The sequence below is a fragment of the Phoca vitulina genome, unplaced genomic scaffold (genome assembly GCF_004348235.1).
Source record: "Phoca vitulina isolate PV1807 unplaced genomic scaffold, GSC_HSeal_1.0 scaffold59, whole genome shotgun sequence".
Classification (NCBI taxonomy): Eukaryota; Metazoa; Chordata; class Mammalia; order Carnivora; family Phocidae; genus Phoca; species Phoca vitulina.
The window spans coordinates 9,103,443-9,220,513 of NW_022589762.1; the positions used below are offsets into that span (position 1 = coordinate 9,103,443).

At 39.4% G+C, this 117,071-nt stretch overlaps 2 protein-coding genes across 9 annotated transcripts in view; one reads left to right on the top strand and one right to left on the bottom strand.

Moving 5' to 3' along the window:
• KLRG1 (killer cell lectin like receptor G1) overlaps positions 1 to 8,207 on the top strand; it is a 49,527-nt gene extending 41,320 nt beyond the window's left edge. For all 7 annotated transcript variants that reach the window (XM_032390997.1, XM_032390992.1, XM_032390994.1 and 4 more), the window contains exons 5-6: positions 6,696 to 6,796; positions 7,135 to 8,207. In XM_032390997.1, the coding sequence (XP_032246888.1) occupies positions 6,696 to 6,796; positions 7,135 to 7,246 (213 nt within the window). In that variant the 3' untranslated portion in view covers positions 7,247 to 8,207. The remainder of the gene's footprint in view (positions 1 to 6,695; positions 6,797 to 7,134) is intronic.
• Positions 8,208 to 42,574: 34,367 nt separating this feature from the next.
• LOC116623661 (alpha-2-macroglobulin-like) lies at positions 42,575 to 91,556 on the bottom strand. Of its 2 annotated transcripts, XM_032391019.1 has the most exons (37): positions 91,371 to 91,556; positions 88,998 to 89,181; positions 88,008 to 88,167; positions 87,801 to 87,853; positions 85,728 to 85,748; positions 85,286 to 85,454; positions 84,576 to 84,660; positions 83,135 to 83,255; positions 82,271 to 82,385; positions 82,009 to 82,118; positions 79,843 to 80,004; positions 78,172 to 78,399; positions 77,859 to 77,922; positions 76,558 to 76,700; positions 75,796 to 75,945; positions 73,414 to 73,581; positions 72,636 to 72,744; positions 71,153 to 71,273; positions 69,794 to 70,022; positions 68,929 to 69,049; positions 68,400 to 68,521; positions 67,961 to 68,012; positions 63,793 to 63,876; positions 63,338 to 63,514; positions 62,935 to 63,022; positions 61,606 to 61,762; positions 61,007 to 61,081; positions 60,395 to 60,575; positions 58,329 to 58,552; positions 56,354 to 56,572; positions 56,070 to 56,197; positions 55,062 to 55,152; positions 53,532 to 53,600; positions 52,443 to 52,545; positions 51,723 to 51,764; positions 45,349 to 45,381; positions 42,575 to 42,825 (listed from the first exon to the last, which is right to left on the bottom strand). In XM_032391019.1, exons 1-36 carry the CDS (start codon positions 91,454 to 91,456, stop codon positions 45,350 to 45,352), a joined length of 4,443 nt encoding a protein of 1,480 aa, XP_032246910.1. In that variant the 5' UTR covers positions 91,457 to 91,556; the 3' UTR covers positions 42,575 to 42,825; position 45,349. The 2 variants fall into 2 exon arrangements, with proteins under 2 accessions (XP_032246910.1, XP_032246909.1); XM_032391018.1 differs by lacking the exons at positions 42,575 to 42,825; positions 45,349 to 45,381 and adding an exon at positions 51,247 to 51,382 and having other exon boundaries at positions 91,371 to 91,544.
• Positions 91,557 to 117,071: the final 25,515 nt, after the last annotated feature.

Consider the following 117,071-nt stretch of genomic DNA (forward strand, 5'->3'; position numbering starts at 1 on the left):
GAGAGCAGGAACACAAGCAGGGGGAGTGGGAGAGGGAGAAGCAGGCTTCCCGGTGAGCAGGGAGCCGATGTGGAACTCGATCCCAGGACCCTGGGATCATGACCTGAGCCGAAGGCAGCCGCTTAATGACTGAGCCACCCAGGCGCCCAGTATTAGCTCTTTAAATGTCTGGTAGAATTCCCCTGGGAAGCCATTTGGTCCTGGACTTTTGTCTGTTGGGAGATTTTTTATTACTGATTCAATTTCTTTGCTGGTTATGGTTCTGTTCAAATTTGCTATTTCTTCCTGTTTCAGTTTTGGTAGTTTATATGTTTCTAGGAATTTATCCATTTCTTCCAGATTGCCCAGTTTGTTGGCATACAGCTTTTCATAATATCCTCTTATAATTGTTTGTATTTCTGTGGTGTTGGTTGTGATCTCTCCTCTTTCACTCATGATTTTATTTATTTGGGTCCTTTCTCTTTTCTTTCCTTTTATGACCGTCTTTGCTGCATCCCAGAGGTTTTGGACTGTTGTGTTTTCATTTTCGTTTGCTTCCATGTATATTTTTTTTTAATTTCTTCTTTAATTTCCTGGTAACCCATTCATTCTTTAGTAGGATGTTCTTTAACCTCCATATATTTGTGGTCTTTCCAAATTTTTTCTTGTGGTTGACTTCAGGTTTTATAGTGTTGTGGTCTGAAAATATGCATGGTACAATCTCAGTCTTTTTGTAGTTGTTGAGGGCTGATTTGTGACCCAGTATGTGATCTCTTCTGGAGAATGTTCCATATGCATTAAAAAAAAAATTGTATTCCGCTCCTTTAGGATAAAATGTTGTAAATGTCTGTTAAGTCCATCCAGTCCATTGTGTCATTCAAAGCCATTGTTTCCTTGTTTTTTTTTTTAATTAATTAATTAATTTTTTTTTTTTAAAGATTTTATTTATTTATTTGAGAGAGAGAATGAGACAGAGAGAGAGAGCATGAGAGATGGGAGGATCAGAGGGAGAAGCAGACTCCCTGCTGAGCAGGGAGTCCGATGCGGGACTCGATCCCGGGACTCCAGGATCATGACCTGAGCCAAAGACAGTCGCTTAACCAACTGAGCCACCCAGGCGCCCCATTGTTTCCTTGTTGATCTTCTGCTTAGATGATCTGTCCATTGCTGTAAGTGGGTTGTTAAAGTCCCCTTCTATAATTGTATTATTATCAACGAGTTTCTTTAAAAAAATTTTTTTTTATTTATTTGAGAAAGAGAGAGAGCGCGAGTGAGCGCACAAGCAGGGGGAAGGGCAGAAGGAGAGGGAGAGGGAGAGTCAGAGTCCTTGCTGAGCAGGGAGCCCAACGCAGGGCTTTCCCAGGACCCTGGGATCATGACCCGAGCTGAAGGCAGACACTTAACTGATTGAGCACCTAGATGCCCCATCAGTGAGTTTCTTTATGTTTGTTATTAATTGATTTATATATTTGGGTTCTCCCAAGTTGGGGGCATAAATATTTATAATTGTTAGATCTTCTTGTTGGATAGAGCCCTTAATTATGATATAATTCTCTTGTTACATTCTTTGGTTTAAAATCTAGTTTGTTTGATATAAGTATGGCTACTCTGGCTTTCTTTTGATTTCCATTAGCATGATAGATGGTTTTCCATGCCTGTACTTTCAATCTGGAGGTGTCTTTAAGTCCTAAAATGAGTCTTTTGTAAGCAACATATAGATGGGTCTTATTTTTTTAATCCATTCTGATACCCTGTATCTTTTCATTGGAGCGTTTAGTCCATTTGCATTCAGAGTAATTATGATAGATAAGAATTTAGTGCCATTGTATTACCTGTAAAGTTGCTGTTTCTGGAAATTTTCTCTGTTCCTTTCTAGTCTTTGTTGCTTTTAGTCTTTCTTTCCCACTTAAAGTGTCCCCTTTAATATTTCTTACAGGGCTGGTGTAGTGGTCATGAACTCTTTTAGCTTTTGTTTGTCTGGGAAACTCTTTATCTCTCCTTTTATTCAGAATGACAGCCTCACTGGATAAAGTATTCTTGGCTGCATATTTTTCCCATTCAACACGTTGAATGCCACTCTCTTGTGGCCGGCCAGGTTTCTGTGGAGAGAGCTACTGCTAACCTAATTTATCTTCCCTTGTAGGTTAGGGATTTCTTTTCTCTTGCTGCTTTCAGGATTCTTTCCTTATCTCTATATTTTGCGAATTTAACTATGATATGTCTTGGTGTTGGCCAGCTTTTGTTGAATTTGATGGGAGTTCTCTGTTCTTCCTGGATTTGGATGACTGTTTCCTTCCCCAGATTAGGGAAGTTCTCAGTTATAATTTGCTCAAATAAACTTTCTGCCCCCTTTTCCCTCTCTCCTTCTTCTGGGATTCCTATGATATGAATTTTATTATGCTTTATGGAGTCATTGAGTTCCCTAAGTCTACATTCATGATCCAATACTTTTCTTTTCCTCTTCTCTTCAGCTTCATTATTTTCCATAATTATATCTTCTATATCACTGATTCGTTCTTCTGGTTTGTCCATCCTTATTGTCATTTCATCCAGTTGGTTCTACATCTCAGTTATAGCATTTTTAATTTTTTAATTTTTAATTTTTAAAAATACTTTATTTATTTATTTGAAAGAGAGAGAGAGAGACAGAGAGAGAGCACACACAAGTATGGGGAGTGGCAGACAGAGGGAGAGGGAGAAGCAGGCTCCCTGCTCAGCATGTGGGGCTTGATCCCAGGACCCTGGGGTCATGAACTGAGCTGAAGGCAGATGCTTAACCAACTGGGCCATCCAGGCACCCCTCAGTTATAGCATTTTTTATTTCAGCCTGACAAGTTTTTAGTTCTTTTACCTCTGCGGGAAAGAATCTCTAGTGTCTTCTATGCTTTTCTCAAGCCCAGCTAGTATCCTTATGATTGTTGTTTTAAGTTCTAGTTCAGGCATATTACTCATCTGTTTTGATTAGTTCTCTGGTCGTCACTTCTTCCTGTTCTTTCTTTTAGGGTGAATTCCCCTATTGTCATTTTGGGTAGGTCAATGTTTTTGTGTGTGTGTGTTAGGAAAGCCTGTTATGTTTCCCGCTCCTGAGAGTAATAGCTATATTAAGAAGAGGTCCTATACTATCCAGTGCCTGGTGCTTTAGGACGTGTTTCAGAGTGTGCACTGTGCTGTTGTGTTTTGGCTGCTCTATCCCTCAGGTCAGTCCTCTGCAGAGTTTCTCTTTGCCTGCAGTGGGGAGTGTTTGGATTTTGTCCACAGTGTGGCAAGTTTTAACTAGGTGTGTTTTGGTCTGCTTGTTAAGAGGCTAGATCCTATTTCCCCTACTGTTGAAGCTTTGCAGCACTCTATGGTCAGTGGACTTGGTGTGTGTGAAGGATTTGTGCTGGTCTTCTGGGGGAGGAGCCTGCTCTGCTGGTTGTCAAGCTGACTTGCCCTAGTAAAAGGTGCACCTATAGGGTACGGGGGGCGGGCCCTGCCACTGTTTAGGAAGCCCTCACAGAAGAGCAGTCTCCCCTCTTGTGTTCCTGGCTTCCATCAGACCCTGTCCTCATGCTGTCTGTGGCTGAGCCATCTGCCCACCTCATGGCACAGTACTCCTGTGTTTTCAAACTCTCAGGCTCCTGGCTGGGTTTCAAAACTCCAAATTTTAGAGACCCAGAGCAGTGCAGAGTGGTGACGATCCTCTGGGGGAGGTCTTGCCATGCTGCAGTTGGTGCCCATTAGTCCCAGAAAAGCAGTGACGTGATTGCACAGCGGCTTGGAGTGTATGGTAAAGTGCAACAAAAACTGGCACGAGGGTTTGCTGCTCTCAGCAGGTGTCTCTGTTCCTGTGCTAATGACCGGGGCAGCACACTGGTGCCCACCAGCTCTTTTATCCCGAGGGGCCATGCCACCTCTCCCAAATGTACTCCAGGAAGGGGAACTCTCTCTTCCAGTGCAACCCAGGGGATCCTCAAACTATGCTGTCCGGTCCCAGGTCTCTGCCTTCCTTCCCCATGGAAGCACTGCTATGGCTGCCAGCCTCCACCAGGCGGTGGCTAATGGACTTCTGAAGCTTCAGACTTCGGGCTCCCCTGCTTGTAAAAACTTGTGATAATCAGCTGCTCTAGTTTTCCTAGTCAGTGGTTTTGGGGAAGTGTTTCTCTTGTGGTCTCTCTCTCTCTCCCTCTCTCTTTCTCCTCTTTCCAAGATCAAAACTGCCTCCCCTCCGTAGCGCCTGTGTTTCTTTCCTCCCCAGAATCATGTCTGGGCACTTCCTATCTTCCCTGATGTGGCTTCTTTTCACCCTCTAGTTCTGCAGTTTGTACTCTGCCATGTGAGGTCTTCCTCACCCAGACCAGGTTTTAGGATATCTGACCTTGGGTATAATGAGAAACACATGTGATGTATTTGCTTTAGTAGACATCCTTATTCATACATCAGCCTGTTCTGTGGCAAAACTGGGACCCCAAGAAAGTAAATAATACTGGAATCTAATGTTATAATATAAGCTTAAGCTGTCTTCTTGGCATGTTTCATCAAAGAGAATGTGGTTTCTTAGCTAAATGTGCATGTTTCTTGACACATCCTAGGAGTCTCATGATTTTTTTCAGGGCTAGATAAAGCATAATTTATTTTACTTTATTGTTTAAGTAATATGTACACCCAACATGGGACTCAAACTTACAACCCCAAGATCAAGGGTCTCATGCTCTACCAACTGAGCCAGCCAGGTGCCCTGAGAAAGCATAGTTTAAAGAGAGTTGGGTTGCAGAGAGATGGACTATCTCAGTAGAGGACATGCCAAGGCCTTGGGTACTAGGGCAAGACCTTGGGTTCTAGTCCAAGTCCTACCACTAAATTGCTGTGGAATAACATACGTCACTGCTCTTTTTTGAGTTTCTATTCCTCCAAATGGAAGAAGTCTACAGAGTGAGGAGAGAGATCAAAGCAAGTTCACTGAATTTGAGAATATGATGCTCTCGTGATGACCACTGCCAGATGAAATGGCTGGTTATCTCAAAGCATTAATGTAGGAAGGAGGCTTGAGACAAATGGTCAGGAAGTACGTGATCACAGGGACAAGTTATGGCCTTTTTCTTTAACATCTATCAGTTTAAACTCTAACTCAGAGAAAACCAAACCAACCAAGCAACCAAACAAAATCATTAACACACAAGATTCCTGGGAACAAAATAAAAGGAGTGGAGATATAATTTGGATGCTTTCTTATTAGTTTTCCATTTTTTTTCCACAAGGGATTTGCAGTGACTTTGAGGATTAAGAATAAGAAGTAGAGTATCGAGAAGATGCCAAGCAATGATCTCATTAATTATACAGACAGTATTTGCGGGACACACAGAGACATCAGTTATCAAATGTTCACAAATGCCAGTGCACATGTGTATACTTGCTCACCACTTGTAACCCAGGGACTTTGCTGTTAAGACACATATGAATACCTCCAAATATTCATTCGCACTCTAAAATATACACAAACTGAGCCTCTTATTTTATATGCAACTGTTTCCCATCAATATGTTGGTCTTCAGACTTATAATTTTATCCTTCTTGCTCATGAAAAAACACATTACTTGTTAACATTAACGTCACATTAAAAATGCAGCATCACAAGAAAAGTCTCTGTAACAAAAGCAATTTTCAAAGCTGAGGTGATATTTATTGTAAAGTCTATTCATTACACTAACACCAAATCCTACAACAGAATTAATCTTCTGGGATTTAGCCTTTATTTTATTCCACTTATAGAGGCAATTACCTTAGAGTATAAACTTCTTCATTTGAATGTCAGACTCTGCAGAGTGAAGAATCTGTTATCTCTGTTCTAGTGGTAGCGTGGGACCTATGCGTGCAGCCAACTTAACTTTGTCTTACGTTTGTTTCCTTAAGAACTGTTTTTATTTTGTCATATGCAAGATTGATGAGAACTTGAAAAATGGGTGTATAGTGGGGAAAAAACAAGTATATTGCTACAGGCTTAATAATAACTTATATATTAAATGATAATGAGAAAGACGACTGCTTCCATAGTGGTATTTAGCTTTTCTTCTGTAAAGTTATTTGAATAACTTCAGTCTAATCAAGGAGGAAGTTATAGTGGAAGGCAGAGTGTAGTATTTATCTTATCTTTCATGCTATAGAATGCAATCATACACATAAAGTTCAATTCTAGGAAATGTTCCACTCTGCAGTGCATCTCTAGAATTAGAGTTTAAAAGAGAGATTAGTTATTTGGACTAGGTGGTGGTTTTAATCAGCTTGAACTGCTAACCGAAGTATCACTGGGTGGCTTAAACCACAGACATTTGTGTGTCACAGTTCTGGAGGCTGGGAAGTCCAAGATTGAGGTGTTGACAGGTTCGGTTTCTGGTGAGAACCTTCTTTGTGGCTTGCAGACAGCTGCCCTCTGATTGTGTCCTCTCCTGATAGAGGGAGATTGAACTGGGGTCTCTTCTTCTTACAAGGACACTAATCCCATCATTAGTGAGGGCCTCATGACCTTGTCTAGACCTAATTACCTTCGAAAGGCTGTACCCCCAGGTATCATCACGTTAGAGGTTAGAGCTTCAATATATGAATTTTGGGGAGACATAAACATTCGGTCCATAATAATGGTAATGAGAGGGGATGTAAGGAATTTGATCAGGACACTGAATCTCTTCTTCAGTTTCCTGCATTTTCTTACCTTTTTCCATCATCTTCAATCTCTCCCTTAGAGACTGCTTCAAAATTTCCTCAAAAAGGACTTTTACTGGATTGGTCTGAGGAACAATTTTGGCTGGAGGTGGGAAGATGGATCAGCCCTAAACATCTCAAGGTAAGGGGGTTCAAAGCAATGGGAAAAAAAGTGAAAAGGGGAAGAGAAATTATGTGACTGGGGAAATAGATCAAGGATAACAGATGGAGAGGAGAGGAAAGGGTAAGGAAAGGAACTAGGGAACAGGAGAGGAAATGAATGGTGGATAAGAGCAAAAAAAAAAAAAAAAGACATTTTAAAGAGAGGCTAGTGAACAATTTTTATTCTGCTGTTTTGGGAGCTGAGAGAAGTGGGGCCTGAATTGGGAGAAAGAACGGCCCAGTTTTTATCCCTTCATGCCTTGCAGCTCCTTTGCTCTCATGTTACCCTAAGTGACTGACTTTTCTGATTTCTTACAGGATTCTTTCAAACAGCTCGATACAGAAGTGTGGTACCATCAGCAAAGATGGTCTCCAAGCCTCTAGCTGTGAAGTTCTTTTACAGTGGGTCTGTAAGAAGGTCAGACTTTGAGGGGTCAGATCTGTCATATGGCTTCCTAGTAAGAAGGAGCAGGCCTCTGGGGCTGGGATGGACATGAGTGTGAATACTGGACCTTCTAGGACATGGCATTCGATGCAAGACTCTGGACTCTCTGAGAACATTTAGATATTATCTTAACAATTTAAAGATCCAGATCTAGGAACATTTGGGAAATAAAAATTTTTTGTAGTACTTCTCACTGATGCTGCCTCCTTCATCCCCATTCCCACCATCTCTGTCAAAAAATGTACCTTTCCTCTATGTTATGATCCGAACTGATCTGACAAAATCCGTGCAGGTGTATACTATTGCTCATGTGTTATAGGGGTTTGATGTGTGCTAGTGGGTTGGCATGTTACTTATTCCTCATAATACATTGTTATCCTAACGGTGGCCCTTCACAGATAAAGCTGTATTCTAAAGGATAATGCTAATAGTGAGAATGTAAGTTGTAGTAAGTGGATGAGAACAGGGTAGTGCTTTCTGCTTCTCAGCTCTTCACTTAGAGACCTGGCCTTGGCTGAATTTAATTTTTCTGGGTGTGCATAGACGTGGTTGAATAAACTGATATATGATCATAGCTTTTCCATGTTGTGAATGTGTGATTTGCAGGTTAATTTCACAGTAGTGGTCCATCTGAAGAAAGTTTACAGAAGCCGTTTACGTGCTTGATTCCCAAATTATTTTAGGCACGAATGCCTCAAAAATGAGAAAAACTCGATTATTTCTCTTAAGTAGGGTTTGGAGATAGAGCAGGAGAGAAGGTGCTGTTTAAAAGATATAGGAGGGAGTACTGAAGGGGACCACCATTCTGTACTGTTATGACGCTGGATTATAATCTCTTATCTTTCTCTCATAGATTTTTATTTTTTTAGGAACATGAACTGTATCTTATCCACCACTGTATCCCTCACACCTAAAATAGTGCTTGTATCAGTTGGTGTTTTGATAGGGATTGCATTAAATTTATATATTGCTTTGGGTAATGTAGACATTTTAACAATACTGTTTTTTAAAAGATTCTTTATTTTATTATTTTTTAAAGATTTTATTTATTTATTTGACAGAGACACAGGGAGAGAGGGAACACAAGCAGGGGGAGTGGGAGAGGGAGAAGCAGGCTTCCCGCTGAGCAGGGAGCCCGATGCGGGGGCTCGATCACAGGACCCTGGGACCATGACCTGAGCCGAAGGCAGACACTTAACGGCTGAGCTACCCAGGCGCCCCAAAGATTTTTTAGTTTTAAGTAATCTCTACACCCAAGTGGGGCTTTAACTTACAACCCCTGAGATCAAGAGTCACATGCTCTATTGACTGAGCCAGCCAGACGCCCCCAATATTTATTCTTCCAGTCCATGAGTGTGGAGTATCTTTCCATTTGTGTCATCTTCAATTTCTTTCATCTGTGTTTTATTGTTTAGAGTATGTGATTAGTTAATCAAACTCCTTGGGCGCATGGGTGGCTCAGTTGTTAAGCATCTGCCTTCGGCTCAGGTCATGATCCCAGGGTGCTGGGATCGAGTCCCACATCGGGCTCCCTCCTCGGGGGGAAGCCTGCTTCTCCCTCTCCCACTCCCGCTGCTTGTGTTCCTGCTCTCGCTATCTCTGTCTCTGTCAAATAAATAAATAAAATCTTAAAAAAAAAATCAAACTCCTCAGTTAATAGGTCACCATCTTCATCAGTCATATATGCCTCTCTCACATTCCATTTACCTTTCCCCTTGGCCCTAAATCCCCACTTTCATTTATCTTTCCTTCACAGGAACATACTTTGATATTTGATATATTCCTTAAGCTTGTTTGTATCCTTATAAAATGTGTAGTGTTCTTTATTTGTTTCATATTTAATGATTCTATATATTTCATTGTTTTACTTTTTCCACGAGCATGTTTGTGAGTTCTGTTGCACTGTGTACATATAATTCATTCTTTTAGCTTCATAATCTTCATTTTATGTATCCATTCTCTTAATGATGGACACTTAGTTTGCCTTTGTTTCCCCACTATCACAAACAGTGATGCGATGGATATTCTCTTGTATATCCCTACTCCAAAGTCTTCCCCATCTTAGGAAATGGCCCTACCTCGACTTAGTTGTTCAGATTACAAACTGAAGAGCTTCCTCGTTTCTTTTTTTCTATGTCAACCAATTTTATCATCACCACCAGCAAACTATATTCTAAATCTCCTCTCTTCTTTCCATTTCCACTTACAAAAAAAAAAGATTTGCTTATTTATTAGAGAACAAGAGAGAACATGTGCACTAGTGCGAGTAGGGGAAGGGCAGAGGGAGAGAATCTCAAGCAGACTCCCCACTGAGCATGGAGCCCAACCTGGGCTCCATCTCATGACCCATGAGATCATGACCTGAGCCAAAATCATGAGTGGGACACTTAACCGACTGAGCTGCCAAGGTGCCCCTCCATTTCCACTTTGAATTCCAGTCCAAGCCTCTGTTGCTGTTCACCTAGATTACTGTGACAGCTTCTTTTGTTATTACCTCCTTTAAAAACAGTGTTAGTGAGGGGTGCTTGGGTGGCTCAGGCGGTTGAGTGTCCAACTCTTGGTTTTGGCTCAGGTCGTGATCTCAGGGTCATGGGATGGAGTGCTGAGGCAGCTCTGTGCTGAGCAGGGATTCTGCTTAGGATTCTCTGTCTCCCTCTCCCTCTGCTGCTTCCCCCACTCATGTGCACGCACTCTCTAAATAAATGAATAAAATCTTTTAAAAAATAGTTTCATTGAGGTATAGTTGACACAATAAACTGAATATATTTAAAGAATAAAATTTGATAAGTTTTGACATATATATCTCCATGAAAATGTCACCATAATCAAGATGGTGAAACAACAACTATCCTGAAAAGCTTCCTCATGCCTTTTGTAATTCCTCCTTCTCTCTTGTCCCTGTCACCCAACACTCTCCCATCCTCAGGAAACCCTGATCTACTTTATGTCACTATAGATTAGATTACGTATTCTAGAGCCTTACAGTTCATAGAGTTTTACAAAGTCATTAAGTATGTACTCTTTTTTTTCAGTCTTCTTTCACTCAGAATAATTATTTTGAGGTTCATTCATGGTGTTGTGTGTATCAATGGTTTACCCTTTTTTATTGCTAATATTCCATTATATGGATGTGTCATAATTTGTTTCTTCATTCACTCGATTGACATTTTGGTTGTTTCAGTTTTGGGCTATTAAAAATAAAGCTGTTATGAACATTTGGGTACAAATCTTAGTATGGACATAGGCTTTCTTTTCTCTTGAATAAAATACTTAGAAGGTGGGAATGGCTGGATCATATGGTAGGTATACGTTTAACTTTTTAAGAAACTGTCAACCTCTTTTCCAATGTGTTTGTACCATTTTATATTCTAGCCAACAGTGTATGAGATTTCTATTTCCTTTACATCCTCAGTGATATTGGGTATAGTCAGTCTTTTTATCTTTAGCTAGTCTAGTAGGTACTCAGTGGTATCTTGTTGTGGTTTTAATTACCATTTCCTTAAAGATCAGTGACGTTGAGCATCTTTTCATGTGCTTATTTGCTATCCATATATCTTTCTTTGGTGAAGTATCCGTTCAAATATTTTGTGTCTTTGTTTTCTTGTTGCTGAGTTTTCAGAGTTCTTTATATTCTGGATATAAGTTCTTACCAGATATACACTTTGCAGATATTCTCTCCCAGTCTGTGGTGTGTCTTTTCATTCTCTTAGTAGTGTGTTTCAAAGAACAGAAGTTTTTAATTTTTATGAAGTCTATTTTATCAATCTTTGTATTATAGTTTGTGTTGTTTGTATGTTGTCTAAGAAATCTTTGCCTAGTCCACGTTCACAAAGATTGCCTTTGTTTCCTTCCAGAAATTTTATAGTTTTAGCTTTTGCATTGAGGTCTGTGATCTGTTTTGATCCAACTTTTATATATGGTGTGAGGTATGGGTTGAGGTCTCTTTTTTCTTCTTCTTAAAGACGCCGAATTGTTCCAGCACCTTTTATTGAAATAATTACCCTTTTGTCATTAAGCTCCTTTGATACCTTTGTTGAAAATCAGTGATCATATTGGCCCATTTTTTTTTTTTTTAAGATTTTATTTATTTATTTGACAGAGAGAGACACAGCAAGAGAGGGAACACAAGCAGGGGGAGTGGGAGAGGGAGAAGCAGGCTCCCCATTGAGCAGGGAGCCCAATGAGGGGCTCGATCCCAGGACCCTGGGATCATAACCTGAGCTGAAGGCAGATGCTTAACGACTGAGCCACCCAGGCGCCCCCATATTGGCCCATTTCTGTATTTTGTCTTTTGTGCCATTTATTTATATGTCTGTCATTTCATTTCTACACCACTGTAATTTTATCATAAATCTTGAAATTAAGTGGTGTAATCCTTCAACTTTGTTTTTCTTTTTCAAAATTGTTTTAGTTGTTCTAGGTCCTATGATATTTTACTGTAGACCTTAGGTAAATATTCTATTCCTATGTTATTTTGTAAATGTATGAATATATCAGGGTGAATTGCTGGGTCAATGGATACTTTGTTCAAATGAGCCTAATTTAAACTCTCCAGCAATGTATGAGGTTAAGTGCCTATTGCTCTCTACCCTACTCAGGCAAGGGTGAAGTGAACCACAGGCTCCTTTTGATCATGAGTTTTCACTCCTGGCTCTATCGTCCTATGAGTTTTTACTTAGAAGGTCTTTCAGTTTCTTCACATTGGAAGACCTCTATACAACAAAGCTAGTAATGATCTTTGCTAGTAATCATCTCTCAAAGCAAAACCTTGATGATAATAAAGTCTTTGTTTCCATATTAGTAATGAGATGAGGAAGGAATTAAAGGGGAGGGGAGAAAACTCTTGGCACACAAGAGAAAGTATGAAAGGAATGTGATAAAAGCTAAGGAAGGAGTGATTTTCAAGGTGGAGGGAGCATTCATCAATATAAAATGCTAAAAAGCTGTAAAGTAGCATAATGACAGAAGAGTATTCAATGAAATTGACAATATGGAGGTCATTGCTCATCATACTTTATTAGTGTGCTAGTGAAGGTGTGAAATTTCAGTGACCTGACGGGGTAAGGAAATGGAAACAGTGAGTTTAGATATTTCTTTTAAGCAGTTTTTAAGAAGTTTTGTTACGGCAGGAAGGAAAAAGATAATATCTAAATAAAGGGCTATATGTTCCACTGGTATATTTTTACATACAGATAAGAAAGAGTAGCTCATGTTTATAAATTTCAACTTAGTTGAAAGAGAGAGATTAAAGATTTAAGCAAGACCACGATCTTTGAGGCAGTGGATGACTGTGTGACCCAATGCATAAATGGAAGAAATCATTTTGAGTGGAAAGAGTGTCCCCCTTCCCATGGAACGGGGGAGGGATGGGGCAAGATTCCGATATGTTTGCCCAAGTGATAGGAAAGAAAATGTCCACTGTTGGGGCGCCTGGGTGGCTCAGTTGGTTAAGCGGCTGCCTTCTTCTCAGGTCATGATCCCGGGGTCCTGCGATTGAGTCCCACTTTGGGCTCCCTGCTCATTGGGGAGTCTGCTTCTCCCTCTCCCTCTGAACCCCCTTCCTCACTCGTGCTCTCACTGTCTCTCTCAAGTAAATAAATAAAATCTTAAAAAAAAAAAAGAAAATGGACACCGTTCTTGCCTGGTGAACTCTATTTTCTCAGTGAAATAAAGGACAAGGTTATATGCTGAGAATGAAGGAGGAAGTGATAGGTTTGAGATCTGTGGAAGGCAGAATTTTGGAATTTCTACACAGGGAAAAGAGACATCTACCTAGAGACACAACATTGCCGGTCAGCACTGAGAGCTCAGGTGAGGCAGGAAGCCATACATTTTTAGTGATTTCAGCCTGCACTATTGCCTGATTGTCGGCAGCAGCCCATGTCAGACCAGTTGTAGTAACAGAGAAGTCAAATGGTAGGAATGATGAAGGGTGGGGATTTTATAGGGAGGTTTCAGGAAATAGAAGTAGCCAGAAGTAGATAAGAAACCCAAAGAGTAGGGGACCCTGGAGTGAGGAACATGCTGGATGGGAAAAGATTTGGCAGTAACAGTGATGTAGTTTAGGAATGTAGGTGAGGTCCAGAGGCAACGACCAAGAAAGAATTCTTGAGACATCTTTGGTGCAAATAGGTGATTTTATTAAAGCCCCGGGGACAGGACTCGTGGACAGAAAGAACTGCTCCCTGGGGGCTGTGAGGGGGGACTGATTATGTACTTGGGAGTTGGGGATATAAGGCAAAGGGAGGTTTTCAAAAGAACTTTTATTTGCTAAGGAGGACCTACAAGCTATTGGAGGCCTTGCCGTTGTCAAATTAAGATAACTTTTCCCTCTAGTAAAGCATTAACATTACGACAGTTTTCTTCTGGAAGTTAGGTTATTGATAAGATTTTTTTTTTTCTTGTAACTCACTAAGACATTTGTAAGCTGAGGGATACTCCTCTCTTGCTGGACTGTGATCTCTATTGTTAACCATTTTTTTTTTCCCCTTCCCTTAGGTTTAGTGCTTGTGTTTCCTCTCTCGCTGTGTCTCTCTCTGTCAAACAAATAAATAAATCTTTAAAAAAAAAAACAAACAAAAAGAACGTTATTACACTTCTACAATGGGAAAAATTAGAAACGATTCAAATACCATCAGTATTGAAACGATTAAATACATCACCTCACCTTTTGCTTTCTTTCTGCAGAACAGGCCTTTTAAAATGAGAATGTTTTCATCTTTTGCCTGAACAACAATAATAATAGACAAAAAGAAACCGGTCTTTATCCTCCAACAAAATCGTCAAGCTAGAATGTCAGTGAGGAGTGAGGAGTTATTTGGGCTCGACGGTGCTGTTGTTCACTTGGACTCTGGCCTTCTGCAGAGCTCGTCCCAGCCGGGGGATTAGTTTGGTTTGGCTCCTGTGGGAATGCAAATTTGGACGGTAGTCCTATTGCTTCATGCTGCTTTGGATTGCTTAAGTAATGTACCTTCTCCTTTCTCCACCCTCCTCCATTCCCCCCTTTAAAAATCTACTCTCAAAAGTTGCATTTTCTTCTTTTGCCCCTAAGAACAGGTCCTCCCTGATTTCCAAAAGGCTTCATCTTTGGTCACATGGCTGTAGAGTTAGTGACCTCACTCCAGGTTTGTGACAGATGCCAAGACTGAGGTGGTGGCCTCTCTTGGCTTAAAGGGCTGTTGTGGCTGGTGCTGGTCTTACCAGTGTGGCCCCAAACCAGCTCTGATGAGCATGTTCTCTCTCCACAGGCTGGGGTGGAATGTGCTCTGTAGGGTCCTGGTAAGAACTAGGAGAAGGTTTTTTTGTTTGTTTTTGGTTTTGTTTTTGTTTTCCCCTTAGTTGTTCCTGTTTTTTGCTTAAGTATTCCTTACTGCAAGGCCCTGCATGACTGGTAACATCTAATTGTTGCTCACTGTGATGGGTATACGATGCTCAAACCCTTTCCTGAAACCTATTAGTTACACTGGCTCTTTGTATGGCTGTATGTTATATATGTATTTTTAGACGAATACCTTGTCCTTACTTGAGAGCTGTGGGAACATACTGGGAAGAACACCAATGCTGGAGTTAAAAGACAAACCTGCATTCAAATCTTTTTTTTAATAGTTACTGTGTGACTTCAGGCAAAATGCTTAACTTCTCTGAGCCTAGGTTTACCCATCCTATAAGATCATTTCATCTAAAATAGCCAACCTCGGGGTGCCTGGGTGGCTCAGTCGTTAGGCGTCTGCCTTCCGCTCAGGTCACGATCCCGGCTTCCTGGGATCGAGCCCCGCACCGGGCTCCCTGCTCAGCGGGAAGCCTGCTTCTCCCTCTCCCACTCCCCCTGCTTGTGTTCCCTCTCTTGCTGTGTCTCTGTCAAATAAATAAATAAAAAATCCTAAAAAAAAAAAAAGAGCCAATCTCTTGCCCTCTATGACATCCACTTGTTTAGTTCCTTCAAAACTCTTGTCAAGTCTGTGATTCTCTTTATGTGTTACTTCTTTGAAATTATTACTTCCTGTGTTTTGCAGATGTGTATGTTCACAGTTTAAAATGCAAAAGCGACAAAGGGATGTATCTGTGAAAACGGTCTGTTCTCACCTCTGATTGCTGACTCACTCAGTTTGATTCCTTTTTGTGTTCCTTTCCAGATAGAATCTTTTCATACACAGCATTTATTTATATGAGCATGTGCATGCGCACAGGCGCATGCCCCTCGAGTTGTAGCATAGTATACGTGCTGTTCTGAACTTTACTCCCCCCCATTAACAATATATCTTGCGTCTTTTTATGTTTCTACTTATAAGAACTGCTTCTTTCTTTTTAATGGTTGCATAGAATTCTATTTTATGGATATAACAATTTATTTAGCTAGTCTTCTATTTTTTTTTTTAAAGATTTTATTTCTTGGGGCGCCTGGGTGGCTCAGTGGTTAAGCGTCTGCCTTTGGCTCGGGTCATGATCTCAGGGTCCTGGGATCAAGCCCCGCATCGAGCTCCCCGCTCAGCGGGAAGCCTGCTTCTCCCTCTCCCACTCCCTCTGCATGTGTTCCCTCTCTCGTCAAATAAATAAATAAAATCTTAAAAAAAAAAAGCTTAAAAAAAAATAAAGATTTTTATTTCTTTAGGAGAGAGAGCGAGAGAGCACAAGCTTGGGGAGCGGTGGGCTGAGGGAGAAGCAGGCTCCCCGCTAAGCAGGGAGCCCAATCCGGACTCAATCCCAGGACCTTGGATCATGACCTGCGCCGAAGGCAGACACTTAACCGACTGAGCCCCCAGGCGCCCCTTAGCTAGTCTTCTATTAATGGAAGTTTAGATCATTTCCTCTTTCTTGCCTTTACAAACAATGCTGCAATGACTGTATTTCATGCAGGCATAATTTTGTGCTTTTGGAGTGTTTGTAGACGTGCCAGATTGCCCTGTGTAAATCTGCAGCTTTGTCTTCCCACCCGTAATGTGTGAGAGTTTCGTCACCAAAGCAGTTTCACATCAAACGTTTTGATCTTTGCTAATTAGAGAGGTAAACAGTATTTTCCCATTGTGGTTTCAATTTGTATTTCTCTTATTAAGAACTATAGAGAGCATCTTTTCACGTGCTTAAGGGCCATTTGTATTTCCTTTTCTGTGGACTGACAGTTCATAGGCTTTATCCTTTAAAAAAAAATTAGATGAGGGGCGCCTGGGTGGCTCAGTCAGTTAAGTGTCTGCCTTTGGCTCAGGTCATGATCCCAGGGTCCTGGCATTGGTAGGCATGGGGCTTCCTGCTCAGTGGGGAGTCTGCTTCTCCCTCTCCCTCTCCTCTTTCATCCCCTCATGTGCTCTCAAATAAATAAATAAATAAAGTCCTTAAAAAAACTTTGGATGAGTGATCTTTTCCTCAATAATTGGTAAGAAAAGTTCTTTATATACTAAGTAAATTAGTCTTTTGAGTGTGATAAAAGTTGAAAATATTTTGTCTTAGTTTGTCATTGTGCTCTTGTATATGACGGGATTTTTTTCCTAGCTAGAAATTTGGGATTTTATATATCAAATTTATAATTTTTTAATAAGTTCTGGGCTTCATATCATTTGAAATCTTGCATTCTCCATTCTAAGATCAAATTAGTTAAGGAAGAGCTACAAACAATTGACTTCTAGTGAAATGCAGAATTACGGAAGCATCAGGAACTAACTGGAATCGGCACTGTTGTGACAAGAAGCGTGGAAAATTGGTGCATCTGCCCGTGAAACATGGAAGAGTGCAATGATTACACGTTTGAAGGCTCGTCCAGGAGGCATTAAGAACCAACGTACGGCGGGACAGATATTCACTGACTCATGAACTCATCAGATATCCCTAGACTCAGAAATAGCCACAAGTGGAAAACATTGTTGAGAGTCTAGAACAGCCTGGGATGCTCTCTAAAGATAAAAAATTCTGGATAGATGTCTAGCTATGAGTAACAGCTTTTCTTGAGAGTGCAAACGCTTACTCATAGGATATTAGAGAAAGACCTCATTCTGTGGTCTTGAAATTCTGGCTGAAAGCTAACGCTGAGAATAGTAGGTGACAAAAACTCCTATATTGTAAAGGGAGTCCTTAGACACACCCCATAGGATTTTCCAAACTGGTTTAGGGATAATTACCAACAGCTCATTCGCAGAAATTAAAGACTGATTACAGGCAAGTTCTTTGCAGGAATTTGTAGATGAAGACATGGCTGGGGTATTTTGCCTCCCACCCCCAAGCCAAGTGAGAGGAAAAGCTAGAGGGTGCCTGGGACAGAGTGGGCGCTGCTTCCTGGAGGTGGGAACAGAGTCTAACTCCCCGGTTCTGTGTTGCTCAGCCATGGAAACTTGTAGGTCTGGGGCTAACTGGAGAATAAGAGAGTGCTTGGAAGGGGCGCCTGGGTGGCTCAGTCGTTAAGTGTCTGCCTTCGGCTCAGGTCATGGTCCCGGGGTCCTGGGATTGAGCCCCGCATCGGGCTCCCTGCTCCACAGAAAGGCTGTTTCTCCCTCTCCCACTCCCCCTGCTTGTGTTCCCTCTCTCCCTATCTCTCTCTCTGTCAAATAAAGAAATCAAATCTTAAAAAAAAAAAAAAAAAGAGAGAGTGCTTGGAAGAACTTGACTCAAGTTCCCTAGCGTAGAAACTTTTATCTGAATGCTACTTAGAGAGGGTCTGATGGTTGTAGAAAAACTTACAGAAATTGCCCCTAAAGTTGAGATAAGGAGGGAGAGCTGCAGGGGATGCAAGCTGCCGTTTTGCTGTTTGTTGAGTGTATATATGAGCTCCCCTGAGCCCAGAGGAAGCGGAAGAAGGTAATGGGATTTGAGTTACCTACAAAGGACTTTATCCACGAGGACATCCTGCCAGGCAAAGGGACCCCAGAAGGAAGAAGTCCTGTGGAACGTTTCACCGTAAGTTGAGAGTTAAGGTAAAGCCGTAAGAGGTTGTAAGAGGCCTTCTAGAGAGCGTATCACCTGTGTCAGGGAATGGTGCAGGGCAGAAATTCCTCAAGGGTGTCTCTCTCTGCATGCAGGATCTGCTAAAACCCACAGAAGTGCCCCATGAAAGATAACTAGTATCTCGGTATTGTATCCAGTTCAACAAGAGAAACAGAACCAGTAGGAGATATACATTAAGAGATCTATTGCAAGGAATAGGTTTGTGCAATCGTGGAGCTGACTTGACAAGTCCAAAATCCATGGGGCCGGCTGTCGGGAAAGGGAGGCTAGAACTCCCCAGCAGGGCTGAAGCTGCTGTCCACAGGGGCAGTTTCTTCATCAGAGAAGTGTCAACTCTGCTCAAGGCATTTGAACTGATTGAATCAAGCCCACCCAGATTAACTATGATAATCTCTCTTACTTAAAGTCAATTGGTTATAGACTTTAATTACCTCTCTAAAATCATAGCAACATCTAGATTAGTGTTTTGATTAAATAACTGGGGACTGTTGTCTAGCCAGGCTGACACATCGAATAACCATTACAGGCATCTTCTATGTGGAATGATGGCCTGATAACATCAGTACCAACGAGAGGGACTTTGCCCTTTTCTTCCAGTCCCCTGTGTCCCGAGGCTGGAGGGCTGCCTCACCTCTATGCACCTGGTCTGTGGAAACAAGGATCAGATCTGAGAGAAACGCAGGTGAAATCTTTGAGTTGGATCTAAGATTGACATTTTGATTTAGATCGGACTAAACTTTTCAGGTATCAGTTTGTGTACACAGAAATAGAGGATTGACAAAGGGGTCTTATTTGATCTCTGCACATGTATAATACTATGTTTTTATTTTTAAACATTAAAGCAAGTTTTTCCTATCCCACAGTTGGTTAAGCGGCTGCCTTTGGCTCAGGTCATGATTCTGGAGTCCCGGGATCGAGTCCCACATCGGGCTCTCTGCTCGGCGGGGAGTCTGCTTCTCCCTCTGACCCTCCCCCCTCTCGTGCTCTCTCTCATTCTCTCTCTCAAATAAATAAATACTTTAAAAATAAAAGTGATGTGCAATCATCTCATTACACTGTGGGCAATTAAACCCTCTTGCAGTCAAAGCCAATGATGGCAGTGATATGATTGTTGCTAAAGCACTTGGCCCGATGTCATTTTAGAGAATACTGAATTAAAGATACCCCTTAAGGGCTTGTTTGTTTTTGGTGGCCAATCAAGCGTAGAATATTTTCAATCACTAGTTTCTCAGTGATTTTTTCTTTTTCTTATTACCTTGATTTTCTTATTTTTCTTGTTTTCTTATTTTTTTTTTAAATTACCTTGAGCCAAGGTAGTATTTTCTTATTACCTTGATTCTAGAAATATTCATGCATTATTTTTACCTTACTCAGATATGAATAGTTTATTTGTGGCCAGGCATTCCCTTTGTCGCCGTACATTTTCAAGATCGAGATCTAGGATCATTTGATTAGCGAGGCTGCCTGTACATTGTATTCAGGTTACTGCTAGTTCTGAACACTAGCCCGAAAATGATAGTGAGTGAGTAAGAAAGAAGAATGACAGCATTCAGTAGCAAGGAAACTGGGAAATTTCAGGAGTAGAAGGGTTCATAATGAAAAAAGAACAAAGGAGGGTAAAACAGAGACACATCATATTCTTTTTTTAAATTTTATTTTATTTTATTTTTTTAAAGGTTTTATTTATTTATTTGAGAAAGAGAATGAGAGACAGCACGAGAGGGAAGACAAGACGGTCAGAGGGAGAAGCAGACTCCCTGCTGAGCAGGGAGCCCGATGTGGGACTCAATCCCGGGACTCCAGGATCATGACCTGAGCTGAAGGCAGTCGCTTAACCAACTGAGCCACCCAGGCGCCCGACACATCATATTCTTAATAACAGGTGACATTGGATTATAGGAAATTAAACTTTCAGTAAGGCAGGAGAAAAAGGAGAAGTGTGGTAGAATAAAGTGCTAAATCTTGTTATCTTTTAGAATGGTTCGTAATCCCATATACATAATTTCAATATATGGTACAAAATCCTCAGAGTCACAGACACAATGCTAACTCCCCAGGCCTTTTCTGTCCTTGCAGTACTTAGAGGGAATTTTGTAGCACTGAATGAGTGTGTTAGAAAAAAAGAAACATCTAAAATCAATAATGTGTGCTTCCACCTTAGGAAACTTGAAAAAGAAAAGCAAATTAAATCCAAAGTAAGTAGAAGAAAGGAAACGATAAAAATTAGAGCAGAAATAAATGAAATTAAAAGCAAGAAATCAATAGAAACAAATAAAAAGATCAATAAAATTGATAAACTTCCAACCAGGTTAATCAAGAAAAAAAAAGTAGCCACAGATTACTAATATCAGAAATGAAAGAGGCAACATTACAACCTATTCTATGGGAACTAGAAGGATACTTAAAGGAATACTATGAACAACTTCATGCCCATAAATTTAATAACTTACATGAAATGGACCAATTCTTTGAAAGATACAATCTACCAAAACTCTCATATGAAGAGATTGATCATCTGAATAGGTCTATATCTATTAAAGAATTTGAACCAGAAATTAATAACCTTCCAAAACAGAAAGCACGAGGACCAAATGGTTTCACTGGTGAATCTTACCCAGCATTTGTAAAATTCTCTACACTCTTTCAAGAAACAGAAACAGAAGGAACACTTCCTAACCCATTCTATGAGGCCAGCATTACCCTAACACCAAAAACAGAGAAAGACATTACAAATCTTTGTCAAAGAGTCAGATCCCTTCGAAGGACAAGGAGGCCGCCGAGTAGAGGATCTAGGACAGTCAATCATGTAGGCTGTAGACAGGTGACCACAGTCCAGGAGGATGCAATACCTTCATCCTGCATTAGTTCCCCAGGATATCTGAGCTAAATTTCTTGTCGTCCAATGGGACTAAGGCTTAAAGTCACATTTCACTTACAGAAAACAAAGAAATGTAATCCTTCTTGTAGGATACACTGATTCTAAGAACTGCCCCCCTCCCCATCAGCCAGCTCTGTCGTGCATTGTGAATGTAATTCTGCCTGTAGATAAGGACCACTTGTTCTAGATACCTTAGTTTGGTATCTTCTTAAGTTTCCATACTCTTTTTCTTTCTTCCTTATGCCTAACTTTTTTATTTTTTTATTTTTTTTTGGTTTTCTTTTTTTTTTAATTTTTTTATTGTTATGTTAATCCCCATACATTACATCATTAGTTTTAGATATAGTGTTCCATGATTCATTGTTTGTGCACAACACCCAGTGCTCCATGCAGAACGTGCCCTCCTCAATACCCATCACCAGGCTAACCCATCTTCCCACCCCCCTCCCCTCTAGAACCCTCAGTTTGTCTTTCAGAGTCCATCATCTCTCATGGTTCTTCTCCCCCTCCGATTTCCCCCCCTTCATTCTTCCCCTCCTGCTACATTCTTCTTCTTCTTTTTTTCTTTCTTAACATATATTGCATTATTTGTTTCAGAGGTACAGATCTGAGATTCAACAGTCCTGCACAATTCACAGCGCTTACCAGAACACATACCCTCCCCAGTGTCCATCACCCAGTCACCCCATCCCTCCCACCCCACCCCCCACTCCAGCAACCCTCAGTTTGTTTCCTGAGATTAAGAATTCCTCATATCAGTGAGGTCATATGATACATGTCTTTCTCTGTTTGACTTATTTCGCTCAGCATAATACCCTCCAGTTCCATCCACGTCGTTGCAAATGGCAAGATCTTATTCCTTTTGATGGCTGCATAATATTCCATTGTATATATATACCACATCTTCTTTATCCATTCATCTGTTGATGGACATCTTGGCTCTTTCCACAGTTTGGCTATTGTGGACATTGCTGCTATAAACATCGGGGTGCACGTACCCTTTCGGGTCCCTACTTTTGTATCTTTGGGGTAAATACCCAGGAGTGCAATTGCTGGATCATATGGTAGCTCTAACTTTTTTATTTTTTACATGGTTTTTTTGGTAATTAATAAAGAAGCAGTACTCACTTTTTAAACTTTGCTGCCACCCTGTGGCTAATTGTCATTATTGTAAATGAAAAGTGGGCATCACAGCGCTGCTGCTCAGCCATCAGAAGAGGAGCACATTAAAGAAAAAAAAAAATTGCGGAACATCCAAGATGGTCTTTTACCAGAATGCTGAGGGTCTTCGGCATGAAACTCATAGATGCTATCTGTGTCTCTTATAGTATTTGTCCTTTAAAATCTTGTTGGTTTGAGTCTAAGCTTGTTTTAGTAGTCCCCCATTCCTCATCCTCTAACCCAGGTGCATAATTACTCTGGGAACACATTAATTGTTGATCTTGATTTGCCACGTAGTAACAGTTATGGCTTTTAATAAGTCCAGGAAAAAAACTGCCTAGGAAGCTGAACCTATCTACAGTTGGCCCCGTGTCTTAAATTTTTTTTTGTAGACTTTTATTTTGGTCTAGAACTTGTCATATTGGTGCACAGCATTCTGGCTTTCCCTAAACTGTAAAAATTAAGGAATACAGTTTTAAGAAGTAGAATATACTCACAGCCTATTTTCCAGGCACATTCTTCACGAGAAGTAAGTACTATTGTAATAATCTCCTTGCCACCTAGCCCCTTTCTATCACTTGTTACCATCCTAAACCAAAACCTCTCATGCCACTAACCTGTTTTTAAGAGATCCCATTGGCTCCCTATTGTAGGATAAAATGCAGACTTCTATGAAGATGCTTGATAAATCAGTCTCACCTGATCTCTGTAGCTTCAGGTTTTTTTTTTTTTTTTTTTTAGATTCTATTTATTTGAGAGAGAGAACGAGAGCACAAGCGGGGGTGGGGGAAGGGCAGAGGGAGAGGGAGAAGCAGGCCCCCCGCTGAGCAGGAAGCCCCATGCAGGGCAGGATCACAGGACCCCAGGATCATGACCCGAGCCAAAGGCAGACACTTAACCCACTGAACCACCCAGGCTACCCTGTGGCTTCAGCTTTTATCACTCCCGTAAACACTGTCACACCTTCTCAACATTCAACCTGGTCTGACTCTCCTAACACAGACTAAAACTGAAAGCGGCTTCCACTTTCTGTCCTTGGTCTTATATTTCTTTCATTGCAATTAGACAAAAATATCAGAGTGTCAAGGGTCCGAGGCTCGTCAGCAGGATTTCCCTGGTTCTTTCTCACCAAGTACAATGCTAATAGTATTTGGTTATTGACTTGCAATGCTTCTAACTCATTGCATGAAGTTGAGATTCTCCATTGTGACCATTTGTGGGAGGAGCTCCACAAACCTGGGCTCTAAGCTCCTGTAGCTCTTTTGTGATTGGGGCATCTAACAGAGTGAGAGCACGTGCCTTGTATGAGTGTCTGGGCACATGGCCAGATCCAGTCTGAGGGTAGAGGTTCTCTGACCCTTTCATTGTGATCATTTATTTTTTATTTTTTTATTTTTTTAAGATTTTATTTATTTATTTGACAGAGAAAGACACAGCGAGAGAGAGGGCACAAGCAGGGGGAGTGGGAGAGGGAGAAACAGGCTTCCCGCCGAGCAGGGAGCCCGATGCAGGGCTCGATCCCAGGACCCAGGGATCATGACCTGAGCCAAAGGCAGATGCTTAACGACTGAGTAACCCAGGCGCCCCTCATTGTGATCATTTAGAGAAGGAATCTTAGATCCCATGATATCATCAAATTATAAGTTTATTAGCTCTTTTGGAATACTGAAGGGCTCTTTTCTTTCTGTACTTTAGACAGGAAATAAGCCAACATAATCTTCAAATAAAAAGGCTTTAAACAAGAGATTTTGTAGATGTTACCTTTCCTCCTTCCCCAGTGTAGTTTGACTTTTTGGGGAAGGCCTATTCTCGTGTCAGCAGCACTGGCCAGAGTCTGTCAATCCCATAGCTTCCCTCAAGAAAGGGACAGTTGCTACCTGGTGATGCCCACAGGTCTCAGAGGTGAACTTGCCTGAGGGTCTCCCCGGAACCCCTAATTTCTGCCTTTCCTGCTTTCCCTGACCCATTTTTCTCACCTGTTCTCTGCTCTCACATACATTGTTCTTCCTTTAAACACATCTCTCTTTCTGCATCCAGCCTCTCACCATCATCTAAAATCTCAAAAGAAGACACGACCTTCCTTTCCCACAGCTCAGTAACAGAGGGAAGTGGTTAAGGTATGGACTCTGATGCTAGAATGCCCGGCTTCAGATTTTGCCTCCTTGTCAGTTGGACCTTGGGAAGCTTCTGAACTTCTCTATACCTCTGTCTCCTCATTTAAAAAATTAAAAAAAATTAACCATACTAGGTACATCAAAGAGTGACTGTGAGGATGGAATTACATAACAAACAAAATGCTGAGAACAGTACCTAGCAGATAGTAGACACTCAGCACTGGCTTTTAAAAAAATTAAGTTAACCCTATATCTATTTTTTTTCTTCTTCTGCACTTTCTTATCTCCTCAGAACCTTGCTACTGTAGTAACTTATTACTTCTTTTTTTTTTTTTTTAAAGATTTTATTTATTTATTTGACAGAGAGAGACATAGCGAGAGAGGGAACACAAGCAGGGGGAGTGGGAGAGGGAGAAGCAGGCTTCCCGCAGAGCAGGGAGCCCGACGTGGGACTCGATCCCAGGACCCTGGGATCATGACCTGAGCCGAAGGCAGTCGCTTAACCAACTGAGCCACCCAGGCGCCCAACTTATTACTTCTTAAATAACATCAGATTCTCTCTGATGCATGAAATTGATATCCAGAGGTTAGTTTATCCAAAGTCATGCAGATGGTTATTTTAAACTAGAAGTCAAGCAAACTAATTTCTAATTCAGTGAAATTGCCATAAGACTTTTCTGTCTGCCACCTTAACATAATGTATTTATTAATTAACTTTTAGCATTCTGCAATATGGAATTCCCATCTAGTCGGATCAGTCATGCTACCTGGCATTAGGTACACTCTATGCCTTTTTAAAAAGTGCTTCCCCCCAGATATACTTTATACTCTTCTTGTCACTAATCTATCCGTCAAAAAATTGGGGGGGGAGGGTAAAGTTTCTCAAACAGCCATTAGATTACTTTGAATATTCTGAGGTTCTGCAGAATAAAGTGATCTTGGGGTAAATTCGCATTGAATGAAGAAGGAATCAGTGATAGATACTCTACAAATATATATTTGTTCACCAAGCTTGTTTAGCTGTATATTTTAGAGACAAAACAATTCTCGTAGAGTCCTGGTTCTGGGGGCTTCAGCAAAGCCCTGTTTATGGATATGGGCCTCAAGTATTTCGTTGCGCTGTGTCTTTGGAGAGAAGAGGGAAGAAAATAGGATGGTTTAGTACTTGCTAAAGAGTTAATATAATTCTTCTTCTTTTTTTTTAATCAAAGTATAATATCCTATTGAAGCAGGAGACTCCTGTCTCATGGAGTTGAAGAATGAATCTCGAGGACAAGGGAGAGTGAGTAAAGCGATGGAGTTCTATTAAGTGAGGATCGAGAAAAAGCTCTCAGGAGTGAGAGGGGTCCCGACAGGGCTGTCACTGGGGACTTTTAGGGTTGGTCTTTTATTGAAAGCTAACCAGGGAACTTAATCCTTTTAACATCTCTATTGATATCACCATTGAGCAAGGATTAGTGATAATACCTTCAATGGCTTACTTCCTTTTTAGGGGCCAGTAATTCTTTGTTAGCCACAAGTTCTAATAAGACCCCAGCTCTGACACCTAGGACAGGATGGTCTGGTTTGTTCCCTTATCTCTGGTTTCCTTACACCTCAGCATTTTTGGAATTTTTGTGAGCCTGATCCCGTGACCCCCTGCCTATGTCTCCCTATCTAGCCTTGCTTGTCCTTTATCACTATTAGTTTGAGGTGTACATCATAGTGATTTGATATTTTTTTATATTTATTAAATTGTCTCCACAATAAGTCCATTTACCATCTGTAACCACACAAAGTTGTTATAATATTATTAACTATATTTCCCATGCTGTACATTATATTCTCATGACTTAATTATTTTGTAACTGCAAATTTATCCCTCTTTTTTTTTTTTTAAAGATTTTATTTATTTATTTGACAGAGAGACACAGCGAGAGAGGGAACACAAGCAGGGGGAGCGGGAGAGGGAGAGGCAGGCTTCCCGCGGAGCAGGGAGCCCGATGTGGGACTAAGTCCCAGGACCCTGGGATCATGACCCAAGCCGAAGGCAGAAGCTTAACGACTGAGCCACCCAGGCGCCCCCAAATTTATCCCTCTTAATCCCCTTCGTCTACTTCACCTGCTTCATCACCCCCCAATATCTCCTCACTCTGGTAACCAGCAGTTTGTTTCCTGTATGTATCTCTGCGTCGTTTTTGGTTTGTTTTGATTATTCACTTATTTTATTTTTTTAGATTCCACATGTAAGTGAAATCATACAGTATTTGTCTTTCTCTGGCTGACTTATTTTACTTAACATAATACCTTCTAGGTCCATCCATGTTGTCACTCTATGTACATAGTTCTCCACATCCTTACCAACACTTGTTATTTTATTTTATTTTTTGTTACTAGCCAATGTGACATGTGTGAGGTGATATCTCATGGTGGTTTTCATTTGTATTTCCCTGATGATGAGTGATGTTTAGCATCTTTACATGTGTCCATGTGTCTATTGACCATCTGTCTGTCTTCTTTGGAGAAATATCTGTTCAAATTCTCTGCCCATTTTTTTAATTGGGTTGTTTTATTTTGTTTTGTTTTTAATATTAAATTGTTTAAGTTTTTTAAATGTATTTTGAATATTAACCCCTTATCAGATGGATGATTTGCAAATATCATAGTATAGGAAATATAGGAAAAGTCCTATTCAGTAGGTTGCCTTTTCATTTTGTTAATGGTTTCCTTCGCTGTGCCAAAGCCTTTTTAGTTTGATTATTTTATTTGTTTATTTTAGCTTTTGTTGCCTTGGCCTGAGGAGACTGGTTCAAAAATATATTAGGAAGACTGATGTCAAGGGCATACTGCCTATGTTTTCTTCTAGGAGTTTTATGGTTTCATGGATTATATTCAAGTCTTTAATCCATTTCATTTTTTTAAAAAAAATTTATTTATTTATTTGAGAAAGAGAGAGAGAGAACACAAGCAGGTGGAGGGGCAGAGGGAGAGGGAGAAGCAGACTCCCTGCTGAGCAGGGAGCCCAAAGCAGGGCTCAATCCCAGGACCCTGAGATCATCATGATCTAAGCTGAAGGCAGACGCTTAAGCAATTAATCCATTTCAATTTATTCTTGTGTATGGTGTCAGATAGTAATCCAGTTTCCTTCTTTTGCATGTCACTATCTTGTTTTCCCAACACCATTTATTGAAGACACTGTCTTTTCCCCGTTGTATGTTCTTGCCTCCTTTGTCATAGATTAATTGACATGCATTTATGCATGGGTTTAGTTCTGGGCTCTCTCTTTTATTCCATTGATCCTCTGTTTTCATGCCAGTACCACACTGTTTTGATCACTCTAGCTTGTAGTATAATTGAAATCAGATAGTGTGATATCTCCAGCTATGTTCTTTTTCCACTTTGCTTTCGCTATTCAGGGTCTTTCATGCTTCAATACAAATTTGAGGAGTCTTTGTTTTGGTTCTGTGAAAACTGACATTGGTATTTTGATGGGGGATTGCACTGAATTCTGTAGATTGCTTTGGATAGTATAGACATTTTAACAATATTAATTCTTCCAATCCACAAGCACAATATATCTTTCTATTTATTTGTGTCCTCTTCAGTGTCTTTCATCAGTGTTTTCAGTGTACAGTTCTTTCTTCTCCTCGGTTAAATTTATTCCTAGGTATTTTATTCTTTTTGATGCAGTTGTAAGTGAGATTGTCTTCTTAATTTCTCTTTCTGATAGCTTTGTTATTAGTGTATAAAAATGCAACCAATTTCTATTTGTTAACTTCGTATCTTTCTTTTTTTTTTTTTAAAGATTTTATTTATTTAATTGAGAGAGAGAGAGAGAGCACAAGTAGTGGAGGCAGTAGGCAGAGGGACAGGGAGAAGCAGACTCCCTGCTACTTTTTGCCTGGTTCCTCGGAAATTCTCAGTTACATCTATCTTCACTGTACAACGTCTCCTCACTCCCAGCTGAGATTCCATTTCTTTTTCCTCAGTGGTATGTTAGCATATTCTCCCATCCGATTGCCCTTCCATACTTCCCAGTCCTTTCCCTTAGGAATTCCTATGTGCTACCTTTTTTTTTTTTTTTAAGATTTTATTTATTTATTTGTCAGAGCAAGAGAGAGAGAGAAAGAGAGAGAGCGAGTGAGAGCACAAGCAGGGGGAGAGGCAGAGGGAGAGGGAGAAGCAGACTCCCCGCCGAGCAGGGAGTCTGATGCGAGGCTGGATCCCAGGACCTTGGGATCATGACCTGAGCCGAAGGCAGACGCCTAACCGACTGAGCCACCCAGGCGCCCTCTTGTGTGCTACCTTCTTATGTGCCTTCCCTCTTGAACAGATTTCCATGGATTGGTGAGATCACAGGGTTCAGAACTAGGCTACAAAAAGCAGCACTGTAATGGCATTGTTGAGCGTAACTCGGAACTCCTGAAACAACCATTGTTCTTCTGCTTCTCAGACAGCCAGGTAAGGGCTTGGGTAATGCATGTTTCATTGATGAAGCTGAAGGCTCGAGCCTGGGCGAGAGTCATGAGCTCAAAGGCTATGAGCCTGTTGGAAGAAGAAGAGTGGGGTGATGAGGCCATTTGTTTTCAGGCAGCACTGTCACATGCACAGGCTTCATGGGGACCCTGTCACCACTCATGAGAGTCATATGAGGGGTTCGGGGTGCTCAGAGCTAGGGAATCTCTCTTTGTTACCTCATGACACTGTTCAGTTTCTTTGGGCTCTATCTGTTCTTAACCTACTACCAAGTGGTTTCAAGTGGTCCTTACTTCCTTGCTCACTTTCTCATTGCTTCAAGGATTCAGGCTCCAACTTCCTTAATCAGGTGGTTGATTAAGACATTTGTGCTCTCAGACCAGGTTTTCTCCCTTTCACTGATTTTCTGTCGGAGAAGAGAAAACCCTTCTTCTCTGTGGCTCCTGCTAACCTCTTGGCAAGGTTTTCTGCCTTAAAAAGTTAAGTACTTTTGGGGCGCCTGGGTGGCTCAGTCGGTGAAGCATCTGCCTTTGGCTCAGGTCATGATCTCAGGGTCCTGGGATTGAGCCCCTCTTTGGGCTCCCTGCTCAGAGCCCTGCTCAGCGGGGAGTCTGCTTCTCCCTCTCCCTCTACTCACTCTCCCCCTACCACTCATGCTCTCTCTCTCAAATAAATAAATAAAATCTTAAAAAAAAAGTTAGGTACTTTCTTCCCACACCATCCCCTCTCCTTCCACCAATCTCCTTTTTCTTTATTACTTCTTATTTGCCTGTGTGTTTTGCCTCAGAGGAACAGTGTTATTTAATATAAGGTAGTGTGAAGTATGGCTGCAGCTTTTCTAGTTCCAGTTTCTATCATCTCTGGATGCTGGAAAATAAAGTGGCCATATTTTTTCTTATGATGGGTCTTAGACATGGAGAAAGAACAGGTTACAGGGGCGCCTGGGTGGCTCAGTTGTAAAGCGTCTGCCTTTGGCTCAGGTCATGATCCCAGGGTCCTGGGATCAAGCCCCGCATCGGGCTCCCTGCTCGGCGGGAAGCCTGCTTCTCCCTCTCCCACTCCCCCTGCTTGTGTTCCCTCTCTCGCTGTCTCTCTCTCTCTGTCAAATAAATAAATAAAATCTTAAAGAAAGAAAGAAAGAAAGAACAGGTTACTGTGTTGAATCAAAAATGCATTTGGGAGTCAAGGTAGACAAACCTTGAGATAAGTCTCAGCCTTGCCACTTATTCTTTGTGCAATCTAGAGACATTTATTTAACAACACTAGGTATAAGCTTCTAACTCTCCAAAGTGAGGTTCACAATATTTAATTGTAGGGTTTCCATGAGGAATAAGAGTGGCAATGCTTGAACAAAGTCTGGCCCATAGGACCCCCTTCTTATCAAGTGATGCCTTGCTTCTTACCATGTCTTACCTTACCACCCAAAGGTGCTATAGGAACCATCTCTGTGTTTGCAGTTCAGCTGCCTCTGATAACCTGGAATGCAAGGTTTCAGATGGCCCATGAAGTAGCGGTGACATATCCAAGAATGAGAGGATTCACAAATGTGCAAGCTGAGGCCAGGGAAGCCAGAGAAGCCAGAGACCAAGGACATGCCCAAGCCTCTCAGGCACACAGGACCTACCAATAGCCATGTTCTTCTTGTCCAGTGAATGTTAAGCCTAATTGTGGAAAGAATATTTATGATGATGAAGTGAAGTTTCTGTCCCTTACTCACCAGCATTGAGATAGCCAATGGCCTTGGACTTGATCCCCTGAGTCAGCTGTTGGGTTTCATCCAGATATTTCAATACATAGATATTAGGAGCAAACAGGATTGTGTTCTGTTCTCCACAGCCATAGGGCATCTGGAGAAGATTTTCTGTGTTTTTTTTATGGTGGAACCTAGAATGTCACCTGGAAATGAAAGATGAAAAGTCAGGACAACTATCACTGGCCAATATCATCAAAAACAAGTGAAATTCATCTTTATTTTATTTTTTTAAAAGAAATTTATTTATTTATTTATTTATTTGAGAGAGAGAGAGCACAAGTGGGGGGAGGAGCAGAGGGAGAGAACAGCAGACTCCTCACTGAGTGTGGAGCCCAATGCAGGGCGTGATCTCACTACTGAGATCATGACCTGAGCCAAAATCAAGAGTCTGACGCTTAACTGACTGAGCCAAGGTGCCCCAAAAACAAAAAAAAGAAATAGGTACAGAATATATCTAGCTCTGGGGAGCCTGGGTGGCTCGGTTGGTTAAGCGACGGACTCTTGATTTCAGTTCAGGTCCTGATCTTAGGGTCCTGGGATGGAGACTGGCCTTGACTCTGCTCAGTGCAGAGTCTGCTTAGGATTCTCTCTCTCCCTCTCCTTTTGTCCCTCCCCCTGCTTGCACTCTCTCTCTCTCAAATAAATAAATAAAATCTTAAAAAAAATACAAAACAAACAAACAAAAATCCCCAAAATATATCTAGCTCAATTTTTAGCTAATGGGAAAGTAGTTAAAAGGCGATTGGAAAAACAAAACACAGAGTCTCTTTTAATGCAGAGACTTGTCATATGCTGTGAAATATACTTAGTTCATGTATTATTCTTATTAATTCTTTTTTACCCAAAGGTTATAGATAGTCAATTTTGCTACCATTTTCTGGACTCGGTGTGGCTATCAAAGAAGTCAGGCTTACTCACTTCAACTAGTAGAAGTTTGACAACTGAATCTTTCCTCCCAGTTTTAAGAACCGTAAGCACCTCAGCACCCCAGAGCTCTGAGGACTATAGTGTTTCTGCGCTCACGAAGAAATTCACATTCCCTGAAACAAAGGGCCTATAGATCTGACCTTGGATGTCCCAGGGACTGGATACTCTCTAAATAAATCCTCAAGATCTGCAAGGTGTCCTATGTTCTGTGAGCAGTTCAAAGATTTGCTCCTTATTTAAGGAGTTGGCAAGTACAGGGACAGAAACAGCATCAACCGGAGTCTTCTGCTTGTGGGACTCAAAGAGGAGAACCTAATTTAAAGAACCTTTATTTTTTTTAAAAAGATTTTATTTATTTATTTGATAGAGAGAGACACAGCGAGAGAGGGAACACAAGCAGTGGGAGTGGGAGAGGGAGAAGCAGGCTTCCTGCCGAGTAGGGAGCCCGATGCGGGGCTTGAACCCAGGACCCTGGGATCATGACCCAAGCCGAAGGCAGACGCTTAACGACTGAGCCACCCAGGCGCCCCTTAAGGAACCTTTATATATCATCAGCTTTGAGTAGAGAGGGTCCTTCAGAGAATTTTCACTCATCCAGTGATTTGGGAGTTATCAACCAGAACACAATTTGCCTCCCATTTGCACAGAATCTTGGTCTTCCTCTACTGGGGTAGCCATGAAGTCAGGAGAGTCTTCCAGCTGCGCACTCACCTATAACCTTACATGAGCCACACAGACACAAGAGATGAGTTTACAAGGGCAGCAAGTTGATGTATGGCAAGGGGCAAGTGAAAGAGCCCAGAGTGAATTTGGGTGTTAAAAAGGGACTAGGAGAGGGGCATCTGGGTGGCTCAGTCAGTTGTTAAGCATCTGCCTCAGTCAGTTAAGCATCTGCCTTCGGCTCAGGTCATGAGCACAGAGTCCTGGGATTGAGCCCCACATGGAGCTCCGAATAAAGCCCTGCATCAGGGTCCCTGCTCAGTGGGGAGCCTGCTTCTCCCCGCTGTGCTCTCTCTCCTCTTGTGCTCTCTCTCTCTCTCACTCACTCTTTTTCTCAGATAAATAAAATCTTTATTTTTAAAAATTTTTAATTTTATTTTAAAAGATTACTTGTTTATTTATTTGACAGAGAGAGAGAGACAGCGAGAGAGGGAACACAAGCGGGGGAGTGGGAGAGGGAGAAGCAGGCTTCTTGCTGAGCAGGGAACCCGACGCGGGGCTCGATCTCAGGACCCCGGGATCATGACCTGAGCCAAAGGCAGACGCTCAACGACTGAGCCACCTAGGCGCCCCTAAATAAAATCTTTAAAAAAAAAAAGGGACTAGGAGAAGCACTTTTGGAAAGCATGGGGTTAAAAATGACATAAGCTGAGATTATTTATATAGAAAGTTGTATAAAATTCAAGCAGAACATATATATATTAATATATAAGTATATATAAAAATATATAATATGTATATACTTATATATTTATAAGTATATATATACACACAGAAATTTTATATACGTATATTTATTTATTTAGTTTTTGTACCAGTAGTGGAGGATAGGAAAGTCAACAACAGCATGTTGTCCTGAGGAAATTTATCTACTGGCTTAGATTCATGAGAATTCTCCTAGCTTACTCTGTGGCTATAGTCCAGTGGAGTTCCTTCCTTCATTTTTTTATCCACATACTCAGCCATTCATTCATTTAAAAATATACATGAAAAGTTTTATGCATATAAGGCACTTCTAGGATATAAGAGCCACTTATATAATCCTCAAGAAGTTTTTGTGGCAGGCCATGTACAATGCCCAAAAAGAAGAATTATGTTACATATCCTTAAATGTGATGCGTTAGAAGAAAGGCACAAAGAAAGTGTCATGGGAATTTAGAGGAAGACTTAGAAAATCCAAATAATGAGATTGAACAGTACTGACTTTCATGCCATCTTAAGGCACTCAGTCTAGGTTATGATAAAATATTTTTATAAACTTCAGAAATGAAAGAACATTGGGATCTGGGGTTTGTAAGGTATAGTTTCACAGTCAGTGTCTTACATATTTTTGAGAAAAAAATTGCTAGTTTTGTCCCTTATTACTTAGAACTTGATAATTATCAACATGGTACTATAGGTCATTGGAATTAGGGGATAGTTCATCGATCTGGAAGAAGTGTTATGGGCCAAATTAATCTTTTGTTCATGCTTAATTTGGAAAGCTCCTTACCTGGGTGCATTTGGGAAGGTAGTGTAACACAGTGTAAAGGATCACAGAGTAGGGCATTGTGACCTCCAGAAAGAGGGGCTGAAAGGCCTGGAGAGAGGCAGTGGGAGAGAGACCAAGTCCACTGTCACTGGACAGGCAGAAGGCCCCTGCCTTCCACCCAGTGGTGGTATCAGGGACTGTTACTCCCACTTCAGCCACCCTTGATGAGCTGGTGAGGATAGAGATGTGAAGAAAACAGAAAGTGAGCAAGTGCTTTGGTTATTTTTAGGATGGTAACTGATCAGCATGACTCAATGCCATACTTCTGAGTCCTCTTGAAAGAATTATAGAAATTAGCAGTGTAATCAGGGCCCACAATGGAAAAATAAAAGGCATTTCAATGGTTCTATTTCACTAACAATGGCCATGCCTCCCACACCACCCCAAAGTCTGTACTACCATTACAAATCTGACTAAGGGTTTGGAAATGTCATTGAACTTCCCTCTCTAAAACACCATCTGAAAATTTTATAAACTGTAATTCTAAAAATGGTTTATTCCATGTAGGATTGCTTCAAGTTTCTGTTCAATACTGTGTCCTTGAATGGTGTTAAACATTAGAAAGCTAGATTATAAATAGTTATCATGTTCATTTTCTAGGAAGTGCCAGGAGTGCAAATATGTCATTAATTGATGAGTTGATGTAATTAGACCAGAGTTTTATAAATTAGCCTACTCTTGTCTTGAAATGACAGAAATTAATTAGAGAAATAGCTGGAAATAATGAAATCATGTTTTCACATCTCAAGCAAATGGTAAAAATGCAAGTTACTCACTTTACCACTACCAGTCCCAGATCCAAGTTTCAGGGAAATAGTTTCTTATAGTCTCAGCAAATGGCTCTATGTGGAGATTTTCAATCATCTCATTATAATCCACATGAGGAAGTGCCACTATGAATATTACAATGGAAGAAAATGAGTAATGTGGCTAAATACTTAGTTTTCCTGTTAAAATTAAAATGTTAAAAACAATTGCACTGGAAACAATGTGTTGAGCCTCTCCTTTTCTGGATGGGTAGTTCTTTGGTGAAAGTAGAAATGATAAAGTCCTGAAGACAGCATAACCTAGTGTAAGTGGAACTGGAAGGAAAGATGTATACTTTTGGGGGGGAGGGTATTTGAGGAGAACTTCCAAAAAGAGAACAGAACTTTCGCCTCAGAGGGAAACAAGAATGATGGTATGTATTGGCCCTGTAGGCAAGATACCATGTGGCTGTAATAAGAATCATTTGTATAACTAATTAGCAGAGCTGAACAGTGCCAACATTATTAGTAGTCTTGCAATGTTTTTCTTTCTATAGATCCATAGAATCAAACCCAGTGTTTTGACTTACATGTTTTTAGTTTGTAGAAAGGCCAAAAAAGGGGAAAATATAAACCCCTGAACCAAAAAGAGACAAAAAGGTAAAGTTTGAGCTTCAAGTTGGTGAATAGTTTTAAGTCCATGTTCTGAAAAGAAAATAAATACCAAATAAAACATAAATATTTAAAAATTACATTAAAACCCCACTTTGTGTAAAAGTTATAGTATCTAATCCACAACATTATAACTACATAACCAAGGAGAGTTACAGAATAGTTGATGCAGCAATGGAATAATAGTATTTTACTCTTTGAAGACTCTTTGAATATTGTTCCTCATACTCTTCAGCATAGCAAAGTTGAGTATCGTAAAGGGAGTGCCATTGAGTATGTTTAAAGAAGCATAGGGGCGCCGAAGTGGCTTAGTCAGGTAAGCGTCTGCCTTCAGCTCACGTCATGATCCAGGAGTCTGGGAATCAAGCCCCACATCAGGCTTCCTGCTCAATGGGAGTCTGCTTTTCCCTCTGACCCTTCTTCCTCTCATGCTCTCTCTCTCTCAAATAAATGACTAAAATCTTAAAAAAAAGAGAAGCACATAATTTATTTATTATTAACTAATGAATTAATTTTCATTTTTTTCCTTAAGTGCTCCAGGCCCAGATTGGAGCCCAATGTGGGATTTGAACTCATGACCCTGAGATCAAGACCTGACCTGAAATCAAGAGTCAGACGCTCAACTGACTGAGTCACCCAGGCACCCTATTTATTTATTTATTTATTTGAGAGAGAGCGTGCATAAGTGGTGGGGAGGGGACAGAGGGAAAGGGAGAAGTAGACTTGCCTCTGAGCAGGGATCCTGAAGCACGGCTCCATCCCAGGACCCTGAGATCATGATCTAAGCTGAAGGCAGACACTTAACCAAGTGAGCACCCAGTTGCCCCTGGTGCCTAAATCTTTTTATGTGTCTTGTCAAGGGGATGAGATCGTGCGCTTTTATATTTCTAAAGGTGGGGAACTCACTGCTGCCTAAGAGGATTCATTCCATCATTGTAAAGTCTCTGTCATTATCAGAATGAATCCAACTTGTTTCTTCATACCACCAAGTTATGCAATGGATATCTGAGCAGTGGTGAAAGTAGAGCTATAATTGTAATGAGGAAAAGAAAGAAGAAAAGAAAATAATGCCATGAAGAGAAAGTTCTAAAGGAGAGAGGAGAGATGCCTCAGGTATTTATACAAATTTTCACAGTGCTGTAATGAGAAATCATCCAAAATATTCTCAGTTTGGGGCACATGGGTGGTGGAGTTGGTTGAGTGTCCAACTCTTGATTTTAGCTCAGGTCACGATCTCAGGGTGGTGAGATATAGCCCCTCATTGGAGTCTGCTTGAGTTTCTCACCCTCTGACCTTCCCTTTGCTCTCTCTCTCTCAAATAAACAAATCAATCTTTAAAAAAATCCACACAAAATATTCTCAGTGTTTGAGGGCATTTTAATGTGTAGAAAAAGAAACAAAATTTAACTCACATTCCACATACACATTCACTTCTTCATCCAGTTTAGTGATTACCTTTGGAACCTTTACTTGCACGTCAAATTTGGGAAGCACAGTTGAGGAGATAAGAGAAATGTGGCAGTTTGGCAATTATCTTTGTGGTTGCCTAAATGATAAATGCCTAAGTGCTCTGAAATGGTAACTTTCCTTATAAAGAACTTCACAACCTTTTTTTTTTTTTTTTTAAGATTTTATTTATTTATTTGACAGAGAGAGAGACAGCGAGAGAGGGAACATAAGCAGGGGGAGTGGGAGAGGGAGAAGCAGGCTTCCCGCAGAGCAGGGAGCCCAATGCAGGGCTTGATCCCAGGACTCTGGGATCATGACCTGAGCTGAAGGCAGACACTTAACCGACTGAGCCACCCAGGTGCCCCAAGAACTTCACAATCTTAAGATAATACCAATAGAACTATAAAATTGAGTGGTCATAGATCATATTAGTCCTGGCAAAGGAAAGAAGCTTCCATTGAAATAAAAAAAAAAAAAACAGCAAACTTCCAAATTGGGGAAAATAACTTGCTTTTGAAAAATCACAAAACTTTTATGAAGTTCTGTGTTCATAGGTGATGGTCCTGGTAGAATCAGATGAAGTCTAGCCTCACCCATGGGAATTGAAATTATTCAAGTGGATTCATACTCTAGTAAGCAGAAGGTTATCATCTCCATTTTCCCTTCCCAAACTTCCAAACTCATACCGCATTCTTCCACGGTGAAGGAGTGCTCTGTCTTTCTTCCTGATTGTTTTAGAATCACTACCTTGTGGGAGCCCCTAAAGGGCTCGGATGACAAGCTGAAGGACAATTGTTTTAGACCATTCTCTAACTTGATTTTCTGCCGTTGCCTAATTTGTTTCATTCCAGGGTCCTAAATATATGAAACAGGTTATAATTTATCAAATAAAGAATTAGAGGCAGTAATACATTTAGGAAGACTGCTGTATTAGTCATAGATCATTTGGGAAATTTCTAGTATTCTTCCTTGGGAAGAGAAATAGAAACATAGTGGGGTATAGTGTCCTAGTTCTCTGGATCATGGGAGAATTTTAAAGACTTTTTAAATTTATTTATTTTTTGAGAGAGAGAAACGGTGTGGGCAGAGGGAGGAAGAATCTTGAGCAGGCTGTATGCTCAGCGAGGAGCCCTGTGCTGGGCTTGATCTCACAACCCTGAAACCATGACCTGAGCCGAAATCAACTCTTCTAGTGGGTGAAAATTTTTGTCCACTGAGACAACTTGAATGTAACTGGAAAAGAGAAATTTTCCTATGAGATCTTTTGGGTAACATGTGAAGGACATCTAATTTCTAAAGTTACCCACTATGGAGTTTTATACTGTATTGTCCTGGTACTTTGATTTGTTTGTCTGTTTTGACAAAGACAAGACTTTCTGGGTTCTTTACCAGCAGTGTGATCTTTGTCCTGAATTCATGTGTTGGTCTTTTTATCTGGGCAGAGAGGAATACTACATTCTCAAAAGATGAGGATCTTGGGAGCTGAGAACAAGAAAGAACATGAGAGCCTTCATAACCTCTCTCTGGACCCCTTTATTTCTTACCTTCTCCTTCAAGAAGGTAGGTAGGAGACATTAATTATTACTGAAACTTAAGGTGGAGGAGAATAATTCAGAAAGGGTAACAAATAAAACCCAAATTTCCATGTGACTCAACAGTAGCAATTAAAATATAGTCAGCTTCATGGAGTAAATATTATAATGTAAATTAAAAAGTAAATCCAACTCTGAAAACTATGGGAAAGGGAAAAATTAATATTGTGATGATGATAGGAGGTATGTCTTGAGGGTGGGTTGCCCCAAGAAGAACCTGGAAATTTCTTTAGGGTATCAATTATATGTAGAAGGTGGGGACCCTTGTTAGTTCCCGTATTATTTCAAAGCTTGTACCTTACTATTAGAAATACCCCAAAGCGTCTAACTTATTCTTTCCCTGGCTCGTAGGACTTTTGCAGGAATTAAATAGCAAATTTGCATGTCTATAAGTAATGCCTCTCCCCATTTTGGGGTGGGAAATACATACTTTGTTCCTTTGTTGGGGTAAACTTTCTTTTTAGGTTTCTTTCTCTCTCTCTCTTTTTTAAAGATTTTATTTATTTGAGAGAGAGAGAGAGCTCAAGTGCACAAACAGGGGGAGGGGCAGAGGGAGAAGGAGAAGCAGACTCCCCACTGAGCAGGGAGCCCAATGCAATGCAGGGTGTGATGCAGGCTTGATGCGGGGCTCGATGCGGGGCTCAATGCGGGGCTCGATCCCAGGACCCTGGGATCATGACCTGAGCCGAAGGCAGATGATTAACCGACTGAGCCACCCAGGCGCCCCTAGGTTTCTCTCTGAAGTTACTAATGTCCTTTTAAATTAATTCCCTGTTATGGAAAACCAATCTCTGACCATTAGAATTACATTAAAAAGGAAGAAAACAAACAAAACGGGGATAGCAGCTAGTACGGTGAAGGAGACACAGTGGAATAAGTCCTTGTCAGCTACAAGGTCATTAAAGAGGCTCCTTTTTTGGGCGCCTGGGTGGCTCAGTCATTAAGCGTCTGCCTTCTGCTCAGGTCATGATCCCAGGGTCCTGGGATCGAGCCCCGCATCGGGCTCCCTGCTCCGCGGGAACCTGCTTCTCCCTCTCCCACTCCCCCTGTTTGTGTTCCCTCTCTCCCTGTGTCTCTCTCTGTCAAATAAATAAATAAAATCTTAAAAAAAAAAAAAAAAAAAAAGAGGCTCCTTTTTCCCTTGACAGATTCTAAGGAATTTGAGACAACTTTTCTCAGGGATCTCAGTTGTGGAGTTAGGAGGGGACCAGCACCATATACAGCCTAGAAAGGACAGTGTTCAAGTCAGTAGAAGACAGATATCATTAGGGTAACTGAGTGACTCAGTCGATTAAGCCTCCAACTCTTGTTTTCAGTTCAGGTGATGATCTTGGGGTTGTGAGATTGAGCCATGTCGGGTTCTGTGCTGGGTGTGGAACCTGCTTAAGGTTCTCTCTCTCCGTCTCCCTCTGTACGCCCCCCCTTAAAATAAATAAATAAATAAATAAATAAATAAATAAATAAATAAATAAATGTTAAAGAAAGATATCATCATCCATGGTAATAGTTTTATCAGAGTAATTATTAGCACCCTTACTTCTACACCCAGAGAAGGCAGGTTGACAACAGATTATGGCTGAATGGCAAGAAAAGTATTTCCTCTTTTTGTTGATAATGGTAGTACTTTAGCCTAGGCAGTCACATCTCAGTCAAGGTTCTAAAGATGTGATAATGTTATGTGCTTGCTTCAGTTCCTGAATTTACTGTTTTAAGGGAAAAAAATGAGAGAATTAATTATTTATTACATAAAAGTATTGAATTTGGAGTATTCTCAATTGTCATATTTAATTTTTTTTTTTTTTAAAGATTTTATTTATTTATTTGAGAGAGAATGAGAGAGAGCGAGCACATGAGAGGGGGGAGGGTCAGAGGGAGAAGCAGACTCCCTGCCGAGCAGGGAGCCCGATGCGGGACTCGATCCAGGGACTCCAGGATCATGACCTGAGCCGAAGGCAGTCGCTTAACCAACTGAGCCACCCAGGCGCCCTAATTCTTTTTTTTTTAAGATTTTTTAAATTTATTTGACAGAGAGAGACACAGTGAGAGAGGGAACACAAGCAGGGGGAGTGGGAGAGGGAGAAGCAGGCTCCCCACGGAGCAGGGAGCCCGATGCGGGGCTCGATCCCAGGATCCTGGGATCATGACCTGAGCGGGAGGCAGACGCTTAACGACTGAGCCGCCCAGGGACCCCGCCATATTTAATTCTTGAAAAATAACCAGGTGCCCTCTTTTTTGTTTTCGGTTTCTCCACATCTCTAGATTCATACCAGTAAGTGTGGAATCCAGAACTGCATAATTGACCCAAGTCACAACTGTGAAATAGGCAAAGCTTGTCTTCAGTGATGGCTCACCTCTCCCTTCTTGGTACCTGAGGGGTTTTTGCCCCGAAGTCCACCCCATTACTGCTATTTCTTGACTATTCTAAACATCACCAAATTATTTTCTTTTTCTGCTCCTATTAAAGCTAAATATCTTAGTTTTTTAAAAAAATATTTTATTTATTTATTTGTGAGAGAGAGAGCATGAGCGGTGGGGGGAGGGGCAGAAGGAGAGAGGGAAGCAGACTCCCTGCTGAGCAGGGAGCTTGATGCAGATTCAATCCCAGGACCCTGGGATCATGACCTAAGCTGAAGGCAGACTTAACCGACTGAGCCATCCAGGTGTCCCTAAATATCTTTGCTTTTGTGATTATAAAAAAGGAGAAAAGCAATGTGACAACACGACTCCTGATAAAGTGTTTATTTTTTAATCTCTATTAATACTTTCTATTGGTAGCACACCTGATGATTTTCAAGGCATTTTGATCCTCACAATAGCCCTGCATAGCAGTTAGGGTCATTTTACAGACACTGATCTAGACTCAAAGAGGTGATTTGTTCACATCTCACCTGGGGCCCAAGTTTATGGCTCCAGTCTTAACGTTTCATCTAATCTAATCATGAGTGTTCACAATTTAAGTATTTGTGTTTTAGACCATTGCATTTAATTGGCTTCAACACAAAGGAATGGCTCTGTAACATTATTGGAACTTTATGTCTCAGTGACTGTTGGGGGAGGTCAGCAGAAGGACTTGACAACACCACCCCCACCATTGACCCATGAGCTCAACTCTGGCAGTTGGGAGCTCTATCCCTCTTCCCCTGTCCTTGGAATATACGTTCTGCTTGCCCTTCCCTGCTCCCAGAGGCTGCTCCAAGGACATAGCCTTGAGATAGTGATGTGGTGTTGAGACTCTCTGGACCACATAAAAGTGAACCTGGGTAAGGTCACTACATAAACTTGTAAGATTTGGCGGGCAGGTGCCGAGATCTACTCTTCCTGCAGCTGCCCAAGACGAGCCTTGTGTGTAAGTTCCCTTGTTTATTAAACCTGCCACCTGCCAATTTGGAGTGGTCTGCCTCTTTCTTAGGTCTCTCTCTGCCCTCTGAGTATGGGGGTCAGTTTCAGATTTCACCCAGGAAGATCCCAAGAGGGTTTTGAACCAACGATCGGTCAGCCAGCCAGCCAGGAGACTGGAGAAATGGGCCTTAGAGGGAGAGGTATCTGGCGGGGGGGGGGGGGGGGTGGGATCCCACATTGGCCATTGGCATCTATGTGGGGAGGGGTGGCCCCTACGTCAGATGCTCGTGGACCACTGCGTGAGTATGGGGGCGCCCTGAATATGCTTGCGGCTTTGATGTGCTTGTTTGAGAACTGCGCACAGTGCACTGTGGCAAAGGGGATCCCTGGGAAAGTGAGGAGAAGGGACAGGAGGTGTCATGGGGATTGACCGGGAAATGGATAAAACATCCCATGGCTTCCAGCTCCTAACACAAAGGAGAGCAAAAGCACAGCAACAACACCCCCAGCTAGCGGGGAGCCCCCAAGTTAGGAAATGCTCATGATGAGAGAATATATGCTCACTGAGCTTACTGAATAGCTGCCAACTTCCCACAAAAGGCCCGGGAAAGTCTCCAGGTGTGGTTCGTGCCACTGCAGGAGCCATGGTGTTTCTCTGACTGGGCAGGAGGCAGAGAAAATGAGCAACATCACACACACTCAGAATTGCATGGTCCCCGGCAACTGCATGGTCCTGGGGGCATCCAGGCACTCCCATATAGATTGGATTATTATTATTTTTTAAAGATTTTATTTATTTATTTGACAGAGGGAGACACAGCGAGAGAGGGAACATAAGCAGGGGGAGAGGGAGAAGCAGGCTTCCTGCCGAGCAGGGAGCCCCACGAGGGACTCGATCCCAGGACTCTGGGATCATGACCTGAGCTGAAGGCAGATGCTTAACGACTGAGCCACCCAGGCGCCCCTAGATTGGATTATTCTAGCCTGCAGGGTCAGCCCAATGAGGGGGATCTCGCTGGGCATGTGAGACCCTGGACATCTAGAGAGGAGGTACAACAAATTCTTAGGGAGTTGGAGACGGGCCATCTATACCCCTGTTGTTGAAGAAAAGATGGGAGTCCTGGTCTGGCATCTCTCTCCCTCGGTCCATCTCCTCATGCCTGACAGTGCTGTCTCCCCGGCCAACGTATGTGGAATGTACAACCAGGTCAAGTTCTTAAAACTGTCAACATCCTTCTCCTCAAGGTCAGGTGGGCACATTCTGTTTTCCACTGGTACCATCATTTGTCCCCTCCATTGGCCTGGAGAACATTACAGCACAGAGAGACACTTTTCCTAAATTCACCCAGCAAGCCTTGAATGATAGCAACAAAGCCTGTCCTTACCAAGTACTGAAACTTCTCTAAAAAGAAAAGCTGTCCTCCAAAATAGGCTGGCCTTAGACATCATCATGTCTCACAAGGAAGCACTTGTGCCATTTTCCAAACAGAATGTTGTGTGTTCACACCTGATGAGTCAGTCTGCTAATGTATCATCTTTATTAAATCACATGAGGACACAAGTAAACACCCTGAGTGAGCTGATCCCCAGCCTAGAGGTTTTAAGAAATCAGTGGTTTGGATCACAGGGCTTTGGCTGGAAAAATTGTCACTGATTTCGGGAATCATTGTCTCAATCTGTGTCTTCTCTTCCGTGTACCTGCATTCTTGCTGTGGCATCTGCCTCCAGTACAGAAAGAGCCAGAAAAGGAGCCACCTCCATGCTAAGGAAACGCTTGCTGACTTCTCAGAGCACACTGGGGAAGAAATTGTAAGAGCCAGTGGAATGTTGGAAGACGTTGTTAAGAGGACATGACTGCAGGTTGACCTGTGAGCTTGACCTTGGCACTCAGAGGCTCCTTACCCATTCCCCGGTCTTTGGAATTCTGCTTGCCTTTCCTACTCCCGGAAGCTGCCCTAGGGACACCTGCATGGTATACGTGACTGAACCCAGTTCAGGCCTTTATATAAACTTTTAAGATTTGGCAAGTAGGTGTGGAGATCTACTCATTTTGCAGCTGCTGAACACAGCCTCCTGTGTAAGTTCTCTTTGCTTATTTGTTCTCTTTCTGCCCTCTATGTACAGGGGCTGGTTTCAGATTTCGCCTGGGAAGCTCCTGAGGAGGTTATGAACCAATAGCGACAGACTCATAGGAAGGGAATTCTCCCCTAAATAAAATCACATATAAGCTTAGTCACATTAATTATTTTAGAAAAAAAGATTATATAGAATTATACAATATTAAAGTAGGAGGTGGCATTCAAGAACACAGTTGGAGATTTTGAGGGGAATATGGCGATGGAATGACGTAAGAGAAGAGAGACTGGAAGAAAAGGGGACAATATAAAATAGGACCATGGGTGGTACTCATGGTCTTCCATGCATTGAAGGCAAGAAGAATTAGAACTAGACATGACAGAGCATATCTCCCTGTCCCCATGGTGCCGGAGATCAGACAATATGGTGTCTCCCTCCTTGCACTCTGCCTCGTCTCAGAAACTCCCCCAATTCACAGGAATTTATGAGAGTGCTCTGTGCAAACAGAATGTCCCACCCCAAGACTTCCAAGCAGAGTGTGTGGAATTTGGCAAGAATTCCCTGAAAGGGGTCATTGCTCTCAGTAGTGGCCTGAAGTGGTGTCCCAGCAGATGCTGTTAGTAAAGGGCCCAGGGAATGGAAATCCACCCTATAGTCAGAACCCACCTCCTCATCTTAGAACTGAGTCTCTCAACCTCAGCGCTGTTGACATTTGGGGTCAGATAAGTGTTTATTCTGGGGGCTGTGCAGTGACTGTAGCGTGCTTGACAGCATCCCTGTCTTTACCCAGTAGATGTCAGTAGCATTTTCCCAGTTGTGACAACCAAAGATGTCTCCTCTCTCCTCCGCTGAGAACCACTGGCTTATAAAGTCCTGATGAGAGATTTTCAGTTCTCCCAGTTTGTGGACACTGGGAAGATTCAGAGCCTATTACCAACGACATGTCATCGCCTGCAGTTTCCTCATTAGAATAGTGTTCCCCAAAATTTCCCACATCACGGCACACATGGAAAATGAGAATATTTGCTCAGGATAGGAGTAAGTCAAAGGCATTTAGTGCAGGTAAAGGTGACTGTTTTGAGGGCTGAGGGGATCAATATTTGGGAGACACTTTGATTCTTTTTGCAGCACATTAATGTACTGGTTGAGAAGTGCATTAGCATTTTCCTTTTAGATGATAGGGATTCTTCGTTTTTGCAGAGACTTTGAAAATGTTCCTGGGGAGGAGAAATAACATAAACTAATATCAACTCTAATGTTGGGGTATTAAGTGATAGCCGGTATTTCATGAGAAGAGAAGCACATTCACTGGAAAGCACATTCAAAAGTGCAAGATTAGTGTAATGATTGAGAATGTCATCATCAAATCCTGGCTTCTCCATTTACTTGGCATCTCTAAGCGTCACTTTCTCAACCTTGAAATGCAAATAATAATACCATCCACTCGTGGGGTCACTGTGAACGTGCCAAGGAAAGCCATGTAATGTGCTTATCACAGTGCAGAGCATGAGGTAAGCAGCATCTGTTAGAGCTCCTCTCTTTCTCCCACCCTTCATTATATAATAGTTGCTTAATATCACTGTTCCCAAGGGGTGAGAAGGGGACTAGTTGCAAGTCTGCTAGGGAAGCATAGGGAAGGAATTTACCAACCTCTAGAGAATATAGATATTAGATAATCTTTGTAAACATTCTGTGGGAAAAGAGAGCCACTGTAACTTTGATGCCGACTACAGCTTTGGAATACTTACTTCATCCCATTACTGGGGATTCTCTCTCTTCACCTAGAGAGAAAAGGGGGAAGGAAAGAAGGAAGAGAGATCAAGAACAAGAAAGATGAGGAAACAGAGACAGGAAAATATGCAGTATTTTTTCACCTTTCACAAGTCTCCTCTTATAACACTGCTTCTTACACAGGTCTTTCCATAGCCTCTACGCAGAGCTGTAGCCACGCCCCATCCCTACTTCCATCTTCCTCCCGCCCCCCCACCCCATAGCAGGAAACGTTTCTTACCAGGAATTTAAATTTCTTGTTTATATATATATAGTATATATATATTTTAAATCTTTCTCCACCCTCTAGAATATAAACTCTCTGAAGGTGGAGATTTTTGTCTGTGTTGTTTCCTATTGGGCCACAATGTAGTTGCTCAATGAATAACTGTTGAATGAATGCGTGATTGATTAACATGAAACAGAAAGCAGGAATATTTGAGGCTGGACACAAATGGGGATTATGAGGTTAGATGCCACAAGTTAACTGCATGAAATGTTTGTTTCCCATAACAATTACTGTGTGGCTGGATTAAATCTCTTGTCTTCTTGCATCCTATGAGTCTCGGTCTTGTATTTGAACTCTACTGGAATAAATTACACAAGAGTACATTAGCTGCACTTTGCCTGAGTCCACAGTGGCTGAAGGACATTTCTTCTGATTAAATATTAAGCGCTTTCAAATACAAAAAGCCCAATAACTGGACATGGCCAACTTTTTCTTCTCGGAATGCAAGCCCAACTTTGCTATGAGGTTAACTCTTTGTACTTGTTTTTAATTGGAAGCGAATCAGAATACACAATGTGAAAAACCTAATAAACGTTTTTCAGACCATTGTTATTCATCAGGTCGTAATTCGTTTATTTTTAAAATGAATTTGATAATTTAGGCAATTTCATTCATTTCTAAAAGTGATAAAAAAATAAAATACTTAGGTAATCATGTCAACCTCTGAACATTAAGATCTTGCTTCTTTAATGTTATTCCCAAAATGACCCAAGCCTATTGTCCAGTGAAGATAATGGTTCATTTAGTCCCTTGCAAAATTTCTGATTATGGGAGTTTTAATATCTCTGCCATCTTGCATTTTTTTTTTAAAGGATGCATGAAAGACATCTATTGTGATAGTCCACAAGCATTGGGTCAGTTACAGAGGGCTAAAAACAAAAACAAACAGACAATGCCTGGAATCCAAACCCAGGCTTTATTATTGCTTTATCCTTTTTACTGAGTTGTAAGGCACATTAAACAGACTGACTCATTGGACATTTTAAATGCAAATAAATTGTATTTATCTTTTTGTCTAAAGGATCACATAAACTCTCCATTGATTTTGCTGAATTCTCTCCTTCCTTGCCCCAGCTGGGTAAAATTTGCCATTTATGTGTAAAGAATTAAGAATTTCATCTAATGGAAGAAGAGTTTATGAATGTTCTAATAAAAAATCATAGATAAATTCATAATCACATTTCACATGTGTAGTAATAACAATGTCTCAGCCCTTAAATATTTGCTTATAACGTGGTGAAGCAACTCAGCATTTACAAAATGACAAAAGTAACGTATGAATACACACTGGGTAAAAATGCAGAAGATTAAAGTGAAAAAATAGAAAGGCTTCCATTCATCAGTCCCTACTCTCCTATTTTCCTTTATAGAAGTATCCACTGTTAATTTATTTAGTCTCTCTCCAGAAAGTTTTCTTTCCATTCTTTTAAAAGCATAGAAGCAATATACTAACGCATACTTAAAAGAAAAAGATGATTACAGGTGAAGGGAAAGTTCTCTGTGGCTACCCTCCATTTGCTGTCTTCCATACTCCCCAGAGAGATATTTAGAATTAAAAAAAAAAACAACAACACTATTTTACATACATGTATGTATCCCAAGAGAAAAGATAAACTACTGCTGTGTGTTTTTTCTCTATAAATGTAGCATTATGCATATAATCAGTCTGAAATTTGCTTTGTTCTCCCAGTTGTTTGGTTTCATGTGCCATGTTGATATGTATAAAGAGCCAGTTAATTCTTTTTAGCTGTTCTATAGTGTTATATTGCACAATACTACATTTTATTTAGCCATTTCAATATCCAAACTGTTGTTTTTATTTTTTGCTTTTCAAAAATTGTGGTAAAAAATATTAATATAAAATTTGCCATTTTAACCATTATTTACATGTACAATTCAGTGGCATTAATTATATATGCAGTGTTGTGCAACCATCACCACTGGTTCTGAAGCCTTTTCATCATTCTTAAGTACTCACTAAGCATAACCCACCCCCCACCCTCCGTCTTCCACCTGTCTCCGGGGGCCTCTAATCTACCTTTTGTCTCTATGAATTTGCCTATTCTAGATAACTTCATACAAGTGGAATCAGACAGTGTTTGTCCTTTCGTGTCTGGCTTACTTCACAGCATAATGTTTTCAAGTTTCATCCAGTTGTAGCAAGTATCAGAACTTCATCCTTTTGGGGCACTTGGGTGTCTCAGTCGTGAAGCGTCTGCCTTCGGCTCAGGTCATGATCTCAGGGTCCTGGGATCGAGCCCCACATCGGGCTCCCTGCTCCACGGGAAGCCTGCTTCTCCCTCTCCACTCCCCCTGCTTGTGTTCCCTCTCTCTCTGTGTCTCTCTCTGTCAAATAAATAAATAAAATCTTAAAAAAAAAAAAAAGAACTTCATTCTTTTTATGGATGAGTAATGTTCCAGCCCAAGTATATACCACATTTTGTTTATCCATTCATCTGTTGATGGACACTTGATTTCTACCTTATTGTGAATAATGCTGCTATGAACAATGGTGTACAAGTTTCTGTTTGAGCTCCTGTTTTCAAATCTTTGGGGTATATCCTTAGGAGTGGAGTTGTTGAATCATATGGTAATTTGCTGTTTAATCTTTTGAGGAACCACTAAGCGTTTTCACAGTGGCTGTGGATTTTACATTCTCAGGAACAAGGGTTATAATTTCTCTACATCCTGGGCAACAATTGTTATTTTCCTTTTTTTTATTACTCATCCTAGTGGGCATGAAGAGGTATCCCATTGTAGTTTTGATTTTCATTTCCTGGATGACTCATGGTGTTGAGCATCTTTCATGTATGTATTTGCCATTTTTATATCTTCTTTGGAGAAATCCCTATTCAAGTGCTTTGACATTTTTAAACTGGGTTGTTTCTGTTTTTGTTGTTGACTTATAGTTCTCTATATATTCTGGATGTCACACCCCTATCAGATATGTGATTTGCATATATTTTCTCCCACTGTGCAGGTTGTTTTTCACTCTTTTTGACAGTGTCCTTTGATGCACAAAGTTTCTCATTTTAACGAAGTTCAGTTTACTTATTTTTTCTTTTATTGCCTGTGTCTTTGGTGTCATATTTTAGAAACCATTGCAGGAGCCCCCCAGGCTCAGGCCCGATGCCCCCTCCTCCTGCCCTATCATCTCCCCACTCCCTTCTCCGCCAGCAGAGTGAATATAAGGGCATTAACCCAATTACTTGCTTTTTCCAATATATTTTTAAAGTCTCAGATTTCTACCAACTCTGTACTCAGGAAATTGGAAAAAACGATTGGACTTCAAGATGTAATTTTTTAAATGGTAGACTTACCATTTTCAGATTTGCTTTTTTGTGGTTAATTGCTCTCCAGTGCATTGTTATTATTGTTCAGAAACAACCTTGAGCTTCCCCACTTCTGGACAGATTTCCCTTGAACAGATCATGTTATTACTGGCAGGCTTTAAAAGATCATTTAGTAGGGGCGCCTGGGTGGCTCAGTAGGTTGGGCATCTGCCTTCGGCTCAGGTCATGATCCCGGGGTCCTGGGATCGAGCCCCACGTTGGGCTCCCTGCTCACGGGGAGCCTGCTTCTCCCTCTCCTTGCTGCTTGTGCTCTCGCTTGCACTCTCTCTCTCTCTTTCAAATAAATAAATAAAATCTTTTTTTTTTTTAAGATTTTATTTATTCATTTGAGACACAGAGATACAGAGAGAGAGAGAGAGAAAGCATGAGCAGGGAGAGAGGCAGAGGGAGAGGGAGAAGTAGGCTCCTCGCTGAGCCAGGACCCCGATGTGGGGCTCGATCCCAGGACCCTGGGATCACGACCCGAGCTGAAGGCAGACCCAGGTGCCCCATAAATAAAATCTTTAAAAAAAAATAAAAGATCATTTAATAAATGGCTACCATTTAGTTATTGAGTGTTTCTGCATGTCAAGAACTAGATTCAGCACACTCTTCACAGCTGTCTCCTGGGAGAGTTGTCTGTTTCTCTTCCCATTTCACAGATGGAACCGAGGTGGCCGCTGGCTCCAGTCAGCACTGCTGGGTCCAGTGAGGCCCACAAGGTGCAGGCCCTTTGTTTTTTCATCTTCACACACACTTGTGGAAGGTGATAATATTCTCCTTCTTTACAGGTGAAAAAATTGAGTTTAGAGAGGAGTTAAAGTGCTGGGTAAGATTCCACAGGTGCTAAGTAGCAGAGTCGAATTTTGAGTCCATTCTATTTTCCACATCTTTGAAAACACGTGCTTTTCCCACCACATCACACTGAAATTATGTAAAATGTGGAAGGAAGATGATTCTTGGAAGAGGGGAAACCTGGTCCCCGACCATGTCACCATTAGGATAATCATTTCTTCCCTGTGTTTTTGGAAGGATTTTTAGCTTGGCCCTGGTTCTCGAGTTTGTGCTGAATAAATCTTGTGCTTCATCATCCCTGTGAGTTTTTCTGTGTGGGGCCTCTGCAGTGCTATTGCAGCTTTGCAAGTGATCTGGGATTCAAGTAGGGTTGGGGTGGGGGATGCTTGACTGTGTGGAATTCAGTGATAGCTTTTATCTTCTACTTTTGCCCAGTCTAGGGATAGAGCTAAGAACACTTGAACTTCAAGGTCCTTTAGAGTTCTTAGCTGATACCATCCAAGCTTCAGTCAAGCTAACCCAAATGAAGACATGGACTCCTAGGACAACTCCAGAGATCTCTTTGAACTCCTGAGGTTTCTGCCCCTCGATCCATACAGTAAATGATTTCAATACTTAGAACAAAGAAAATGTAGAGACTGGGTATTGTGGGGACACTGATTTCTGCTTCTGAATTCCTCCTTAAGTTTACACTTATCCTTTGATCCTGGCTTGAAGTTCTGGGAAAAAAAATACTCCACTCTAACACTCCTATGTGGGCTTTTGAGTCTCTTTCTTCTAAGAGAGATCACATTTTTTGAGAAAGAAAGTTGGGGGGAGGGACAGAGGGAGAGAGAATCCCAAGCAGGCTCCATGCCCAGTTATGGGGCTTGATCCCACGACCCCAAGATGATGACCTGAGCCGAAATCAAGAGTCCAACACTCAACTGACTGAGCCACCCAGGCGCCCCTAAGAGAGCTCGCTTCTAATGTGTCACCCCTTCAGCATTTTCCATTTGTCATCCTTTATTGAATCTGAGACCCACAGTTAATTGACTTATCACTCATATCAGTCAAATGGCAGATTTGGTTCTGAGGACACATAACCCCAGTTGAGGTGAAGTTCCAGCTAATTATGCTGCCTCCCAGTGTAACCTATCCAACGTTGTATTTCATTATTTCCCTTTAATGTGGAAATTCTTTTCTACTCGAGACAGCCTTGTTTTTTCCTAAAATGCACTCTGGCTTTTTCTTAGGGTATTCCTGTAACCAAACACCCTTCCCACTCTCCTAGTACATAATCCAATACTTTCCCTGCAACCCCTAATGAAGCCTACTCAGACCAATATCGCTGTAATATTTCTCATTTTCTGAAGTCTCTCAACCCTTGATAGCTATGAATTTTTAATCTCAGGATTCTATTGGGAATTATATGGAAATGTAATAAATGTTTATTGAATGAATGAAGAAACAGTGATAAAGACTGACCAGAAAAAAAGGTTTATTTCAAATCCTCAAAGATACAAAAATTCTTTTTTTCCACAGAGACCCAGTCTGAGGAACAGGGACCCCAGCAAAGCGGTTTTCATTGTCGTGGACTTTAAGCATTTCCATGATCTGTGATAGTGGAAAGAAGAGAGAATCAAGATGGACTCGGGCTTCCTGAGCAGTGAATAGTCCATCTCTCAGATCTGGGTAGCATACTGTCTAAGGAAGCCTGATTAGTATAGTTGGAAATGAGATTTACTACTTCTAAGTATCCAATAAATAATCCTATGAACTATCTGCAGTTTGACCATCAGTGGCCCTTTCCCAGTAAATTCATTTTTCTACTATAAATTGCACTGTGAGCAAGATGATGTCTATGAAAAATAGTTAGCCAGAATTTTCTGGAGGAGATGTTAAGAGACAAGCCCAGGGGGCCTGACTGCATTTGGAAGGAGTGTGCATTACTTACCTTTGCTGCAAGGAGCATTGTACTCAGCAATTGCAAACTCATCTGAATAAAAACAAAACCATTAGGTGAAGTGAGAGGGAGAGCAAACATTTATGGGATACAGGTCAGTTAAAAAAACTTTTATTATGGGAAGAATTGTATCAGAAACATCAGCATTATCCACTCGATGCATTGCTTGCTGTTTTATAATGTTAACTCTTCATATATAGTATATTTCTTTCCCCTAAACTTCTGAAAGACAGTTCAAATGTTATGCTTATTTAAGTCTCATGTTGTCTTATCTGAAGAAAAGGGAACTAAATATCCTACAGGTGGTCTGTATTAGTAGTTGATGGATTTATACGATAGGTAGTTTCTACAATGTAGGTATAGAAGACAGAGAAGAATCAGACTTGATGGAGACAAAAATGAAAGAACAGTGTAATAAGTTGCCCCCACACATTTCTCAGATCTAAATTTTTGTGATCAGAAATTTAATTTCTGGGGCGCCTGGGTGGCTCAGTTGGTTAAGCAACTGCCTTCGGCTCGGGTCATGATCCTGGAGTCCCGGGATCGAGTCCCGCATCGGACTCCCTGCTCAGCGGGGAGTCTGCTTCTCCCTCTGATCCTCCCCCTCTCATGCTCTCGGTCTCCCATTCTCTCTCTCAGATAAATAAATAAAAAATCTTTAAAAAAAAAAAAAAGAAATTTAATTTCTAAGTCAAAGTTGTTCACACTCACCTGTCTCATAGTAATCATAGACTTTCACTATGGCTGGCTTCAATTCTCTCACTGGGACATCTTGCAAAACCATGAAGGACAAGCTGAGTGTCTGATTTGTCACCTAGAAAGCAAAAGGGAATTACAAGCTTTCTTCTCTCTTCTTTGGATGAGTTTAATTATTCATCTACTTTTGGAGGGAAAAACCTTTTTATCAACTAACAGTGTCCTTAAGTTGTACAGAAAGCTTCCAGCGTGAATGAAAACATCCTTAAATTTTTCTTAAATAACCCGAACAATTCATATACTCCTATCAATACTGGTACATGGGCTCTGTTTGTAGGGGGTGAATGATATATGATTTTGTTGGTTGAATGGCGATGTTCATTTTTACACATCAAGAGATTTGGCATAGTTTTACTTCTCTGTCTTGTAGAAATACTGTGTTGACTTAAAAAGTCATATAAAAGGTCTATCATTACAGCCTTATTAAAATTTCACAAAACTTGTAAAATATAATGACCATTAATATATGAATGAATAAATTATGTTAGAACACATAACTATAAAATGAGATTGGTTTATTGGTCGACTGATCTTATCATTTTATGGTACTTCCTTGCTGAAATGGACAGTATTTTCCTCTTTTATAAACTGTTGATATAATAATTGAGATGTGAATTATATAATTGATATATTGAGATATAATATGTATAATATATAATATATAACATCAATTATTATGTTGATGTTGATGTAATAATGTAAGGAAGAAGAAACCCAGTGGTTTCTTCCTTACATTACTTGATATCTTCAAAATAACTTATGGACACAAACACATTGTGCACAGAATTTTTTGCTTATGAGGTCCAAGAAGTATTCATATCCCAGTATTATAATAAGCCATTTCTTCCCATAGTCTCGCATGAAATGCGAATAAAGGAGACGAGAATATTTACTGGAATTAATATTAGAATGCTCAAATTTTTGCCATGGAGGCGATGTCTCCAAAATGCCTTCATTCACTTCCCTTAGGATAGGATTCGTATAGCTCCCTTAGAGAGATTATTATCTATATATTTTTTGCAACTAGATTGGCAGGGCTCTCACCTTATCCAGATAAATCAAAACATGGTTGTTGCTGACTTCTGTTCGGCTCACATGGTTAGATCTTTCAAGCTGAAGAAAATCAATACATCACAAATGTTAATAAACAGATGAAGCCTCTGGGAAAACCAGAGAAATGAAGAATTTTTATTACCAAATTAAGCCTGAGGGTAAAGTTTCTTCAAGTGATTTTTGTAAGTGAAGATGATAATGTTTTTATTATTTTTTTATTTTATTTTTTTTAAGATTTTATTTATTTATTTGACAGAGAGAACGAAAGAGCACAAGCAGGGGGAGCAGCAGAGGGAGAGGAAGAAGCAGGCCCCCTTCCGAGCAGGGAGCCTGATGTGGGACTCGATCCCAGGACTCTGGGATCAGGACCTGAGCCGAAGGCAGATGCTTAACCATCTGAGCCACCCAGGCGCCCGATGATAATGTTTTTAAATTAAAAATGAGAGATAATTTGGATGCAGGGTTTGATATTAGTATGACACATGACCTATGTGTAAAGTTGATATATCTGAAGAAAAGTGAAATAAGTATCCTAAATTTGGGAATTTTCCATATTTTGATGTTCAATGTATATTCTATTCCTTCATGAAAGAGAGTTGTTTTTTTTTTTTTTAACTTTTTTGCTTGCCTTAACTTATAGCAATCTCATTTTTCTCTGAACTTCTATAATAATTATAGTTCATGTCTACAGGTCACTTTCATATTTTTTTCCACTGGTGCATAAGCTTTATCTTCTTTTTTTTTTTTTTAAGTCTTATTAGTTATGTAATTTCTACATCCAACGTGGGGCTCAAGCTCATGACCCTGAGATCAAGAGTCTCATGCTCTTCCTACTGAGCCAGCCAGGCGCCCCTAAGCTTTATGTTCTTAAGAGTCTAAGCTCCATGAAAGAAGGAACTTGCTGACATTCTTCTTTTAGTAGATGTGGCTCCTAGAAGAGAGCTGTTTGTAACATGAAACAGACAGTCCCCGTGGGTGTATCAAAGCAGTGGACGGAAAGGCTGCTGGAGCTGGCAAGGTTACCACGTCTGCCCAGAAACCTCAAGAGGCTAAATGAATATTATCCCTAATACCGGCCACCCCAGTCTTAACCAGTTGGGGAAGAATGATCACAGAACTGTTTGTTTCAGTTGGCCATTTAAGTTTAAAAGGAAGACTGGTTAATGATAAAAATGCCTCGGAAAACCTTCAGAGGGAAGAGAGGATGTTTTGTGGACCATTCGTTTGTGTATATGCGTGTGTGTGTTTTAACTAATTAGTTTTTGAAATAAGTACTCTTTAGTGGGAACAACTTGACCAAAAATCTGTCACAGAATTTTGAGACCCATTAAAACAAAGTTTAGCGAAGGAAAAAAAACACACCAAAAAACCCGTATACAAGCATGTTAAATTATATTTCTGACTTTGGAGAAAATATTAGTCTTTGATAGAAGTGATTTAAAATATTTTAATATTTTCTTAGTCTAGAGATACCTAAAACACTAAATAAAATAGAGCCTCCTGGACGTATACTAGACCTACCATTTTCACTGTTGGTTTCAGGGGAATGAAGCCGGATACCATCTTCACATCAATAATCACCATGTTAGAGGTGGGACGACTCCCGGTGTAACTGAAGATTCAGGGAAGAAAGGAATAAGGGTTTTCTGTGTTATTAAATATTCTCTTTTCCTATGCCCAGAGCAAACCCTCACAGCCCTCAAAGGTACATGGAAGTCTTCCTAAATATCCTACCCAAGTGGAAGACGGTTGTGCATTAGAATCTCCAGGGAATTTGTTAAAGCCACAAAGACCAGGTTGTACCCTAGACCGGATGAATTGGGACTTCATGTGTGTGGACTCGAGGTTGTGCAGTTTAAGAAAGCACGTGATGCAAAGCTTGGTCTGAGACCTCTAATCTCTGCCAGTTATTTTTACACATACTTTAACTTTTTTTCCTGTATAGTATCCCCACCCAGGTTAGAATATTCTTGTGGACAGATACATTTTTTATAAGCCCTGGAGCTATTTGAATACTGCTGCATATATATCTATTTTTTCCCCCAAATTGATTATTTTGTATATAATCTGAGATTTATTTATTGCCAGTAGGAATCCTAACTAGAGAGTCATTACTTCCTTCTTTTCATGCTTTTCAGGAATTCTCCATCTCTGCCCTGGAGAGAGTAAGGATGATATAGACGTTCATTACAAGAGAATGAAATCGGAGAATTACTCAATGACATTAGAGTTAAATCAGAAATTCAGGTCAGATGCAAGGGCTAACGTTCTTTCTTTAGCTATTATTGAGGGGAATTAACCTTTAAATAATGAGGTTTGACAATCATAGATCCTGGAGGCAGGAGTTGTACAACGTATAGGTACCCCACCACGGAGACATTCTATAATATGAGGATGAGGACAGACACACTGCTTTTTCAATAAATGTAGTGCAAACATTAACTGACACACTACTCAGCTTAATGAGGAGTTCCAGTAAAAGGACTGGTTGTTATGCCCAGAATTAGATGATTCAGTCAGAGGTCTTACCTGACGTTCAGTGAGATGTGGAAGCTGGTGTAGGCTTTGGGTCTGTCACAAGTTTGGGGCAGAGTCTGTACCTCCAAAGCAAATGGGAACTCTGCCTTTTCTGGCAGAATATTGTATCTCAAGGATGTCTGTAAAACAACAAAGACAAAAATCTGTGTTTCTCCCTTCTCCTCCCAACTTCCTCCACTGGTTCTCTGATTTGCCCTCTCCGTTGCTGAGTCAGGGGTTTTCCGCGGGAACGGCTACCGTGGACCCTCTGCCCCGATGGGGCCGGAGAGTCTCACCTGGAGGTAGACACACCCTTCTCCTGTAACCGTCATGGTGTATTCCTCGGGCACCTTCGGCAATGAGGTCTGCTGTAGTAACAGGCGGTTGTCGTCGTCCACTTGGAATTTGGTGACAAATGTCCCTGAATATTGGACGGCCACCTGTGCGGGCTTCCCAGTCCTGGTGAAGGTGGCTGCTCCATATCTGGACAGGGCCTGGAGAGCCACCACTGTGTCCTGGAAGAGACGAGCGAGAGAACCTGCGTAGGCCTGGTAACCTCCCCAGGGCCCAAAGGCCCATGTCAGCTGCCACAACTGGGGCTTTGATTTCCTCTTTTCCTGCTTCGCTCGCTAAAATATTGGAGTTCTAATTTCAAGATTGATTATAAGCCTTAGATAGAACCATAACATTCACATATCTGCTTTAGAAGCTTATTTTATGGGGCGCCTGGATGATTCAGTCAGTTAAGCATCCGTCTTCTGCTCAGGTCATGATCCTGGGGTCCTGGGATCGAGTCCCGAGTCGGGCTCCCTGCTCGGGGGATGGTGGGGAGCCTGCTTCTCCCTCTGCCTCTCTCTCTCTCTGTCTCTCACGAATAAATAAATAAAATCTTTAAAAAAAAAGAAGCTTATTTTATTTCTCAGAAAACCGACCTTTTTTTTATCTATAAATAACCGTGGGATATGGAATGTGGAAAATATCCATGAATGGGAATCATTTACTTGCTTTGGCTATTTGCCTAAGAGGTCTTACTTGATAACTGTGGTCATTCCTGCCACCGCTCAACCAAAGTTCAGTCTGGCTCTCACCCCAGATTAAACTCTGCTCTGCTGCTGAGGTCAGTGCCCTGAGAAAGCCTAAGGTCGTTTGCAGCCATGATGAAGGTCATGCTTAATTATAATTCTTTTCTTGATTTATTGACATTTTTTGGCTCTCTCTCCTTTTTTTTTTTAAAAAAGATTTTATTTTATTTATTTGTCAGAGGGAGAGAGAGCACAAGCAGGGGAGTGGGAGAGGGAGAAGCAGGCTCCCCACTGAGCAAGGAGCCCGACGCGGGGCTCGATCCCAGGAACCTGGGATCATGACCTGAGCCGAAGGCAGCCGTCCAACTGACTGAGCCACCCTGGCGTCCTGGGTCTCCCTTTTTTATTGGAAGTCTGGATTCCTCCCACCCCCACATGTCATATTCTCCATTCTCATTAGCATTGAACCTGAATGACAGTCTTTAAATAATAGATTTCTAAGAAAGAATAACTGTTTTAATAAAAGTGTTCAGTTTTTTCCATTCATATGGAAAAGTGAGAAATTAAATACAATGAAAAAAGATGGAATGCCATTTTGTCACATTCTCTTTCTCTTTTAGGTTTAGCCTGTGGGCTAACCTCTAACTTCTCTGAAGATGAAATGTCCTGCTCTGTATATATTGATGAATTTTTAAGATATAAGATTACATAGTTAGGCTCAGGATGTTGGTGCAGTAAAGAAAATTCTTCATGCTCCTGGTGAACAGATGTTTGTATAATAAGAGGTGAATAGTGGAACCATAAAATGTGTTAGCTTTAAAATAAGTCAGTTAAAGGGGACCTACGAATGGAGAGATTTGCAAGGACAGATTATTGGGTTTTGAGTAGCATTCCTGGGAAAGGCACTCTTAGAACTTCCAGAAGATTCCAGAAGGTAGATTTTTTTTTTTTTAATTCATTCTGCTGTGGCCATTGCATACCGGGTCCCATTTCCTTAGGGAGGTAGAGTTTTTATCGGGAGGAGGGGGCTGTGATGATAACAAGGATGGGGTCCCAGGATTGCAGGTATTTTCTTTTTAGCCCTCTTTGACTTTCATTTTTCCTTATTTCTCACTATCCCTGAATACTAGTAATATTTTCCTCATTCCAAGTTATTCTCAACTTCAGTTTTTCTTCTTGCGTGTCTTTATAGTTTGTTCAAAACTTTTGATACCTAAAGGTGAAGTGAAAACTTCTGGGAAACACAGACCTGGGTGGAGGAGAAGCCCCCCTGGGAATTCTGTTGCTTTGTGATCCACTCCACGATGCGCGAGGCGGAAGTCAGCTCCTCTGAGGTCGGGGCAGGCTGGGCCGTGAGGTAAGCCAGGAGCACATAGGATGTCATTTCCACCTCAGCTGAGGGAGCCGGGGGTTGGTAAAAATGCCCCACTGGTGCCCTGGGTTTCTGAGGTCTCTCCCAATGGATGGAACTATCTGGAGATGAGAAAAAGATTTATGAGTGACTACATAGTCTTATTTAATTTAAGGTGAAAGTACCTAAGCCAGAGCTGAAGTTAAGGAGTACATTCCCATTCTATTCTCTTGAACCTTATCTAGATACTTTTCCTTCTGTGTAAACCTGAACTTGGTTTGTTTCGGCTAGCCGAAGGCAGATGATGTTGCTGGCGTCAGAAGCCCACGGCCATCGAAGTTTTCAAATGGTTGCCATGGTTGGGTTGTCGGGGAAAAAGAGCAAGAGCAAGTTCCCTTACCGACTGTGGGGATTTCCTCTTTCTGATGTTATCCAGACCTTATCTGGGCTTTGTTAAATTTTCTATAAATTTTTCTATAGAGGTTTCTTGTGAGGATCACAGATGACGTGAGATAGTGGAGTTTGTACTCATGAGGCCAGAAAAAATACATAAGCCTTTAAATACCAAAGGCTGACAAGAATGTGAAATAATGGGTACTGATTTACACTGCTGTGGGAAGGAAACTGCTCTTTGGAGAGCCATTTGGGAATATCCAGCAAGGGGGAAGACGTGTCTAGCTTACTAATCAGCAATTCACTTCTTGAAGTGTAACTGAGAGAAACTCACACACGGGTACAAGGAGGCATGTATATGAGGGTTCACTGCAGCATGGTTTGCAATAGCCACAAATAAGACACAAGAAAGGATCCATGAGGAGAGACTCCTTAATATAAATTATGACCTATGGGTGCATTGCAATATATTATGTGGCAGTGAAAATAATGAACTAGAGCCACAGGCGCTCATATAGGGGACTCCATTAGCACAAGGTTGAATGCAAAAAACAAAAGGCAGACAAACAGGCAAGAAAACAAGATGCAGAAATACTCAAAAGTGTGATACTGTCTATCCAAAGATGAAGAACACGTAAAAATTCTCAATATTGTTTAGAAATAGGTATGCAGGAAAAAATAAAGAAACCCACGGAAATTGTAATGACAAATTCAGGATAAAGGTTACCTTTGGAGGTGGGAGTGATATTTTTGGAGTGGAATTTTTCCTGCCTGGTAATTTTGTATTTCTTAAGCTGGGAGGAAAGTACATAGTGGGTTGCTAATTATTCTTTATGTATTTTTGTATATCTGAAATATTCCCAATACATTTTAAGGATAAGCAATTAATGGCACGGTCAAAGGAGAAAGGTAGAATATGTTTTAGGAGATAAAATATTATTTGCATTTTTATTTTCTATTTCTTTGACCCCTCATATAGACCACTGTATACATAGGAATATTGTGTGAATATGAATAGATTTATCAACATTATCAGACTTGTGATATGAGCATAAAATACCAGAATTTATTCGTAGGGTTATTTCCTCCAGTCCTTTCTTATGTTTAAGATGATATGATGCAGCAAGTAAGGATTGAGTATATATTAAGAATGGCTATTGTAATCATAATAGGTAATACTTTTATAGCACGTACTATGTACCATATAGTCTACTAAGTGCTTTGCTTGTATTAATTCATTTAATATTGACACAACCCTATGAGGTAAATACTATTATTATCCCCATTTTACTGATGAAGGAACTGAAACACAGACAAGGTAAGTGACTTGGCCAAGGCCTCATATGTGAAATGTTTTGGAGCCAGTCTCCAGAGGCTGAGCTTCTCACTACTACAGTATACTGCCTCTTACCTTTTGATGTGTGACTTGCTAAAGAAATCTCAGACTTTATAGTGATATAGACAAGAGAAGAGAGGGGAAAGGGATCACAGGATGTAGGTGTGGGGGTTTTGCAGTACAGTTCTTGATACAGAGAATGGGGGATAGGAGAAGATCTCAGATGTGCTCTCACCTTCCTTCACAGCTTCCTCATGAAGTAAGTTGAGTGTCTCTATCCTCTTGTCCTGGTTACCTGCCAGGGCAAAAGCATAGGCCAACAGTGCCTTGGTGTAGACATACTTTCCATGGGCTCCTTCCTTTGCTGACCTCCAGGCTAACTCCAGGCAGAACAGGGCATTGCGGACAACGGGGTGCTGGGGAGGGAGACAAGACGGGAACCAAGCTATGTGACCAGGGATGCTAGCATTCCCAGGTAAGCACAGATCATTTTTCAAATGCATGTGTCCATCTATTCTCATTCTTGTGGAAAGAGAGAATAGGATCTTTATGTTATTATTACATTCATAAGGCAGGAACGCGGGCCATGTTTTTAGAATTCATTTTGGGTGTGTATATGGCAGCAGCGGGAGGTCTCTAGGGGAGAAATAGCTTAGGGGCATCACTGGGACAGTGTAAATCTTTCTTAGCGGATTGACCCAATTTTCTGTTGATCTGGGAAGCGCCATCATGGCATAAAAGGAAAGCTGACACTTGACTTTTAGTAGGATGATGGTTCTGACAGCATGGCAACAATTTCATTTGCCTCCAGAACTATGCCTCAGCAGGGAGATGAGGTGGTACCTACAGTGGCGGGGAGAGGAATCTCCAGAAGGGCAATGGTGACATAGGCAGAGAGGGTCACTTCGTCTTCCACTCCGCCCTGTAATTGTGAGTCACAGAGAGAGATATGAGTAATTTAACTTCAGAGAAAGCTCTTCCTTAACTCTTTGCCTTCTGCTGTGTCATGGAATTTATCCTCACTCCTATTCATCCCCATGGGGCCAGTTATCACAATCAACCTAAGTTCCATCCCCTCTTTCTTGGTACGATCCAGGTTTTATTTATTTATTTATTTAGTTAGCTAGTTACCTTTGCTAATTCCTACATTATTACTTCCTCTCATCCTTGTAGACATCATAAATGGACAAATCAAAACTAACTCTGAGGGCCCCTGGGTGGCTCAGTCGGTTAAGTGTCTGCCTTTAGCTCAGGTCATGATCCCAGAGTCCTGGGATCGAATTCCGCATCGGGCTCCCTGCTCAGGGGACGGTGAGGAGCCTGCTTCTCCCTCTCCCTCTGCTGCTCCCCCTGCTTGTGCGCTCTCGCTTTCTTTCTCAAATATATAAATAAAATCTTATTAAAAAAACAAAACAAAAACCAAAACTAGCTCCAAGAACACCTCACCTTAATGGCATTGTTGAGCAGAGACCCGGAACTCCTGAAGCAGCCGTTGTCCTTCTGCTTTTGGGAGAGCCAGATGAGGGCTTGGGTGATGTGTTCTTCATCAATGAAGATATACGTTCGAGCCTGGGCAAAAGTCTTCAGTACAAAGGCGGTGAGCCTGAGCAGCGGGGGAGGGGATGATGATATTTATGTTGTTATAATCGTTTTATAACTGTGGCACAGTAAAGGCTTTTTATGATGTTGTTTACATTGACGTGAGTCACCTGACAGGTATTCCTGTGTATTTAGAATGCCCATTGCCTTTAGACTGCTTGATTAATCTGCTAGATCTAGTATTTCCTTGCTGACTCATTTTCTCATTGCTACAGAGAGTCGAAGTCCTTCTGATATTACTTGTTTTTACTTATTTGAGTAAGGCTTTCTTCTCTTTAGAGATTTCCTTCTGTAGATGGCAGAATCTTCTCATTTAGAAGACTGAATAACTTCAAACTGCTTTGCTTTGCCTTAGGGATTTTATTTATTCATTTTTTTAAGTAGGCTCCACACCCACCGTGGAGCCCAACACAGGGCTTGAACTTGTGACCCTGAGATCAAGGCCTGAGCTGAGATCAAGAGTCAGGTGCTTAACTGACTGAGCCACCCAGGTGCCCCATGCTTTAGGGATTTTAAAACAATGTAGCATGTCCCTGGGTCCTCCTCATTTCTTTCTTCCTATTTATTCACAGTCAAGATGAGTATGATCTAAAAACATATTAAAAACTGAAGTTAAAAAAAAAGCTGAAGTTAACATGGTTTATCTAGAAGTTAGATGATATGTTCACTGGCCATATATTAAAAAACTCATGGCTATGGGAACTATTCTAGAAAAAAAAATAACCTTTTAAAAAAATAGCTATTTCTTGGCATATGGGTGGCTCAGTCAGTTAAGCACCTGAAATTAAATGTCTGACTCCTGATTTTTGGCTCAAGTCATGAGATTGAGCCCCACGTCAGGCTCTGTGCTGAGCAAGGAGCCTGCTTAAGATTCTCTCTCTCCCTCTGCCCCTTCCCCTGCTCGTGTGCGCTCTCTCTCTCAAAAAACTAGCTATTTTAGAAAGAATACCCTGGTTATTATTAACAGGATGAATTTGGGGGACAAATCTAACATTCGTGTATTTGAATGTCAGCTTTTCTATTTGTTACCTTGCTACCCTTGGTATATTTGTTGAGTATAACCAACTATAGGTTTAATAATACATATCTGATAAGGTTACTGTGAATATAATTGTGATAATATATGTAAAAGAGCTAGTACAAAAATAGGACCTCGAAAAACTGTCTATTCCTTACCAGGTATTGCCCTCATTATTACCATATTTCTCCCCAAAGGTGCTATAGGAGCCATCGTGGTGTTTGTAGTTCAGCTGTCTCTGGTAACCTGAAATGGAAGGTTCATGAAACAATATGACAGATTGTATATGTTGTGGCCAGAGAAATTACTAAAATGCCTTGGTTTCTCTTGCGATATTTCTTAAATTTTGCTGTCATGTGTTACAAGGTTCTGCATTCTAAGCATTTATTAGAGGTTGGACACTGGATAATAACCATAAAATTAACTGTCATTTTTATCACAGTAACTATGATTCTATGATATGCTAACATATCATAGAATTGCTAAGTAACTCAACCTATTGGGAAATCCAATCTATTGTTAAAATAACACCGTAAAGTCTTCACTCATTTAATCACTCACCAGTATTGAGGTAGCCAATGGCCTTGGACATGACTTCTGGAGTCAGTTGGTGTGTTTTATTTAGATAATTCAGAACATAGATGTTGGGAGCAAAGAGGACCATATTCTGTTCTCCACAGCCATAGGGCATCCGGAGGAGATTTTGTGTGTTTTGCATGGCAGAGCCCAGTATGTCTCCTAGGGAATGGGAGAGATGGGACATCAGAAAGCTTATAGATTTTAATCTGTCCGAATCATTAGGAAGAAATGAATAATTTTAGGAAGATCAAAAAATGAAGATTTTTAGGAAGGGTGAGTTGTCCAGGGACAGAAGTATGATTGGGAGCAGTATACAAGCCCAAAGAAGGAGGGAAGAATCACGTTAATATTATAGTTGTGATTTTGAGTATTTATGGAAAAGAAATATGGTAAAAACTATTAATATAGTAGAATAAGTCACTAGGGCTGGAGCTTACCCAATACTGAGATGGAGGCTCGGGCAGATTCTTCTACTACATTCTCTGGCAACTTCAAAGATAATCGTTCAGACACCTCAGCACCTAGAGAAATAATGGGAATTATGTCTGCCATATATCTTCTTGAAGACCTCCAAATCCAGAAGCCAGAACTGTGCCTTACACTTAAAGTTCTGAAAAGTTGTCACTCTTTTAATACTTCTGTTTTCAAAGTAGATATATATATCTTAAATGTGTATGAACGGGATTCTGAGATTTCCAGAAATTCTCCTTCCTCATCTCTCTTTTCCCTCTGTATGTAGAGTGTGTTCCAAAAGAAGGCTACAGATTGAGAAGTGCCCATGATGTTGTGACTCTGTTGTAGTCATCCTGTGGCTAGCATGAGATGGTTAGCACAAGACGATCTGTTTAATGTTCATCCCTCAACTCATTACTCAAAAGTTTAATGAAAAAAACCCTTAATGAATACATAAGCAAAGGAAAAATCTCCGAAATTTCCTGAATTCTACAGTAATGCTCTGTCCTTATTGCCATCAAATTTCGCCAGATATGAAAATAGTATTTTTATGAAAACCCTAGACATGGGAGTGGGGATGAAGATGAGCAGTGTTTGACTCACTGAAAATAAAATAATTGCTGCTGATAGGCATACATTTACTGCCATTTGAGTATTGGTAAATTTCAGGATGATGAAAGAGAATCGTAGTATTTATCTTCATGCTGCATCCCCTTCCTCATGAAATAAAATACTGAAACTTTTGTTAAAGGGTACAAAATTTCAGTTTTGCAAGAGGATTATTTTGTACAGAACAGTGCCTACTATTTTTTAAATTGAAATTCAATTAATTAACATAAAATGTATTATTAGTTTCAGAGGGAGAGTTCAGTGATTAATCAGTTGTATATAACACCCAGTGCTCATTACATCACGTGCCCTCATTAATGCCCATCACCCAGTTACCCCTCTCCCCTACCCCCTCCCCCACCTCCCTCCCCTCCAGGAACCCTCAGTTTGTTTCCAAAAAAAATTTTTTTTTTTAAAGATTTTATTTATTTATTTATTTGACAGAGAGAGACACAGCGAGAGAGGGAACACAAGCAGGGGGAGTGGGAGGGGGGAAGCAGGCTTCCTGCTGAGCAGGGAGCCCGATGCGGGTCTCGATCCCAGGACCCTGGGATCATGACCTGAGCCGAAGCCAGACGCTCAATGACTGAGCCACCCAGGCGCCCCCCAAAATTTTTTTTTAAAGATTTTATTTATTTGCTTTAAAGAGAGAGAGAGAGAGAGCACAAGCGGGGGAGAGGGGCAGAGGGAGAGGGAGAAGCAGACTCCCCACTGAGCAGGGATCCCGATGGGACCCTGGAACCATGACCTGAGCTGAAGGCAGATGCTTAGCCCACTGAGCCACCCAGGCACTCCTGTTTCCTATAGTTAAGAGCCTCTTATGGTTTGTCTTCCTCTCTGATTTCATCTTATTTTATTTGTCCCTCCCTTCCCCTATGATCCTCTGCTTTGTTTCTTAAATTCCACATACAAGTGAAATGATACAATTATTGTCTTTCTCTGATTGACTTATTCAGCTTAACATAATACCCTCTAGTTCCATCCACATAGTTGCAAATGGTAAAATTTCATTTTTTTGATGGCTGAGTAATATTCCATTATATATATACCACATCTTTTTTATCCATTCATCTGTCGAAGGACATCTGGGCTCTTTCCTTAGTTTGGCTTTTGTGGACATTGCTGCTATAAACATTGGGGTGCAGGTGCCCCTTTGGATCACTCTGTTTGTATCTTTTGGGTAAATACCTAGTAGTGCAATTGCTGGGTCATAGGGTAGCTCTATTTTTAATTTTTTGAGGAACCTCCATGTTGTTTTCCAGAGTGGTTGTACCAGCTTGCATTCTAGAACTGCCTACTATTAAGAATATCATACTGTATACTTAAAAACTTGCTAACAAGATAGATCTCATAATAAGTGTTCTTATCACCCAAAAAATATAGTAAGAGAGTAGGAGGAAACCTTTGGAGGTGATGGGTAGGCTTATGGTATGGATTGTGGTGACAGTCTTACAGGTGTATACTTATTTCCAAACTCATCAAGTTGTATACATTAATTATGTTATTATGTTAATATACACAGCTCTGTATTTATTTAAATTTAATTTTGTAATTAAGTATATAATATAATTATGTATGTATTATTTGTGTGTTAAAAAAAACCTCTCTTACGTTTCCTAAAAAAATTTTGTAAGAAAACAGATGCCATAAACAAAGGTAAAAGACAAATTACCAAGCAAAAATAATTGCAACTTATTCAATAAAGAGTCAGTGTCATACAGATGAATCAGAAAAAAGACAAACCACTAGAACCTGAATAGTCAAAGGATATGAAAGCATTCATAAATATGTAAAAAAAAGCTCATCCTCACTTGTGATTATAGAAATTTAGATTGAAACAACAGCAATAGATTTTTCAGGAAAATTGAAAACTTTGATGGCTAAAGATGGTGGTGATCATGCAAGGAAATATAAACTAATGGGACTATTAACATAGGTAATAAAGAAAAGTTTTTTGAAGTTCTATTAAAACTTAAGAATATAGATGTTCCCTCTTAATTAGGAATTTCACATTTTGGTATCTACCTTAAATATATTTGCATCTGTACATAAGTATTCATTCATTCATTCATTCATTCATTCTGGCAAATAGTTAAACAAATTGAAGAATAGCTAAAAAACAACAGAACTGTGATATATTAATAGTATGGAATTAAAAGGGACTAAAAAGGATTACCTAGTTCTATAATTTAACATGGTTAGATTTCTAAAACAGGTTGTTGAGTAAAAAGTTATAAAATGTTACTTATAGAAGTTATAGAATGAAACTTACATGATTTATATAAATCATGTGCATATTATTTCTAAACATACATGGATGATCATTAAAGTATTGAAAAAGATTGCCTTTAGTATGAAGTTTTGTTATGTTTTGTAAAGGAGAATGTATTTTTGTATTACATGGGCAATTAAATTAATTTTAATAGAACTACTTGATGATTAGCCCTCGATACATAAGAAATAAATAAAAATGAAGAACTCAGTAATGGAAGACACGCCATAATAAAAGGATTTGGTGGCAAGTTCACTTAAATGTAGAAATAAGGCTAAACAACCAGGCAATTATGTTTTTAGAACACATTTTATATATTTGAAGTCTTGGCAGTATAATAAACATTATAAACAGAACTTAGGAGGTAGACAGAGAAAGGCAAGAAACACATGTATGATGTTGATTTGACATTGTTTGAGGTAAGAACACATTGTGTTGATAAATTTCTTAGTGTACTAAGTTTCTGTGTTTTTGTTTAGACTAGAAAATTCTCCACCAAGATAAATTTATATATTCTGCTGTGAGTTTCTTTAGTATCTTCTCAAATGACTGATAGAGCATCAGGTACAAGATTGGCATCAAACAGATATTGACATGACAATAATGGTACAGGTGAAGACAATTCTTTCTTCCAGGACATAGCATGGTCCCATTATCAAATGCTATTGGCTATGCAAAATTCAATGTTGGGGTGGCTTGAATTCAGCTACCCATATGTTGTATTACTAAACATTCAAGGAAACATTCCCTTTGGCAATATTCATTTGATTCTACTCACTTTCTTTTTTAAGATTTTATTTATTTATTTGACAGAGAGAGAGAGAGAGACAGCATGAGAGGGAACACAAGCAGGGGGAGTGGGAGAGGGAGAAGCAGGCTTCCCAAGGAGCAGGGATTCCAATGCGGGGCTCAATCCCAGGACCCTGGGACCATGACCCAAGCCAAAGGCAGATGCTTAACGACTGAGCCACCCAGGCACCCCTCTACTCACTTTCTATGTAACCACATCATACACTGGTCAGAAAGACATTTGCATGTTTGTATAGATGCTATAACAGATTAAAAACTCGGGAAAGCATGGGTTAAGGACAGTTTCCTGATCAAATTATATGGCTTCTGTAAGAACCAGGTGCCTCATTTATCAAATGGGTTGATGGTTCTTTGGGTCTTACCTTGTAGGAAAGTGTAGGAATAAGATATAAGATTCTTTGAACATTAAATGTTACAGAAACTTTAGTCAATGCTATCTAATTACGATGAATGACTCTTACCTGATGGACAGAGCAGGGAATTGAATGTTGCTTCCTTCTCTAGTCCTTCAGGCTGTAGGTGGAAAGAAAGAAAAGGCAGAGGTGAAAATGGACACGTATGTTGATAGTGGAACCACAAATTTCTTGATGGTGAAGAGAAGAATTGGAGCTGACTTCCAAATGTATTACATAAACGAATCTATAAGTATAAGCAATATGAAGAAGACAGGTTGATAGATGAGAAAGTGAGGAAAAATTATGTAAATATCAAGAGAGACAGACAGAAAGATAGAGATACAGATAGAGAGATGGAGAAAAAGAGAGAGACAGAGGAGAGAATATTGTGAAATATTCTGTGATGATGTATTATTTAGCCCTTCTCACCTAAAACTTGGAACCTTCAACTCAACACTGTTTTTATTGGCTCACTGTGACCTATCAAATGGGTAGGCTTACTTACTTCAACCAGCAGGGACTTAATGATGGTGTCTTTCTTTCCATATTCAGGGACCACCGCCACCTCAGTCCCACATAGCTCTTGAGACTCCAGTGCCTCTGCACTCACGGTGAAATTCACATTTCCTAAGAAAGGGGCAATACAGATGAGCACCATCTCCTTCTTTCTCCGTGCCTCCAAACCCCAAGATTTATAAGTGTTTAATGCTTTGTAACCTCTTTTTGTTTTATAAAAACACAGGAACAGGAATGGAAGCAGCATCAACTAGAGGCTCGTGATCCTAAGAATTCAAGGCAGAGATAGATGGAGGTAAAGGAAGTGGGGAGTCTTCTAGACATGCTAGAATAGAAGACAAAGGAAGAAATATCCTACAATGGCGGTGGCAGGGGTGGGTGGGTGTGGGGGAGGATGGGGGTGTGGGGGTGGGGGTGGGGCGTGGTCTTTGCCAGAAGGAAGTAGCACTAGATATAAGGATCCTACTGATATATACAATCCTTGAGTAGAGAATTGTCTCTAGGACACTGTTCCTCACCTAATGCCTTTGGTGTTACTGCCCAGGACCTGGTTTGTCGGCCATTCCCACAGATGCAGTGAGACTCTTGTTCCTTCTCCTGGACTAAGAATGCAGGATTCAGGTCTAGCTGCACGCTAACCTGAAACCACACATGAGAAAAAGAGACAGATCAGAGGGAGAAGGAGACCAAAGGGAGAATGGTTTGAAATAAAGTATATTGGGGGATTAGTTAGATTTTAGGTTGCCTAATACTGAAGATGATCTAAATGCCGATCGACTACCTTACAGTGGATCTGACATTGAAATCTTTGTATTTTTGGATAATCTGCTCTTTTATGGGGTGGGACAAGAGGTGAGGAAAACTCACGATGGTATGTTGCCTGTGGGAGCTCTACTTCTTTGGCCTGGGATCTCGACCATTCCCTTGGCTCTCCAAGCAGAGTATTCAAGATTTATAAATGGTTATGGTTTCAACGGAGGTAAGATGCTCACAAATAACTTTTAAAGTAAGGTTTAATCTAATTAATGCTATATGATGATATTTGAAAGTTAAATATATGGAATGTAGAAGTCGAAAACTTGGGGGATCTAAGACATGAGAATGAAGTGTACTGATTTTTGTTCACTGTGTCAGAAATCTTCATACTGCATGAACTTCCTAACCTTATGGGGTTGGGGTAAGGGTCAGAAGCTTGTTTGAAGTTGCAAGTATATGGGAATATCAGCAACCACAACTTCTATAACATATGAATATCTCTGAGAGTATTCCTCTGTGGGTGAGCACATCTTACACACAGGAGTTTGTCAGTATTTCGAAAAATGCAATTTTTAATTTACTTGACAGTTACACCTTGTGTTCAATTTAGGTAAGAGAGGTCTTTACCCGGATGCATTTGGGAAGGTAGTTGAGGACGGTGGCCTTGAGTGTGAAGGCCTCTCCTCGGATCACAGAGTAGGGCATTGTGAGCTCCACAAAGAAGGGCTGGAAGGCTCGGAGGGAGGCGGGAAGAGAGAGACCAAGTCCAGTGTCATTGGACAGGCAGAGGGCTCCTGCCTTCCACTCTGTGATGGTATCAGGGACTGTTACTCCCACTTCGGCCACCCCTGAGGAGCTGGGGAAGATAGAAATGTGAAGAACAGAAAGTAAGCAGTTAAATAAATCCTTTCTAGGAGAGAACCCCTATAAATAATTCTATTGTCATGACTTGAAAGCACTCAGTAGAAATATCAATATAGGAGAGTATAGTCAAGACTTAAAGTGGGAAAATATAAGAAGTCCTTTCCTTCCAATTCTGTTTTCAATTCTAGTCTATATTAGAATCTCCTGTAGACACAGAATTATAGCATTATCTATTATAGACAATATCGTTATGAACTAAGTATGTAATCTGAGATTGCTCTTAAATTTTACTCTTTAAAATACTGTTCCAGGGCGTCTGGGTGGCTCAGTTGGTTAAGCGACTGCCTTCGGCTCAGGTCATGATCCTGGAGTCCCGGGATCGAGTCCCACATCGGGCTCCCTGCTCAGCGGGGGGTCTGCTTCTCCCTCTGACCCTCTTCCCTCTCGTGCTCTCTGTCTCTCAATCTCGCTCTCAAATAAATAAATAAAATCTTTAAAAAAATAAAATAAAATAAAATACTGTTCCAATGAGGGCGGGCTTTTTTTTTTTTTTTTTTTTTTAAGTTTTAATTCTACTACTAGGGTGTGTAGTTGGCCGGACTGATTCTGTGTTTAACTCAAGATTGTTGGCCAGTGAAGGAGCTCTTATATGTGTTAGTCTATGCCGTGCCTGGTCATAGTTAGTCTTTATTCCCATTTTCTGGAAGTCTTAGAATCAAATGTGTACAAAATTTCTTAGCTCTGATATAATTAGAATAGTGAGACTTTTATAGCAGAAGTATTTATGTTAAACCTCTCCTGAAAATAGCGATGTGTCTAAAAGAAATACTTGGATATTGAAAAATTGCCTAAAAATGGAAAATCTTGAGAAGTCTATATTGTTGCTTTTTTTTTTTTTAAAGATTTTATTTATTTATTTGAGAGGGAAAGAGAGTGAGGGAGAGCACGAGAGCAGCAGAGGGAGAAGCAGAGGGAGAAGCAGACTCCCCGCAGAGCAGGGAGCCTGATGCGGGGCTCGATCCAGAGACCCTGGGATCATGACCTGAGCTGAAGGCAGACGCTTAACCAACTGAGCCACCCAGGCGCCCCTGTTGTCTTTTATATATAAAGAACGTTACTTACTCTACCGCCACCAAGCTCCAGATCCACGTCTCAGGGAAGTACTTCCGCACAGTCTCAGTGAGAGGCTCGGAAACGTGGACCATCTTTGTAAGTTCATGGCCTCTTTGCAATTCAGATACAACTATGGTGGGTGAGGGGGGGAGACAGAAATAATAAATATACAGATAAAGAGATTGTGATACATGCTACAAAAGAAAGAAACAGGGTGATGGAATAGACAAGAACCAGGAGAGGATGCTTGGGTGCTAAGGGAAAGCTTCTTTGAGGAGGTGATATTTTCGCTGAATCCTGGAGTCTTAGAATAAGTTCTAAGTGAGCTGGGGGAAGAGAATCACAAGCAGAGAGCAGAGACCTAGAGGCAGAAAGAACTTGGGATGGCCTATGGATCAGAAAAGTAGTCCTCTGTGGTTACTGCGCTTTGTCTCAAGAGGAGAGTGATAGGACGTGGGTTGGGAGGAGGGCAGGAGTCAGTTTCCATTTGGTGTGTTCCTCTGTGGGATCAAAGAAACATCATACCCAGACATGATGACAGTGGCTCTGAGAAAGTTTATAGGAGTGAGGGATCAAGGATTAAAAAGTTCTTTATTTCTACATGTGCCAGAAGGTCAGTCAGGTTCTCTCACCTATTTACCTTCTCTGTTAATGGTGTTCTGGTAAATATTTAACAATCAGCTCTCTGAAAAAGTTTGTGCATATATATACTTGTACATACATAAGTTTACTATAAATTCTACTGTAAAGGATGGTCAACTTTAATTTATAAATAATAAAAAATATATAATAATATTTATTTAAATTCCATATAACCAGTTAATTTTCACTGAACAAACGTTTTCCTTGATCTTTGACAAATTCTTTAGTTTGTACTCAACCTATATTCCACCATGATTTGAAAATATCAGACTAGAAATAAATGTTTGGTTACTATCTGATTTACCAGTAAAGTAGCCCATTTCATTGACAAATGAATGTGACTTCGACATGAATATTGGCTGATAATTCAGGTAAGTTAAAGAGCTTCCTTATCTAACTGGCGAGAATGTAGTCCCAACTTGTGAACATTTCTGTTTCAGTTTATACTGATCCTCTGGAAATTATCTTTCCTTCTCAACCTCATACATTTACACATCTCCATTCACTAGCGGCAGATTCCTTATGAATGACTTTCTTGAGCGCTCAATAAGAATTAATACTTTCTTTTATTCTGCATATCTGCACCTCTCTCTCTTTTTTTAAAATGGAAGTATAGTTGACACACAACATTACTGTACCTCTCAGAAAACTTTTCAGTCTGCCTTGTATTCTCTTCAGCATGTGGGGGCTTGACACAATCAGAATTTTGGGGTTTGTATTGCTATGTGATCTTGAGCGAGAACCTTAATATGTCTGAATCACAAGGCCATTTTTATTCATGTTATCACATTTTATCTTTAAAAATATTCTTTTATTTGACTCAATATATTAATTTTTATTAGTTTTTTACCTGGAGAAGTGAATAGTCTTCGAGATGAGTACACTGCATTGTGTTGAGGCTGTGAACATACTTTGGTTTTATGAATCTTTGCGTTGGTGAATACCTTTAAGCCCATATCCTGTGAAGGAGATTATCACCTAATCAGTACATAAGTATTATAAAATATATATAGGCACATACTTCATTGAATTTCACAAATAATCCAATTAGCTTAATACTAAACTTTTAATGTTCACATCTGTAGAAGGGATATTGGTATACTTATGGAGGTTAATTTTATTTTGTTGTTAAAACTCTTTTTTTTTTTAAAGATTTTATTTATTTATTTGACAGAGAGAGACACAGAAAGAGAGGGAACATAAGCAGGGGGAGTGGGAGAGGGAGAAGCAGGCTTCCCCAGAGCAGGGAGCCCGATGCGGGGCTCGATCCCAGGACCCTGGGATCACGACCTGAGCCGAAGGCAGATGCTTAACGACTGAGCCACCCAGGCACCCCTAAAACTCTTTTAAGAGTAATATTTTATATATGTGATTTTTCTAAATAACACAAGGCAACGAATTTCAGGAAAAGTTAAAAAAAAAACTTGATTACTAGTCCAGAAAGTTTTAGCCCTGGCTCTGTTGCTAGTAACAGATCTGTGACTATTAGTGACCTTGGAGAAGTCACTTGACCTCTCTGTGTCCCATTAGCTTCAGTTATGATATGAAGGCATTACAATAAATAATTTTTTCATATATAATATTTTGTAAATCTTTAGAATGGATCATCTACAATATAAGGAACTTACCTGTAGGAAGCTATACATATCTTTTTCATTTGTATTTGATACAGGGGAATACATGACCCCATTGATATAGACATTATGGTGACTGACACAGTCTCTATCATCTTCCTCCTGTTGATTCAAGCTTGCAGGGAAACCAGTGAGGTCCTTCACTGGTAGTAGGTTATAAACCTGTACAAATGCAAACGACAAAAGGACAAACTTGTTTGTGGCTTATTCTTCTTAAGCGCAAAGAGAAAAGAAAAGAATAATCACCATCAGTCTTTGTTTGAGCACCACTGTTGCTTCGGTAATTTATAGGAATGATTTCGAAGCTGTTTTTTTTTTTAAACAGTTTTAGGGGGAAAACAAAACAAAACATTCTCATCTGAGTCCTCAAAGACCACAATAATTTGTTACACAGTTCAGAGGCAAACACTAGATTCCATGTTAGAATGGAATAAAACTTTATTGAGATAAATTGAGTCTGCTGTATTTCAGATGTGCTATAAAATTTCAGGATGATAGAACGAAGTGATAGCTTTGTCTCTCCTTGTGGTTAGCAGCTGACTCAGTGTTTAACAAAGTTAATGTCTCATGTTCTTGTGTTTGTCTCATGTTCTAAACTGGCACATGAGTAAGTATATACTCTCTATATAGGACAGGATAGTATTTTCTTTTTTTTTTTTTAAAGATTTTATTTATTTATTTGACAGAGAGAGACACAGCGAGAGCAGGATTACAAGCAGGGGGAGTGGGAGAGGGAGAAGCAGGCCTCCTGCTGAGCAGGGAGCCCGATGCGGGGCTCGATCCCAGGACCCTGGGATCATGACCTGAGCCGAAGGCAGACGCTTAACGACTGAGGCACCCAGGCGCCCCCAGGATAGTATTTTCTTAGGTATTATTCATGGGAACAAATCTTCACACAGTACATATAATATTGGAAATGATGCTTTCAAATTCATTTGAAGGGGAAGGAGAAGAAAAATGCTGATAGTGCATTGTATTATGTTCAAAGGAGTTTAAAACTGCTTGGGCAAGTAAGTAGGGTAATGAAGTTACATGCTTTCTCGAAGGTAGCTCCCTCTTACTATTCTCCATCTCCCCTCTCTGCTTTTTCTCCAAAGCATATTATGTGTTATTGTCTATCTCATCTGTGGAAACATAAGTTCCACGAGAGCATGGCTTTTTGTCTTTTGAGTCCTTCACTACTAGATCCCCACCCCGGCATTTCAATAAACAGTAGGCACACCTAGAACACAGCAGACATGAAATAAATATGTGTTGAATGGATGGCTTATGCTACTGGGAGCAAAGTGTTTCATTAGTAAAATACTATCAAGGCTGGAGAGGACTGGGCTAGTGTTCTAACCCAGGTCTACTACTAACTACCTGAAAGCTTCTGCTTTTTTATTAACAAACTAATAGGACATTCTGCCTTATCTATCCACCAGCATTGTTATAATTTAGAAAAAACCCTGAGAGCTATAAAATTATGTTATATAAACATAAAACATCATTATTTTTCCATGTATCCCCTTGTTCTTATTGAAATGTACTTAATACTTCCTTTAGAAGAATTCTAGTATTTTCAGTTAAATTCCATTTGTAAGGATCAAAATGTTAAATGTCTTTTCTTAAAACTTTCTTTTTTAGGGAGTAAAATATAAATTTCCCTTTGTAAAATTTTGATAGTAAAAAAAAAAAGGTTATTTCAATTGGCCTCATATTGAAAATTTGAAAATATAAGCAGATTACTATTAGCACGTGTTGTTGTTTCTCATTGTTCTACTCCAGCCATACCCTTCTGCTATTTCTTCTATTCACCCAACATTTTAAAGGATTTCATTTATCAATGTCATTTACCATATAATTCATTTTTCCAAATTTTTATTCATCAGAGACAATGTATATCTTCCCTCAGAAATTATGTTTGTCTTGGGGCATACAGTGTTTGATATAATTCTTATAAAAACAGAAATTTGATATTTCATATCAGTTGTAGTGCAGGTCAATGCACCACTTTTGTTAGACTTTTTCAAACATTACAACTAGCTTGAAAACGCCTGTTACTAGTTTCATAGAGCTCTAGGATCTCAGGGACTTCGAATGGTGTATGATTTTATTGATATATATATATATATATATATATATAAAAACACACACAAATACATATATATATATATTTGTGTATGTATGTATATAAATTTATGTAAATAAACATATATCTATGTATTCAAATCTAATATATTTCTTATCAAAAAAGTGCCCATGAAGGAGATCAAAACTATAAACTCTTAGATAAATAAAATTTTAATAGATCCGATCTTACTGAGATAGGCATTTCTCCTTGCTCTGAGCCCCTTGTGTAGCCCTTCCTGACCCCCGAGGCTGCCGGGAACTCACCGAGGCTGCGGACAGCTCTGCTTCGGGCTTCATGAGCAGCACACTTTGGTCCACGGCACGGAGGGCACAGAGGGACTGAGGAGAAGCTGAAATTCTCAGGTGGGCGTGTGAGGCTGGGAGACTTTGTGTTGGGCGGAAGCTCAAGTCTACCTGTTGAATTGGGGAGAATGGTTGAGAAAACAAATGTCCTGATTTAACTGTGCATTCACAAGCACTTCTTGAGTGTTCCTCATATTCAATGCATGTTCACTTTGTTTGACTTGGTGGTGGTTGGCACCATGTGAGTCTTAGGGCTTTTTGTCCCGTACACTTCACTCATTCTCAAGAATCAGTTGAGCCATTATGATGATATCTAATTATTCTTATAAATTATTAAATTTGAGATGCCATTTTTTTTACCTTTGGCACATGGTAAAGTGTTTACCAAGTGCGGCTGGACTGCAAATGGTTCTAGATGCTCTTGTATTTTTCTTTTGGCTCTTTGGTAGCCTTAAAAACTTGCTTACATATTTTCCAGCACTTCATCATAGAAGGGAGCAAGGTACTCTGAACTGTATCATATAGTAAGAGACAATGCATGAGAATTTTGGAGTAGGAATCAAATGACATGGCTTCTTAGTCTGACTCTGCCATTACCTTGCTGAAAATCTCTGGAAAATTCATTTAACCCCGTTGGCCCCAATGTTCACATGTAGAACGTAATTGATAATAATAGCAACTTTTGGTTTTAAATGTTGAAAATTTTATGATAAAAAAACCCACCTTGTTGGCTAGACAGTTTTCAACCTCGTATTTTGCAGAATCCCCAACCACTTCCCCATCAGGTAAAATGGTGTAGATTAGCAATCGAGCAACGGGAGCAATGTCTGACTCCACAGGGACTGACACGGAAAAATGGCCATTCACTGGAGCACAGAGAGAACGAGGAAGCAATTATGGCTTAGACAACACCCCAGGGCTGAAATGAAATTTTTCTGTTGCACAGAGCCATTTTTAGGAGCCTGGTCTGGTGAATTACTGTTTCTATTAGTTGGTATAACAGATATCAGAAAAAGTAGATGTAATAAATGAATGTTTACCTCTAAGAATTCTATACCTCTAAGAACTCTAGCTTTAGGAAAAAAACTTTATTAAAGGGTTCTCTTCACTTATAAATCATATAATGATTTCACACCAATTTTCAGCTTTAGCTCATCTCTATAAAGTTCTGATGCTATCTGAGGGTATGGAGACATCCACTTGGCTAGTATTTGATCTAGACTTCACACTAGAGAAGGGAAATAGAACCTGAAGTTGTGTGATGTAATAGTAAAAGTTTAACACATTGCATTTATCCTCATATCTTCTTTAACTTTCTATCAACCAAATATTCTATTTTTTTTCTTAAGAGGACTACTATGCTCCTTTGATAGTTGTTTTTTGAAACCTATGTAGATTTTTTTAGAAGTCTCGTCAAGCTTCAATAAGTAACTTTACAATGGTGCTTCTGTGATGTTATGCTAACATCAAAAGAGTAGCTCCCTGATAGTTTTCTTGTAAGAAGAGCAGAAAGCTTCAGAGGTTTATATTGCTCCATATTTGTTCATGGAGAGAGTCCATTTCAATGGTGGAAGTACCCAGTTTAACTTTCCATAAGTCAGAACTATCTTCAAAAAGGAAATATGATAGATATAAATGATTCAGCAAAAGACCTAGTATATAGGAAGTATTCCAAGATTTTACCTTCTCTCCATTTTCTGAAACAATTCTAAAATGTCATTTTGAGAAGAAGCTCCATGAATATTTATGGTTTGAAAATTTGGAATAAGCATAGATTCTAAAACAACAACCTCAACATTTTAAGTAATCTGAACAGAAGATGCTGAAGGAAAAGAAAAGAAATATTTGATAAAGGGCAAAACGGACAAATAAACACCCATTCTTTCTTTCCCCTCTCAACTTCTCATTTATTGAAGTTTGATGGAAATCACTGCTATTTATTTGAAACTTTTTCTGATATTTCTGCAACGTAAGGCTGAATATGTCGGAGTGGGGCAGAAATGTAGAATTGTGGAAGTACTCACTATCTCCCTGTTCCACAGGCAGCACGTGCGTCCCAGTTCGGACAATGCCTCCCTTTGCCATTATCTGCAAAAAAGGAAAGGAAAAGGAATTTGATTTGCTTGACAGAAATCTTATACCCCATGTCCTGCCCTTCATGTTTATGCTTGTTTTATTGAGCTCCAGCTGGCAATATTTAGCCCTAAGAGAAGTCAAACTTTCAACAGGAACATGGATAATAAGTCAAAATAGTGATGGCTGAAGAATTTCTTAATTCCTTGCCCCACAGAGGGCTTTTGTCTATGGATGAGTCAATGAAGTGGTCTTCCTTCTCACCAGATAATAGAACACGAGCTCCTTCAGCTTCTGCAGGACCTGTCCATTCAGAATATAATATGCTTGGACTGTCTGAGTTTGGCTGCAGGGCAGTTCACGAGGCATAGGTTCTAGGTGGACAAAACTCTTGCTTAGGGAGAATACAAGATTAGCGGTGTGATCAGCTTCTTCGTGCTCTGCCGACAGCCACTGGTAGCCATAACAGGGATTAGGATCCTTGTGTTTGACCTAATGAATTTAAAAAAATGATATTATTTTCTAGATCAGATGTCATAGCGAATCAGTGTTCTCACAAAACTGCATTAGTTCACTGTCCTACCTTAACTAGTTCCTAGAAAGTGTTTACTCCACAGTAAAAAGTGAGAATAGTGTTTATCTGTATTGCAGATCTTTACACTGCAGAGGCTCCTTGGATTGGTACTTAAATTTCTGAAGAGCATACATGGAGGCATCTTTTGCTCTGTTTAATTTGCTCGACATTTTTTGGGCCACTTTGCCTATGCAGACAGAGACGTTGGAGCTATAAAAGCTCCTTGAAGAGACTAAATACTCTTCAGAAACTGAAGAACTACATTTCAGAAACCTATTTATGGTGGGTTTTAAATACGTATTATGAATAAATGTGATATTGCAGCCATAGAGGTCTGAGAACTCTTTCTGTCAATGGCTTTGGTTCATGAGTTGAGTTGGTGAATTAGTTGAAGTCAATCTCTCCTGGGCTGTCCTAAGCTGGTTATTTTTAATGCTTTTTGTGGTTCTGGACTCATAAGGTTCATAGGCCCTATTTGAGTTGCAGTTTAACTTTTCTCCAAGTTTTTCCTTGTTCTTTTCAGGCTTCCTCTACCCTCATCCTCACCTCCCAAGTGGTGTGAACGAATCCTTGTATCAGTAGAACAGTTTATTTATATTTTAATATATTTTCTAATGATAATAGGTAAATGATTACCAAAAAGAGGGAGTATTTAAAAATAATATTTTTATTTTCAGGATGAGAACATTGCCTAGCACATAGAAAACATTCAAGACACTTCTTGATTGAATAAATGAATGAATACTCATTTTTTAATTATTAGGAGGTATGGGCTTTCATGCCATCTATTTCAAGTGGAGTCAATAAAACATATTATTTATCCTGTTTATTTATCATCATTATTATGTAATATCTATTGTGTATCCCTATATCTCTTACTGTATATCTACATCTTCATTGATGAATAGAGAACTCTATGCTATACAAAGCAAGTTATATGGGTATAACAAAAACTTGGAGAAAATTAGAATAGCAGGACAAAAATAAAGTAAGAACAATAATTTATAGAGTATATATACTTGAAAGTAAATGCTAGTGATGTTAAACTGGACTTTTACAATAATAATATTCAAGGTAAAGGGGGCTTACTTTAATATATATTATCATTTTTTATAAGTAAATTTTTATTTATTTTTATTTCAAAATAACGTATCAACTGTTAAAAAAGAAATTAAATATCACATTTACTCCCACCACCCTGCAAACTGAAGGGCGTTACGTTTATTTATTTATTTATTTATTTATTTATTTATTTTCCGTTTCCATAGGACTAAATACAACTTGGAAATTTCATCACTTTTAGGTTGCAACCTTATTTCCAAGGCTCCTTCATGTCACTGGTAACTTCTTTTCAAACTTACCCTGACAGTGAGAGAGGTACCCATGGTGTTGGTGGTGTTGATAGAGAACTGAACCAGGCCATGCTCATCAGTGGTAGCATTGGAGTTATAGTTAGCTTCATTTGCTGTGATGAAGACGAGTTCATTTGGCATGGGGACACCTTTCCCATCCACTAGCTGAACCTGAAGATTAAACTCTGTGGATCAGTTATATGGTTAATACCCAGCAGTCACCAAACATTCATTTTATCACAAATATTTATTATGTCCTCTATGTTGGACATGGTTCCAGGCATTGAGGCTACAGCGGTGAACAAAACAAAGTTCCTGCCATCATAGAAAAGAGATAGATGTTAAATAAATGCATAGATATTATATATTTATTTAGTAGTAATCAGCCCTAAGACGAAAAATAAAGCATTGTGGGGGTGCCTGGGTGGCTCAGTCGGTTAAGCATCTGATTCTTCATTTCAGCTCGGGTTGATCTCAGGGTTGTGGGATTGAGCTCTGCATCGGGCTCTGTACTGGGTGAGGGGCCTACTTAGGATTCTCTCTCTCCCACTTGCTCTGCCCCTTCCCCCCCAAATAAAACAAAATAAAATAAAACAGTCTGAAAATATAGAGAATCATGGAGCTGATGATAGGGGTGACCTGAAAAAAAGTATTCTGTGGATATCTTGGAAATGCCATGTACTATATAGAACTCTTGGAGAGTCACAGCGCACAAGTGTTAGATAGTAATGAAAATTTTTAACTCTTTAGCCAAATTTAATTGAGCCCCAAACACTTATTTTGTGACCAACCCTTAACTTTCTATGGGTTAGTGTTCTAAAGTATAATAAGTGCACAAGTTAACAATTGCTAATGCATTACCCTGTGTACTTTTCTAGTTGTTTTTTATGCATCTGCTTCTCAATCTAGACTTTCAAACTTTTGAAAGGTAGGCAGATATTATGAGGCACTTCCCATGTGAAAAATGCACAGTTGAGGAGAATCATACAGTGTTTCATAAGGGCCTAAAGTCAAATTACTGCTAATATTGAACTCAGTAGTAGATGAGTAGTCCGATTCAGATTGCAAAGATGATGATTCTTCCTTCTACCAAGGAAGGAAGCACAATTTGGGAGAAGGAAGCACAATTGGAAGACTTGGATCCATATTTGTAATTGATTAATAAAATCTGAGTTTGCCAATGAACTATTGGCTGCACATACAAAGACAAGGATAGGTACAAAATTCTGATTCTCTTTTGATGAAAGAGTCTCATGACTAATGGGGTTGTTACTTAGCAGGAATGAAATATCAAAAAAGTACAATATACCTCTGAGAAGTTAAAAATAAATGGCTATTCATTTTAGGAAGTGACTAAAGTTTCTCAAATCTTTTGCTGTCATAACATAATCAAAATATTCTAAAACATACTCCACCCCACCTTAGTGGGGTCTAGTCCCTCTCTGTCTTATAGTCTCCACACCTAAAACCTTATAACATTTCCATTAAGAATATGATACACAATAATTACACATTGGTGGACATAAAACTGCCATTCAGACCTCTGGAGTCAGAAAGATCCATCTGTATGTCTGCTTATAATACAAAAAATAACAATACAAGATATTTTGTAGATACATGAGAAAATTTATATTTTTAAAATCTGGAAGCCTTAAATAACAGTATTTTGCCTTTATGTGCACTGTTTTTTTAAAAATATATTCTTGCTATTATAGAGAAAATAATGTAAATATAATATCCATGAAAGAAACACCAGGTACAGTGGAATCTTTTATACTTCAAAATAAAAATTAAAGCCATCTACCCACTCATTTCCATACAAAGTTAGTGTTAGCAGGATAATGTAAGTGGCCACCATAAATTTTGAGATTTTTGTGAGAAATATAAAAATCCGAGACTACTGGTAAACCAAGAAAAGATTGAGTGATATCACACACAAAAGATTGTGCCAAAGGTGAAAAAAAAAACCACAAACTTCTAATTATGATGGTGCTTTCGAGTAATTTTGTAGATTTCATATATCAATTTATAGAGGGACAGATTTATTTTTATGTGGTTTTATACTTTTGGTTACATTAGTCAATAGATAATAAACCAGATCTGGTTTTAGCAGAATATGGTGTACTTATTAAGTGATAGTACCAAATTTGATTTGTGACTTAGAAAATACTTCACCTGCCCAAAGAAGGGGATCCCTTGTCTAAAGTATGGGTCCACTTTCACGAATGAGAGTTTGGTTATGGTTCTTGTTATTTCAATGGATCCTTTTCCAGTTAATTCTATCTCTGGAAAAAAGAAAAAGAAAAAAATAAGTTTTCTTGAAAGGATGATCTCCCTGAACTTCTTACACTACTACTTCCCTTTCAGTTCATAGTTTGGCAAAGGAACTAAATCTATGTTCATTGTTTTTTCTCCCATACCCAAGTTGTATGCAAACCTGTTCCTTCTTCTTGGATCTTGGCCTCCACTTCAAGTTTCATTTCATACCCTTGTCTCTTCATCTGGAAGATCTTGGTTTTTATTTGCTGAGAGAAGCAGCCCTGGCTGTTTAGCTAGTAGGGGATAAAATAAAATACAAAAACATAATACTGGACAGATCAGTGGTCGAATAATCCAGTGAGATTTTTTTGGGGACAATATAAACTAGGGGTTTTCTATGATAAGAACACAATAAATATTCTCTATGGATTAATTATGATTGCATTTTCATAATAGTATCTGGTTTATAATAGATATATTTCTTAGTATCTGATAGTCCCTAGAGTTAATGAGATAGAAATGCCTTAAAAATTTGTGAGTAATCCTACTGTAGCAGGGAGCTAACTTTTCACCAAAGTCGAGCTCCCCTTCCATAGTATACAGGTGTTGCTGGGAAGGGGCTGCCCATCTGGAGACCATGTCTCCTACCTCCCTGACACCTAGGAGGGGCCATGTGACAAGATCTTGCTCTTGGAAAGAAGGCAAAACCTATACCCTTTCCATCCAAATTGTAGCAGGTATAATGCCTTTTCTTCTTCCTTCTTACAGGTAGATGCCCAAGGCAGCTTTGGATGCCAAGTATTGGAGATTGCTCAACTTTCATTATTCTGGGAGATTGGTGAACCAAGAACACCCACAGTGGACAATTACAAGAAATAAATAATTCCCATTGTGTTAAATCGCTGATATTTAAAAATCAGTGTAGCTAACACAGAATTCTCCTATAGATTGCTCTCTTCCTGAGTTAGCACCATGTTGTAATTCACTGCTTATCAACAATGTCTCCATTGTTAGTCCCTAGAAGGAACGGTTTTTCACCTACCTGGTGACTGAATTTCTCACAGACGGCCTGTGACTCCCCACTATAGCAGCTAGAAGGGTTACTGTACTTTCTGCACACTCTCATCGTCATATGTCCTGGGACGGGCTTCCCATATGTGTATCTGTCATGAGAACATTGCCAAATGAATCAAGCAGACATCGAACATCCCCATTTTCTACCTATTTCTATTCCCCCCTTAGTGATAGTATGTTTACCCTCTGTTCTTCTCTCTAATCTCTGCTGGGCTCTCACAGTTTTGAGAGCAAGTAAACTAAGTTATGACCCTTTTTAAAAAATCTCCAGTGCCACAGTCTTCTTTGATCATATCTTTTTTTCCCTTTATTTTTTATTTTTAATTTCATCTTTAAAAAGATATATTTCTTATTACCAAAGCTACACCTGTTCTTAAAAGAAAAAAAAAGTACCAACAAAATGAAAATTAGAGAGAGAAAATGCTCTCAATTCTACTTAGGAATACAAACCATTAGTACAATGGTGTTCCCTTCCATTACCTTCTTCCGATGTGTAGCTCTCTCTATTTATATGGAATTTAACTTGTCTACTTTTTACAAAAATGGGGTTGTGCCATATATACTTATATGTCATTGATGGTTGATGTGTTTTCAAGGGCATTTGTTTCCTTCCCTACCTGAAATATCCTCTGTATCTTTATTTGTAAGAGTATTGGCTCACCAGTTATGTGGGATCAGGAACTTGGGGGCGATTATTCTGAGACAGTTCAGGGACCCAGCTGAATCATGGTGCATTACATGTGTGGTCTTTTGGCAGGGCTGGTTTCTTTCCTCTGTGCTCTTTCTGCTAGTGCTACCCTTGGACTACTGGAGATGGGAGCATAGATTTTAGAAACATGAATTTTCAAGGTTGAGAAGGACCAAACTGAGAGATCATGTCCAGTCTCATCAGTAACAATGGTGGTGCTGAGAGGTAGGTGACATGCCTTAGGTAGACCAATGACTCAGCTGAGATTTTGGTAATATGCCTATCTCTACAAATTCTGAATTTAAGCTGTTTTTCCACTAGGCATGCAAGGTCAAGTAAATGATCTGTTGATGATAGAATTTCCTCTACAACCTGGGGAAGGGAAAGTCAGTATACCCTTCAACACTATCCCGTGTGTGTGTGTGTGTGTGTGTGTGTGTGTAGCTTTGTCACTTTCAGAATCAATCCTAGTAGAAGCAACTGTTCTCTAGGAACAGTTGCTTGCCCCATGATAGTTATAATAATACTGGTAAGACCATGAAAGAAAATAAGAAGGAAAAATGCAAAAGCAACAGGTGAGGAAGGTTCCAGAGATGGGATGATCCCATGCATTTAAGGTATTTGTGCTCTCACTGCTCCTGAAGAAATAAGTCAAAATATCCCAAATGATGAGTCTCCTTTAAATAATTCTCTTAAAAGATTAAAAAATATATAAACTCACAGGCCACATACTGACACATTCACGTCTTCTTCCAGGATAGTGATTATCTTTGGCATTGTTATTTGCACTTCAAACTTGGGAAGCACTGTTCATTGGAGATAAAGGAAGTCAGTGATTGTTTTTCAACTTTTGGGGAATTAGTATTTTCAGTAACAATTCCCTAATAATATTTTAAGGCTCTGAATATGTAGCTATACTCTTCAGTACAACCACCTTACTACCAATGGATATTTTTTTTTTTTAAGATTTTATTTAATTATTTGAAAGAGAGAGAGAGCATGAACAGGGGGAGGGACAGAAGGAGAGGGAGAAGGATAAGCAGACTCCTCGCTGGGCAGCGACCCCTGGGATCATGACCTGAGCCCAAGGCAGATGCTTAACTGACTGAGCCACCCAGGCGCCCCTCAAATGGATATTCTGATTGAAGGACTGTGACAGATCACTGTAACCTTAATGAATTATGGAAGACTTGTCTAAAACAAGAATGTTTTACATATTTTTTGAGATTAAAAATTATTACAAAATTAACCAAGCTATATGAAGTTCTATTCACAAATCACTGATAGTCTCATTGGAATTAGATATAATTGATTCTACTCAAAGCTCAACCTCACACATAGGAAGTAGAAGGACTCTAAATAAGCTCAAATTCTAGGCCCTAGAAGTTTAGATATGAAGAAAAATGCTCCATGACTTCTCATAATCCATACCAAATTCCTCCACGGTGAAGGCATGCTCTGTCATTGCACCTGATTCCTTCCGCACCACCACCTTATAGGAGCCCTGAAAGGGCTCGGACGAGAGGGGAAAGCTCAATTGCTTGAGACCATTCTCTAATTTGAGTTTCTGCCATTGTGTGATGCGATTTCCTTTTGGGTCCTACGGATACAGTAATTGTAACTTATAAAAGAGCTTAGAACATTAGAGACAATAAAAGAAATCTATGGAAACTCCTATGTTAGCCACAAATAAACCAATGGGGTGGTGGTGAGGGGTGGGGAGGACAGATGAGTTAGAACCATCTAGTGCGATATGAGCTCAAAGGTTTCTCCCTCAATGACAAGTTCCTGGTATATTGTAAGAACCTCTCAAATATGAACATTTTCTCTAAATTTATTTAATTCAGTTTATGGAATGTTTCATGTTGCTTACCTGAATGTATACTAGTGGAATCTGAAAGACAAAAGAGAAATAAAGGAATGTAGAATTATTCTCAAATAGTCTCAATTCTGATTTATAAGCAAGACAGCTTTACGTAGAGTAACTCTATCTGTAGTAAAACAGAAAAAAAGAATCCAAGTTAAATTTTACAAAACTTTTAATCTATTTTAAGCAATTAATAAATAATATTAAGAACTTATTAGGCCATCAGCAACAAATATCCATGTGCACAGCCATTCATTAAGAATGAGATTTACTAACATTACTTAAGTACTTATGGGCATCCTAGTGAGGAATACTCCTTTGTTAGGAAATTTTATAGATTAAGAAATAAACACTAACAGAACTATAAGAACCATACTCAGACCCAAATATTGAAATGGTCACAGAATTCTTAGTACTAAGAATAAAGAGGAAGAATAGCTCCTCCACTATCAATGGTTAGTCATTTTTATTTTTATTTTTTTTAAAGATTTTATTTATTTATTTGACAGAGAGAGACACAGCGAGAGAGGGAACACAAGCAGGGGGAGTGGGAGAGGGAGAAGCAGGCTTCCCGCTGAGCAGGGAGCCCAATGCGGGGCTCGATCCCAGGACCCTGGGATCGTGACCTGAGCTGAAGGCAGTCGCTTAATGACTGAGCCACCCAGGCGCCCCTGGTTAGTCATTTTTAAAAAACTAATATTTATTAAGTGCTTACGATGTGCTGTGCATCATTCTAGGTGCTGGGAGCACAGCAAAGCACAAAAGAACAATATATCTGCTCTCATGGAGCTTGCATTCTAATAGGGATGGATATATAAGAAACACATACACACACACACATATATTTAGGAGATACATATTTTATATATACTTAATATTTTATATTTATAATTTGATATTGATATTTACTTGATGTTCAGTATTTGAGATCTATATCAACGATATAGATCTCAAAGATAAAATACATATGATAAACATATATATATGTGTGTATATATATATGTATACACCTGATTTACATTAGGTAGTGAAATGCTGAGAAGAAAAAATGCAGCAGGGTATGACTGCTAGAGTGACGGATGAGGTGTTTATTTTAGATAGAGGAATGGAAGTAGAAAATAGAAGATCAGCTTCAGGGTTACTGCAACAGCCTTGTTTAGAGGTGATATTGGCCAGGATGAGATTGTGGCAATTCAGGTTGTGAGAAAATAGAAATAGTCTGGATATATTTCAAGCTAACATGATTTTCTGATAAAGTGGATGTAGATATGAGAGAAAAAGAGAAAACAGGGATTATGCGATAATCTTTTTTTTTTTTTTTAAGATTTATTTATTTATTTTAGAGGGAGAGAGTGGGAGTGGAAGGAGGGGCAGAGGGAGATGGAGAATCCTTAAGCCAACTCCCCGCTGAGCACAGAGCCCGAAACTGGGCTCGATCCCAGGACCCTGAGATGATGACCTGAGCCAAAATCAAGAGTCAGTTGCTTAACCAACTGAGCTACCCAGGTGCCCCACGATAAGCTTTTGTTTTAGGAGTTAGAAGAAAAGAATTGCCTGTGAGATAAGAAGATGTGGTGGAGCAGTAGATTTGGGAGAGAAAAATTAAGACTTTCTGGTTTGATGTCTGCATTAAAGTTGAAAGAGTTATTTCTTATAAATATCAGGTGTTAGTCTCAAAGAACAAACACTGATTACACTCTTCCTTGATAGAAGAGGTTCTGGTAGGTGTGTTTAGAAAAATTCTAAATATTTGAGAAGTTATTTGAATTTAAATTATTTCATGGTGTAGGCACAGCTATTATTTAACATATCTTTCTAATTTGCCTAATGGAGAACTTTTAAAGAGTAAGTTTAATTGTGTGACAACTGACTAAGTACCAGTACCAAGATGGAAAGAATTAGCTACTTCCTTGACCTGGGATTCTGGTTTAAATGAGGATCTTGCACTATTGTAATGCCAGAAATCACTGCTAGTGATACCAGATTCTTCCTTACCGTGGTCCTCCCCCAGCACCAAAACCAGGCTCCCAGATTGTTTACACAGATAATAATGATTCTAGATAGTATTTGGAGACTCACCAACTCATTCAGGGGGTGAAAATTTTCATCCAACGAGACAACACGAAACTTCACTGAAACAGAAATATTTTCCATGAGTCCCAGAAACCTTAAATCAGGCTTAGCAGCCGGCCAAAAAAACTGTTAAAGAACCAGGACTGTAGAGCCTTTGACTGGGGAAAATGTAGGGGAGGAAGGAGTTGTTCTCACTGTAGAGCCTCTTCGTACCTGTCTGCTCCGGTTTGTAGATGGGTTTGTCTGTCTGGACAAAGACCAGACTCTCTTGGTTTTTAACCACCACTGTGGTCCGCTTCTTGAATTCTTGGGTTGGTCCTTTCACTTGGATAGTGAGGAACATGATCTCCTCATTGGACGGAGATCTTGGGACCTGAAATATAGAACAGACCCCGAGAACCCATTCAGTCTTCCAAGTTTCCTCCTACACTCTCTGTTCCTCTCTTCCCTGGAGACCTGGCCCCTTTACTTCACTGCACCCCCTCATTTTCATCAGGGGAAGTTGGCACGGACAGGAATTACTTCCATCATTTTACAAATGGGGAGACAGAACAGAAGATGGAGGAAAATACATCAGTAAAAGAGGTCATAAGTGAGACTCACATCTCCTTATAGATCAGCCAATACAGTCTTGATTCATTTATATAATGGACTTTACCAAGTTGATGTTCTGTGCTAAAGGGGCATGGTAGAAGCATATTTAAGGCTATGGGAAATGAAGCTACCATATCTTATTGGCCATAGGCTGTAAGCATTTTATATATGGGCAACTCTGAAGAGATAGTGGATATTTGCTTATAGTAATTTCTACAATTTTCCCTCTTAATATGGGCTGATGTGCTCCTGTCAGACCACCACTGGAGGCTTATGTCATGTGTTGGTCTAGTTTGCCTTATTAACATTTTTTCCATTTTAATTTTAAGAAGTCACATTTTCCTTTTGTCTAGTGGATACTACTTTTCCCCTCCTGGCTAATAGAAATTTTCTTTGATCATTAAGTTGATTTTTAATATGCCTATAAGTATTTGTCTCGCATGGTTGGAAATTCATGCATTGCTTCTTACATTCTATGCACAGTTGCTATATTTAGATTTCTTTCTGAAGTCTTTGCCAGGCTCTCAAATCTTTATCTTGACTGAATTCTAGATGCCTATGATCCTAACTGGTAGACTCAAGTATATGAAGTCAAATAGGCATACTTACAATGAAGGAGACACAGTGGAATAAGTCCTTCTCCACCACCAGGTCAGTGAAGAGGCTCCTGTTCTCCCTGAGAGACTCCAAGGAAGCACTTACAGTCACTGTCTCATTCAGGTAGCTCAGAAGGAGGCAGCCCTTCTCAGGGGTTTCAGAGTGGAGCAGGGAGGGGACCAGGACCATGTACTGCCTGGGAATGGGAGAAGTCCAGTTAGAGGAGAGTGTAAAAGGAGAGGTATTGTTATCACCAGCACTATTTTCCATCACAATGATTGTTACTATCATTAGTTTGATACCAAGAGAGGATATATTGATGAACATGACATTGATCTGTGCTGTTGAATGGCATGCATGAGAATTATTCCCTGTTCCACCATCAGTGCCATGGCAATGAACATTTTGCTGGAAGTGAGCTTTAAATAGATTAAAACTTCCTAGGATACCTCACTTTAAGGAACACAATATGTGAGCATCTGAATTCAAATAAAATATATGCTAATGATGTTTATTCATGCTGTAAATCTATTTTACACTAGGATTGCTGTAAAAAGCAAGCAAATCTCAAGAGAGGCACTATAAAAATCAATCAATAAACAGTATTTTCACTGGTTATATATATTCAACAACGCTGTGAAAATGGTATGGCAAATACTTGCTTCTACTTTACAGATATGGAATCTGAGGCTCAAAGAAAGTGAGTCATTAGTTTAAAGTCTCAGTTGTGGTAAGTAACTAATGAAATCTTCATGTTACCTAACCCTGGCTGTTTGCATTTTAAATATTTGCCTTTCAACTCATGGCTAGACAATGGTTCCACCCAAAAATGGCCTTCTAGTGATGGAATTATGGGTCCTGGTAACTCAATGAGCAGAACAGAAACTTTGCCAATATCCTCATATATAATTTTATTGACTATGTAGTTTTCAAACATTTTTGCTCACAGAATTCCTAAAATCATTTTTAGACACTATGCATTCCTTACATATTTTCAAGTAAACATCTATATTTTTATCACAAATAATAGCAAAAGATATTATTTTTGATGACATTTTAAGTTAAAACTTAGTCTTCTATAAGTTTTCAATGGATTCTTAAATATCATGGGGATAAGATACCCAGTATGACCAACTTAAAAAATACATCAAAAGGTTCTTTTTGTATGATCAGAAATTTAACATCTTTCCTTTTTTCCTCCTTAAACTTGAATTACCATGCCACTTACAACATAGAAGTTTATCCTATGATTTTTTATGCTTCGAAATATTTTTATGGATAACTCTTGCTTCTTTATTAACTATATATGTGTGTATATATAGACATATACTCATATATATGTAATATTATATATGGGTGCTTAATTTAACATTAATTCTTTATGTGACCATAAAGCTGTTAAACATTTTCTTCTGGATTGAATTATTTTCAAGTCTTACTAGTATATAACTTATCAAAACAAAATAAATGTATTATAATATTCACACATATTAGATATAAAATAAAAATATTTTTGAAACACATCTTTAATAAGAAAAATGAGCTGTTTTTATGTATCCATGGATGGATATTCTTTAATTGCAAGAATTGAAGGAGGCTTAACATTAGTTCTGTTGCTATTTTTAGTTGTAGGGACATGAGTGCCATGAAAAATTGTTTACATAAAGTAAATAAAATACAGATAAAACAATTATATCATTGTTACCAGTTCTTGGAACTCCTTCTGCATTAGGTACCAAAAATCACCCAGTACCTATTATCAAGAATTACTTCTAATCATCTATCAGTGGGTATTTCCTTTAGATCCCCCTTCAACTTTGTTGAAACAAATCATCACCACGTAATCTGCAAAAGAATTTTCTCCCTCATTGTTAGAATCCTTTGCTTTCTCAACATCAGCATCAGTATTTCAAATTGTTCCTTATTAGTATTTCAAATTATTCCACCCTACAGATTTTTATACTCCAGGACAATGCTTCATGGTAACATCTGATTGAGGGAGAGGTTTGTCTTTCTTTTATAAAGTGGAAGATGGGCAATTAAGAAAGGAGAAGTAAGAAAGGATAAATAGCATGGTCTCGAGCAAATCAATCTGAATGTGAGGATCTGAAAATTGTTTACTTTAAAAGTATCAATTGCCAATGCCCCTTTGAAAGTCTTTGTATATCCCTAGAAAATTTAGAAAGTCAGGGATTCAGAGTTGGAGAAAAATAGTTAAGAATAAGTAAAGAATGAATAAACCAGATTTATGAAATTTCATCATTGGAAGAGACCTTAGAGATAAGAAGGTGACAGTTTTGTTGGAAAGACAAATGAATCGTCTAAATGAGAATCAAAGGAATCTCTTTTAAGGAAAGGATTCTTCATGTTCTCTGTGAAACTCACGGTTTTCCAGAGACTGAGGCATCTGCAGGCAGGAAGACCAGAAGGAGGAGAAAAAGATTTGGATGAACGAGTTTGTTCTTCCCCATGCTGCAGGGAAAAGGGCCCTGAGGAGACCAGACTGTATTGTACCCTGCTCCCTGCAACTGGTCTGGTCCCAAACATTCCTCAGAGCAACTAGGCTTTATACTGCTCCTGGTGCAAACAGGAAGTTCCACCCACACATGGTGTCTAAACAAAGTAGAGGTTTCTGAACGTTCTCTGAAAGGGTCATTGCTCTCAGGGGCCTAATTACAGTCAAGGTTATTTCCGGATGGGCTGAATAGAATTCCTGGAGGGATAAAATCCACATTCCCGTTAGTGCTCACTTTCTCTGGGTTTTACTGTGAAGCAGCTAATCGGCTTTTCAACCCCTTCTCTCTCTTACTCCCTCGGTCCACTTCCCCACTGCTCCTTTTATGGCTTTCCTCACATCTCTTGCCTGAATAGTTGGCAAGGGAAGCTACAATTTAAGCAACACTGGACAGGCTCAAAATAGCTATTTCACGTCAAGTCAGCATGCCTGCAAGTCCTCCATTAAATATGCCTACTCAAATGTTGAAGCACTTTCAGAATTCAATAGTTCCCTATGGAAATGGTATTAGATTACAGTAATAGTTTTTTGACCTTAGGGATATTACCTGATTGTGGATGAAGAGCCAGACCCTGGAAGAATGATAATAGAAAGTATTTTCCTGTATTAAGAAAGTGAAAAGATGAAAAGAGAAGTAGCAGGACCTCAAAAAAAAAAAAAAAAAAAAAGCTTTGACCTACTGTGCATAACAAAGAACCCAATTTATCATCTACTATACAAACAAATTTTGTTACAGTCTTCTAAATATGCTACTCCTCAACAATCCCTAATCAAATAAACTATTTCATCCATCCATTCTTCTGGTTGTTTTATAAGTAATTATTGAGCCTAGTAGGGCTAGGTATCATGCAAAATTATGGAGATGGAGTGGTCAAATATGTAGAAACAGATATGCACTAAAAGGTCTTATGTTCTATGAGTGTGAAAGCAGACAAATAAGCAAGGAATAAAAATACAGTAGGCAAACATTATTATTTATTTGGACCCCTGAAATACGAATGTTTATTTACTTGTCCAAAAGATTCCTTAACTTTTCCTCATTTTAAAAATTCTTTTCTTTTTTGCTCTTCAGCTTGGGTGTTTTCTATTATTACCTTGTCTTCCAGATCTCTGATATATTTTTCTGCATCTCCTAGTCTACTCTTGATTTCCTCTAGTGTATTTTTATTGGTTATTATGTTCTTCAACTGTGATAGGTTCTTTTTTATATTTTGTATCTTTTTATTTGGGAATAGCAGTGCACTGAGTCATTCATGAATCCAGCATTGCCAGGATCACCTTTTGGACATGTTCCTATATGGAGTGTGTAACATGCAGCACAAAGCGCTAAATATGGTGCTTTACTAAAATCAATGGTATGGTTTAATTCACTCAGATATCACTATTACCAACAACTGTTGTGCATGTTTCTTTTAGGAGTGTGTTACACACGGCACATACTGCTGAGTAATGTGTACACTGAGATAGCACTCTACTGATTCTTTCAAGCATCTAGCACTCTTAGAAATATCTTTTGTGCATGGGCTTTTATGAAATGTTACCTATCTATTTACTTTTTGAGTATAGTTGACATACCCTATTATATTGGTTTCAGGTGTACAACATAGTGACAAATTTATACATTAGACATTATGCTATGTCCACAAGTGTCAGCCATCTGTCCCTATACATTGCTATACAGTATCATCGACGATATTCCTTATGCTGTGCCTTTTATTCCCGTGACTTATTCCTTCCATAACAGGAAGCCTGTACCTCCCTCTCCCCTTCACCCATTTTGCCCATCATGCCCTCCCCAACTCCCACTGGAGAGGGGAATACAGTTTGTTCTCTGTATTTATAGGTCCCATTCTTCTTTTATTTTTCATACATTTTTTAAAGATTCCACTTATGAGTGAAATCATATGGTATTTGTCTTTCTCAGTCTGAGAGACTGAGCATAATACCCTCACTTAGGGTAATACCCTCAAGGTCCATTCATGCTGTCTCAAATGGCATGATCTCATCCTTTTGGTAGCCAAACATTATTATTGAAGTTCAGGATGCTGTGAGACCACATAAGAGGGGCACATAATCCATTCTTGGGCTTGGAAAGGAAATCTATGGCAAGGCCAATTTTTAAAAAACATTTTATTTATTTATTTGAGAGAGAGACACAGCAAGAGAGGGAACACAAACAGGGGGAGTGGGAGAGGGAGAAGCAGGCTTCCTGCAGAGCAGGGAGCCCAATGCAGGGCTCGATCCCAGGACCCTGGGATCATGACCTGAGCCAAAGGCACATGCTTAACGACTGACCTGCCCAGGCACCCCTACAGCCAAATTTTATTTTATTTTATTTTATTTTATTTTATTTTTTTTTAAGATTTTATTTCTTTATTTGAGAGAGAGAATGAGATAGAGAGAGCATGAGAGGGGTGAGGGTCAGAGGGCCGAAGGCAGTCGCTTAACCAACTGAGCCACCCAGGTGCCCCTACAGCCAAATTTTAATTAAGCTCTGAAGTATGAGTAGTGTTTAGCCAGAGGAAAGAAGGAGATGAAAAATGTATTCTAAACACCTAAGGAATGACTTATACAAAGGCTCAGGAGGTGAGAAAAATCATGACACATTCAGTGAAATGAAAAGTACTTGGTTTAGAAAAAAATGCCCATGTGTTCAGGAAAGTGGTGAAGCAAGCTGTCCTCAAATCAAAAAGGAACTTGTTGGCACTATTAAGGTGCTTGGGGAATGATCAGTGGAGTCACTTCCTTCTCTGGCTTTGTTTCTCGGAAAGATTGCTTTTACTGAAATTTGGAAGACTGACTGAAAGGAGACAATCCAGGAGGCAGAGAGTCCAGTTTGGGAATTAATTTAATTATATAAGTGAGAGATGATGGTATTTTTGAACTAGGGCATTCATGATCACATTAGAAAAAGATTGATAGATTTATATCCTATTTAAGAGGTAAAATTATAGTACACAGCGAATATATGAATGTGATGGAATGTACCTTTCAATTTTCCTGGCTGGTCATGGAGTGAATTGTGTTGTCTTTAATTGATTGAAACAGAGGAAATACAGAATGGGAACGAAGGACAGAAGAAGGGCTGAGGACTGGGAAGATAAGGAGTCTGGTTTTAGAAAGTGCTTGTAGGGGCACCTGGGTGGCTCAGCCAGTTAAGTGTCCCACTCTTAATTTCAGCTCAGGTCATGATCTCAGGGTCGTGAGATAGAGCCCCACGTCGGGCTCTGCACTGGGCGTGGAGTCTGCTTGGGATTCTCTCTCCCTCTCCCTCTACCCCTCTGCCTGCTTGTGCACACACTCTCTCTAAAAAAAAATAAAAAAAATAAAAAAATAAAGTGCTTATGGAATATTCAAGTATTAATATTCAAAGGGAGTTTAACATTTGCATCTAGAGTTTAGAGTAGTATGGCTTAATAAAAATATAACGTGAGCCTCCTATGTAATTTTACATTTTTTAGTGGCCACAATAAAAAGCAAAAATAAGCAGATTAAATTAATTTTGATTATATATTTTACTTAATATATCCAAAATATTATCATTTCAGCATTTAATCAATATAAAAATAGCTAAGATACTTCACGTTCTTTTTTTGTAACTAAGTCTTTGAAATCTGGTGTGGGATTCGATACTTAAAACACATGTCAATTTAGACTAGCCACATTTTGAGTGCTCAATGGCCCATGTGGCTACTGGTTACCATGTTTGACACGGTAGGCTTAGAGCAATGTTTTTCAAATTATGGGTCATCATCTATAATGAGCTATGATATGATCAGTGAGTTATGACCAAGATTTAAAAAACATGAGATAGAACATAGCAAAATAGAAAATATTGTAATGAACAGAATAAGTAAATTTATCGATTTCTAAAACATCCATTTCACATCCACGCAGCAGAAACTGTTGGTTGTATCTTATTACCCCTTCTCCAATTCTATCTTTATAGCTTAAATAATAGAACTCCTGAGGGGGCGTCTGGGTGGCTCAGTCAGTTAAGCGTCTGACCTCGGCTCAGGTCATGACCCCAGGGTCCTGGGATTGAGCCCGGTATCTTGCTCCCTGCTCAGTGGGGAGCCTGCTTCTCCCTCTCCCCTTACCCCTCCCCCTGGCTCATGATCTCTCTCTCTCTCAAATAACTAAACAAAAGTTTTAAAAAAATAATAGAACTCCTGAGTTTTAGTGGAGCACAAACTGCCTAGCTCAAAACTTTCATTTTCTAGCCTTCTCCCTTGAAGCTGAGTGTGACATATGACTACATTCAGGTGATTGGAGTATGAGTGGAAGTGATGGTAGCAGCGTTTCATGACTTCAAAAGGAAGAGTTGGGTTTTGTACTCCCCCTTCCTTCCTTACCACTGGCTGGAATGTGGACATGATGACAATACTCAGAGCTTCTATAGTAGACCTTCATTTTTATTTATTTATTTATTTATTTATTTATTTATTTATTTAATTTTATTTATTTATTTAATTATGTTATGTTAATCACCATACATCATTAGTTTTTGATGTAGTGTTCCATGAGTCATTGTTTGCTTATAACACCCAGTGCTCCATGCAGAACGTGCCCTCTTTAATACCCATCACCAGGCTAACCCATCCCCCCCCCCCCCTCCCCTCTAGAACCCTCAGTTTGTTTTTCAGAGTCCATCGTCTCTCATGGTTCATCTCCCCCTCCGATTCCCCCCCTTCATTCTTCCCCTCCTGCTATCTTCTTATAGTAGACCTTCAGATGGAAGCCATGTGTCAAAGAAGGCAGAGCAATAAGCAAGACGCAGTCTGAGTTCCTGAATCATCCAAAGGCCACTGTAGCCTAAACTGGAAGCTAAGCAGGGTCAGGTCTGGTTAGTACTTGGATGGGAGACTTCCATGTAATTGAAAAATGCTTTCTCTTAATTTAAGTCATTGCATTTAAGATCTCCTCACTGGGGCAGCAAAGCTTGTATCCTAACTAAATCATTTCTTTGTCACTATCTGTCTCTCATCATCTCTATTCTTAACTGTGAGTGTCCTCATACATTGTGAAAATGTGATTATAGTGTTCCATTGCGAGCTGTCCAATGAGAATGTACAAAATTTGTTACTGTAGGTTAAAGTTGAAGCGATCGGAACATTGCCAGTTTACTGAGATCTGGCCTACTTATACAGATTAGAGATTTCTCAGCTTGTTGGGAAACCTGATGCCATGGAAATGGATGCAAATACCCAGGTAGGATATGTTGGTGAAAAGAGAAAAGAGCCCAGGACAGAGCCCCAAGGAACCCCAGGGTCTATATGATGGGCGGGGGCACCCAATGGAACAAGAAGGGCCCAACAGAGAGAGAACCATGGGAGTGTGTGGGATCTCTAAGCCCTCCCTTGCAAAAGGACATTTTTAAGAAAAGAAGAGTCAAGATTTTTACTAGTTGGAGTTATTAGGGCTTGATGCCAGGCATCTATTAATGGCATACAGAATTAGAAAAAATCATTTCAGCAGTTTGCATGATTTTATAATGTGTTGATTCAAAATACAACAGAACTTAAGTTGTTTTTAAGAAACTAGAAATAATGAAATACTTTCAAGATTAATTGCTTAAAGGAGGAGGGATCAATAATATTAAAAGCATTAATTTGCTGCCTTATAAATTACAAAGATGATCTGTAAAGTTTGTTATTGTTAAATCCCTAGCTATCCATGTCAGATGCCACGGTGAAATCAAATAATAGATTAAATGATCTTCTTTTTTTTTTTTTTTTTTTTCCTAGATTTAGGCACAAGGAGAACACTGGGACCTAGCAGTTTCAGTGTCTATGTTGGGCAGAAACCTGATGGCAGTTTATCGAGTGAGAGGAAAACAAGGAACTGGAGTCAATTTGGCTGAGTTCGTCTGAAGGGAAGGGGAATGATAGGGCAGTCCTTGGAGACATGTAGGGTGACAGGGAGTTTCTTTAAGAGGAAACAAGTTTAAATGAAATGTTACTTCTATAAATGCTGAGTGAAAGGGTCAAATGAAAGGGGAGAGGTTGAATATTGTGGAGTGAGAAGTGATAGTCCCAAGGGAAGGCTGAGGATGTGTGAGGCGGATGTAAGTGAGTGGACAGAGAAGAAGAGGGAGAAGACAGGCAGAACGACAGGCAGAAGAAATGGCATCACTTGAATATAATCATAGATAAAGAGGTAAGTTTTTTTTTTTTTTTTAAAGATTTTATTTATTTATTTGACAGAGAGATAGAGAGAGAACACAAGTAGGCAGAGGGAGAGGGAGAAGCAGGCTCCCCGCAGAGCAGGGAGCCCGATGCAGGACTTGATCCCAGGACCCTGGGATCATGACCTGAGCCGAAGGCAGCCACTTAACCGACTGAGCCACCCAGGCGCCCAAAGAGGTAAGTTTTATTGAAAATGCTCCCTTCACCCAAGATGGAGCTTACTCTTCTTGAGAAGAGGAAAATTGAGCTTAGGGGAAAAAGTGACTGGATCAGTTGTCAGGACACTGAGTCCTAGTTCTGACCCAGCTATAAGGCCCTGGATAACTCAGTTGACTGCCCTGAGCCTCAGCTTCCTCCTCAAAAAATATGGGGATGGTAATGTCTGTGCTATCAACTTCAAGGAATAGTTTTACACACGGTGCTATGTGGAACAGAGTTTTTAAAACTATTAACCTTAGTGAACCTGTGAAAATGAATATTTATCTTTTGAAACTTAATGACTGAAGAAGGGCTCTGGGCTTTGGTCTAGAATGGCATCCAAATAAGGAAAGTTAGGGTACCTGAGTGGCAAGTCCTTGACAGAAAAGAGAACAAGTTCTATACAATTTTGAAGTATTTCGCAAATACTTACTGTTAAAAAACTGAGGTAAAAGGATAAGATAGGAAAGAAAGTAGGGGAAAGAAGGAAGGCAGTTCCTGGAAAAGAAAGCAAGGTAGCAAAATGCAGGAAAATTCATGCCATTAAAAACAAGGGAGGATTGGGGCACCTGGGTGGCTCAGTCGTTAAGCGTCTGCCTTCAGCTCAGGTCATGATCCCAGGGTCCTGGGATCGAGCCCCGCATCGGGCTCCCTGCTCGGCGGGAAGCCTGCTTCTCCCTCTCCCACTCCCCCTGCTTGTGTTCCCTCTCTCGCTGTGTCTCTCTCTGTCAAATAAATAAATAAAATCTTAAAAAAACAAACAAACAAGGGAGGATTATTTGGGAATTGAGAAAAAATAGGATTAGGAGGTATATGGGTCTTAAGAGAAATACATAGAAAAAATGTTTCCATTGTATTGGTACAGTGCTTGCCAGGGACTGAATACAGCCCCTCTGGTGGTAACAACTGTTACACTTGGTTGACTTCGTGGAGGTGAAGAGAACATTCAGGATAGTGTAGCTCCTGATAGTGAAATCAAGGACATTTCAGCTGCTTACGTGTTAACCACCTTCAAAGCCAGAAAGCTTAATGAATGGCCTACTGTATTCACTCTATCAGAGAGCGCATTTGCTTTGTCTTGGCACGAGTACCGTGAGGAAAACTTGGGAGTTCGGACACTAGGTATCTCCAGAGATGGTCTCAAATATCAGAGTGTTTCTCCTTTGTGCTATCTCATTAACCTTCCTTAATTTTTGTTGGGAAAAATATTTGAATGTACAAAGATAAAAAGCATAACAAACCCTCAGATTGCTTCTATTCAAACAATATGCTTGCATAGTTTCTCAAAATTATCAAAAAGCTCAGTGTTTTATCTTTTAAGTTAAAGTCCATTTGTTCCTTTGTTTCTAAAGAGTACTGATATCTGCAAATAATCTATTTTATGGGATTCTACATTGAGATACAGAGGAATCAGTGCCTGAGTTAAAGCAACTTATAAACAATAGAACTCAGTGACTGTCCTTACAATACTTTTGGGCACATAGAAGTATTTTTGTATGATGAGTCCATAGTGAATTTGCTAGGTCAAAGAGTGTACACCTTTATTTTTTATTTTTTAAAAGATTTTATTTATTTATTTGACAGAGCAAGAGAGCACAAGCAGGGGGAGCAGCAGAGGGAGAGGGAGAAGCAGACTGCCCACCAAGCAGGGAGCCCCATGTGGGACTCGATTCCAGGACACCGGGACCATGACCTGAACTGAAGGCAGATGCTTAACCCACTGAGCCACCCAGGCACCCCGAGTGTACACCTTTAAAACTTTGTAGGAGTATTGCCACGTCAACTTTCTAAAATGACTTTGCCAATTATCTTCTTTTTTTTAAGATTTATTTATTTATTTATTTATTTACTTATTTGAGAGAAAGAGTTAGCAGAGAGAGAGAGAGAGCATGAGCGGGGGAGGAGCCCAATGCGGGGCTCGATCCCAGGACCCTGGGATCATGACCTGAGCCAAAGGCAGACGCTTAATGACTGAGCCACCCAGGTGCCCCTTGCCAATTGTCTTCTACCAGCAATGCCCAAGACTGCTTTTCCACATCTTTTAGGATTTTCCCAATCTGATAGGGAGGGGTGCATTATATATTTCTTTTCTTTTGTAAGGATATGATTACTAGTGATGGACTGCACCATTGTCACTTGTAGGAAATCTGTTGCTTGTACATTAACTTTGTCTAGGGGTTTTACTTTCCAATTAGGAAGTCCTTTTGCATCCCAAAATTGTAAAAAATATTCTGCTATATTGTTTTCCTCATTTAAGTATTTGCATTTTATATTTTTATCTTTAACTATATGCAGTTTATTTTTGAATATGAAGGAAGGTAGGGGATATGTTGCAGGGTGGATTTTCCTTTAGTGAATGAAAAATTGTGTGTGTGTGTGCACACATGTGCACTGACACACACAGGATTGTTTCATCACTTCGCCGTATGAATCTACTTTGTTCTCTGAGGCTCTCATGTTCACTGTGGTACTTTTTAGTGTCAGATACTTCATTTTATTTATTTATTTGAGAAAGAGAGAGAGAAAGGGAAAGAGGCAGAGGGATGGGGGGAAGGGCAGGGGGAGAGGGAGAGAGAGAATCTTAAGCAGGCTCCACGCCTAGTGCAGAGCCTGATGTAGGGATTGATCTCACGACCCTGAAATCATGACCTGAGCTGAAATCAAGAGTTAGATGCTTAACCAACTGAGAGCCACCCAGGCACCCCAGAACCTTCATTTTAGAGAGTTATATTTAGTCTAGGAGGAAACAGTGGAGTCAGATTTTAAGAATAGGAAAAAGGTGAAATTATATGTCAAGCTTTAATTACTTAGATGTTAAAGACAATACTAACAACAACAATAGAGGTGATAGCTAGTAATTACATAGTACATACTATATGGATGAACTGAGTAATGTTCTAAGAGCTTTAAATGTTCTAATTTATTTGTTTTTTTGTCATGCCCAAAGGTTATTTAACCATCAGTTGAATTGTGGGTTATTTAAATAACCCAAAATTTCTAGTAGTACTATAGCAATGTTTAAGAAATAAATAATGGGATATATTTTGTAAGATATTATTAAAAGCTGTTAAGTTTTAAAAGTCATTGTTCTTATAATTCATGTGTTTTCATGGCAAGTTACAAATATTTAGTCTCTTATCACTTAATTTGAAATAATGCAGTATAATTTGGAGGTAAAATCATGTTATTTACAAAGCAAAGAGTATGAAAAAATGGTGTTCTTTTAATAAATGTGTGTGTATAAAATTCTGGTTTTCAGGTTTTGGTAACTGCAATATTGTGATTTATAAGAAAAATATGTATTTGGTCATTCAGATGACCAAATATATATTTCCCATTTATATTTGGTCTTTGTCTATGGTTCCTGACTCACAACTCCCAACCCTTGGAATTTCCTAATGTTGAGAGTGACAAATGTTTCTTTTTATGTTTATGAGATGACTTTTAAACCCCATCTAAGGGTGGGGGGCTGATTGCCAGGAGAACTAATCATGTGATTAGAACATTGGAACTTTCAGTCCTCTACTCCCATACCCTGATGCTTGGGGAGGGGAGAGGGGCTGAAGGTTGAATCAATCACCCGTGGCCAATGCTTTAATCAATCATGACTATGTAATGAAGTCTCCATAAAAACCCAGGAGGATTGGATTTGGAGAGCTTCTTGGCTGGGCTGGAAGAGCCAAGAGGATACTGTACTCAGAGAAGGCATGGAAGCTCCACGCCCCTTTCCACATACCTTGCCCCAGGCATCTTTTCCATTTGGCTGTTCCTGAGTTACATCCTTTTATAATAAACTGGTAATCTAGTAAGTAAAATGTTTCCCTGAATTCTGTGAGCTGCTCAGGCAAATTAATCTAACCCAATAAGGGCGCCTTTGGAACCTCCAAACTGTAGTCAGAAGCATAGGTAACAGCCTGCGCTTACAACTGGTGTTTGAGGTGGTGGTGATGGAGCAGTCTTGTAGGACTGAAACCTTAACCTGTGGAACCTGATGCTATTTCCAGGTAGATAGTGTCAGAATTGTGTTGAATTGTACAACACCCAGCAGGTACCTGGAGACTTGCTTGTATGTGGGCAGGGGAGGGGGGGGAGATCACCCCGTCCCCATTAAAATTGGGTCCAGGAGCCCAAAAAGAGCAATAATAACAAATAACTCTACTAACTAGTTAGACATAATGATGTAATTTTCCCACATAATTATAAAGTATGGTGTAGACTGCTAACATTTTAATTTTTTGGTAATTGTTTATTTTGCAATTTTCTTTTCTTTTCTTTTTTGTTTTTGTTTTTGTTTTGGATATATACTCAAAAGTGAGATTGCTGGATCATATGGTAGTTCCATGTTTAGTTGTTTGAGGAACCACCATGCTCTTCACCATAGCAGTTGCACTGTTTTACAGTGCCACCAACAGTGGTCAGAGTTCCAGTTTCTCCACATCCTCATTTTTGTTTGTTTATTTGTTTTTGATAGTAGCCATCCTAATGCGTGTGAGATAATATATCACTATGGTTTTGATTTGCATTTCTCTGATGATTAGTGATGCTGACATCTTTTTGTGTGTTTATTAACCATTTGTATATCATCTTTGAAGAAATGTTTTGCAAGCTTTTTGCTCGTTTAACAAATCTGGTTATTTGATTTTTTATTGTTGAGTTGTAGGACTTCTTTATATATTATAGATATTAACCCTTAATCAAATATATGATTTGCAAGTATTTTTTGTCATTCCATAAATTGTGTTTTCACTCTGTTGATCATGTCCTTTGATGTACAAAAGTTTTTAAGTTTGATGTAGTCCCAATTACCTATTTTTGCTTTTGTTGCCTGTGCTTTTGGTGTCATAGCCAAAAAAAAATCATTGCCATGTCCAATGTCATAAAGCTTTTCCCGTCTGTTTTTTTCTAGGAGTTTTCTAGTTTTAGGTCCTACATTTATTTCTTTAACCCAATTTTTGTATATTATATAAGATAAGGGTCCATCTTTATTCTTTTGCATGTGGATATCCAGTTTTCCCAACATCATTTGTTGAAGAGACTGTATTTTCCCTCTTGAGTGGTCTTGGCACTGTTGTTGAAGACCATTTGATCATCTATGTGAGGATTTGTTTTTGGGCTCTCTATTCTCTTTCATTGATCTCTTTATCTATCTTTATGCCAATACCACACTGTTTTTGATTATTGTAGTTTTGTAATATTTCGAAATCAAGAAGTGTGAATCCTCCAAATTTATTCTTCTTTTCAAAACCGTTTTGGCTATTCAGGGTCTTTTGAGATTCCACATGAATTTTGTTATGGATTTTCTTTTAAAAGTGTGGTTTTACTATACTATACATTTTGCTTTACATTTTTTCCATTAAAATATATATTGAAGGTAACTATCCATGTCAACATAAATGTCTATATTAAGAGAGATATATTCATTTGAGATATTTGATTTATTACATTTATATTGTAATTAATCAATGCCATATCGATATTCAATGTTTTTTTGTTATTCTAGTTATTGCATTAATGAGCATCTGTGTTTTTGTTTTTGTTTTTTTAATTTAAATTCAATTACTTAACATATAATATATTATTTGTTTCAGGGGTACAGGTCTGTGATTCATGTCTTATATAATACCCAGTGCCCATTATAACACAAACCCTTGCCGGGAATGGCCAGCAATCCCTGTACCGGCGGATGAAAGATTACTCCAAATTGCTGTGAAAGAGAGGAGAAGGCAAGGGGGTCAATGCTCAGAGATGAAGACCCTTTGCTCTCCTTTGCTCCCGCTTTTATTGGTCCTTCAGGATCATCACAAATCCTTATCACTGTTTCTCAAGCACATGATATGTGACAAGGGGTCTTACTGAAACTAAGAGGATCTGTTTATGGGAAAGATACGATATGCTAATCTGCGTACTCTACTAAACATAGCCTAAGGGATAATGCATACATCTCTTAGATCACAGGGCAGCTGTCTGGGCTAAGAAAGCTTCAGGGAAGGCAACTCCCCATGGCATTCCTATGCAGAGTGGTCATGCAGGCCTCGGCATTCCAAAGGCCCACGGCCTTCTCCAAAATCTTCCATTGCCCTCAGCAGCCTCTGCGTTACATTTTAGCAAGCCAGGTATTATGGCTGATTTCGTGCTCTACATTAACCCCAATATACCCTCCCCAATGTCCATCACCCAGTTACCCCATCCCCCCACCACCCCTCCCCTCCAGCAACCCTCAGTTTGTTTCCTATGATTAAGAGTCTCTTATGGTTTATCTCCCTCTCTGGTTTCGTCTTGTTTCATTTTTCCTTCCCTTCCCCTATGATCCTCTGTCTTGTTTCTTAAATTCCACATATCAGTGAGATCATGTGATAATTGTCTTTCTCTGATTGACTTACTTCACTTAGCATGATACCCTCTAGTTCCATCCATGTCATTGCAAATGGCAAGATATCATTTTTTTGATGGCTGTGTAATATTCTATTGTATATATATACACCACATTGTCTTTATCCATTCATCTGTTGATGGACATCTGGGCTCTTTCCATAGTTTGGCTATTGTGGACATTGCTGCTATAAACATTGGGGTGCAGGTGCCCATTTGGATCACTACATTTGTATCTTTAGGGTAAATACCCAGTAGTGCAATTGCTGGGTCGTAGAGTAGCTCTATTTTCAACTTTTTGAGGAACCTCCATACTGTTTTCCAGAGTGGCTGCACCAGCTTGCATTCCCACCAACTGTGTAAGAGGGCTCCCCTTTCTCTGCATCCTCGCCAACATTTGTCATTTCCCGACATGTTAATTTTAGCCATTCTTGACTGGTGTGAGGTGGTATCTCATTATGCTATTGATTTGTATTTCCCTGATGCCAAGTGATGTTGAGCACTTTTTCATGTGTCTGCTGGCCATTTGGATGTCTTTGCAGAAATGTCTGTCATGTCTTCTGCCCATTTCTTGATTAGATTATTTGTTCTTTAGGTGTTGAGTTTGATAAGTTCTTTATAGATTTTGGATACTAGCCCTTTATCTGATATGTCATTTGCAAATATCTTCTCCCATTTTATCAGTTGTCTTTTGGTTTTGTTGACTGTTTCCTTTGCTGTGCAAAAGCTTTTTATCTTGATGAAGTCCCAATAGTTCATTTTTGCCTTTGTTTCCCTTGACTTTGACGATGTGTCAGGAAGAATTTGCTGTGGCCAAGGTTGAAGAGGTTGCTGCCTGTGTTGTCCTCAAGGAATCTGATGGATTCTTGTCTCACATTTAGGTCTTCCATCCATTTTGAGTCTATTTTTTTGTGTATAGTGTAAGGAAGTGGTCCAGTTTCATTCTTCTGCATGTGGCTGTCCAATTTCCCCAACACCCTTTGTTGGAGAGACTGTCTTTTTTTCCACTGGACATTCTTTCCTGCTTTGTCGAAGATTGACCATAGAGTTGAGTGTCTATTTCTGGGTTCTCTATTCTGTCCCGTTGATCTATGTGTCTGTTTTTGGAGCATCTATGTTTTCGAAGAGTAGTCTGAAAGGTAAATTACTAAAAGTAGACATACTGGATGAAAGGGTAAGCTAGGATAGAAGTTTCACAAGGGGAAGGATTTTGTTCATTGCTATATCCCCAGTTCCTAGAACAGAACAGTACCTGGTATGTACTAGGTATTTAATAAATATTCATTTAATGATTATATATATCCTAAATTCCTAAGATATAATTCTTTTTTTTAAAAGATTTTATTTATTTGATGGAGAGAGACAGCGAGAGAGGGAACACAAGCAGGGTGAGTGGGAGAAGGAGAAGCAGGCCTCTTGCTGAGCAGGGAGCCCAATGTGGGGCTCGATCCCAGGACCCTGGGGTCATGACCTGAGCCGAAGGCAGACGCTTAAGGACTGAGCCACCCAGGCACCCCACCTAAGATGTAATTCTTGAGCTCAGTCTCAAAAATTGAGAAGATATTTGCCAAGCAGACCATTGCAGACACAGCTCATTGGCTTAACTACTCATGCAATATCCTTCTCCCTAGCCATGTTCAAGCTATGGGTCTAGCTTGATCTAGTCTGACCAATGACATATAAGTGGAAAACTGCTGGAGGATGGGCTTATGGAAAACTTTTGCTTTCTTAATAAAAAGAGAAAGTTTCAGTAGTCACACAATGAATGTCTTTCCTCATTCTTCCTGTATGGAAAATGGATGTGATGCTTGAAAATTCAGTGACCATCTTGAGATGATGAAGCAACAGCAGGAGGATGAAGGTCTGCCTGCTAAGTTCAAAAGACAGAAAGGGCCTTGGTCTCTGCCAGCATTATTGGGCAATTGTATCAACCTTGAAATGTCAACCTATGGACTTCTTTCTTATTTGTTTAAACAACTACTAGTTGCTTTTCTGTTATTTATTGCCAGAGGGATTCCTAGCTGAAACAGAGACAAATGCAAAATATATTCTAAGTAGATAGGTCGGTGTGATGAAAAACATGGGTTTTGAAACAACACGGGGTATTAGGTAATCTGCAAGTACAGAAAGGAGTTCAGCTTGGCTGGGACTTAGGGATAAGACCAGAGAGAGAGAGCCTTTTGTGCCATAGGGAAGAATTTGGATTTCATTCTGTAGGCAACTGTGTAGAAATCAATTAGACGTGGGAGAAGCATGATCACTCTGATAGGAAGGTGGCACACAAGTTGGAGTTGAGCCATGTAGGAGACAGAAAGACCAATTAGGAGGCTATTTCAGTGTTGCAGTGAGAGAAAATAAGATCCTAAAGTAAGGTTGAGACAGTGGGGAGAGGGGGGAAAAATATGGATTTGAAGTATACTGAACATGACTTAATTACTAGCTTAATATCAACGGGCATGGTGGAGAAAAGCTATATTACTGCATTTTATCACCTCTAAGACATCATTAATATAAAGGACACCATTATCTAAGGTGCTGTTTAAAGAAAAGAACATCATCTAATTAAATTATGATACACTACTGTTTGTAAAACACATTCTGATTTCAGAGATGTGGAAAGATGCATATCTTAGAATCACTGGAAGTTGGTAATAGCTAATATTTGAAAGTACTTGTGCCAGGCATTGTGTTGAGCATCTTACTTTAATTATTTCACTTAATGTGCTAAAAAATTTGTGAATTGTTTCTGAGTATGGAAAGACAAGAAACTCAAACTTCTTTTTATGAACTGGGTATAACATTGATGCACAGACCTGGCAAAGATGACATACAAACTAATCTCACTCAGGAATATTGGTAACATGTCTTAAGTGAAAAGTTAGTGAACATGATCCAGCAACACATCAAAGAAGTACTGATTCTACATCACGACCAAGTTGATTTCATTTCTGTCGATGTAGGAAGAGATTTGAAAAATAGCCACTCTTTATAAAAACTCAGTAAAAGAGTAATGAATGGTTAACTCCATAATTATACATATATATTATCTTTTCCTCAAAGCCAGGATCATGCTTAATATGAAAACATTAAAGTATTTACAATACGGAAGAAAGACGACAAAAAGGCTATCTTTACTATTCTAAGTTTGTTCTACACATTTCAGCAAATACAAATAAAGTAAAATAGAGGTATTAAGTATAAAAGGAAAAGATGAAATGATGATTATGTGAATATGAGATAATTTATACCTGGAAAATATAAGAGAACCAACTAAGAAACTACATCAAACAATAGGAGAATCAGTAAGTTAGCTGGACATAAAATTAATATGCAGCAATATTTGTCAATATAGAAAACATCTATCAAAACTAAATCACAAAAAACCCTATAATTGCACAAATTACTTGACTCAGCGGTTGTATTTCTAAGAAATCAGTCTGTTGTTTTATTAGCACTCTTGCAAAGTGATGTAAGTTCAGGATTATTCATTGCTGTATTGTTTGTGGTAGTAAAAGACTGGAAACAGCCCAAATTTACATCAGTAAGCAGCAGGTTAATAAGATATGGGACATGCATACAATGTAATGTTGTGAAGCTGTGAAAAAAATCTCCACTGATATGGAAACATGTTTAAGATATAATATGTGAAAATAAAAAGTGAGTTTATGTTACCTTTTATGTTAACAAGGAGGAAATAGGAGTGAATAATCATATTTGGGTATTGACATTTTGGTAAGTTACATAAAACACTAAGAAAAAGGGTTGCCTGAAGTGGGGAGTGAGTGAAATGTAGGCAAATCTGGAGCAAGGGTGAGAAGCCAGCTTTTCACTGTATAGCTTTTTTTTTTTTTAAGATTTATTTCTTTATTTTAGAAAGAGAGTATGCACAAGTGGGGGGAGGGGCAGAGGGAGAGGGAGAGAGAGAATCTCAAACATGTTCCCTGCTGAGCATGCAGCCTGATGCAGGGCTCCATCCCACAACACGGGATCCCACAACCCTGAGATCATGACCTGAGCTGAAATCAAGAGTTGGAAGCTCAATCAATTGAGCCATTCAGGCGCCTCCTCTGTATAGTTTTTTATGTGTTCTAGTGTTTGAGCCATGTGACTGCTACCCATTTAAAAAACAAACAAACCATACAGTAAACATTTTAAGAAAACAAAGTGACTTTTGAAAAGTTGGCTGAAACTTGAAAATTTTCATTCAAATTATCTGAAAAATATCTTTAGCTGCACAATTCATAGACCTACAACAAAAACTAATTCACGATGGCACTTTGTGTAAACAAGTCACTCATTTCACCATCATTTAAAAAAAATTTTTTTATTGTTATGCTAATCACCATACATTACATCATTAGTTTTTGATGTAGTATTCCGCGATTCATTGTTTGCATATAACACCCAGTGCTCCATGCAGAACGTGCCCTCTTTAATACCCATCACCAGGCTAACCCATCCTCCCACCTCATTTCACCATCATTTGTTGCCCACTTACTCTCTAAGAAGAGCTCTTTGATTCCTGAAGCCGAAAAGCTCTGAGAGAACTTCGCCTATTGATTGACAGATGAATAAATAAATGATGACACCGTTGTGCAGCAAGTGCCTTGAAAGACTTAAATCTAGCGTGTTGGGGAAGTGGTAGGGGGACACCTGAATCTCACAGAGAAAAAGCTCCTGGGGATAATACTCATGGATCTGAATTTAGAAGGAAGAGCAGAAGTTCTTCAAATGATAGAGTAAGAAGAGGACACAACACATGGGGGTGTGAAGGGCATGGTCTCCTTGATGCCCTGCACACAGTCAAGGCCACATGTGAGGAGCACAAGTGGGGGAACTGGGAGCAGAGAAGGAGGCAGGGGGGCCAGAACGTAGGGATCTGGGGCTAGGCTAAAGGTCTTCACCAAAAGATTCTAAAACAGAGAAGTGACACGATCAATTTTGTGCTCCAGAACTATCATCCTGGTAGCCATGTGGAACACAGATTGGCGGGTATCCAGAAAAAGAAGGGACATTTGGTTGATCCCTGAGTAAGAACTAGCCAGGAAAAGATTAGAGAAAAGGAGGTGTCCAGGCAAATGCGTTAGTACCTCTGAATGACAAAAGGCCTTGGAGCATTTAAGACACTGAAGAAAGCCAGAGTGAATGGAGCACAGTGCGTAAGGAGGATAGTGACATGAGTTTGAAGAGAAAGGTCTGGATCATGCAAGGGCATTGGCTGTTACTCCAATTGTAATGAGTAGCCCCTAAAAGCATTTAAGCAAAAGAGTGGCGTACTCTTATAGACATTAAAAAAACCATGATTGCTATGTAGAGAATGGCTTTAAGAGAGTAAGAAGATGAGTAAAGAGATCAGAAAGGAGGTTCTTACAGGGTAAGAGATGGTGGTGTTTCAGGTTAGAATCTAGAACGGAGGTAGAGAGAGTAAATTTAGCTGATTAAGTCATGATCCCGTCATTATCAAGACAATTCACATAGGAGGAGAGGAAAAGTGAGGAGAAAGGGGCAAGAGTTGATGAGTATGTAAGACATTCAAGTAGAAATGTGTAGAAGACATTTACATCCTTAGTAGGAATATCCCAGACTCTGTTCTTACTGTAGGTGGCATACGTTTCTATTTCTCCCATTTTTAGCAATAGTAAATTTGATCACTTGATTAAGGTGATATGTGCCAGGCTTCTGGCCTATAAAGTTATTTTTTTCCTTTATAATTAGTAAATATTTTATGTGCTATCAGACTATGTAAATGTCTTGCTTCTCATCAAAATTTCATGCATTCTTTTATTTGTTTATGCCAATATGGAGTCATGGCTTCCTGTTTTATTTAATGGGTTATAATCTCTTATTATCATTATTTGGATGCTAAATAGTTTCCCATCTGGCCGATTTTTAAGCTGGCTCCTGAGTCCTTTTGACATGTCCTCATCATTCTTTGAACGATTCTTTATTTTCAGGTCTAGAATATTTCAGGCTCATCTTATAATTTCCCTTCTCCAAAACTGGAATCACTATTTCGCTAAGGACTTACACTTTCTTGCTGTTTTTAGAGGATAATATTAAAATTAAAAAACTGGACTGTAGGTATGCCAGGCTCTCTCAGCAAACAGAGCTAGGGCAAGTATGTATGTTTAGACATACATACATACATACATACTCTGATTGGCTTCATACCCTGATACCTTCTGTATCCCACAGATAGACTACCCCATCTATAAGAACACCTTCCTCATCTTATTCTGGCTCCGATGGCTTGAACCAGACCACCCTCCTTGGTGAACATTCTCACCCTTGTCAGGGTTGTACACCCCGCTCTATCTTACTTCTTTTCAATTCAGTGGGGTAGCCAACTTGCCTGGCTCCATCTAGTGGCACTAGACTGAATTGTTCAGGAAATGAAGGGAAGAGGTAGCTAATTTTTACTTCTTTTGTGACTTACTGCATTTTCCAAATTTACTTTAGTAGATGTGTGCTGCTTACAAAATAAAAAAAGGAATAAATAAACTGCCAAACAGACATAGGCCTAGACAGATATATATATAGGATTATCTTGGTAAAATGTTACTTATTCTGTAGGGGCAAGAATGTAAGGTTAGTTTCTTCAGGGATTGCTTAATTAGTATCTAGTTAAAATAGAAAAAGAAATAGTTGCAAAAGAAAAGAGAGAAACAGGATGGTAGGTATGGTGAATTGAGAGACAGGAAAGTTTATTTTTTTAAATTTGCTCTTTTTTCCCCATAAAATGGGGTCAATTTCAACATATTTATTAGTTGAGGTAAGAGATCCGATAAAGAGAGAAGTTAAATAAATTTATTTAATAAATTAAATTATTTACTTAATAAATTTAAAAAAGCCTGGTGTCCCAAACACAATGGGTGGGATTATCTTCAGAGAGGAGTAGGACACATCTTCTCTGACCCAGAAAGGACGGAAGACCTGATTAGTATAGGTTCTGATCTGCTTGGGATGGTAGAAAGGAAAGTTCTGGGACTCTCAGCTGATAGACTCTATCTGTTTTTAGTAAAATATAGGGCAAGGTCATATATTGAGAGTAAGAAAGGAATAGTGGCCAAAAGGGTTTGGAAGTTGGAATGGGTGTTTGGACTATTTGCTGAAGTCCAAAGAAAGAGATGTACCTAAGAACATGGAGGCCTTTAAGATCTACATGGAGTTGAAAGCTATATATAGTTTTTCTTTTAAAAAATAAAATAGACCTTTTAAGAGTAGTTTTAGATTCATAGCAAAATCAAAAGCACAAAAAGTTCCTATTTACCCCTGCCCCCACCCATTCAGCCTCCCCCACAAAGAACATCCTGCCCCAGAGTGGTACGCAAATAATGAATGCAAATTATGAACCTCTGATGACACATCATTATCACCCAAAGTCCATAGTTTACATTAGGGCTTATTCTTCGTGTCGTGCATTCTAGGGGTTTTGACTAATGTATAATGACATGTACCCACCATTATAGTATCATACAGAATAGTTCTGCTGCCACAGAAATTCTCTGTGCTCTGCCTACACATCCAGCCCTCTCCCTTAACCACTAGTAGTCACGGATCTTTTGCTCTCTCTCCAGTTTTTGCCTTCTCCAGAATGTCATAATAGTTGGAGTCATACAATATGTAGCCTTTTCACATTAGTTCCTTTCACTTGGTAGTATATGTTTAAGGTTCCTCTATGTCTTTTCATGGCTTGATAGCTCTTTTCTTTTTCGTACTAGATAATATTCTGTTGTTTGGATGTATCACAGTTTATTGATCTATTCACCTACCGAAGGACATCTTGGTTGCTTCCAAGTTTGGCAATGATGAATAAAGCTTCTAGAAACATCTGTGTTCGGGTTTTCGTGTAGACATAATTTTCCATCTCATTTGGGTAAATACCACCTGGATTGTATGGCAAGAGTAAATTTAGTTTTGTAAGTCTCTGTCAAACTGTCTTCCATGTATCATTTTGCATGCCCACCAGCAGTGAATGAGAATTCCTGTTACATAGTTTCACCAGCACTTGATGTTTTTCAGTGTTTTAAATTTTTGTCATTCTAATAGGTGTGTAGTGGTATCTTATTGTTTTAATTTACATTTCTCTAATGACATATGATGTGGAGCATGTTTTCATATGTTTATTTGCTATCTATATATCTTGTTTGGTGAGATATATGTTCAGGTTTTTGACCATTTTTTAATGAAGTTGTTTGTTTTTGGATAACAGTGCTTTATCAGATACGTCTTTTATACATATTTTCTCCCAGTCTTTGGCTTGTCTTCTCATTCTACTGACAGCATCTTTTACAGAGCAAATTTTTAATTTTAATTAAGTCCAGCTTATGAATTGTTTCTTTCATAGATTGTGTCTTTGTTGTGTATCTAAAGTCATCGCCATGCCCAAGGTCACCCAGATTTTCTCCTATGTTATCTTCTAGGTTTTTATAGTTTTGTGTTTTACATTTAGGTCTATGATACACTTTCAGTTAATTTTTGTGAAGAGTATAAGTCTGTGTCTAGATCCTTTCCTTTCTACCCTCCCCCGCTCAGACCCAGACCCCCCCTTCCTTCCCCTCTCCCTCCCTCCCTCCCTCCCTCCCTTCCTTCCTTCCCCCTCCCTCTTTCTTTTCTTTTCTTTTTTCTTTCTTCTTTCTTTCTCTTTCTTTTTCTTCTCTTTTTTCTTTCTTTACCATTAGTTGAAAAGTTTGTCCACTCTATTATACTGTCTTTGCTCCTTTATCAAAGATCATGTGGGTCAGTTTCTGGGCTCTGTATTCTGTTCCATTGATCTGTTTGTCTTTTCTTTCACCAATACCATACCATCTTAATTACTAAGGCTCAAAGTTGGGTAGCGGGTATCCTCCAAATTTGTTCTTTTCCTTGAATATTGTGTTGGGTCTTTTACCACCTTATATAAACTTTAGAATTAATTTGTTGGTATCCACAAAATAACTTGCTGGAACTGACTGGGATTGCATTAAGTGTGTAGATCAAGTTGGAAAGACTGACAACTTGACAATATTGAGTCTTTCTATCCATGAATATGGAATATCTCTCCATTTATTTAGTACTTTGATTTCTTTCATCAGAGTTTTATAGTTTTCCTCATATGGATTATATATATATTTTGTTAGATATATACTTAAGTATTTCACTTTTGTGTGGGTGCTAATATAAATGGTATTGTGTTTTTAATTTCAAATTCCACTTCTTCATTGCTGGGTATATAAGAAAGCAATTGACTTTTTTATATTAACCTTGTATACTGTGACCTTGTTGTAACCATTTATTAGTTCTAGGAGGGTTTTTTTGTTGTTTATTCTTTCAGACATCTACACAAGCAATTATGTTCTCTTTGAACAAAGACAGTTTTATTTTCTTCTTTCCCACTCCATATAAATTTTATTTCCTTTTTCCCCCTATTGTATTAGCTAGGACTTCCAGGATGATATTGGGAAGGAGTGGTGAGAGGGATATCTTTCCCTTTCTTCTGATCTTGGTGGGAAAGTTCTAGTTTCTCACCAGTAAGTGTAATGTTAGCTCTAAGTTTTTAGTAAATATTCTTTATCAAGTTGAGGAAGTTCCCCTCTATTCTTAATTTGTTGAGTTTTTATCGTGAATGGGTGTTGGATTTTTTCAAATGGTTTTTCTGCATCTATTGATATGATCATAGGCGTTTTCTTCTTTAGCCTGTTCATGTGATGATTAACTGATTTTCAAATATTGAACTGGCCTTGCATACCTGGGATTAATCCCATTTGGTCATCGTGTATAATTCTTTTATACATTGTTGGACTTGATTTACTAATATTTTGTTGAGGATTTTTGCACCTATGCTTATAGACATATTGGTCATATTGTTCCTATAATGTCTTTGTCTTATTTTGGTTAAATTAATACTGGGCTCATAGAATGAATTAGGAAGTAGTTCCCCAGCTTCTATCTTCTGGAAGAAATTATAGAGAATTAGTATGATTCCTTCCTTAAATGTTTGGTAGAATTCACCAGTCATCCTGTCTGGGCCTGATTTCTGATATTAGTAATTTGGGTCATCTTTCTTTGTTTCTTAGTTAGCCTAAAGAGGATTATTAATTTTATTGATCTTTTCAAAGAAGCAGCTTTTGGGGGCACCTGGGTGGCTCAGTTGGTTAAGTGACTGCCTTTGGCTCAGGTCATGATCCTGGAGTCCCAAGATCAAGTCCTGCATCAGGCTCCCTGCTCAGCAGGGAGTCTGCTTCTCCCTCTGACCCTCCCCCACCACGTGCTCTCTTTCTCTCTCTCATTCTCTCTCTCTCAAATAAGTAAATAAAATCTTTAAATAAAAAAAAAGAAGCAGCTTTTGGTTTCATTGATTTTCTCTATTGATTTTCTCTTTTTAGTTTCATTGATTTCTGCTCTAATTGTTGAATTTTTCTTATAATTACTTTGGATTTAATTTGCTTTTCTTTTTCTAATTTCTTGAGATGGAAGCTTAGGCTATTGATGTTAAGTGTTTATTTTTTTCTAATATATGCATTCAATACAATGAATTTCCCTCTAAGCACTGTTTTCACTATGTCCCAGAAATTTTGATAAGTTGTATTTTTATTATCATTTCATAATATCAGTTCATAATATTTTAAAATTTTCTTGAGATTTCTTCTTTGACTCATGTAATATTTAGAAATATGTTCTTAAATCTCCAAGTATTTTATTTCCAAGGTATCCTTCTATTACTGATTTTTCGTTTAATTCTATTGAGGTCTATGAGCAAACATTATATGACTTCTATTCTTTTAAATTTGTTAAGGTGTTATTTTATGGCCCAGAATGTGGTCTGTTTTGATGAATATTTCATGTGAGCTTGAGAAGAATGTGTATTCTGCTGATTTTGGATCAAGTAGTCTACAGATGTCAATTATATCCAGTTGACTGATGGTGCTGTTGAGTTCAACTACATCCTTACTGATTTTCTGCCTGTCGTAACTCCAGTTCTGATAGAGGGTTGTTAACGTCTCCAACTACTGCAGAGCCTGAATGGCCAAAGCAATCTGGAGCAAAAAGAACAAAGCAGGAGGCATCACACTTCCTGATTTCAAACTGTATTACAAAGCTGTAGCAATCAAAGAAGTACAGTACAGACATAAAAGCAGACACATAGGCCAATGGAACAAAAGAGAAGTTCCAGAAATAAACCCACACATTTATAGTAAATTGATCTTTGACAAGGGGGACAAGAATCACAATGGGGAAAGAACAGTCTCTTCAGTGAATGTTTTTGGGAAAATTGGATATCTACATACAAAAGAAATTGTGCCCTTATCTTACACCATACACAAAAATCAACTCAAAATGGATTAAGACTTAAGCATAAACCTGTAAAACTCCTAGGAGAAAACATAGAGAACAAATGGCTTGGCAATGTTTCCTTGGATATGACACTAAAAGCATAGGCAACAAAAGCAAAAATAGACAAATGGACTCTATCAAACTAAAATGCTTCTGCACAGCAAAGGAAATCATTAGCAAAGTGAAGAAGTAACCTACAGAATGGGAGAGAATAATTTGCAAATCTGTATCTGATAAAAGGTTAGTATCCAAAATATATAAGGAACTCACATGACTCAATAGCACAATAACAAAAAAACCCCTCCCCCACCAAAACCCCTAAAACAACACCAAAAAAAAAAAAAAAAACCCAAAGATTTAAAAAGGGCAAAAAAGCCATTTCTCCAAATAGACATTTGTCCAGAGAAGACATACAAATGGCCTATCGGTATGTGAAAAGGTGTTCAACATCAGTAATCATCAGGGAAATGCAAATAAAACCATAATGAGATAGTACCTCACAAGTGTTAGGATAGCCATTATCAAAAAGTCAGAAGATAACAAGTGTTTAGAAGGGTGTGGAGAAAAGGGACTCCTTGTACACTGTCAGCGTCAGTGGAAAAGTAAACTGGTAAAGCCATTATGGAAAACAGTATGGAGGCTCCTCAAATAATTCAAAATAGAACTACGTTAGGATACAGCAGTCCCACTTCTGGGTGTTTACCCAAAAGAATTGGAATCAGGATCTCAAAGACATATTTGCCCTTTCATGTTTATTGAAGCATTATTTATAATGCCAAAGACATGGAAACAACTTAAATGTCTATGGACAACAGAATAGATAAAGAAAATGTGGTATATACGTGTAGTGGAATATACTCAGCTTTAAAAAAGAAGGAAATTCTCCCATTTGCTCTACATGGACGAATTTTAAAGACATTATACTGAAGGAAGTAAACCAGACACAGAACAAATAATCTATTGTCTTATTTCAGAAATTAAAAACAGTGAAACTCATAGAGGCAGAGGGTAGAATGGTGGTTACCAAGGCCTGGGGGCAAGAAGAATCAGGGAGATGTTGGTTAAAGGGTATATAGTTTTACTTAGACGCATGGTGAATAAGCTTTAGAAATCTGCATAGCGCATATAGTTAACAACATTGTATTGTACGCTTAAAAGTTTTATTTTATTTTATTTAAATTCAATAAATTAACATATAGTGCATTATTAGTTTCTGAGGTAGAGTTCGGTGCTTCATCAGTTGCATATAACACCCAGTGCTCATTACATCACCTGCCCTCCTTAATGCCCATCACCCAGTTACCCCATCCCCCCACCAACCTCCCCTTCAGCAACTCTCAGTTTGTTTCCTATAATTAAGAGTCTCTTATTGTTTTATCTCTCTCTGATTTCATCTTATTTTATTTTTCCCTCCCTTCCCCTATGATCCTGTTTTGTTTCTTAAATTCCACATATCAGTGAGATCATAAGATAATTGCCTTTCTCTGATTGAGTTATCTCTCT

Excerpts from the sequence above, each read along its gene's own strand:
- LOC116623661 (XM_032391019.1), bottom strand. The coding sequence starts at position 91,456 with ATGGGGAAGAACAAACTCGTTCATCCAAATCTTTTTCTCCTCCTTCTG. Across the intron at positions 89,182-91,370 it reads GCCTCAGTCTCTGGAAAACC|GCAGTACATGGTCCTGGTCC; the intron begins GTGAGTTTCACA and ends TCCCATTCCCAG. Across the intron at positions 45,382-51,722 it reads CAATGCTCCTTGCAGCAAAG|GTGAAGAGAGAGAATCCCCA; the intron begins GTAAGTAATGCA and ends TTTTCTCTCTAG.